Source organism: Ylistrum balloti, unplaced genomic scaffold, assembly GCF_031769215.1.
Source record: "Ylistrum balloti isolate Yb309-2 unplaced genomic scaffold, AGI_CSIRO_Ybal_v1 Utg369688, whole genome shotgun sequence".
Classification (NCBI taxonomy): Eukaryota; Metazoa; Mollusca; class Bivalvia; order Pectinida; family Pectinidae; genus Ylistrum; species Ylistrum balloti.
Genome location: NW_026781925.1, coordinates 139,367 through 258,390, shown reverse-complemented (window position 1 = coordinate 258,390; position 119,024 = coordinate 139,367). Strand labels below are relative to the sequence as shown.

General features: G+C 34.7%; 6 protein-coding genes across 6 annotated transcripts; 3 read left to right on the top strand and 3 right to left on the bottom strand.

The window, feature by feature from the left end:
• Positions 1–8,278: 8,278 nt before the first annotated feature.
• Positions 8,279–23,174, bottom strand: LOC132565015 (platelet-activating factor acetylhydrolase IB subunit beta-like). Its single transcript, XM_060229619.1, has 12 exons — positions 23,072–23,174; positions 21,245–21,378; positions 20,779–20,857; positions 20,209–20,283; positions 19,516–19,722; positions 18,574–18,670; positions 18,176–18,250; positions 16,878–16,980; positions 16,016–16,244; positions 15,719–15,820; positions 15,285–15,441; positions 8,279–13,165 (listed from the first exon to the last, which is right to left on the bottom strand). Exons 2-12 carry the CDS (start codon positions 21,274–21,276, stop codon positions 13,092–13,094), a joined length of 1,230 nt encoding a protein of 409 aa, XP_060085602.1. The 5' UTR covers positions 21,277–21,378; positions 23,072–23,174; the 3' UTR covers positions 8,279–13,091.
• An 81-nt stretch (positions 23,175–23,255) lies between these two features.
• Positions 23,256–31,906, top strand: LOC132565017 (RNA N6-adenosine-methyltransferase METTL16-like). Its single transcript, XM_060229621.1, has 8 exons — positions 23,256–23,333; positions 24,310–24,683; positions 25,155–25,298; positions 25,654–25,918; positions 26,270–26,339; positions 27,179–27,268; positions 28,390–28,521; positions 29,077–31,906. The coding sequence occupies exons 2-8, from the start codon at positions 24,362–24,364 to the stop codon at positions 29,995–29,997; spliced, it is 1,944 nt and encodes a 647-aa protein (XP_060085604.1). The 5' UTR covers positions 23,256–23,333; positions 24,310–24,361; the 3' UTR covers positions 29,998–31,906.
• On the bottom strand, positions 31,189–37,460 carry LOC132565018 (protein ABHD11-like). Its single transcript, XM_060229623.1, has 6 exons — positions 37,371–37,460; positions 34,920–35,073; positions 33,519–33,692; positions 33,134–33,322; positions 32,595–32,776; positions 31,189–32,246 (listed from the first exon to the last, which is right to left on the bottom strand). Exons 1-6 carry the CDS (start codon positions 37,451–37,453, stop codon positions 32,093–32,095), a joined length of 936 nt encoding a protein of 311 aa, XP_060085606.1. The 5' UTR covers positions 37,454–37,460; the 3' UTR covers positions 31,189–32,092.
• A 209-nt stretch (positions 37,461–37,669) lies between these two features.
• LOC132565021 (ras-related protein Rab-35-like) lies at positions 37,670–61,808 on the top strand. The gene is made up of 6 exons (XM_060229626.1): positions 37,670–37,749; positions 44,620–44,670; positions 53,846–53,969; positions 54,965–55,089; positions 55,871–55,995; positions 56,283–61,808. The coding sequence occupies exons 1-6, from the start codon at positions 37,698–37,700 to the stop codon at positions 56,421–56,423; spliced, it is 618 nt and encodes a 205-aa protein (XP_060085609.1). The 5' UTR covers positions 37,670–37,697; the 3' UTR covers positions 56,424–61,808.
• A 6,101-nt stretch (positions 61,809–67,909) lies between these two features.
• Positions 67,910–75,115, bottom strand: LOC132565023 (AH receptor-interacting protein-like). Its single transcript, XM_060229628.1, has 6 exons — positions 75,017–75,115; positions 72,776–72,955; positions 72,183–72,360; positions 71,548–71,734; positions 70,051–70,193; positions 67,910–69,529 (listed from the first exon to the last, which is right to left on the bottom strand). Exons 1-6 carry the CDS (start codon positions 75,113–75,115, stop codon positions 69,327–69,329), a joined length of 990 nt encoding a protein of 329 aa, XP_060085611.1. The 3' UTR covers positions 67,910–69,326.
• A 2,139-nt stretch (positions 75,116–77,254) lies between these two features.
• Positions 77,255–116,393, top strand: LOC132565016 (clustered mitochondria protein homolog). The gene is made up of 35 exons (XM_060229620.1): positions 77,255–77,369; positions 87,365–87,597; positions 91,940–92,111; positions 92,688–92,831; positions 93,825–93,937; positions 94,828–94,897; positions 95,567–95,651; positions 96,422–96,500; positions 97,058–97,208; positions 97,862–97,998; positions 98,781–98,872; positions 99,432–99,534; positions 99,826–100,038; positions 100,394–100,434; positions 100,608–100,662; positions 100,850–100,928; positions 101,911–102,016; positions 102,495–102,597; positions 102,912–103,089; positions 103,723–103,788; positions 104,293–104,354; positions 104,576–104,653; positions 104,865–104,935; positions 107,856–107,928; positions 108,182–108,343; positions 108,781–108,844; positions 109,340–109,430; positions 109,902–110,088; positions 111,340–111,531; positions 111,791–111,871; positions 112,727–112,852; positions 113,067–113,152; positions 113,483–113,612; positions 113,956–114,164; positions 115,187–116,393. The coding sequence occupies exons 1-35, from the start codon at positions 77,255–77,257 to the stop codon at positions 115,485–115,487; spliced, it is 4,248 nt and encodes a 1,415-aa protein (XP_060085603.1). The 3' UTR covers positions 115,488–116,393.
• Positions 116,394–119,024: the final 2,631 nt, after the last annotated feature.

Below are 119,024 nucleotides of genomic sequence, written 5' to 3'. Positions count from 1 at the left end.
GAGATACCATAAAGTACAATAAGAGTTTAGAAAAGTCAACACAACTGACTGATTTCTATTCGGCTAACTCGAGACGCTTTAAAATTAGACTGTTTATGGGTACATGTAATATTTAAATCATGTAAAATCTAGAACTAATTTACCATCATACAAAAGAGCCTCAGATTGAAATGATTAAGGTTATCATAAAATCTACAAATGATCAGTCAACAGCTGTCTTACCTCCTGCAATATTCCACTGACTGTAAACGTACTGGCTACAGTATGTCTCATTATAATACACAGTTTTTGATAATAAGTCACTTAGAGAATAAAACCAATTACCTAGCAGGCCAGATTGAAGAAATAAATCAACATATATCATATATGAAATATTTATATTATGCATAAAATATAAATAAATAACAAATATCATTATAGACATTCCCATCGGAAATGAATCTCGTTTTCTACAATATGAAGGCAAACCCATAGTTAGAACCATAAGTGATGATATATGTCTGACTCTAGAACGAGGCTACTGTCCCGGTAGTAAAACCACATCAACCATTAACATTCCATGAATTGTTGAAAAACATTACAGGAAATACAACAGAATCATAATCCAAATTCAAATTTAATAATAGGAAAGCAAACCATAAACAAAAGAAAGATTTACACGGAAATTCCTGGGTAAGACCAGGTGTTCCTGAGGAGTAAACGGATAGTTTATGATCTCCAACTCCGAACAGGGCACTTTATGGACGTCGCTATAAAGTCCCTCTCCCTCCATACGCAGACATAGTAGCGTGATGTCATATCTGCTGATCTACACAGCCGTACAATATATAATATATAAATTCGGTTGTTGGCTTAGTCCAATACACACATTTTCTTACACAACATGCGACACCCTTCATCTGTTTTTGTGAAATTCCAGTGGCTTTATATATTTTGTTTGATCCCCTCTGCACTGTTATGGCAGGAAGGCCAGGGTGGAGTCGTGGAATTCTTCCTAAAATTTACAATAATATTTTCTTTCACACCACGAATCTTGATAATTTGAAATACTACTACAGCTTAACTCTTACATATATGCGGTACATGTATGAGATTCCAATTTAATGACTAAATGCTCAAATCATACATCATACTTATTACACATCAATTTCGATTCACAACCTGTATGTATTGTAACACTTGGGTCGATGAAGAGTATTCCTAAAAATTAGATGGGGCCTACTGTGAGATATTACCCTTCATGAACAGAAGTTTCATTACCACTTTGTGTAAAATATTACCGATATTCCTATAAAAATCGCCCGCCTTCGACCATATATAGATATATATATTTATTACTGTGATAATTATAATAATCTTTATCACTCTGTAAAGTTTAATATCACGTGGTGTCTTCAGGTAACACACCTGTATCGTTTGCACACAGCATACACGTTAAATAAAATAAGACACATTACATGTATGTACAGACCACTAAATAAAACTCGAAAAAGTTTTCATCTAACTAAACAATTGTTTAAAAAAGAAATTATGATTTAATAACCTTTATCATATTCTGCAAAAGAGAAAATAAAACAGTGTGATTTTATGTTCTACTGAAACATGTACAATCAGTAAACGTGCAGAGATGTTCCCTCTATAGTAAACGGTATTAGCTATTTATCGCTCAGTTAAAAAAATAAAAATCTGAAATATGAGAACTTTTCGATTGTGTCACGTGACTTATGTTTGTTTGTTTAGGGATTTCTTTGGTTTTTTTTTTTTTTTTTTGGGGGGGGGGCATCCTTTTGAATATCCTGAACGTAAAAAGACAGAATACTGCAACTGTGGATAGTAATAGAAGACAAATGTCAAAAAAAAACAACGACATTAACAGACACTGTACAACACACACACATCCAAAACAGAAAGAAAAAGTAAGAAAATGTAACAAACACGACGTATACTGGAATTCTTCGTCTTACCTTGTAGGGAAACTTGATTCTTATATTCAACAAAGTTACAAAAGAAAATTGTTGAGAAGATTTAAGATATGTAGATTTTATCCTGATAAACCCTGAATAGTTTGATGGTATGCTCAGCTTTGTAGTTACAGATTTGTGTTTTCTGTGATAACATTCAGAAATAACTATCTCCTATCTCCAGAAATTATAATTCATATATCGAAAACCCAACACCTGATTATATACATTGTCAAAGAATCATATTTAATTACCATAAGGTTTCAAAATATTTACGACCTCGTGAAATCTGACACCTAAAATCACAGATATACAAGATAAAACCTATTTGTACTAGAGAAAGGCTTACCATGTAACCGTCTTCTTATGTCGAAACAAAATGACGATATTTCACACTACAGGACGTACATTGTAACAAGGTACACATAGTATTGCTTATCGGAATGATACAGTGAACTCAACAAAATACATTCTTATCTCTTCTGAGCATATGACATGCTTTATTTATCATTTCAAGAGAGAAAGTGGTTTATTAAATGTCTCCTTTACAGACGTGATGGTAGCTGACCATAAAAATTACAATTCGGACACTAGTAACACACTCGTAACACGTCATTGGTCAAACTCTATACAATATTATCTTGAGTATTTCGGTTTGAGCAGGATTCCAGATAAAGGGATGAAGTCTTAACCAACATGTACAACTTGTCATAAACATATCCACATCAGATTTTATGTCATGAATACAGAACTCCACATCCGATATCAATTAGGACAGGGACATTAAAAAGATATCACATAACATTTTTATGGTATATATTTCAACCATTTAAACTAGCCTCCGGAGTAAATACCTTAACACGGACATAAAGACAGATGGAAACCATCTCGTGTAAGAGAGTCGACTTCTATGATAAATAAGCTTTATGTTTTACAGGTTTCGCTAAACATTCAGGAAGTTTGTGCTTACAGAGGGTCAGTTAGATTTGTAGGGGTTGAGTTAGGCTCCATCCAGCTTTAAATCTGATTTACTGATTATGTTACTGAAGAATGACAGTTACCCACCAACATTTACAGCTTAAGAGTATGGATGACAATACCTTTGTCGAGTTTTTTTTCATACGAGGCTAATTAATCTATCGAAGAGCTGTCAAGCATTGGTCACAAATGCATTCAACAGACCTTCCTTTTCTATTTTCAGATCTATTGATGGAATTTGGTATTTAAGATTTACATGGTAGAGAGAACCATAATGATAATCTTTAATACAATATTCCAATTCACTTTTCTCCGTTTCAATTGATCATAGAATTATTACGACGATAATCGTACAGTCTGTGATATTATCAAACCATAAAATCAACTACAATTATAGTATCACAACTGAATCAACTCATATGTCACGTGGTAAATCATATGTCACGTGGTATTGTATCCCTGTTTTATTGAATAATAAAATTGAATAAATCTCTATCTCCATTTGAAAGAAATGTACCGAAAACTTCAGATGAGTCTGTCCTCAATATTTCCGTTGCTGTGGTGATCAATAGAAACCATTTAGACGGATAATTCACGCAGACAAACATACTATACGTTTTCACATGCTCCTGTCTACATTCTGACACGAATCTATAGACGACATGACAGGAAGTGGGCGGAGCTTCTACATCATCAATGGTTGGAGAGTTTTGATATTGCGATAATTACATCACTTTCAGAATCCAAACTGTTTGTTTTTATGTATTTACTGGTCGTGTTAAAACCAGAACGATTTTTACGAGTATAAAAAATAGCAAACTAAGTACATGATCATCGCACCATAAAGACAGTCGTATGGGGGTAATTTTCACTACCAGAACTGTGTAGGGTCATTTTCACTCCCCAGACAGTCGTACGATGTCATTTTCACAACTTAGACAGTCGTAGGTTGTCATTTTCACTACCAGGACAGTCGCATGGGGTCATTTTCACTACCAGGACAGTCGCACGGGGTCATTTTCACTACCAGGACAGTCGTATGGTGTCATTTTCATTACCAGGACAGTCATATGGAGTCATTTTCACTACCAGAACTGTAGGGTCATTTTCACTCCCCAGACGGTCGTACGAGGTTATTTTCACAACTTAGACAGTCGTATGGTGTCATTTTCACTACGAGGACAGTCGCACGGGGTCATTTTCACTACCAGGACAGTCGTATGGTGTCATTTTCACTACCAGGACAGTCGCACGGGGTCATTTTCACTACCAGGACAGTCGTATGGTGTCATTTTCACTACCATGACAGTCGTATGGTGTCATTTTCACTACCAAGTCAGTCATATGGGGGTCATTTTTACTACCAGGACAGTGGTGTCATTTTCACTACCATGACAGTCGTATGGTGTCATTTTCACTACCAAGTCAGTCATATGGGGGTCATTTTTACTACCAGGACAGTGGTGTCATTTTCACTACCATGACAGTCGTATGGTGTCATTTTCACTACCAAGTCAGTCATATGGGGGTCATTTTTACTACCAGGACAGTGGTGTCATTTTTACTACCAGGACAGTCGTATGGTGTCATTTTCACTACCAGGACAGTCGTATGGGGTCATTTTCACTACCAGGACAGTGGTGTCATTTTCACTACCATAACAGTGGTATGGTGTCATTTTCACTACCAGGACAGTCGTATGGTGTCTTTTTTTACTACCAGGACAGTCGTACGGGGTCATTTACACAATTAAGACAGTCATATGGGGGTCATTTTCACTACCAAGACAGCCGTATGGGAGTCATTTTTACTACCAGTACAGTCGTATGGTATTTTTTTCACTACCTAGATTCTCGTATGGGTCATTTCCACTACCTAGAGCAACGTAGGGGGTAATTTTCACAACCAAGAGAGTCGTACAGAGGTAATTTAGTCACTGATGATTTTTTTCTGTTCCTGAGTTTGCCAGACATTCTTCAATTATATTTTTTCCTTATCTTTATTTTTTTTAAATATGCATATACATACCGGTTTTTATATGTGTATTTTCTGCATCATGGAGAGGAGCACGTTAATAATCCTGTAATCTAAAGCTTTCTACCCACGAATTCAGACCAAGACTTTCTACTCACGAATTCAGACCAAGACTCTCTACTCACGCTTTCAGACCAAGACTTTCTACCCACGCTTTCACACCAAGACTTTCTACTCACGCTTTCAGACCAAGACTTTCTACTCACGCTTTCAGACCAAGACTTTCTACTCACGCTTTCAGACCCAAGACTTTCTACTAACGCTTTCAGACCCAAGACTTTCTACTCACGCTTTCAGACCAAGACTTTCTACTCACGCTTTCAGACCAAGACTTTCTACCCACGCTTTCAGACCCAAGACTTTCTACTCACGTTTTCAGACCCACGACTTTCAGACCAAGACTTTCTACTCACGCTTTCAGACCAAGACTTTCTACTCACGCTTTCAGACCCAAGACTTTCTACTCACGCTTTCAGACCAAGACTTTCTACTCACGCTTTCAGACCCAAGACTTTCTACTCACGCTTTCAGACCAAGACTTTCTACTCACGCTTTCAGACCAAGACTTTCTACCCACGCTTTCAGACCAAGACTTTCTACTCACGCTTTCAGACCAAGAATTTCTACTCACGCTTTCAGACCCAAGACTTTCTACTCACGCTTTCAGACCAAGACTTTCTACCCACGCTTTCAAACCCACGCTTTCAGACCAAGACTTTCTACCCACGCTTTCAGACCAAGACTTTCTACTCACGCTTTCAGACCAAGACTTTCTACCCACGCTTTCAAACCCACGCTTTCAGACCAAGACTTTCTACCCACGCTTTCAGACCAAGACTTTCTACTCACGCTTTCAAACCCACGCTTTCAGACCAAGACTTTCTACCCACGCTTTCAAACCCACGCTTTCAGACCAAGACTTTCTACCCACGCTTTCAGACCAAGACTTTCTACCCACGCTTTCAGACCAAGACTTTCTACTCACGCTTTCAGACCAAGACTTTCTACTCACGCTTTCAGACCAAGACTTTCTACCCACGCTTTCAGACCAAGACTTTCTACCCACGCTTTCAGACCAAGACTTTCTACCCACGCTTTCAGACCAAGACTTTCTACCCACGCTTTCAGACCAAGACTTTCTACCCACGCTTTCAGACCAAGACTTTCTACCCACGCTTTCAGACCAAGACTTTCTACCCACGCTTTCAAACCCACGCTTTCAGACCAAGACTTTCTACCCACGCTTTCAGACCAAGACTTTCTACTCACGCTTTCAGACCAAGACTTTCTACCCACGCTTTCAGACCAAGACTTTCTACCCACGCTTTCAGACCCAAGACTTTCTACCCATGCTTTCAGACCAAGACTTTCTACTCACGCTTTCAGACCAAGACTTTCTACCCACGCTTTCAGACCAAGACTTTCTACCCACGCTTTCAGACCAAGACTTTCTACCCACGCTTTCAGACCCAAGACTTTCTACCCATGCTTTCAGACCAAGACTTTCTACCCACGCTTTCAGACCCAAGACTTTCTACCCACGCTTTCAGACCAAGACTTTCTACTCACGCTTTCAGACCAAGATTTTCAACCCACGCTTTCAGACCAAGACTTTCTACCCACGCTTTCAGACCAATACTTTCTACCCACGCTTTCAAACCCAAGACTTTCTACCCATGCTTTCAGACCAAGACTTTCTACTCACGCTTTCAGACCAAGATTTTCTACCCACGCTTTCAGACCAAGACTCTCTACCCACGCTTTCAGATCAAGACTTTCTACCCACGCTTTCAGACCAAGACTTTCTACTCACGTTTTCAGACCCAAGACTTTCTACCCATGCTTTCAGACCAAGACTTTCTACTCACGCTTTCAGACCAAAGTTTTTTTCAATCTAGCTAGTACACCCAAGCTGTAAGCCAAAGCACTGTACCCAATGAGTTAACTCGGTCTTTCCACTCAGCCAGCAAACTTTTAGACTATTGTTAGAACAAGGTAAGAAAGATAACTCTAGGTCAGACTATTTACCTCCTGTATAAACACGCAACTTTTCCATTCCTGAAGGAGCGTCTTCATTATCTAATTATGAAAGCACTATTTTCAGGAGACATTGTTTTATGTAACTTGCAGTGATCAGTACTGACCGACAGTATTTTATGACAAGATCTTCCAAGAGTGTTAGCAAACCCATGGGAATTATTAGCCGTGTTCCTTGTCGGCTTGGTCTACTGAACTTGTCGAGATTTACAGAACATTAACAAAGTTCACCTCAAATTCCTCAATATTACCTGCCAATATACTTATCAATATCGTGCCTTTAACTAACGAGGTCTTAAGTCCGGCATGTGGATCTATCTTTTACCTACAACAGTGACAGGGACAACGTATCATGGTCTTTGTTTCCGTGTTTTACTTTCTTTTTATGTGTCATTTTAATACGAAGAAGTCTTTAAAAAAAAACAGATTCCGTAAATTGACTGTCCCTGTCTGGGGTTCAAGCCAAGGCCATTTAAGAAAAAGTCCGTAGCAAGACCAGTTAATCATACAGTCCATCATTAACTGAACACTTCAACATTTGTGTGGGAAAATCGGGACGGTGCTGCAAATAATGATACAGACCTCAATACTAGTCTAAACTAAAGATAAAGTCAATGGGACGTCCTTATTTCATTAATGAACCCTTGACGAACAGGTTTAACCAATAAAAAGAAATTAACCAAGATACGAAATGTCATTTCAGTTTTAACTAGTTTATAGTGCCATCACAATGAAATGTCATAATGTAACCTACATTTCCCTGTCACATTGTACTCACGTTTTTCTTTACTCTTTTCCTTACGTCAAACTGAAAGTTACTCCTCTACTTACTAGATTTATAACGATAAAAGTAATATTTACATGTTATGCCTGTAGTTTTTCATGTTACTTGCCCAATGTTCCACATGAAATCGAAACTCGAAAGAGAAATTTTCAATCTTGCATGTATCACCTGTTGGATCATCTAAATAATCATTGAAAGTTCAGTTTTCTAGTTGATGTTTTATGACGATTAACCAATTTCCACTTGCTACACACTTTGTAAGCTTCAGCGGTTGTCTCTACTATACATGATTATCTCCCCTGTCCTGCTAAATTTTTGGATGTGTATTTCCTATCCAGTAATCCACTATCACCCTTTTGTATTTTATCTCCCGTCACTTGTACACATAGATTTGTTTTATATTGTGTATCAGGAGCAACTATCTTAAAAAATAAATCCGTTGAATATCTGGGTTACGAAAAATGACAAGTACGAAATACAGGAATCTGACATTATCATTTATTGACAGTAGACACGACCAGATCAATGATAAAACCGTAAGTTACATGAGGACTGCCGGTACAAAGCAACACAAATGTAGTTAGATAGACCTTCAAGTCTGGATGTGTCAACCAAAGTTAAAATATTACAACACGAAACCTGCCATGTTGTGTGAAGAGCGGATCAATTAACGCCCATTGTTGTTACCACTTATCCCTATATGTGTGGTAGACTTTATATCATACATCAAACATGGCTCTTCAAACAAATTGGCAGGTGGATTTTACAGGTATTAGTTACATTATAAATACTGTGAATAGCACTTGATGATGTAAAATGGTGTTGATAGTACAGAACCACATTGATATCCTGACAAGAATACCATAACACATTTGTTCCTGGACTTAACTCTGCAATTATTTTTCCCAATGTTATTTATATTTTTTATTCCCTTCCTGAAGGGTTTTCTATCAACAATATTTCATGCCTTCCTTTATTCATCTAGAAGGGAAAAAAAAAATGTATACATATTACATTCTGTAAACAGACTGTTAATGAGAATTATATCAAATTATGAAAGAATGAAAATTAGAGACAAAGTTGGACACTAACATTACTATAATATATACAGTTATAAAGGGATTTGTAGTTATGGACACCACAGATGTATTAAAATTGAAATTCATTGCAGGTTAAAACACCATTTGACCAATGAAGACATTTTTAATACATATAACTGTGGTGGTGTTACAAACACCTTCCCTTTATCGAAAAAAGAACGAGAAAGACAGAACAGAAAATAGGACAGCTCATGAGAAGAAAATCCCCTCGTTTTCATCTATAATTCAGGGTATAATCCCAAACACATTCAAGTATTACCTCTGTTTATAGAAAAGGCGAAAATGAAGGGATTTTCCATCATTTCTTTTCCAAGCAAACAATCTAAGCTTTGATAGATTACATGAATGATATAAACATTCCTGGACTGGCACAGCAAACAAAAAGGCTTGGGATCAAATAGTGGTTATCCATATAACATGGTATCTCTTCATACCATTTTATCAATGTGGTACTCAGCAGAAAGGTTTGGCTTTAAATCTTCATACAACCTTTGCCTTTAAACTATCTTATTTGGTTTTCAAACAACATTTTTGTTCTTTGGAAGCTACAAAAGTCTATGACACTTTCTTGGTAAAGTCGTTAAGGTCAAAAGAAAACTGTATTTAAAACTGACAAGGGTATAAAATTTCTGGAATGCTGTTCTTATTGCAGAAAACGTAAATACATGGGAGATAATAAAACAAGAACTGTAGGAAACAGAACATAAATATGTGAATAAAAATCAAATTAAATTGGCACTTGGTGTATAGGTAAGTCTTCAGACTGGTCAGGTGTACTTGTATGCATAATTTACTGAAAACAATCCATGTGTATTACTCCCACATAAATAAATGCAATCCATTCTCTTTAAACATGGAATCTGTCATCACCAATTTATTATACATCACTGTAGTAAATATAAAATTTCAATATCTGTTGACAGTTACTTTATCAGCTACATAATAGCACTGCCGGTTTGGAATGACATGTGTTTCTTCGTATTTGAGGCCAATAAGTCACCCAGATGAGATCAAAATCAATCTGGTGGTCACATACAGAGTGACTTGTATATATGTTAATTTGGTATTTACATGGAAGTTACAGGAAGAAAACAAACTCTATACAAGCATCATCTTCACCTCCCTTTGGAGAGTGTGCAGAAATGTATGGACTCTTCCCAAATGTTCCTCCACAAACCTGAGTCTGAATTATGTCAAAAAGTTTGCCCAAACACACCAGCATTATAATGTACAGTCTCCAATGGTTACCATACTCAAGGTGAACATCTATCTAACTACATCAAATAATAACAGAAAAAAACTTTCAAATAAAATTGCACATTTCATTCATACTATTAAAAAGCACTTTGAATGTAAAATTGGGACTAGAACAGCATTTGGCCAAAACAAAATTACAATGTTCTTTCTGTTTCTTCATTTCAATTTTGAGAAAAAAATGATAACAATAAATTTCAAAAATAGAATCAAAAAGTGTTTTCAAAAGATTACTGGCCATATTTTCATTTCAGAAACAATACTAAATAGGTTTTTATGAACACAAACACACAACCCGTTTAGTCCAACATCAGCACAACTTCTAAAAGGAAATGTGATGCAAGTATGAGATTTTGTTTCCTTACTTTCAAAATCATGCACAAGAATGTAGCATTCATCAATATGGAACATAATTTGATAACACATACAACTGTGTCTACTGCAAAATAATAATTGAAATCCTGTAATAAAAAGCATGTGTTGTAAATAAATTAAATTTAAACTTAACAATGAAGATGAAGCTGACTGTAGCATGACAATGCTATAGATATTATGAGATTTTACATATATATATGGATGGCAAGCTTTCAAAGAATGACACATCACATCCATGTTAATGGATTCCACACAGAACAGATCTTTTACAGTATATGGTTCCCATGGTTTTCAAGTGCCTTTGTATTTATCCTTGCATCAACCATCCACCACAACATTTCAGGAAATAAAACAAAATCGTAAAGCATTCTTCTGATATATTTTGAACATGAGAAAAAACCCTGAAATGAATGTAAATCTTTCTATCACAACCATTTCAGTTTTTCTATTTTGTTAAAAGGGGTGAATGAAGGTAAAAATTCATAGTATTTTATTAATATATATCATTTAATTCAATATAAAGATCTAATTTAAGTCATGGAATGCTGATTTGAGCTGCGCAGTATACATACTTTGTATCTGACATTGACACTGGGCAAAAAGAGAAAATTATGACCACAAAGAAATATCACCGGAAGTAATAGAGAACACAAATGTATGGACGGATGGTTGCATGCTTCAAAACAATTATACAAAATCAGCACAATAAAAACAAGAGGAAATTCCTGTATGACTCGGCCTCGGCTGATATCAAACTCCCGGTAGTTCTTAGCTCTGTAGAACAGGAAAATAGGGCACATCTGATAGGTTTCATTCACTGATATCAGAAAATCTGTATAAAATCCATTAAAACCTTGGACCTGCCCATCTAGTGCCGACATTTGATGCCAAAAGCTCCCAGACAGGTAGTGCACAACTTTATGATTTTATATCAAACTTGTGGATTCTCATCAAAAAGATGACGCCCAAATTTGCTTAAACTACCAAAATCTAAACAATACACAATGAAAATAATTTTAAAATGTATATCACAGACTTTTTGGTTTGCAATATATATAAAATGAGACTTATCACAAAGTCTCTCACACCCAAAACCAACAAAGGTGTTGAGTCACTTCATTTGTAGATACATTGATGGTTTGACTATGAAGTATTCTTGTTTCATTTAAGGACAACACTGTCTTAATTCATGTGCATTCAACTGTGATCTGGAATTGCTTATGGCAAAAAATGAATCAAGCACCTTCTGGTATGTGTCGAAGAGAAAAACTGGAATATTGAAGAAGGATGATTATAATGATTAACTACAAACAATTACAAAATCTTCACCATGTGCAAAGTTGCATGATACACTAATAATATAAACATTTAATAGGTAGTTTGAGTATTTATATATACTCAATATAATTTACTTAATCTATGCTTTAATCAACAAATTCAATTTCATCCTTAAATTTTTTTTGTAGCTCTAATGTCTGAAATTAATAACATGTATAATTAAAACAGGTTTCAAGACTTTGCTGTGATATTTGAACAAGATATTAATCCTAAGTGAGTTATCTGACTCTATATACCTTTATATTACCTGTATAATTATAGATCCACATTACCTGATAATAAAGATAAATCCACTATCTACATATGATAATTTATCTGTATATTTTCACTGAAGAAACTAATAGGTTCTCTTTGTCTTACATTACTTCCAACCTATTCCTTTAACCACTGGTTAATATTTGTATAGCGAAAGCTCAAATCAAATATCAAATTCATACATACTGGATATTTTATATGGCAGTAACAAAACATACAATACTAATCCTATACATTGAAATATATTGCATTTTGCACACATGGTAGTGAAAGACATGTCAGATCCTGTATACACACTACATAAATTAGAATATCATTTATCTTGTTTAATTGGTTAATATAATATTTCTGCATCTAGCTGACTCCCTCTGAAGCACTGTCAGCAATCCTGTTTAAAAATCTCAACACCAGTTCTTCAGCATATAGCATATTCCACATACACGTCCGATAATCACCTGGTCTACATGTATATAGGTAAGATAAGCGTGAATTTGACACTATCAACACTGAGCTTGAACTCATCAGCCATCTTTGTCTTACCCCATTTAGGATTTTTACCTATTTCAGCGAAAAATCAATCTTATATTTCATTTTAAAGATGGCAAATTTGTTAAAAAGTTGTGAAAGAGGTTTATGACTAAATAACAAGACGCACAGACAAGACCACTGTAAGCAAGCACTGTCATATCATACAGAGGCATCACTGACTGAGATCCTTCACCAGCACTGTTAGCAGTGCACATATTCGACCGAACTCTCGACCAAAAGTATAAAACTAGGCTTTATACCAACCAATCCAAACTCTCCCAGACAGGTACCATCAAACACGATTCTCTCCATGTAATGGTTTTTTTTATTGGATGATGGTTTGATTTGTGACGAAATGTAAAATTTCCGGACAGTTTTACAATATATTTGTATCATTGCTTGGTATATACCTAGCCCAAGTAAAATGCAAGTTGCTGGCAGAATGAGTTAACGGCATTCCCAAACTTTAACGGTCTGGTCCACAGAGCCGGTTATGACGTAGGGAGCTGTCTTATGCATGTCTGAAAAAAATTGCAACACACACTGTAGGAGTCTGAAAAAATGATTTTTTGTTTTGTGCTCCAACTTACAGGTAATTATGTTTATGAAAATATTAAATGAAGAGACTGAATAGATATATTGGATATTCACCTTGAGAAAAACATTGTGCTTTCACAGAATTAGCATAATAAACAAACTTCATACCACAATTTTTTAAAAAAAAAAAAGAATTATAAAAAGGCATTACATTATGTAGAAGACATAAGCACATACATACCCCCCTCCCCACCCCAAAAATATATTAAAAATACCATTTAAGAGGCATAACTCCAAAGAAAACAAACAAATGAAAAATAAGTTGCAATTGTTCAAACTAATTTAATGTCTCACCACACAGTGTTACACCTTTTACAACACCACTAATAATAATTGACAGTCCATCGGTAAGGGAGGATTAATTCTGAGTTAAATTTGATCTGTATATTTTCAATATCTGTGACTTAAATTTTCAGAATAAGGAATTTTGTTCTGATTGCTCTTGTTTTGAAATTTCTAATAAGAAAAGAAGTCACTAAAGAAAAATATTTTTATACAAATTTTTTTATATTATTTGGAATGTGTGACAGCAGTTGCTGCCAATCACTCAAAATTTATGCTTGAAATATGTAGGAATGTGATAGATCTTAGCTCTGATATGTTTGTCAAAACCTGTTACTGAAGGCTATATTTCTGTCACTTGTTCTGATCAAATTTCATCATTATGTTTTCAAAGCAAGAGGAGAAAAAATCAACATTTCAGTGGCAATCATTGAAATATATGGAAATAACTATGACAAATGTAAATGTCCCGATATGAAGTACATAATGTGAAGATGCTAAAAAAAGTATTCTTGGACTTTTGGTATACCTTAAAAGGAAACCAGTGGGAACTCTTTTTCACTCTACCTGAAGTACTCATCGAATGCAACAAGATTCACAGTCATTGGAGTAATGTCCCTTTATAATAAGATAAAAGCATATTTCCCAACAGTATTATCACATCTTTAAAAGATATTTTGACAGGACAGTACAACCAAGTGATGACAGGACAGTACAACCAAGTGATGACAGGACAGTACAACCAAGTGATGACAGGACAGTACAACCAAGTGATGACAGGACAGTATAACCAAGTGATGACAGAACAGTACAACCAAGTGATGACAGGACAGTATAACCAAGTGATGACAGGACAGTATAACCAAGTGATGACAGGACAGTACAACCAAGTGATGACAGGACAGTATAACCAAATGATGACAGGACAGTATTACCTAGTGATGATAGAAGAGTATAACCAAGTGATGACAGAACAGTATTACCTAGTGATGACAGAACAGTATAACCTAGCGATAACAGAATGGTATTACCTAGTGATGACAGAACAGTATAACCTAGTGATGACAGAACAGAATTACCTAGTGATGACAGAACAGTTTAACCTATTGATGACAGGACAGTATAACCAAGTGATGACAGGACAGTATTACCTAGTGATGACAGAAAAGTATTACCTAGTGATGACAGAACAGTATTACCTAGTGATGACAGAACAGTATTACCTAGTGTAACCAAGTGATGACAGAACAGTATAACCAAGTGATGACAGAACAGTATAACCTTGTGACGACAGAACAGTATAACCTAGTGATGACAGAACAGTGTAACCTTGTGATGACAGAACAGTATTACCTAGTGATGACAGAACAGTATTACCTTGTGATGACAGAACAGTATAACCTAGTGATGACAGAACAGTGTAACCTTGTGATGACAGAAAAGTATTACCTAGCGATGACAGAACAGTATTACCTAGTGATGAAAGAACAGTGTAACCTAGTGATGACAGAACAGTATTACCTAGTGATGACAGAACAGTATAACCAAGTGATGACAGAACAGTATAACCAAGTGATGACAGAACAGTATAACCTTGTGATGACAGAACAGTATTACCTAGTGATGACAGAACAGTATTACCTAGTGATGACAGAACAGTATAACCTAGTGATGACAGAACAGTATTACCTAGTGATGACAGAACAGTATAACCTAGTGATGACAGAACAGTATAACCTAGTGATGACAGAACAGAATTACCTAGTGATGTTACAAAGTGTTGATGGGCTTCTAGTGTCTTCTGGTTCCTTCTGTTTTTGATATCCCAGATCCTCAAGCTCTTGTCATCTGACGCACTGAGGATGTATTTGCCTCCTGCATGAAACAAGATTCCTCTAACCCAGTTGTCATGGCCCACCTGCAGAAAGAGTTTATTCTTTAGGGGTAATAATAATGAAACCAAACTTATTTTTTTTTATATTTCTAAAATCATAAGTCTTAGCAACTATATATGTACTGAAGGGTAACATTGATAGTATACATGGTTTTAAACAAAACATTTAACCTTCTTCAAAACAAAGATTACTAACTTAAAAATGAAAGTTTTATTCCATATTGTATTGAAAAATTTATGCATGCCTGAATAAATTCTGTTAATACATGTTTACCACAAATGACTATTACTAAAATCTTACCAGTGTAAAGAGACATAAGCCTGTGCTAATGTCCCATATCTTGATGGTCTTGTCACGTGATCCTGAAGCCAGGTATGGCCCACTTCTACCTGTTTTCTTCACCTGGAAATTCATTATATTGTATCTTGTACCCAAAGTCATAAAGGCATCACAAATATGTTTTGTCAATTAATGACTCCAAATAAGGTAAATTGAATTTGTAGTCAGAGCTTACAATTAAGAAGTGATGAAGTCTTTCAATTTCTTTAATTTATCATGGTTGCTTTTAAATAGGTCATTAGATAAAAAGGTACATACATCTACACCACTGGCCTCATTAATGGCGGCATGTGCAGATTCAGGAGCCCAGGCAATACATTCTACCACATGTTCATGCTCCCTCAGTTCAGCCTTACACTCCTTGGTAGCTGTTACCCAAATGCGAACTGTCTGATCGTTAGAACAGCTAGCAATCAGTGAGCCATCATGGTAGACCCTGGCCATACGTACCCATTCACGATGGCCTGTGTAAGTCTTTACACAATATCTGGAGATAAAACAGTATTCAATGTTGACATAAATAAAAAGAGTAATTTCATATCATCTGTGGTTTTAAACAAATGAATGCTGGCTCAAACACAGGAACATCAGTACAGACTAAAGTCTAATTTTTTCATCCTGTTGCTGTCCCTTAAGGAAGTTGTTAAGTGATTTAATTGAAAACTTAAAGCTGAGAATGCAAATTAAAAAGAATTCATTTGAAAAAAAAATGGAAAAAAAAGGTGTCCATTTCCCAATTGCTTTCGAGATCAATGGCAAAATATTGTAAATCAATTAATGCTGAATGCTGCACCACTGCACAACTACAAGATTTTGATTTCAGTTTCACTAAACATTCTTAACTTTCACCCAAAACTTTCCTGAATTTCTTTAAAGCTTTATGTAAAATCAATAAGCACGAACATACAAGAGAATGCCTATTCTTGATGCATTACTTGGAGAATGACTTTTTGCCACGCATTAATCTCACAAGGTACAGACAATTTGAATTTTCAAGGCAGGAGATTAGACGTAAAAACCTTCAGTATGTTTAAATAAACCTGGCATACTATATGCACTAAAGTTCCTTGTTATGTACAATTTATCTGAATACAAGTGCTGGAGGGATAGAAATACTCACCCAGTGGAAACTTCCCACATCTTTATGGTCTTGTCACGTGAACACGAAATAATGTGATCTCCACTTGGCATGAAAGTCACGCTCGAAACATTGTGGTCATGACCTGTCAAATTTGTATAAATACATTATCATCAATCTATATAAAACCTTTCAAAAACATGTTTCCAGATTTTCTTCCTATCCTCCTATTTTTTTATATATATATATTGCATACCACAGACAACCAGAATTATATATAATTATATATGTCTTGCATGTCCTCTGATTCTCGATTCCATCAGATTAAAAGCCATATTTATTGCTCTCTCATGGAGAGAACGAGGAAAAAAAAAGGTAAATCTACATCTTGGTCCAAGATTCACTAGCTTTAAACATCATTAACCAAACTCAGGTGGACAAACATTTTTACTTTGTTAGTAATAATACTAAATGAAAATCTATTAATGTATCATTCATTTAAAAAAAATTATTATAAAAACAAAATGTGCAAGAGCTCATATATATATATATATATATACCCCACCCTGGATCAAAGGGTGGACTGTGATCTTTGACTTTTAATCTTGACAAATGACCACAAAAATCTACATAGATGTAGGCCCTAGTGGTATGATGATGAATGTGAATATAAATATAATCTGATTGGGGATTCATGAGATACCTTATCCACAGTACTATGAAATCACTTGTACTCAGAGAAATCTAAAGCCCAACACTGTGTTAAACACAAATAGACCACTGTACAATAAATTAATCAAGTATGTTAGAAATTAAATGGAAATGAAATTCAGAGTCTGAAAATTATGTTGGGTTGGCCATATAGGTATATTCTTGAGTCGGTTATGACAGCACATCTACTTACAGTAAAGTTCAGCTCTACAGGTCAAAAATGAGCTAAATACAAAACTGAGATGCTATTCATATAGAGCAGGTTTGATGATATAAGAACTTGTAATTGTTGAACAACTTTGAGTTTAACACATGTTAATGCTGTAGGAGCCTGGGTAGGAGAAGTTGCACCTCTGTCTCACTCCACAACTCCTTCCAGACGAAAGCAAAATGTATTTCAGTAATATAACTCTAACCTGCAGGAATTACAGCACAAGAAAAACAATTGATGTATATCAACATAAATTCATGTTTCTGAAATGTTTTGTAACTATTTTCCTTAATTTAACAAAGATTATTATTTTACAGCAATAACAAGTTGGAACAGTCTTATACTTTGTTTTAAGCTATTTTGTAAAATAGCTAAGAAAACTTTAACCAGATCAAAAAGATTGGTTTGAGACTGTTACCATGCATGGTCTTCAGACATTCATAAGATCCTGTAAAGTCCCACAGTTTTATAGTCATATCGGCTGAACACGAAACTGAAAGTAAAAGACAACATTCAAATAGAGAAGCATTTAAGGTCATTTTTTAACCACCAATATAGGGAAACATTTTATATTTTTGTAAGAACACAGCAAACTTCACATGTAATTCCAAATTCATTAAATCTAAGAAAAAAATAGAGAATCATTTAAAGCCAATGGAAACACTAATACAGGGAAACATTATGGTATATCTTTAAAGAAAACAGTAAACTTTACATGTAATTCCAAGTTATTTTAATCTAATATAAAAATACCTCAAATCTTGTCACAATTCTTTACAAAACAGTAGTTCCATATGAGATTTATGAAAAGCTCACCTAGGGATTTGCCAGCTTGATCAAATGCTATATCCTGTACAGAGTCTGTGTGTCCTTTCAGAGTTCTTTCATAGTCACCAGCTTCATAATCCCATAACTTGAAAAAAATTAATTTTTATAAATCATTTGTCAGGAAACATTTGTTTGATCAATGTATCTTATGAATTGATAGCTTTGCATCATGAAGATGTTTAACAGGTGTTTTGATAGTCCAAGAATGTCTACTGAAAGCAAAATGCGGGATGCAGATTAACAGTGTGTTCATGGACCATTGTGGAAAATATCCAAACATCATAAATCTTCTGAACCTGTTCACTCATCATTTACTTTATTAGTACACAGACAGCTGTTTACCAGTATTTTTCAGGATCTGTCAAGTAGATTTCATGATGTGACCTTGCATGTTGTAACAAAGTTTTAACTAACCTATATCTTTATAAGCTGTTAACTACTTATTTGATGTTAATCAACTGATATCACTGAAACCAAACAAACTAATACAGAGAAAATATTGTCAATGAAAATGAAATCTGACAATAATATATACTAAATGTCAACACGTAAATATCTAAGGTCACTCTGCTTCAAAATAAGCCCGCTGACTATCATAAGAAATATCCAATAATGATAAATATTCAATGAAACATACAGATGTTATGAACCCAGATAATCACAATCACTAATTTTGTAGAGTTTTTCTTGTCATCCAGGACACCAATTCCAAAATTTTGATGAGTGGGTTCTCAAAATTTGAGCGAGTCTCGCAGGAAAAAGCATGAGTCACTGACTCAAATAATTGAGTCCCGAAAATTGCTGAAAATACATTGCTCAGCTTTATAATGAGTTAAAACCGAATGCAGTATACTACTGTACTATGAATGAACCAACGATTTGTATGCCACACATCTTACTATTCTGAGGAGTTAAATGTAAGTATCTTACCTTCATTGTAGCATCTTCACTTGCTGAAACCATTATACTAAATTTTGGGTGAAATATAACCCGTGTGACAGGGCTCCTGTGTCCACTGAGGGAGTATTTCTCTGGAGGGCGGGGTATCCACTCTGCAGGGCTTCGACGGTCCCGAGTGGGACCCCCAGAGTTGAATTCTTTTTCTGCCTCCGAAAGTTTGGCTTCAAGGTCCATGACCTAGAATGAATTATTAACAGGAAATCATAACATGTCTCATAATTAATACACATATAAAATGGTATATATCCATATAATGTTCGTTCTCTGTTCCCATGCAAACCTATATAATTTCTTGAAAAATTTCTTTCCAAAACAATGTCTTTGACCTTGGAACCCTATAACACAAACTGATTTAAGGTATCTTCATACATGACATTCACATCAAAATCCCTAAAGGAGCACTTTGGAAATGGGTTGATCGTTTTCCATCTATAAAATATGAAACTAGTTGCTGTTCTGCAGACAATTTACAGACACCTCACACATGTACTATTCACCTTCCTTCTTGATTAAATGTTTACCTTATTTCTTTTACACTTACAGTTTAAAGGTCAATGTCTTGAAGACAAATACTGTATTTAAAGATTTCTCAATAACACAGACATGTGTATTTGATGTCCATTTCGCAAGAAGCAGAATCGAGTGAAACTAAATGTCTGGTACCTTTTTCTGAAGCCTGATGACAGATGTCCATTTCTTTTCTAGGAGGCCAGCATACTTCTTGTCAATTTCACCTTGCTGAAATTACAATATTTGGCACAACTTTCATTGGGTATCCAAATAAAATATTATCTTCAAAACAGAGCACCTATGAAAAAACTATGAAAGGAAATTCATTTAGAAACACAACTTTTAAATTCATCATCTCCTGAATGGTATAAGTGAGGCAAGCTTTGTTTTACAAAGGATACACATGTATTGCCATAACTACATTGTCAACTGTCAGTAACAGGATCTTAATGCTTAACTTATCTTGTTAACGCGTTCAAGCATCTCATCAACAGAACGGTATTACTTAATGTATTTCTGTTATCATGACAACTGGCAGTGATAATCATTATTATGTTTCTATTCTTACTTAATTTATTTCTGTTATCATGACAACTGGCAGCGATAATAATAATTACTTTTCTATTCTTTTTCCCATTGATCAGGTTCATATCTGTCAATGTTTCAATGCAACTGAATGTTTGATGACCGTTATAATTTTTTTTTAATGTTGGTTAAACTTACCATGGAGGCCTCTTTCTGGAATTCGCCAAGAGCACTGATATAGCCATTGGAACTAAGGTAATCAGCTATTGCACGATTTCTGTGTGAAAATAAAATTGTAAAATTAATTTAATTTAATGTATCAAATAAATCAAAAAGTTTCTTAATGCTGTAAAATCAGCTGTACTTCTAACTTTTTCTGTGCCAGAACAATTTGCAGATTTTAGCTGCATTTCCCCCATTCCAATCAATGTCAGTAAATCTCAGGGACATTCAACATTGATTCATTCAAGCAGACATGAAAAAAAACACATTTAGCTTGCTTGTCTCCAGATTGTAACAATCTGTTAACTAAATGAATTAAAGAAATTTTAAAGATAATAAAGAATTTGATTTATATTATATTAAATAATCTGGGACAATTAATGGCCAACTCTTATATTTTGAACAACTTTTATGTGATCTAAACATTAATGTGATAACTTACAGTTCTTCTCTTTGTCGTTGAGATAAAACCATTTTGTAATTTTGGATGCACCAATCACTTAACAGATTAAAGTGCCAAGGTTAACCAAATGGAGGCAGATGTAACAAGACAGTTTAATTCATGTTGTGGCAAGTCTGAAACATTGAAAAAATGAATGTAACAAAATTACCTATGATAAAAATTGAATCAATTTATATATTTACAGAAACTAATAATCATAAAAACAAGATCTTACGCATTTATCAATTTATCAACACTGAATGTTTGGTAAAGAGAAGGAAGAGGTCTTGTCATTTTATCATTATCCAATGCTTTAAAATAAGAAAATGATCAGCAGCATGCAGTGATTACCTAATTTAATGCTTTATGACTCGAAAAGGCATATCTCTTTTTACATTACATTGCATTACATTTATGTAACTTCATGCATAAGGGAAAAACTGATTGGACTACAATGTATGAACATTTTTGTGTCCATAGTGAACTGAAATGAAGCCCTGTACTGTTTTGCTAGACCATCACAGCTATCAAAGATTCATTTTTGCCTTGGTTTGCTTTTGATAATAAGATTATTGGCATATACTGATATTCTTATTTACAGTTGACATTGAATTTACAGTTGACACTGAATTTAACAGAACATAATTACTAGTTCACTTAAAAATATACCTATATAACTAAAATTCTGACATGTAAAGAAAACCTTACTTTACACAAACACAAAATAAATGAAATGGCAAAATATAACAAAAGAAAGATTAATATGGAGAAAACAGGAGAATAAGAAGAGATGTTGGAGATGCGTTTAAACTTATCCTGTTATACTGAGAACAACCTTCAAGTGAATCTTTAGACTTAGTGAATCCATGTAAGTAATGTCATGTTACCATTCCCAAACATAACCACCAGGCATAGTACATATGCGCTTAGTTTACTATTCCATTAACACTCAAGTGAAGTCAACTTTCATTTTCAGGTGTAGCATCTATGTAGTTGCTAGTAGCAACATTAATGAATAACATGATCATTGTGTGCTATCCAAAGCAATCAAGTGTCTTGACTGAAAAAATCACTACAGCAAGGAATGGATATTTTCTCAGCTTCCTCAACTGCCTAACAGAGATCAACTGAACTACACACCTGGCATACCCCAACAAGCATCACAATCACAATTCATATACTTACAAGGAATTTCAATATTTTCCAAAGAGATTGTTATAGCAGCAATAAAACCTCTAAATAGTCTTTAAAAACCAGCATCCCTCAAAAGCACATGTTACAAATTCATCTGTCAGCTATCGACATATTTCAAGGAAATCATGAGCCAGAGTAATTAAATGTAGTGTAATCTTGCTCCAATATCACAAATACAGCACATGTTCAAGGTCAAGTCGACACTGGCTTTCGAACGCATATAAGAGTGCTAAATAGTAAATAATGCAATGTATTTTAAAAGGAAATGATGTGTAGCCCATGGTAGATGTGGAATATATATAGTGGGCTGGCGTATGCGTAATGACACTGACAGATGTCAAGACCATCAGGGGTTGGTATAAAAATGTCATCAATACGTGTTCTACATATTTTCCTATAGTATGACAAAAATTTATATGTAAACATATTCATCATATATAAGACAATGTTGATGCGAATCAACATGTATTGATTCAATGTGAAATTTCAGCTAATGAATGATAATTTTTGCAGACACTGAAATGTCACCCCGCCATATCTGTAAAGTTGAGCCATGAGGAAAACATTAATTGTTAGTTACAGCGATCAAATCCTTGTCATCTAGCTAAAGTTTGAAGACTATAAACCATTTACCCTCTATAAATACTTGAAATATATCTGTAAAATTGTCAGAAATCGTCGAAAATACCCTCTTTGGCAGGACTCCACACGTAAATTTCACCCGAGAATGACTAACTGCGCATGCTCATTACCTCATCCGGAAGTCATATCGTAAACAAAATATCGCGAGATTTGGACGTTGTTTCAAAGTCTGCGCCAGAAGACGTTTTCCAAACGTTGTTTTGGTATCTCATTGGGTGATAAAACATAATTTAAGAAGACGTCGCATGTGTCCGTAGGTGAAGATATTTATCTGTACCATTTCAGACTGTTACATATCTCTGACAGAAATGACATTGATTAGTAATTTATTTCTACAATAATATTGACGATCAGGGTATCGTAATTGTTTAGAGAAACCGTTTTTTCGGACTCGGCCAATAAAGTGCCATTTTATGTTTTACTAACCTTTATATGTAGAATGATTTGAAATTAACTCCATTCAATAATAATATCAAAACTAATTTTGAACGTTTGAAAAAGTACAACTATGCATTCAAGGCACATGGAAGCAGTCCATGTGCTTGTGCTTATGCTGTTAAATCTCCAATGAAGAAGAGTTCCAATTGCTTGGTCAGAAATGAAGTCTTGATAATCTAGCCACGAGATGTTTATTGTCTGTTGCGTTTAAGATTGATAATCCCTGAACCTTTCCCTGGTCAGAAACAAATAATTTATCATGATCATATATACGTACATTTTAACCCTCCATTTTAGGAAAGAACTTTCCCTTAAGTTATCGGGGTTTTATTGGGTGCTTAAGGAGGAGAGTGCTTGTTGCTGTGGGCACCAGGTTTAATAGAGGTCTCATTATGTAATACTATGCTTTCACTATGGATCAAACAAGTTGGGGTATTCTTCTACAGATGAAGCTATACCGAAATACATCAAGTTCAGAAATATGCATGTATTGAGTGCTGTTCAGAAATATACCATGTTACATACTCTTTTGCAACATTACCAGGAATTACTTTTGAAAATTTAACTTTTCTTGTCTGCATTAGAACAGAAATATAAATTTGACAGTAATGAAGTTTTTCTGTAAAGTTAAATGGCAGTAGAGGTACCTGTTGCATTTAATTTCACGGTCTTGAATGTCCAGTGTACACCAAGATGAGATAAGTAAGTTATCAATACTCACGATAATTAGTCTTCTAGATGAAAGCTCATTTCCTTTGTAAATGTTTCTAATTAATCTCATTTATTAACAGGTTACTCAGTATTTGATGTTAGAGTTTGGAAGCTGTGAACAACACTTTTATTATGGCCTTAAATAAATTCATGCATCCAAGGAACCTATACAAAAGTAAGAAGCCAAACTTTCAAGAATTAGCACTTAAGTATCCAGACTTCAGGAAGTTTGTGTTTCCTGATGTTACTGGAAAGTTGTTTCTCGACTTCAAGCATCCAGATTCTCTGAGGCAGCTTTCAGTCACTTTGCTAGAAGAAGACTTTGGCTTGAAATTGGAACTTCCTTTAGACAGACTTGTCCCTACAGTGCCTCTGCGTCTGAATTATATACACTGGCTGGAGGATGTCCTTACTGCCTCAAAGGCTGACAAAGGTATCAAAGGCATCGATATAGGTAGGTTGAAATTGAGTTTTTTTCACATTGAAACCTCTGCAAGGTCATTAGCTGTCCTCTTTCTATTCATTCTGAAGGCTTTGATTTGACGTTTGGAAAATATGTTTTTGACCTTTTGGTTTAGATAGCTTTCTCTTACCATATTTGGAGCGAAAAGTTGATATTACTTTTGATGGTCAAGGGCTAAATGGAAGTACTGATTATTTTCAAAGAAGGAAAAACACTATACCTGATTTAATTTTTTTTTGTCATATTTATTCTGGGTGACCAGTATAACATAATTAATACTCAGTTGCCCTAAGGTAGCTCTTAATAACCCATTTGACAAAAATGAAAACTCTTAAGTAGAAAATGCTCAGGTTTGTATGTTCATAGTAAGTAACACTTCCTTTTCTTGGCAATGTTTATAAAATACTAAGTAACATCTGATATTGATAAGGGACTACTGGGATAATATGTTTTTTACTGTAGGTACAGGATCTAGCTGCATATATCCTCTACTATCCTGTAGAATACACAAGGATTGGACTTTCTTGGCTACTGAGGTGGATGATAAAAATTTTATGTATACACAAAGAAACATAGAGAACAATGGAATGAAGGAGAGAATTACAGGTAATACAGTAGTAATGTATAAACTTACTTAGTCTTACTTAGTACTAAACTAGTATTGATGTTTTACTTTTCATGTCTACAACTGCACTATAGTTGTCTTTTCTTCAACAGCATTCTTAGCTAAAACTCATTCTTAGCAAAAGCATATTTTGGTTAACACTAGATAATATCTTACAGATGTAATCTTTAAGTGCCTGCCATTTGAAAGCTGATTTGAAGTTTGACACTTATCATGGACGCTTTATTTCAGTTTCTTGCGGGAGGACTGACTTGCTAGGATTTTAAAATTCTTAACCCTCATTCATGAAGAATCTTTATTTGGAAGCAGATTTGATTTATATATATTTTTTTGCAGTGAAGAGAGCTAATGCTGTTGATGGGACAGTTTTATGTGATATACTCAAGGACAATCCCGACAAGTTTGACTTCTGTATGTGTAATCCACCTTTCTTTGCTGACCATGTGGAGGCCGAGGCTGTTGCTAAATCTCGTAGCTACAGCCGGGCTGATCCAAAGTCCGTATGTACAGCCAGCTTTACAGAGAGTATTGTGGAAGGGGGAGAGGTCAATTTTGTCAAGAAGATCATAAAAGATTCAATGGAACTTGGGACTAAAATAAGGTATGATGTTTCTAAATTTTGCATTAGGTTAATCAGTGACATTATCACAGATAGTGGAACAACAATATTTCTATTTCCATTTTAGATTTGGAAGGGAGGTAATTGGACAAAAATTGTCAGTAATATCTGATTTCATATAAAGGTTATTTTTCAGTTTAAATGTAACAAGAGAATAGAAGTTCTTATAACACAACCAGTAGAAGATTTGATAACTTTATCTCTTTGTTTCATTTTAGATTAATCATACACAATGAAAATAATCCTCTGTATCTTTGGTATTAATTTAAAAAAAAAACCACAATTTCTGATTTTAACATTTCAGAATTTTAAGTATTTCACATTCTGTTTCAGAATTTATTCTAGTATGATTGGAAAGAAGAGTTCCTTACCTCCACTGAAAGAAGAGCTACGGAGACTCAAGGTAGAGCATCACAGAACACATAGAATTTTCAGTGAATTTTCATTTCATATGAGATTTTTTAAACATATCTGAGAAATTCTTACTTTTGCAAGCCTCGGCAAGGAAAACTTAAAAATTTCTGATGAGTTTCATAAAATCTCATATAGTGCAACTTCTCCAAACTGATCCTTCTCAAAACTCATAAAGCTAAAGGAAATGTTGATGTACAGAATGATGTCTTCTTTATTGTTAGTCCACCATCTTCAAATGGTAAGCTGTTCAAATCACCCACAGTCTGTCTTCTGTCCATCCTTAAACAATTCTTGTTATCAGTTTTCTTGAGAAGTGGGATTCATCCAAAAATCAAAAGAGGTAATAAAAGACCATCTTACATTTTGACATCTACAGTTTGTTTGGGTATTTTTTGAGAAGTACCGAATGGATCATTTTCATATGTAATAATCTGGCAAATTAAACCTAGTGAGGAAATCAGAAATAATTATTGTGATAGCATACATCAATAATTATTGTGATAACATACATCAATAATTATTGTGATAACGTACATCAATAATTATTGTGATAGCGTACATCAATAATTATTGTGATAACGTACATCAATAATTATTGTGATAGCATACATCAATAATTATTGTGATAACATACATCAATAATTATTGTGATAGCATACATAAATAATTATTGTGATAACATACATAAATAATTATAAGTTTATTTCTGTACTAATCATATCAAAATAAATAAAAGGAGAATGATTTATATCACTTCATAATGTTTTTAAGAATCCATGTTATGTTGCTGTAAAGGAAAAGAAAAAAAAATGAAATATTTGATTTCAGATTCCCAAGTTCACTACAACTGAGTTCTGCCAGGGGAAAACGATGAGGTGGGGACTTGCTTGGACATTTGATCATAATGTCAATTTTCCGGTAAGATTGAACTTCAGATTTGATGCATTTTAATTATTGATTATATTTATGTAATGTGAGGCCTGTTGTGAGGAGATGGATCATTCAGTAGAGCAGTGGAGTTAAACAAGCTTAGGTTAAGATCCTAGGTGTGTGGTTCAATCCCTATCGAGGATGGTTTGTATTTCTCAAGTGAAGAACCTAGGTGTGTGCTTCATTGCCATCTGTTACAAGGCGATACCAGTTCAAAATGACTGTTCATGTAAATGCAGCGATAAGAAACAAACTGAATAATTACATCAATCACTTTATGTTAAAATAATTACAATATACAGTTGTCGAAAACTTCCTTATAATTGTGCACTTAAACATATTATTGAAAATCTATTATTTATACATTTGCCCTATAGTAATCGGGTCATCCATCCGTCCTTTCATTGTTTTGGCATTACGTCTCAAATTTTGTTTGGTCAGTTGCATTCAAATTACACAATGAATGTTTGAAGAAGATACTTGAGTGATTTTCTGGTCCTGAGGTCAAATGTCAAGGTCAGTGTTACTATGAAGAGGAGATCTGTTTCTGCATAGTATCTCCAGTTCTGTTTGGATGATTACACTCAGACTTCCTCCATTTCATCAGGAAGTGCTAGCTTTGAATTGCTTTTCATGTTCAGAGGTCAAAGGTCAAGGTAATCATTACTACATATAGGAATGGGAATATACAGCAAAAATATCAAATCAAAGCTAAAAGGTAATGGTAAATATGTACTTATGACTGAAATCACACGAGGAGTCAACTTAATGCAAGTCAATGTCATCAAGTCTAAGTTTGAAATATTTCGCAGAAAAATGTGTAAGGTCAAAGGTTGAGGTCAAATTGGAAATTTTTACTGGTAAAATGTTATGATATAATGAAGTATCATTAGTTGCAATCGAAATGAGAAGTCACTTGACTACAGGTCAAGGCCATTCTTTAATGCAGTAAGTGAAAAATCAGTATAATGTAACTTGTGTTTTGAGTCGGACACAATGAGAAGCCCTATTTCTGTCAATACTCTAGATTACAGTGTATTTACAATGTGTTTTGGTAGATTTTGTTTGTATTGTTATATATTGATATCAAATATTTCTTTGTATAACAGAAGTCCTTGTTCCAAGAGTCTAAGAAAGAACGCCCTCCATTGGTGTATCAAGTGCCACGCTGTCCAAATGACCTTGACTACGATGTTACAAACATCTGTGCTAGGCTCCAGACACTACTAGCTGGACTCAAGGTTAGTAATGAAGAATGGGTCATAGGTTGTAACAAGAGCTTGAAGTGAAAGTTAGAGACGGGAAAAGACTGTAGCCAGTGCTGGGAGTAATAGTAGGTTCAGAGGCCCTATATCTGTACGTAGACAATCTGTGAAAGCACCCAAACCAAACAAGCATGATATTTGCTATTTTATGTTTTTTTAACTACATCAATAAAATTAAGCATTATCTGTGTATCAGTCATTTGCAAATTTTCACTGATGATCATGATAAATTGCCCTCCTTTGTGCAATATATTAACGAACTTTGGTCAGTGTAATGGTTACCACTTCATAGAATTGCCTTTCATATCAAACATCAACAAAAGTGGTCACCATATCGTAAGAAAGGGTGAAGCTTATACTCAGGTGTGACTTATATGTGGATCAAACAGAAGAAAATCAGTAAAAATTGGCGGATAATATACCAGTGCGGCTTATAACCCGAAATATTTGGTACTGAATGGGTACTTAGTTTATACAGCCCAACATCATTAGTGTAAGACATTGATACAACACTGATTTATCTCATTACAGATCCAGTATGATGTCACATTGAATCAAAAGTCTTTAGTAAGGATGACATTGGTCGCTAAAGAAAATACCTGGTCCAATCAGAGACGAAAACGGCGACAACAAAAACAGCAAAAGGTTACGGCGCAGATGGAACACTCCACAGGTGCAGAAAATATTGATAAAATAGCAAAATGTGAACCTTTTGATGACTTACAGACATTTCAAGTTAACTCTCCATGTGAAGAATATCATAACTGTGATGCCAAAGAGAAACAAGGGACAATCTCATGTGATGTCACAAAAAACATGCAACAAAATTTGGTATTTAAAAACATTTGTGAAGTTGCCAAGGAAAATGGAGAGAAACAATTTTCCAGTGGGGAAACGACAAATCCAAAACTTAATGCTGAGAACTTAAGTAAAGAATTGGAGGATAACAAAGAAAGTGTGGTTAATCTGGCACAACCACAATGTACTACCAATGTAATAAAAGACGAGGGTGTGAACTGTACTCCTGACCAATCAAAGACCAAAGACAATAAGAAAAGAAAATTATCAGATTCAGATATAAAGTCTGAAATCATAGATAAGACTTTGGAATCACCAGCGAAACGAAAAATAATAACATCAGAATCAGGTGTTATAGTCCATCCTGAAATAAATGTGAAATGTGAGCAGGTTACGTCATCTACTACAGATGCTGGATCCACATCTCTAGGTAAAAAGTCAACAGAAGAAATGGCCAATGGTTACAGTGAACTTTTCGGAGATTCAGTAGAAGAGAAAATATTTCTGAAATGTTTGTTGAAGATAAAGTTATCTACACCACATGTAGTAATAGAAATGACGTGGATAGAAGGAGAAAACAAGGAATCTATGCACCAAGTCTTACAATATATCAAAAACAAAATGTCAGTTACTCCTGTAACAGAGTGTCAGTAACAGACAGTTATAGAACACTTGGAATGTGCTGCATATATCAAAAACAAAATGTCAGTTACTCCTGTAACAGAGTGTCAGTAACAGACAGTTATAGAACACATGGAATGTGCTACAATATATCAAAAACAAAATGTCAGTTACTCCTGTAACAGAGTGTCAGTAATAAACAGTTAGTTATAGAACCCTTGGAATGTGCTGTGTAACCATTGTCTCCAGGATACTGGCCCTGGCTGTTCAAAGAATGGTTAGAGATAAATAGAATATATACCCTTGGAATATGTTGTGTAACCATTGTCTCCATAATACTGGCCCTGGCTGTTCATATAATGGTTACAGATAAATAGAATATATACCCTTGGAATATGTTGTGTAACTGTCACCTCCAGAATCCTGGCCCTGGTTGTTCAGAGAATGGTTAGATTACCAGTGTCTAGTGGAAATTTTCTAATATGAATTAAAGTAAATTGTTTATCATGGCTGTATTTTTGTTGTGAAAGGCCAGATTGAAATATTTTGAGTGTTAATTTTGCCTTTAACACTCTTGGTTTTATTTCCAGCAATAATTTTAATTTTTCACTGACAGCTGGTTAACTAACCATTAAACCACCTGTACCTGAGGTCTGTGAGCTTTTTTAGGACAGTATCAGCAAACTTAATGCTCTGTAGTGTAGGATGACAATTGTTTGATGATGATGTATGGTAACGAAGGGATGGGGGGGATGAAAACTAACCAGTGACAATGATACAGGAATAAAAAAAGATTCTTAGAAGGAACATTTTCATTTCAAATGCTACACCTTTAAGTTAAGTGAGAAATACTGTTCTGTAGTTTACATATTTCATTTTCATATACATTAAAGTTAAGTATCCCACATAACTTTTGTAAGATTTGTAAATCCATACTATTTTTGTGACCTATTCATTTGTTTTATTCTAATAACCAAATTACCATTTAAATTGCAGTATTCTGGAGACATTTCATCTTCAGTAAATATGGAGTGATGTAGTTGATCATTTTAGAGTAATCATTGATCAAAACAGAAATGAATTGCTATAAATACCTTGTATAAAACAGAAATGAATTGCTATAAATACCTGGTATAAAACAGAAATGAATTGCTATAAATACCTGGTATAAAACAAAGACTTTATTCTTCAAAAACAACAAGTGACTATGAAAATTTGGTAACTTTCCAGCAACTACCTGGTAAATTAAAAGTTTGAAACATAAAATTCTGATCATTACAGTATTGCACTAGCGAAGTATATTTCATAGGAGGTATTTATCTTACAGAACTTTAATCATAACTGTAAATTTCAGTGCATTGTAAAATTGTACCCAAAGCACATAAACAATATAAGAATGTTCTGAAGAAAAAAAATGATATGATTAGATTTTCAAATGTTGATGCAAGTTATGTGATATGTTTACATTGTACCATATAAAATGCATTCGTTAATGTATCTATATTGAGATTCGGACAAACTTTACTCCTACTGGTCAACGGTTGATATTTTTACGATTCTACCAAAGGATTTCCTTGTGATCTGCACCACCATAAATACAGTGTAGAGATCTACAGTTATTGTGTACTCGGGTATTTTTTTTGTGTTGATCAAAACATTTTGATTTTGATAGCTTGTGATCAGACATTTTTGAGCCATGACCAGAGAACTTGGTCAAGCTTCTATAGAAATAATTATGAAATCTATTAAAAAATGGGACTTTTTTACAACAGTTTCCTTAAGAAGGGTAAACAGATACATAACTTTTTTCTGATTTTTTTTCGCCAGATAGAAATATTGAATAGGTGAATGTAAAGTCTTATTCAATCAAAGCTTTGAAAACATTATATACTTTTCTTTTTACTACTGTGCTATAAGGATTTTTCTTTATTTAGAAAATAATGCTGAAACAATAGTGCAATGAAACAAATATCTTTATATATATATATATATTAAAATAACTTCAAACAACATGTCTAATAAAGCATTAGCACTTAAATTTTTTGTTTCTTCATGATGCCTTATAAATTCCCTGGGTATATATAAAACAATGGTGTTTAAAAAAAAAATTAAAAACCAATGATATCATTCACATTGTCTTTCTGTCGTTTTCCAATAAAAAGGATTTCACTAGTTTTAGAAATGCCTGTGGATTTTCTGCGTGTACCCAATGTCCTGCATTTTCTATGTGGTTTACTTCTGCTTTTGGAAATAACTTTTGTATTTTTGCAATATCTGATGGCCTGAAAAGAGAGAAAAAAGGAAAAATATATTAAAATGAAAAGGAAACAAAACAGATAGGGCTTTCATCACTTGCTGTTAACAATAAATGTCCACTCTTTGCAGATCATGCATGGATACAATCTGATATTCAAACAAGAACAGTTACACTAAAGTTATGAGGAGCATCTGCAACAGTTTTCAACATTTTTGAATGCTGTGACTTTGGACTTTGTTTAAGGTTGTGACCTTGGAAGTGGTTCAAGGTCATTTATTTGATCGTTTACTCCAGCAATCCACAGATTAAATTTTTGAGTCTGGTATCATCTGTAGAAGAAGTTTGATCAGATACAACACAAGTATCAACTTACCCTATATAATCAGAGTTCTCTCCACCAACGAAAAGTGTAGGTCGAGTAAATTGTTTATTCAATTCTGGAAAATCTCCTAGTTCTGACATGTTGTTGATTATTGCATCCAAGTTCACTCTCCATCGAAATCTGCCGTTCTTATGTACCAAATTTGTAATAAGAAATTGTCTAATGCTCACATCCTGTAAAATGAAAAGTTAAGCATACAACTACAAACATTAGAACACCACAATATAATATCTCGTCTTCTTGTTCTAGTCCTGTCTACATGACATTGCTGTACAACAACACAAAAGTCATTACAAATTCTGATAGCCCTCCATGTCCACTTCAAGCTAAGGCAAAACATAATCGTGTATATGAGTTGATATTGCATAAAGACAGGAAAGTTGACTGAAACAGTCACTCTGGAACGTAAGGTGATAATGTAAGAAATACCTATTGAACAAAATGTATTACAGAGCCTTACCAATGGTTCCGTATGCTATTGGATATTCATCCATTTTTCTGCTGTTTATAAACATCAACATAAAACTTACCTGTTCTGACTCCTGTAGTATTCTGTCTGCATGCTGTTTAGCCTTTGATAGGGAGGTCAGGGTGGTGTCACTCAGAGAGGAGCTGATCTTCAGCATAGAATGGAGATAGGAGTTAGTGGTTGGAGTGACAGAGGCTGGGCGTGGTCTTGGTGACACGTCCACAACTACCAGGTTCTCTACACGCTGTGGCTGCAATGAACACCAATATTGGCACTGGAGTCAGAGATCTTTTCTGTCCATTTAGCTAAACAATATCTGAATAATGATTGTAAACGTTGATTGAGCTCCAACAACAATTTTCAAAAATATATACGGACATGTATTGTCTAATGGCTGACCAAGAAAGACCAATAACTAATTACCAGTCCAGATACTTATCTCTTACATGCATTAGTGCTAAGGTCATGAAGACTTTGCCCCCCATGCTGTGTCCAATCAAGTTCACTCGCTCTTCTCCAAGCCCGTCCATCAATCTAAGGACATCGTCTGACATGAGGAAATAGTTCATATGTTCACTGTGAGGACTTTCTCCATGGTTCCTGGCATCAACTGCTATAACCTGTACACATTAGATACAGTACCATAGTAGGTAATGGCAGAATATTTCAAAAGAATGTGTTAAAAACTCATGAGACAAGCAAACATTTGAATCCCATTACCACTGACTGTAGCACAAATTGTAGATTTTTTTGTTGAGTAGAAAACGTTGCCAACAGAGGGCACTCCTATAATTGTTGACCTCATTAAGGATTCAACTAGAAAATTCTACACTCGGTAACTAAGAAATGTCAAGGAATATCAAAATTTGTTGTCTTAGGGCCAACAGAGTAAAGAAAGCATGACCTGTTGTCTGGCAGGCTAGCTAAAGGCCTGACAGAGTGAGGAAAGCATGACCTGTTGTCTTGTAGGCTAGCTAAAGGCCTGACAGAGTAAGGAAAGAATGATCTGTTATTTTGTAGGCTAGCTATAGTTAAAGGGGTGGTAGAAAGGAAACGATACCCTATAATCAGGAAGATCAAGTTTGTTCCATACAGATGTTTGATACTCTTCTGTCCAGTAGAAACAAAGTGAAACAGCATAATCCTTGGTGGGTTTTTCGATTCTCAGAATTGATATGAAGATTTAAACACATTTGACTTTCATAACCTTGATTATGCATCAAGCTCATTAATTTGAACAAACTTGGTAGGCCTTCATCCCAGGGTACCACAGACTAATAGTTAGATAGGTAATTACTGTGTTTTTGCCATTGAAATTTTTTCCTGAGTCGACTATTCCAGTCTTGTCATGCGAAATTTCACATATACTAATAGCCCTGTGTCATCTTGCTTTTAGAAGAAGTTGGATGAAGATTGCAACATTTTTACCCTTCTGATAAGGAATCTGAGCCAATCATTAGGTAATTCATCTGAACAAATCTGAAAACTTCAACCTAGCATTTTAATGACCTAATATCCGAACTCTTGGTTATTAGGAAAATATTTTTTTTTAAAGTTGACTTTTTCAGGTTGGCAGAATAACCAAGACAGGGTTCCTTTTCAGGTGAGACAGAGTGCAATGATTTATAAACTGGATGCCTAAGGGGCTAAGATAATGTTTTGGGGAAATTGTTTTTTTTTTCAAATTTGTTTTGGGTTTTATGTTTCTGTGAAATCTAGGATAATAAAATACTGAGATAATCTTCAGTCATATAGTTAACTACTTAATTAACATCAAAATCAATGCCATCTCCACATCCCTAAACAATTATATACAATGGTCCAAGTATCAAATATCTTATGTTTACCTTCCGTCCTGTTTCACACAACACCTTGGACAAACTTCTCCAGTTGTTGCTGGATCCCATCAGACCATGCATCACCACCACGCTTGTTTTGTCTGACCCTTTCTCCTCACTTTTATAAATATGATGAGCCAGCTTCACTGCTGAGTTGGTGTTACTGAGAAGTCAAAACATTTTCAATATCTGAGGCCACATAACATTCCCTATTGATAATTGTAAGTCATTCCAGTATTCCTATTAACATCGTTTTAAATCTTTATTTTCTTTTAATGTTTTCAACACAAGAAGTCCTGTATTGCCCTCCTTGCTGAATATTTTAGCAATCACAGCAAAAATATTTTGAACTGTCCAAAAAATGTAAAATCTCATTCATGTTTTTCGCATATTTCCACAATATGACAACTGACAAGTGATCATGTCACTTATTAGATGTAGGCTTTCAAACAAGAGGCCAAATGGGCCTGCTTCACTCATCTGATATTGATATACTTTTCACAAATATATCCACTTCTCGCATCAAAATATATTGACACTCAAGGTTTAACATTACCTGGTTAACTGGAAAAAGTCATTTGATACCTTTGACCTTTAATATAGATCAAGGTCTATTTTTATCTCCACAAACTTTGCCTGGCTTCATTCAGGAACCTTCTATTTAAATTGATTCTAGACCTTTTGGTTAATCACAAGAAGTTTTAGAAAAGATTCAGCAAATCTGACTCCTATGACCGATTTGTAAGTCATTAAATCAAGGTTAATTTCTATTCACAATTTTAGTCAGGATTCCTCCAAGAAACTCAAATGCAAAATATCATTGTTAATAAGGCCTCTGAGTTAATCAGATCAATATGTTTCAAGGTCATTTCTTTTCACAAAATTAATCAGTCTTGATTCCAAGAACTTAACTGACAAATTTGTGATTCTAGGCCTTAAGGTAAATCAGATGAAGTTATGCGAGTATTTTAGCAAATTTGGTCTAAGTGATGTTTAATCAATATGCCCCAATCATTTATATTTACATATAAACAAATATCCAGTAGATAATTGTAACTTTGTTATTATTTTATTTTATCATTCCAATGTTTTCTTACTTTTGTATTTCATTGTAATTCTTGTGATATTTTATTGTAAATATTATAAAGACAGATACACCAGATCCGGGTGCATAATGTGAATGTTTGTAGGACAGAAGGAATGAGATACATGTGAGAAAGCGGAGTGGTGAAATTGGTGTTTGAGCATGTCTATATTGAAATGTGGAACCCTAGCACAAAATACAGTTTGTGGTAAGTCTAATAACATACCAAATGTCCCTACGTTGAGTTGAGGAATCTGTTGTGTTTTTAGTAGCATATTAATGTATATGCATATAAAGTGTGTACTGATGATTACAATTCATACCAGAGAATACAATACACATTTTGCTTAGTCTTAGCTATGTAATTACTGCAGTATATCTGTATTTATTATTATGCAAAATGCTAATATACACTACCATTGTCGATTAGTTGTAAAAATAATAGTGTTTAGTCATCAAATTTTGAATCGTTGAAATCCAAGATGGCCACCTGTTTGCCATTTCGTTTTTTTATCAATATAAAGACTGAACTTGGAAAAGTCGGGACCTTTGGGAACTTAAACAATACATTCAACAAACATCAAAACAATAATAATAACAATAGGCCTTGAACCTGTCACCCATAGGTGGAAAGCACCTAATAAAGATGGTCAGATGTCTTCATCACTAAATCACCACTGTCTCTTCTCAGTGTCAAAACCAATGTTGAAAAAAATAATATAGGAAAATGGGGTACCTACTTCTGATATTTTGAAAAGATCATCAGTCTTGTAATTTTCATCAAGAAATAACAGTATTAAACAAATCAAAACTTTGAAAATCTATGAATCATCCTGTCATCATTTTCAATATTGGTAAGCCACAACGAGGCACCCAGCTTAAAGCGTACCATCATTTTAAATAAAGACCTATAATTCGAACAAGAGATCCTGATACATCATCAGGCATGATAGCCAAATTGGAGTATAAAGGTATGCAAACAGATTAGGCTTGCTTGGTATAATCGGTGGGGTAACTGCAATATGTAGTATATCGTGATCATCTTGTGTAGGAGGCCAGGTGTACTAATATTAGTATATAAAACCAGAGACATATATAACAGTGTTATTAATACGTCTCTGATAAGACCATATTCATTTTAATGAATTCCCTATAAAAAATCTGAGAATGTTTCATGCAATCAGGACGCTCAATATTCATTTAATTAGACTGTAACCAATTCACATGGCACTTGAGAAGACTGCTAAGCACCAGGATTGCACTGCAGTGTAAGGTTACCTTTCAGTACATCTGTCAAATCTGATGTAATATAGACATGCATTTAGATGGCGAGTGTTACTAATTAAGATATCGTGAAAATAGAACACAAACATTACCTAGATGTATTTGTACTATTCGTTCTCGACACATTGTAGATGCATCTTAAACCAAATAACTTCGAAAGCAGGCTTTTGCTCATGTCGCTGTTTGCAGACGCTAAAGTTCCTAGCAGACAACTGTTATCACCGGAAGTTGAGTAAATGAACACAGATCCGTGTCCTGGAGATACTTTGAATGGTTTATACAGGATTAAAACATTTGGGTGATCTAGATTAAGAGATAGCACTCGCGCATTCGCCTACGCCTCATTTCCTGGTATAACTCATCGAAACTTCCGAGTTCGAGAATAAAACCTGTGTTGTTTCGCCCTTCTGTATGGAAACATGGCTCGCGAGTATGACCACCTGTTCAAACTCCTAATCATAGGAGACAGCGGTAAGTAGCTTATGAGTGTTTTTCATTGTGATATTGGCGATGGACTCGAACGATGATCCTTTCGGCTGGAATGTTCCCAGTAGGTCTTATATTGTAACATTGCTTCCTTCAGAGTGTGAAGTGTTCTTTGCCTTATAGCGACAGCAAACAAATCTGTCGTATCTAACTTACAAAACTATACCCAATATGGACAAATACTTCACAAAAAGTATGATAGAATAGACAAGGATATTGTAATTTAATTACACCGACTCCGACTTATGTCTCCTTGTTTGATAATAGATAATTCGTAGTGTACATATGAAGATAAGCTAACAATACAGAATCACACGTCATCCATGATGATGCTACTTTAATGTAACCTACTTGGTTTTCCCTGTTACTGAGAGGAGATCTGGGGTGACATATTGTCAAATCTCTTTTACACACCAAGTCTCTTTTCTATGAATCCTGTGTTTGTTCAATAGTCAGTTTCCATACAACGTATAGAGATTGAACGAGAAACACTTGATGTTCTCTCATCTGTAATAATGTAATCATTACAGTTTACTTTTGTTTATATTATAGTTATTGGCATTCAAATATCTTACTAAAAGTCTTTCTTGAGATATTTATATAGAGAGGATCTTACATCCATGAATGTTGATGAAATATTGAGTTATAATTTGACATGTCAGGGCCTTTAAATTCTTTAAAGAGTTTAATAAGTTTGAGTTTGATACCTGAGTGTAAGATTTCATTTATCATATACATGTAATCTGGATTTCTGATAAAAAAGGCAAAAAATTTCATATCAAATTCCTTCTATGAGATAGACATATTATTTTCAATCTGGGAATATACAGTTTTTTTTATCCATCAATTGCAAGTAGGTTAAGGTGTGAAAAAACTTTGGTACCAAAGTGAGAAAAAAATCACACTTTTTTGCTGGGGCGTTGTCAGAAACGAAACTTGATTTACTGATACAGTGGAAAAACCAATACAATGTAGAAGTTAAAGCCAATCTTGTTTTGATTGTAGAGAATGCACTTAATGCATGTGCGCAGTTAAAACTGATAAGATATGAAGTGAATATGGCCAAATATTGTCTCGTCACACAGTTTCCGGATTCTCTATAATTTTGTTATCACAACCAAAACAGAGTAATTGTAAAAATACCACACTTGATTGGATTGTCCCTTTGTTAACAAATCATCTTAATGTAATTACCAGTAAAGTTACTTAATAATTATAAGAATCCAGTTACTATTATGTCCTGTACAATTTGTTTTAATGTGTTGTTTTATAATTGCTTAATTTTTTGGCTCTTGATCCATTAAACAATTGCAATTCTGTGGAGAAATAACTGCTTAAACACTGTAATAATGCCTTTACCATATTGTAAACATTTGTGATTTAGTTAAAAAATTGTTTTTACAGTTGTTTTGATTTCCAGACTAAATGCAGTGTTAGATTTATAACAGCTGTTGTATAGTGTTTATGAATTTATTTTCTGCAAATATTAAATAACATAAAATGGGACACGATTCTGCATATAAATAATGTTCCGTACACGACTACATGTACACGACAGGCCAGCCTCCTACTTTCACTACAAAGCCTACTACTAACAAAATTAAGGAAAACCCTGATATATGTAATGAATATGTTTGATGAAAAAATATATATTATATTTCTAATACACATGTAGACATCTTATATTCCAATATTTTAAGGGTTTCAAAAGTATTGGCTTCTTTCTATATGGTAAACATTTCTAGAAAAAAATAGGTAACAATATTGATTATTGCCTTTTACAACATGTACAAACTATCTACTCAATCCTTGAAACAACAAAAAAGGCGATACAGGATTTATGTTATGAGTCCTAGCAGACTTATGATTCTGATGTTTTAAATGTTTTATTTGTACTGTAAATATATATATATATATGTACTGTAAATATATATATATATATGTACTGTAAATATATATATATGTGTGTACTGTAAATATATATATATGTGTGTACTGTAAATATATATCCATGTTTTGTGTCTTGAGTAAGGTACACGCTGTTGTCTTTGTAAATGTATTTTCAAATTTTTTCTTTGGTAAAATGGATGTGGTCTCCTGAAAACGGTTTTTCCTTGTTGATTATGTCTTTACTGCTATGGTTGAATATTCATTTAAAAGTAATCAAACTTTGTATCTTTCTGTCTTTACTGTGAATCAAGGTTTTCCTTCATAATGTTTCCCTTGACACTGTCTCATATTTGGCTAAAGTAAAGCTGATAGGTGCAGGCCTTGTCTCCATGCCATGACATACCAAAGTTAATATAACACTGTGTTCCCATCAGGATTCTCAGGTCTAAATAAGATACAATATAAATCATAGTCGACTCTTTTCCAGTACCATCATATGGACTGTGAGCATTGCATGATTACATGTAGCTATATTTCAGGAACATGCCATTTTTCTGAATTGGTTATTCGTTTTGAATAGCATTAAAAATTGTTGGCTTACTTTGTATCTGTTCATGCAGACCCATTTTTCAACTGATCTAAATTCACCAACAGAAGAGAAATTTCTGAAAACAAAAATTGGACAATAGCTTCTTGACTGGCCTGCCTCTGGTTATTTGATACTCTTAGAATTACCTGTACTTCGATATTCAATACACATGTCACAGTGCCATGTTGATATTGATCTGTAGCTGTGGGGAATGACATTAAAATGCAGGAAGCTGTTGTTTATGTGCTGTTGTTTATGTGCTGTTGTTTATGTGCTGTTGACAGACTCCTTACTTTGACCCTTGCTATGGTTTGTGTAGCTCTTATGCTTTAGGGATTTTAGAACTTGAATCTTGTGTAGGGAGTATTGCTTCACAGAAGTTTGAACAATAAAGTACATATGATGTGTCTTTCATAATTAACAGGCATGTTATACATGTATGTGAATGGTTCAGATGCTGGTTACTCATGATCAAAAGTTGCTGATGTGACATAAGGCACCACCAAATAGGTGTTGAATGATTTCAGATCTAAATATGTTTTACTGTTCATCAGCTAGTGATACAGCTTATATTACAAAGCAGGTAGTACTGAAAACTTCCTATACATAGTTAAGTGTTATGCAGATTCTGTGATGTAAAATAAACTTTAACAGAAAATTCAGAGATGGTTTCGAAGATTATTTTTTTGAAGTCTTATCAAATTGAACGTTTTTGGGCATTGACAATTTCAGCTCAAAATTGTGGCTATTGGTGTTTGTTTTCTGATTAAACACCAAGTGTCACCAGTGAGTGGAATGTTTTCTGATTAAACACCAAGTGTCACCAGTGAGTGGAATGTTTTCTGATTAAACACCAAGTGTCACCAGTGAGTGGAATGTTTTCTGATTAAACATCAAGTGTCACCAGTGAGTGGAATGTTTTCTGATTAAACACCAAGTGTCACCAGTGAGTGGAATGTTTTCTGATTAAACACCAAGTGTCACCAGTGAGTGGAATGTTTTCTGATTAAACACCAAGTGTCACCAGTGAGTGGAATGTTTTCTGATTAAACACCAAGTGTCACCAGTGAGTGGAATGTTTTCTGATTAAACACCAAGTGTCACCAGTGAGTGGAATTTGTATTCATTGATCAACTACTTTCGCCTCAGATGTGAGTCTTCGTCAGGGCACAAATACATTGGATTCTTCCCTGATGTACAATTATCGTGTATTTATTCTGACTTTTTGTGATTTCAACACTGAACACTGTTAGGGCTAGTGTGAAGACAAGTGTTTGTGTACGTAAGATAAATAAGGATTAATTGGATAAGTGGATGATAACAGCGTGACATGGTTGATTTAAAAGAAAAAAAAAGAAAAAGATACACAAACATAAGACAGTTTTTCTTTCTTCAGTTGTATTGTACATATAATAAAACAGGTTATTAAATGTCACTTTATGGGGTGAAAAAAATTCTGGGAAAATTCTTTCAAGTTTTGGACTTGATATCATTGATCTGATGTGTTAGAGATTGATTTTGACTGAAATTTTAGGTGCGCTGAATTTTTGGGTGTGCACATTATGCAAGAAGCATTTTAAATCATATTTAGCCGCAGAAAGTACTTCTATATATTACATAGATGCTCATCTTACACATGCTTTTATGATATTTATTTTTATTGACCAAGAAAAAATATCAGACTCTTAAAATGTAATAAAATTTACCACTGACATGTATTACAGATTTAGATAAAGATGATGTAGACTTTGTTGTAAATAAGATGCTCTATTTGTCATTGTATCGAATAATTAAGTGAAACTAGGTAATATTTAGCTGTGTTTGTTCACCACATGGGGGCCATCTTGTGTTACTAGTGTAATTTACAGGGTAACAGAAAGGTGTTGTAATTCTCACATGTACTGTATAAACATATCAATATAGATATCCATATTGTAACAAGGTGTTGTTATATATTTGAAAGAAAAGGATCGAGATGGCTCACATGCTGGTGCATGTTCATATTGATTTATAATGTTGTAATGTAGTCTTTATTACATGTACAGTAACAAACTACATCACAGATCAAAACTTGAAAACTGAAAATGTCCAGTTTGTATGTTTTTCACTGGCTGGTTACTTAAATTCAATCCTGTGTGTAATTAATCACCTTATTACAGCCTTGTATACTTAAATCAGTTTAAGAATGAAATGTATCTTAAAACCTTTAGACTTGTGACATATCACATGGCATTAATGTTAGATTCTATTTATCATATAATTTGTATTTCTGAAAAATAAGTGAAAACTCTCAAATGAATTTCCCAAGATAAGAAAGACAAACATTTGCGGTCTTGGAATATAAGTTTCAGTGTCTTCATAACATTAAAATATTCACATTTCATTTGGTCTGCAATGTCCTACAGAAAAACTAAAATTTTATTACTAGGTGTAAATCAATAAAACGTGATATAATAAGTGAATAACATTACATGTCCAGCGAAGCAATGTCCTTGTGATGTATCATGAAGTGCTTAATGAGATTTAAACAGAAACAAATTTAAAATTCATATCAGACAAACCTGTTGGTGTCATCTAAAATTAAATTTGTCAGAGTGTTAAATACCCTGAGAGAATTTTACGTAGCCAAATTGATGATTTAGAAGGTCAATTTGACCAGCAGCTGGCTTTTATGGTGCATCATCATAAATAATAAAAATAAGAATATTTTAATCCATACACACCTGCGCTTGTGTTATCAGAGGTCAGAAGATTTTCCTCAAATTACAGATAAACTGTTATTCCTAGATGAAACACCGGTGCATTTTTTGTCAATTGTAAGTTAGTCATAAAAACACTAATTACTTAGATTATGTAGTAAAATATTCTAATTGATTGCATGCAGTTATTAAAGCAGATTTTATCAGTAAAGCTACATGTATAATGAATTTTGTCAGCGATTTAACTGTCATGCCAATTTCTAAAAATTATTTGTAGCTATTTGATAAGTTACAGTAGATAAAGTTGATAAGATTTTAATGAACTAATGTAGTGTATACACACTTTAGTTTGTTTAAAGCTGTTTTCCATTAGAAGGGTAATTACCTACTGACCAAATTAAGAAAGTTATTCTAGAGGGCCAGCTGAGCTGTCGACACTGAAGTCTGATTTATAGACAAAAGATATATATATATTACTGAGTGTGTTAAGGTTACAAGTGTACTTAGATCTGGAAAGTCACAGCTTAAACTTGTGAACATGTGAGATGTTGTACATACATAAATAATGCAATGCAATTAGTGCTAATACTCTGATGCAGCCTGTCATTGAAACAGGAAAAATTACATCTGGAAGATGTACTTAAAGTTTGCAACCTTTCAAATCAAATTTTGTGTTAGAGCCACATGCCTCAACCTGGTGATTACCATTTCAAAGTTTAAATTTTTGATTTCTAGCCAGAAGTGAGTGCTTGAATAAATCATAGTAAATGTATGAAAATATTACAGAATTTATCTGTAAGGATTGATTTTTGGATGTAATTTATCTTTATATACAGCACAACATACAAAACATTCTGAAAAGATCAAATTGAAGTCTCAGTATTTTTCACCTTGAAAGAATATTTAAGGGATAATTTTGGAATTTTGTTAATCACTTATTGGGATTTTCTATATCATGTTCCAAGACAGTATCACAACAAGTCCATAGAACGTGAACATAAAAGCAGGTGCCCCAAGGATATCAGGAGACCAATCTCAGTAATTACATCTCTCTATAAACACTGCAGTGCAGCTTCGTGTGTCATAACATCAAATTGAAATTAGTAATTTGTATTCTTTGATTAAATAGCCTTGTAATGCTTTGTTTGGCAAGGTGGTTTGGTGTTGAAATCAGTATATCAGACTAATATTAGAGAAACATTCCAGAAGATGTGCTTCTACCTCAAAAATCAGATCACAAGAAGCAGAACTATGGATTGAAAGTTTGACATGTTTGTAGGCCCCACAGCATGTCATCCTTATACCAGATATAGAACTCTACTCAGGATGTTCACAGAAAACAGAACGATATCAATCTTTACAATCTCTTGGTAGGCCACTTTTAAAATGAAGATGTTAAAACAATTATGCTTACCAAATTGATCCTGTAGAAAGCCCAGTGGTAGACAGGAAAACTTGGAGTAAATGATGAATCTTTTGTAGGATAATCTCTGACTTTCTCTTTTACGTTCAGTTGAGGAAAATATCAACTTTTAAAGGCATTTCTTAGCACATGTATACTCTAAATATAGTGTACAAATGAAATAAGCTCTATTCCACTACAATATCAAGTTGTGAATTGTTACTATACACAGCTATATCATAGTGATTTTACGTTTCTTTTTTCTTCTTTTTCAGGTGTAGGAAAAAGCAGTTTGTTGCTACGGTTTTCCGATAATACCTTTTCAGGTGAGTAATTTATATAAAGCTGTTTAATGTATAACTATTCTGGTATGTACATATGTACGGGTCATGAATGGCAGGAAGTTGATGCTTTATGATACCAGACACAAGCAATCACATATAATTAATATATAGGTGACCTTGATATAGGTGGCCTTATTGTAAGTTACCATAATTTTAGATGAAAGTTCCAGTTTTGAGTATTCTCATCTATTTGACAAATAAGTGAGGGGATTAATGTTAAGATTTTAAAGCCCCAATATACGTAAAAATCACTATAAAAAAACAAACTTTATCTTATTTTCCCCGTAATATATGTAACAAAACAAATACTTTCCTTTAATTAAAGAAAATAAAACTGACTGTTTTCAATTTAAATAAAAATTGAAAAAATCGGAAAATAAACAATGTGGGACCCACAATAATTCATATATTACCGCTCGTAGCGATGATATTGCGCATGCGCATATTCCACGTGTGTAAACATGGCAGACACAGTATAGACGTCCACCAGTCGCTTCCTTTTTTTCCAATCATACATCAGGCCAGTTCTGAATTCTTACGTTATAATTGTGCGTCGTATCGTTTCTAAACTAATCATTCCTTCTAATAATTTCCCAAAAACTGAATGTTTATCACAGGAATACCTCAAGTCTACGACAAGACTTCGCAAACAATGTTTGTAAACAAAACCTTACCGTAGACATATCTACATGTGCTTCCTCTATAAGTAGAAACCTCAACTCTCGCGAGATCAGGTCATGAACTTTCCGACGTGGTTCGGCAACAATCGTAATTTCGATGGCGGCGTGTTTAAAATGGAGGTGTGTTTACAAATAGCGAGTTTCAACTGCTCATATATCAATACTTTATGCACAAAGTCATGGTAACTATTGTTTGAATAACTTAATTTTAACTACATCTTAGAGAATATCTCAATAATTATGTGTGATTCTACACTAAATTTTTGGTGAATGTTACGTATATTGGGGCTTTAAGGTAAAATATTTGTGTTAGCCTAAACATATGCTGAAAAAGAGTTACATGTAGTTCAAAAGCATGCCGACTGGTTTGTAGACTTGTGATATATAAAAGAATACAGAACCTGCTTTGAAATGTAAAAGCATGGTTAGTCTCTTTTTTGTAGGGACTTTCAAGTTAATCCAGAACACCAGTTAGAAAATTATGATAAATGCCAATACTACAGTACATTATATATATAGTGGGTTCTCCTGCATCAGGGTGAATCTCTAAACCGGGAAAGCATGAGTCCAGGACTCGGACATATAGGTCCCTAAACATCTCTCAGTGTTAGATATGTAGACACTTCTACTGTGTGTGTATGTGGTTCTATAGAACAGGTGACATTGTTGTATAACATCAACATCAAACATTATGTCAGATGTTTCTTCACTTGATCATAGATCAAACAGATAAAGGAGGCTTCTCTATCAATTCTGTCTTATCATGTTTGTATTTCTTTTTGTCACACACAAAAAGTATTAAGCAGTAATTTCCTAGACAAGACATAAAAAAAATCACAATTATCAGTTAAGTTAGCAGTTTTATTTTCTTCTATAATCTGTCACAGCATTCTCTTATCTTGTTTGTTGTCCATGAATTCCTGGAATCTGTTGTGATGTCGGGGAAAATGTACAAATTCATTATGATTGTAGTTTTAATTACTATAAATAGAAGTTAACATTCCCTTTTAAACACTGAAGAGCACAAAGTTTATTATGTGTAACTTGAATAAAATGTTTTCGACTCATTTCATCAAATCTCATATGAAATAGAAACTCATACTGAAGATGTAATTTATTTACTTATATATGACATAAGATTTAATTACTGTGTTAAACTATAGTGTCTTCATCCCTGTCAATAACTCTCTGTCACATGTCTTCACCTTTGTCTCTGTTGGGAGTCCATCAATAATTCTGTCCGTTGTCCTCACCCCTTCTTGTGTTCTGAGTATATCAGTAATTCTGTCCGTTGTCCTCACACCTTCCTGTGTTGTGAGTATATCAGTAATTCTGTCCGTTGTCCTCACACCTTCCTCTGTTCTGAGTCTATCCGTAATTCTGTTTGTTGTCCTCACACCTTCCTGTGTTGTGAGTATATCAGTAATTCTGTCCGTTGTCCTCACACCTTCGTGTGTGAGTATATCAGTAATTCTGTCCGTTGTCCTCACACCTTCCTGTGTTGTGAGTCTATCAGTAATTCTGTCCGTTGTCCTCACACCTTCTTCTGTTCCGAGTCTATCAGTAATTCTGTCTGTTGTCCTCACACCTTCCTGTGTTGTGAGTATAACAGTAATTCTGTCCGTTGTCCTCACACCTTCCTGTGTTGTGAGTATATCAGTAATTCTGTCCGTTGTCCTCACCCATTCCTGTGTTGGCAGTCCATCAGTAATTCTGTCCGTTGTCCTCACACCTTCCTGTGTTGGCAGTCCATCAGTAATTCTGTCCGTTGTCCTCACCCCTTCCTGTGTTGGCAGTCCATCAGTAATTCTGTCTGTTGTCCTCATACCTTCCTGTGTTGTGAGTCTATCAGTAATTCTGTCTGTTGTCCTCACACCTTCCTCTGTTCCTTGTCTATCAGTAATTCTGTCTGTTGTCCTCGCACTTTCCTCTGTTTTGAGTATATCAGTAATTCTGTCCGTTGTCCTCATACCTTCCTGTTTCTTGAGTATATCAGTAATTCTGTCCGTTGTCATCACACCTTCCTGTGTTGTGAGTCTATCAGTAATTCTGTCCGTTGTCCTCATACCTTCCTGTGTTGTGAGTATATCAGTAATTCTGTCCGTTGTCCTCACCCCTTCCTGTGTTGGCAGTCCATCAGTAATTCTCTGTCAGATATTTTACCTGAAGCTTATAAGTTAAAGTTTATTGTAATTGTGATGAAGGACCCTGTACCAGAAACAAACAACTGATACAGCTTGTCAGTGAAGTCTGGACCCCAGCCTTTTTCATTTTAGATAATTTTGTTTAAAATAATTTGATCATTTTTAAGAAATAAATAATAATGAAATGCTAATGTTTACATCATCAATAAAGCTGAGTTTTCAGACAACCGTAGCTAATTAATGAAGAGGTTGTTAAGAATTAGGGATGTTAGGGTTTTAATCCCTATCCAATGAAACTTAGATATTAAACCATGTGACATGACATGAAGGATCAGGGTAATTGGTTATGTAGTGCTATCTGTCTGTCCTGTCATGTTCTGCTCTATCATGTCTTGAGAACCTCTCAACAGACTTTGTTCATATATTTGTTAAAGTATCATAACATCAGGTTCTTCACCTTATGTAGTAAAGGTGGTCATAAGTCAAGGTGAATGGGTCAAAGGTCACTTTTGACAACTTTTGTAAATTTGTCTAACAATTATATTTACACGAATGGAAGTAGGAGGATTCAATTCTTGCAGATATTTTCTAGCTGTTTTCTTGTTAAACATTAGAAGAATATTAGTAAATTAAAATTATCACATACATAATTTCATATATAGCTCTCGGGCACTACAACCACCCGAGTTTAGCTCTTCAAAGCTCTCGGGCGCTACAACCACCCGAATGGAGCTCTTCAAAGGTCTCGGGCACTACAACCACCCGAGTGGAGCTCTTCAAAGCTCTCGGGCGCTACAACCACCCGAGTGGAGGTCTTCAAAGCTCTCGGGCGCTACAACCACCCGAGTGGAGGTCTTCAAAGCTCTCGGGCGCTACAACCACCCGAGTGGAGCTCTTCAAAGACTCGACAATCAGAAACTGGATTGGTTTACATGCTATGTGTTGCCTTTATTTTTTGATGGTCCAAAAACTTTGAGATGTACTTTAGTGGAGACATCTTATTCTGCATCCATATTGATGACAATTTTATAAACCATTCAAATCTGTCATCTGTAGGTAATTAAAATAGAACCACATATCAAAGTTATATTGTCTGTCATCTGTAGGTAATATTAAAATAGAACTTTATACACAGTCATCCCTTATATAAACGTCTATCACCTCCCTAGGTATATAAACTGTCATCTGTAGGTAATTAAAATAGAACCACATATCAAAGTTATATTGTCTGTCATCTGTCATCTGTAGGTAATATTGTCTGTCATCTGTAGGTAATTGAAATAGAACCACATATCAAAGTTATATTGTCTATCATTTGTAGGTAATATTGTCTGTCATCTGTAGGTAATTAATTAAAATCAGAACCACATATCAGAATTGTCTGTCATCTATAGGTAATTAAAATAGAACCACATATCAAAGTTATATTGTCTGTCATCTGTAGGTAATTAAAATAGAACCACATATCAAAGTTATATTGTCTGTCATCTGTAGGTAATATTGTCTGTCATCTGTAGGTAATTAAAATAGAACCACATATCAAAGTTATATTGTCTGTCATCTATAGGTAATTAAAATAGAACCACATATCAAAGTTATATTGTCTATCATCTGTAGGTAATATTGTCTGTCATCTGTAGGTAATTAAAATAGAACCACATATCAAAGTTATATTGTCTGTCATCTGTAGGTAATTAAAATAGGACCACATATCAAAGTTATATTGTCTATCATCTGTAGGTAATATTGTCTGTCATCTGTAGGTAATTAAAATAGAACCACATATCAAAGTTATATTGTCTATCATCTGTAGGTAATATTGTCTGTCATCTGTAGGTAATTAAAATAGAACCACATATCAAAGTTATATTGTCTGTCATCTATAGGTAATTAAAATAGAACCACATATCAAAGTTATATTGTCAGTCATCTATAGGTAATTAAAATAGAACCACATATCAAAGTTATATTGTCTCTCATCTGTAGGTAATATTGTCTGTCATCTGTAGGTAATTAAAATAGAGCCACAGGTAATTAAAATAGAACCACATATCAAAGTTATATTGTCTGTCATCTGTAGGTAATATTGTCTGTCATCTGTAGGTAATTAAAATAGAACCACATATCAAAGTTATATTGTCTGTCATCTGTAGGTAATATTGTCTGTCATCTGTAGGTAATTAAAATAGAACCACATATCAAAGTTATATTGTCTGTCATCTGTAGGTAATTAAAATAGAACCACATATCAAAGTTATATTGTCTATCATCTGTAGGTAATATTGTCTGTCATCTGTAGGTAATTAAAATAGAACCACATTCCCTCAGCCTGGACTCTCATGGTAATCTGTGTTAGCATCATGTACCTTGGCTTAGGCTAAAAATCAGATTAATGTGGGTTTTCCCTCAGCCTGGACTCTCATGGTAATCTGTGTTAGCATCATGTACCTTGGCTTAGGCTAAAAATCAGATTAATGTGGGTTTTCCCTCAGCCTGGACTCTCATGGTAATCTGTGTTAGCATCATGTACCTTGGCTTAGGCTAAAAATCAGATTAATGTGGGTTTGCTCTCAGCCTGGACTCTCATGGTAATCTGTGTTAGCATCATGTACCTTGGCTTAGGCTAAAAATCAGATTAATGTGGGTTTTCCCTCAGCCTGGACTCTCATGGTAATCTGTGTTAGCATCATGTACCTTGGCTTAGGCTAAAAATCAGATTAATGTGGGTTTTCCCTCAGCCTGGACTCTCATGGTAATCTGTGTTAGCATCATGTACCTCAGCTTGGGCTAAAAATGAGATTAATGTGGGTTTTCCCTCAGCCTGGACTCTCATGGTAATCTGTGTTAGCATCATGTACCTTGGCTTAGGCTAAAAATCAGATTAATGTGGGTTTTCCCTCAGCCTGGACTCTCATGGTAATCTGTGTTAGCATCATGTACCTTGGCTTAGGCTAAAAATCAGATTAATGTGGGTTTTCCCTCAGCCTGGACTCTCATGGTAATCTGTGTTAGCATCATGTACCTTGGCTTAGGCTAAAAATCAGATTAATGTGGGTTTTCCCTCAGCCTGGACTCTCATGGTAATCTGTGTTAGCATTTTGTACCTCAGCTTAGGCTAAAAATCAGATTAATGTGGGTTTTCCCTCAGCCTGGACTCTCATGGTAATCTGTGTTAGCATCATGTACCTCAGCTTAGACTTTCCTCTTTGATACTCATTTGATAAGATCTTTCTTCTATATTTCACTTCTGCAAAGGGATTCTCCTAAAACCTAGATCAACATGTGGGTCACATGGTAAACTCCATATTTCCATGCTTTGGATTTGACCATTAAATGTGGACCCTTCGAAAGAAATTTGTTCTGTGTATTGACCAATGGAAGTCGCATATGATATATCCCAACCCTCTATTGTGAATTACAGTGTAAGAAAACATCTTGTATGGTTAACAAGACAGGCTGCTATTGATGTATACATTACACTGTAGTAAAAGTTCTTCATATTGATCTGTCCCTCAAGGTCAAAGTTGTCCCAGGTCTAGTCTGTAAGCTGTGTGAGACAGTCCAACATACAGTCTCCAAGTGTCCCAGGTCTAGTCTGTAAGCTGTGTGAGACAGTCCAACATACAGTCTCCTAGTGTCCCAGGTCTAGTCTGTAAGCTGAGTGAGACAGCCCCACAGGTGTCCTCCTAGTGTCCTAGGCCTAGTCTGTTAGCTGTGTGAGACAATACCGTCTCCTAGTGTCCCAGGTCTAGTTTGTTAGCTGTGTGAGACAGTCTCACATACATTCTCCTAGTGTCCCAGGTCTAGTCTGTTAGCTGTGTGAGACAGTCCCACATACAGTCTCCTAGTGTCCCAGGTCTAGTCTGTTAGCTGTGTGAGACAGTCCCACATACAGTCTCCTAGTGTCCCAGGTCTAGTCTGTTAGCTGTGTGAGACAGTCCCACATAGTCTCCTAGTGCCCCAGGTCTAGTCTGTAAGCTGTGTGAGACAGTCCCACATACAGTCTCCTAGTGTCCCAGGTCTAGTCTGTAAGCTGTGTGAGACAGTCCCACATGCAGTCTCCTAGTGTCCCAGGTCTATTCTGTAAGCTGTGTGAGACAGTCCCACATGCAGTCTCCTAGTGTCCCAGGTTCAGTCTGTAAGCTGTGTGAGACAGTCTCACAGACGTCCTCCTAGTGTCCCAGGTCTAGTCTGTAAGCTGTGTGAGACAGTCTTACATACAGTCTCCTAGTGTCCCAGGTCTAGTCTGTAAGCTGTGTGAGACAGCCCCACAGGCGTCCTCCTAGTGTCTCAGGTCTAGTCTGTTAGCTGTGTGAGACAGTCTTACATACAGTCTCCTAGTGTCCCAGGTCTAGTCTGTAAGCTGTGTGAGACAGCCCCACAGGCGTCCTCCTAGTGTCCCAGGTCTAGTCTGTTAGCTGTGTGAGACAGCCCCACAGGCGTCCTCCTAGTGTCCCAGGTTCAGTCTGTAAGCTGTGTGAGACAGTCTCACAGACGTCCTCCTAGTGTCCCAGGTCTATTCTGTAAGCTTTGTGAAACAGTCTTACATACAGTCTCCTAGTGTCCTAGGTCTAGTCTGTAAGCTGTGTGAGACAGCCCCACAGGCGTCCTCCTAGTGTCTCAGGTCTAGTCTGTTAGCTGTGTGAGACAGTCCCACATACAATCTCCTAGTGTCCCAGGTCTAGTCTATTAGCTGTGTGAGACAGTCCCACATACAGTCTCCTAGTGTCCCAGGTCTAGTCTGTTAGCTGTATGAGACAGCCCCACAGACGTCCTCCTAGTGTCCCAGGTCTAGTCTGTAAGCTGTGTGAGACAGCCTCACAGGCGTCCTCCTAGGTCCCAGGTCTAGTCTGTTAGCTGTGTGAGACAGTCCCACATACAGTCTCCTAGTGTCCCAGGTCTAGTCTGTTAGCTGTGTGAGACAGCCCCACAGACGTCCTCCTAGTGTCCCAGGTCTAGCCTGTAAGCTGTGTGAGACAGTCCTACATACAGTCTCCTAGTGTCCCAGGTCTATTCTGTTAGCTGTGTGAGACAGTCCCACATACAGTCTCCTAGTGTCCCAGGTCTAGTCTGTTAGCTGTATGAGACAGCCCCACAGACGTCCTCCTAGTGTCCCAGGTCTAGTCTGTAAGCTGTGTGAGACAGCCCCACAGGCGTCCTCCTAGTGTCCCAGGTCTAGTCTGTTAGCTGTGTGAGACAGTCCCACATACAGTCTCCTAGTGTCCCAGGTCTAGTCTGTTAGCTGTGTGAGACAGCCCCACAGACATCCTCCTAGTGTCCCAGGTCTAGCCTGTAAGCTGTGTGAGACAGTCCTACATACAGTCTCCTAGTGTCCCAGGTCTATTCTGTTAGCTGTGTGAGACAGTCTCACAGACGTCCTCCTAGGTATCATTACAGGTAACACCTCACTACAGCTTTATGATCGTATAACCACCTACATTAACTGTGGCCATGATTAAAAGCTGTGGAATAGTTGTCATTAATTTGTTTGTTCCTGTTTAGTGCTGTTTGTTTACTTAGCAATACATGAGTGCAATGTTCCTGTGAATGTCAGTCTCTATCATAGCAACCCTTCTCCTCCTCCTTAACACTGCTTATAGAATTTGTTGAGAATTTTGAAACCAGACCCTTTTATCATTAATTCTCTTAAACTTGTGACCACGACCAGCGACATATCTTTAGTTTTACTGTTACACACACATATACACAGAGGTCTGGCAATGGATATATTTTGTATTCCTTACTGTACATATATTAATCAAAGACAGATCAACTAATCAGAATTGTCGTGATATCTCGTTTGGTAGATGGTCGACCTACACAACTTCGGACGAAGATCTGAGATTTGTGGTTTACTGTTTTCTATGTATCACCCATCCCATTTTCGAAGAATCAGCAGTTGTCAAGGTTGTGTTGTAAGGCAGGACATCCTACCATAATTACTGTGTATTTCATGTGAAAGTCTTTACATATGTTGTTCAGTAGCCACCAACTGCTATTAACAAGGATTCCCCACCTCAAATGGCTTTTCACAGATCAATAAATCTACAAACTAACAAGGTTTTACTATTAGTCTCAATATCAAACAGGCATAGCTAGGGACCAAGAGGGACCTATGTATAAATTTGAGAGAGATCCATCCAGTACTTCTAAAGAAATAGCTATAACACTCTTTACCTGGCTTAATCCAGTAATTACAAAGATGAAGGTATACCGTACACATACACACATGATATACCCTTATCACTGTGATTTCTCTTTAACTGGACTTGATAACTTATCTACCTCAAACAAGTTATGGTAATTATGACTGGTGTTTTGTTGTTCTTCCAGGTACATATATAACAACAATAGGAGTAGACTTTAAAATTAGAACTGTGGATGTTAATGGAGAAAAAGTCAAACTACAGATCTGGGACACAGCTGGCCAGGAACGATTCCGCACCATCACATCAACGTGAGTCATTCAAATCCATAACACAATCACTTCAGCATAATTCTCTCAAATCTATAAACACCATCACAGCAATGTGAGTCACCTGAATCCATAACACAATCACATCAACATAATTATCTCAAATCTATAAACACAATCACATCAATGTAAGTCACCTGAATCCATAACACAATCACATCAACATAATTATCTCAAATCTATAAACACCATCACACCAATGTGAGTCACCTGAATCCATAACACCATCACATCAATGTGAGTCACCTGAATCCATAACACCATCACATCTATGTGAGTCACCTGAATCCATAAACACCATCACATCAATGTGAATCATCCAAATCCATAACACAATCACATCAATGTGAGTCACTCAAATCTATAAACACAATCACATCAATGTGAGTCACCTGAATTCATAAACACAATCACAACAATGTGAGTCACTCAAATCTATAAACACCATCACATCAATGTGAGTCACCTGAATTCATAAACACAATCACATCAATGTGAGCCTCTCAAATCTATAAACACCATCACATCAATGTGAGTCACCTGAATTCATAAACACAATCACAACAATGTGAGTCACTCAAATCTATAAACACCTCACATCAATGTGAGTCACCTGAATTCATAAACACAATCACAACAATGTGAGTCACTCAAATCTATAAACACCATCACATCAATGTGAGTCACCTGAATCCATAACACAATCACATCAACATAATTATCTCAAATCTATAAACACAATCACACCAATGTCTTTCAGATCAATAATACAAGTGTCATATTTTTATTATACTATGTACAGGTAACTTGCCTTTTGTACAATACTATTTTACATGGCATATTCACTAATAAGTACTTCTCCTATAAATTATTTGGGAATGAATATGTATATATTTGCTTTGACATAGGATATAGTTAGTTCTTAGAATAGACAAAGGGAGATAATTTTCTAGCTTTGAGTTGTTTATATACCACAGGTACTACCGGGGAACCCATGGTGTCATAGTTGTGTATGATGTTTCCAGTGGAGAGTCATTTGCGAATGTAAAACGTTGGCTGCATGAAATCGACCAAAATTGTGATGTAGTGAACAGAATTTTAGGTAAGTTTGTCAAGTTCTCTTTCATGACGTTATATTTACTTTTGTACTGCCACCCATACCGATGAATGTTAAAAATGGACTTTCAATCCCTTTGTGAATTCTTCTAAATCATTATACATCCGACAGCTGAAGGGCCGAGTGAGCTTATTCCCTGTTGTGACAATTTTTCCTTTTAATTGACTTCTTCACAATTACCAACAAACCAAATGTCATGGTATTTGACTGGTGGGTTGCTGGGATGAAGCCTGACCAAATTTGTGAAAAGAGATGACCTTGACCCATATTCAAGGTCATAAGGGTCAGATTTGTTAAAAACTTCTTCTGAATAATCCAAAGGTGCAGAAGCATGTTATTTGCCGGATAGGTTCCCAGGATGAAGTCAGACAAAGTTTGAGAAAAGAAATCACTTTGACTCCTATTCAAGGTCACACAGGTTGAACTTGTTAAAAAGAAATGATATTTACTTATTATCACGGTGATCACTGTCAGTGTTTGGATTTGAGTATTAGAAGCTGTTTGTTGTGGAAATTGGGTAAAATGGATTGGATGTGTCCACTTTGAAGGCTAATGGGTTACATGTTAATGTGATTGACAGGCAGCCATCTTGGATTTCAACAATGAAAGTTTGTTGTCACTATTTCTTGAGAATTACATGATGGAACTTTGTCAGATTTCATATGTAGGTTCCCCTCAGTCAGTCCCTAGTTGTACCTATTCCTTTAAAAGTATGACATGCCATTTCAGTATGATGGACTGAAGAATTTTGATGTTGTACTTTTAGTGGGAAACAAAGATGATGACCCAGATAGGAAGGTTGTCCTGACTGCAGATGCCCAGAGATTTGCAGAACAAATGGGGATACAGCTATTTGAAACGAGTGCCAAAGAAAATACTAATGTAGAGGAGGTAGGTGAACAAAACAGGACAATAAAAACATCAGCTAGATTAGAAATAACAAAAACGGGTAGAAATGTTCATGAGTTGATCATATTTGCTATGCAGTCTTTTAGTAAAAGTTGCGAAAATTAGACGCTGGCATGAAAAACCCTGTCATGAATATACACGAGTTGACAATATTCACTATGCAATCTTCAGGTAAAAACATCAAAAATTAGACACTGGTGAAAAAACCCTGATATTCAGTAATTCACTGTTTAAGATTAAATAAAGATGTTTAAACTTTGTTTTTACAGATGTTTATTGGTATCACAAAACTAGTGTTAGTAACCAAGAAAGAACAAATGAAGAAAGCTGCAGATCAACCACAGGAAGATAGAGGGGGCATCCATTTGACACGAGGAGGAGGCAACTTAAAGAAAAAGAAGTGCTGTTAGACCTTAACGTTTTTTGTATGTGATGCTTATTATAAAGAATTAAACCATCATTATTCTTGTCCAGGATAGAAAATGATTTAAAATCTACATGTTATAATTAAAAATTAATAATGTTTAAATTTTAAAGTTGTCATTGATGTTGCTCTTGAAAGGGAAAATTATTACTTCAGGGGTTTTCTCTTAAAGTTTTTATTAGGTATATTGTTGATTAGTTTTAGCCATGTCTTAAAGTGCCACGCCATGAATTATTTTCATGTGAGGCAGTGTGAAAAAAACAAAGACACACACGTAAAATAGTGCTACTAGATACAGGGAGTCTGGCCTGATTTTCTCTGCTGTGTCAATAGTTTTGTCACACATGTCCTGGACATTTCAAGTCTTGTAAGATTTTCTCTGCTGTGTCAATAGTTTTGTCACACAGGTCCTGGATATTTCAAATCTGGCCAGATTTTCTCTGCTGTGTCAATAGTTTTGTCACACAGGTCCTGGACATTTCAAATCTGGTCAGATTCTCTCTCCTGTGCCAATGGTTATGTCACACAGGTCCTGGACATTTCAAGTCTTGTAAGATTTTCTCTGCTGTGTCAATAGTTTTGTCACACATGTCCTGGACATTTCAAGTCTTGTAAGATTTTCTCTGCTGTGCCAATAGTTTTGTCACACAGGTCCTGGATATTTCAAATCTGGCCAGATTCTCTCTGTCGTGTTGATTGTCTTATGACACATAAATCCTGGACATTTTTGGTTTTTGTATGTAAGATAATGAATGGACAAGAGAGATGTTGTACTAGTACTATATTTAAAATATTGAATGTAGGAAATTAAAAAAAAATGATTGAATTTGTAAATATATATGTATAGATATATACATTGTATATTTCTGTATCTGTGACATGATGTGAAATTAGTTGTGTTGTATAGATATATATGAGACGTTGATGATACAGAAAACTCAGTGGAGGACGACAGCTTGCTTTATACTCTAATGTGAAACTGTGTAGGTACGATATATTACAATGCAAGCTTCAGTGAATGCAGAGCTGTATATAATTATTGATGAAGAGAAATTAAATATGATAAATTAATGTTTTAGGTTAATGATAAGACAGACCAGACATAGATAATATTTGTAATACGCACGAATTGAAAGAAATCTGTAGCACAACATGCGACTTTTTGGGATTTGAATTAACTTAATTAATGTTATACAGCACTTTTTCCACTGTTCTCATGCATGAATGGTTGTATTTGTGTTTATTTGTGCATAAGGGGGAAAAATCAGGGAAAACCAGCTATGTTGCATAGGTGGCATTGAACAAGACAATATCAATAAAGTTTTTGTCACAGTTTTTTTTTAATTGATGAAATTTTTTTTATACAAAAATGTTTCACAGGAAAAGAATATCGGCATTGATATAGACTTTTCAGTACACAGGTCCTGGTATCTTGTAGTATTATTGTTTGTATAGTGTAATAAGCCAAAATAGTGAAGTAAAAAAATCAAAACAATTATTTTTCCTTATATGAAATAAAATATTAACAATATTATGTAGGTCTAAAATTACGGATAAACGTCTGGAAATTTTAATTTTCAACAAACAACTGTTTTAAAGTACATGTGCATGGATTGAGAACCACTATAGTGTAATCACATGATGTATGTAGTTGTTTTTATGAAGAAATTGAGTGGTTTATGGTTTTTTGTCTTCCTGAATATAACATGTGAGTTACCATGGTAACACCATCCTGCTTTGTTTCGTTGTTTTTACCGTTTGTTTGATGTGTTTTTTGGGAGTACTCACTAAGTATTATACTGAGAAAAGAAACACTAACTTAAAGTACTGTTGTTTTCATTTTCAGACTAATCTTTTTTCACTAATACAAGATTTTCTTCGATGAAGTTTTGATTTTGATTAAACTGCTCCCCACAAGGATAAGGTCCCAGTTTATAAGATATATATATATCATTGTTATATAAGCACTATTTCCTAGATAATTTTTTTTTTTTTTATGATTTTTTTTAAAACTCATTGTGTTGCTTATCCTGAAAAGTTCTATAAGGATTACATCTAGTGATCCTGCAATTTTATGTCTAATTCGTCACCCAGTCATGTTAGGACTGTACAAGCTATACTTAATAGGGACAGCCTCCTGCTGTTGTACATTTTGCTATACTATAGAAAAGCATTTGCTTTTTCCATGTTTTTTTACCTTGGTATGGATCATCTTTTCATTTACACATATTTTTTTTCAACAAATAAGATTTTTTTTCAGATGATTTTTGGAATAGAGTTTCTCATCTGCATGAAATTTACATCACATTCCTTCAATGATAAACCAAATTGCAGGGTTTAACAGTCCTGCTGTGATATTTTCTGTTGTATAAAGAAAAGCATTCAAAAAGAGGAATACATACCCTACATGAGAAATATCTTGATTGTTAAAATTCTTCTTTAACAACAGATTACATGATGATGTAGTATCATGTCTCGCTGAAATTCTAAAAAAAGAATTACTTTTTAAAGTTTTATTACTAGAATCTGTCCAGTTTTATAAGATAAATACTCGTTTAGTGGAGAATCACTGTAGACTGTATATATGCCTTTAGTTTAATTATTTAACAGGGGATGGCTGGGCTATACCTTAAGTCTTCTATGTACAATATGTATATTTATATAGTTATTACATAGTTATTACATGTATCCAGCATCGATATCCGTAGCTTTTGACCTTCAACAACATTTCTAATTAATGATAGCCTACCTATAGCTTTTGACCTTCAACAACAATTCCAATTAATGCTAGTCTACCCATAGCTTTGGTCGTAAGCAGCATTTTCCACAAATGCTTTTTCATTGTTCTGTAATAAGCCCACCCCCTGACATTGTACAGATGTAATGTCTTTGCCTCCTCTGGGCTTATTGCAGGAAGAATATGGCACAGGCATTGATGTATCAAATTGTAACTGTAATAAATACAAGGTTTTTACCTAAGTGGGACCTTTCTCAAATGTTTGATGACATTGAGAAAGAAACTTGATTTCAAATGATTACCAAAGATGTTAGGAAGTAATTGGAAAGAGGAAAAGGCTGGCATTCCAATCCAGGGCCTACGAACGCTGTAGTTGGACATAAATTGTACTCTTTAGGTACCTGGACATGAAAATTTGTCTGAACCAGTCCCACTTTATATCATTAAATGATCATTATAGAATTTTGTTGTTACATAGTATTCTACACTAGGCTTATTTTCCCATCCATCAACACAATATTTGCCCAGAAACACAATCCATATTTCCAGAGCAATGAAAATTCAACTATTAGAAAAAACAAGAAAAATGAGCAGCATATCATGTAATAGAGACTTTCCAAATCGTCTGATGTGTCACTGCAGGTGATACAAAGTTATTAGGGGTTGTTTTAATTTCTGTATGCCTGGAATATGATATCCCTTAAAATATTCTTACTAATATTTAAAATTACTTTTGCTCAAAAGACATTTGACAGAATGTTTTGTTAAAAAAAGAAAAATTAATCTTCTTAATTAATATCCACGAAGAAGAGTTTTATTGACTTCCGTCTTGTTTGAAACATGCGTTTCGTTATTCATATATACATTATTTCTCAATTCTGACATTAAGTTTCTGTTGATGATCCAGTCCATAGTGGGAGGAGGATAGCTTTTGTATAATAGTGTAGTTTTTTGCTTGTGATAGTAAGCAGCTTTTTTTTATGTTATAAACAGCTGCATCACGAAAAGCTTCATCAGCTAGCTGGGATAAATCAGAATATAATTTGTTTTCATTGTAAATAATTTGATATATGTAGAATAATTTTTATTGATTTTCTTTCAATTGGAAGTAAATATTAAAAACAATATTTTTAAATGTATTTTTGTATAAAACATTTTAATGTAGCTCAGTAAAGCATTCCTCCATTAATGATATATAAGATAAGTGTGCCCTTTTGTCCTCTCTAATCTATGTCTGATTTTTGTGTGTATTTATGTTCACTGTGATTTATCTCTATACAAAGATTACAAACGGCTTTGTACCCATCTTACATGTCATTTTCTCAGAAAATCATGTTGAAAAATGGACTCAAAGTTTATAGGATCAATTTTCAAAAATTAATTTTGAAGTGAAGGTTCACATGATAAGGGGAGACAATTCTAAACAGGACTTGTAAAAACTTCATAATTCTGTTGTCTTTGTTGTTTGTTGATTGGCTGTTATAAGTCTGTAGAGGTCAGTCAGAATGCTGTGACCTGTGACTGCAGTATATCTAGAGGTCAGTCAGAATGCTGTGACCTGTGACTCCAGTATATCTAGATGTCAGTCAGAATTCTGTGACCTATGACTCTAGTATATCTAGAGGTCAGTCAGAATTCTGTGACCTGTGACTCCAGTATATCTAGAGGTCAGTCAGAATTCTGTGACCTGTGACTCCAGTATATCTAGAGGTCAGTCAGAATTCTGTGGCCTGTGACTCCAGTATATCGGTACAGGTCAGTCAGAATCCTGTGACCTGTGACTCCAGTATATCTAGAGGTCAGACAGAATTCTGTGACCTGTGACTCCAGTATATCTAGAGGTCAGTCAGAATCCTGTGACCTGTGACTCCAGTATATCTAGAGGTCAGTCAGAATCCTGTGACCTGTGACTCCAGTATATCTATGGGTCAGTCAGAACCCTGTGACCTGTGACTCATCGGTAGTGGTCAGTCAGAACCCTGTGACTCCAGTATATTTAGAGGTCAGTCAGAACCCTGTCGGTAGCGGTCAGGAAAGTAAGAGGTAACCAGTATTCCGTAGTCTCCTAGTTCAGTTCAAACATAACAGTAAAGCAGATTTTACAAAAATGTCCACAATACAAAGGAAATGTACACTTATCATTTAAGTCCAAAATGTTGGACCATCATAGTCTGATACAGGGCAAGTATATATAGATGAGAATGTATGTCATCTTAAACAATTTCAATTTACTTTCATTTTTGCTTGAAATTATCATAATTGTCTAATAGTATGTACCTGTCTTATGTTTGTAAACATTAGTGTGTTAGGATATCCATTGAAATACAAGTGCAAAGTAGATGTGTCTTGTTTAGTACAATGTATCTGTTTAAATCTGTGTATAAGATTGTAATACATTGTATGTACTGTGTTGAATCTGTGTAGATTTGTGCATAACATTTTAATACATTGTATGTACTGTGTTGAATCTGTGTAGATTTGTGCATAAGATTGTAATACATTGTATGTACTGTGTTGAATCTGTGTAGATTTGTGCATCAGATTGTAATACATTGTATGTACTGTGTTGAATCTGTGTAGATTTGTGCATAAGATTGTAATACATTGTATGTACTGTGTTGAATCTGTGTAGATTTGTGCATGTTGTAATACATTGTTGTACTGTGTTGAATCTGTGTAGATTTGTGCATCAGATTGTAATACATTGTATGTACTGTGTTGAATCTGTGTAGATTTGTGCATCAGATTGTAATACATTGTATGTACTGTGTTGAATCTGTGTAGATTTGTGCATAAGATTGTAATACATTGTATGTACTGTGTTGAATCTGTGTAGATTTGTGCATCAGATTGTAATACATTGTATGTACTGTGTTGAATCTGTGTATTTGTATCAGATTGTAATACATTGCATGTACTGTGTTGAATCTGTGTAGATTTGTGCATCAGATTGTAATACATTGTATGTACTGTGTTGAATCTGTGTAGATTTGTGCATAAGATTGTAATACATTGTATGTAATTTGTTAATTGTATGTGAGAGAACCTGTCTACAGTGACCAAACCTTTGTCCCTTATTATCAGGACAATTAATTAAGATTATATTAAAGCCTTGAAACAACTTTTACTGTGAAGAATTTTTTTCTTTGAAAATTAAGATGCCTTGATATGAAAATTGAATATAACTCTCTATACAAGAACAATATTCATATGGAGACCTGGTACAGTGTCCTATATTACTGTATTATATATTCCTTGTGTAGAAACTTGTTTTAAAGATGAAGCTTAACCACAAACACATTTTAAAAAACATTTAACATCAGAATGGTGTGTAATGCTATGTAGTATCCAAGAAAACCCTTGAAATGATGTCCGAGGTTTAGGTACTGTAGAAAGTATCTCACCAACATTTCATGTTAAACAAACATAAAGATAGGCCATCAAATCCTATTTATTCTACTACAATGACTGAAAATTCAAACCAATAAAGCTCATTTTAAAGATTTAACTTTCAACATGAAACATATGACATTGTGTTTTAGACCAATTAACTGTAGACTGATAAGACCCATACCAACTGTGGTTTTGAGAAAGAATTAGGGCCACTGGTACAATTGTAGATAGTTTCATTCACCATGTTGATCCAATAATAAGTTTCACCAGAGAATCCATATCTGTGGCTGTACAGAAGAATTGCTTTAAACAACAAAATCTTATTTCGGTGTCCTATAATAAGCCCATCCCTTCACGTTTAAGCCAGAAACAAGCTGCAAGTTCTTCGCATGTAATGTGGGATAACATCATTATGTGTAAAATCTATAGGTCATATGTTCAGTTAAACACATACCTGATAATCATATTCTGTTGGTTTTAATCAGTGAAGTCATGTGGTCAGTCACCATAGACAAGTGGTCATTCTAGCCAGGTTTCCATTCTTCAGTTTGTCATGATTGTGTATGTAGGTGGTGTAAGATAAGTGATTGTTATATTGTTTCCTACCAACTGTATCTGAAATAGACAAAGTGGTTATTTAGGCCAATGGTCACTTAAGTCCATTGGTAAGTATAGAAACTCATAGTTGTATGGGTCACTTTAGACACTGTGTCAGAAATAAATAGGTCACTTTTAGACAAGTGTTTACTTTAATATCTGAGACTATTTGTCACTTTAGACACTGTGTCAGATATAAATAGGTCACTTTTAGACAAGTGTTTACTTTAATATCTGAGACTATTTGTCACTTTAGACACTGTGTCAGATATAAATAGGTCACTTTTAGACAAGTGGTCACTGTAATATCTAAGACTCTTGGTCACTTTAGACACTGTGTCAGATATAAATAGGTCACTTTTAGACAAGTGGTCACTCTAGAGACTTGTGGTCAGTCTGACCGTAGACTATATATGTGTGTGATGTCGAGCGTCTGTTAATTATATCAACCCTTTACAGTATGCTAATGAAAACTCTCTGTATCATTATCGAGTGAAACAATGAGCAATAAATGACATATTTGGTAGAGAAAGTGACTTATGTTATTTATAACCTGTACTCCTACTGGGTATGTCAGTACAATTATGTATTGTACAGGAAGGAACACCTTGAAATGGTAACCCTGAATCTACAGAATTAAAATTATAAGATATAAAGTTAGAAGGATTTACGTAGTAGAGCCAACACCGTTCGTGCTAGGGAGGTTGGGTGTTGGGTTCCTTTACACTTCCTGTCCAGATGAAGCCCGGAGAGGTCGAAACCAGTAGATGGTTAATAATAGACATCAAATCTCTGAAGCTGTTGTGATTGATACTCTGTACCTGAATATATAAAGTTTATTTATTTTCCAACAACTGTAAAACAAGTTTTTTGATCTTATACTAATCACTCTTATTGGCCTGACTATAAGTGTGTGAGGGGTCTTATTGTGGAAGGAAACTGGAGTACCCAGGGAAAACCCACATGGTTGGGCAGGTGACCCTTACATTTCAGGTCCGTTCCAGGAGTCAAACCCCGGACAGCTAGGTGAAAGCTGAGTGCATTACCAGTCTATGATATTCCCACCGAGATGTGAAACAGGCAGACTATAGATAGCTGACTAGATATAAAGTTGTAGAAGCTTTGTATATTTCCTAGAATAAAACTGGTTTAGAATTGATAAATAAAAGGCTACTTTTAGCAACAATTGGCCACCCTGTACCTATCACTCCTACTTATAGCTTGTCTGACCCAAAGGCCTGAAGGATCCAATTCGCGTTGTAATCCGCTGTCCGTAAACATTTCCTTTAAAATGCTATTCCTCTTTCAGTCCATGGTGGATTTCAACAAATTTCATCTGATCTATCATTTAGCAAGGGCAATCATTTGTTATATTCAGAAAGTTGATTTGACCCCTTGGGACGGGTCCCAAAAGGGGAAATTATGCAAGATTTTGCAATAAAACACCCCTTAGTGATTTCAACTGGTCTGAAACATAATTGGTGGTGTTAGCTACAGAACGCAACTTTTCCTTAATGCTTGAATGGATTTCATTCAAATTTGGTTTGCAATAATTTCCTATAATTTTGAATTTTTATTTCCCCCCAGGTGGCTAAGGGGCAGATTCTAAAGGGTTGACTTACCTGGAATTTGCTTGAAATGCTACACTTCCTTCATGCCTTTGTGGATTTCACCAAAATTTGGTTTGGTGCATCTTTGGGTTAGGGCAATCTTTTAATTACCAAATTTAATGACACCTCCATCGTCGGTATCATGACCCACTTAAGCTTAGACTACACTAACACTACTCCTGCCACAAAGCCATGAAGAAATGGGACTGAATATCTTTGAACTATCCTTAAGGAAAAAAACCTGTCTTAAATACATAAAGATGATTCAACCCCAAAAGACAGGACTTCAATGACAAAATTAATTTCAGTCAACATGTCAAGATGACCGTTAACGACCATGGTCCTTTTGTTATTGGATCAAATCTCCTGTACTTTTACTGTAAACTTTAAGTAAATACACAGCTTTAATATTTTACCACTAATTTGTCAAATAGAACATTTCTCCCTCTTTTGAGAAGTAGAGTTGACAAGTAGGCACTTTAAACAACTTTGGTTTATCAACCATGAACACATCTCAGATTCTTTATAAAGAAACATAAACCAGAAAGCATTTAACATATCCTTTATTTGATCATCTTTTTTAACTATCAATAAATACTAAACAATATAAGAGAGATGTCACTAACAAGATATTACATTAATGTTTGACACGTACAACTCGACTGAACACTTATTACACAATGAGACAAAGAATATCATTCGTAGATATCCGAGATAACATTATACTATATATCAACTTAGAATTTCTATAACCACTGTGACTGATTCTCTCACTGGGTACCAGCTGGCATTTAGGACAAATCTGACATCAATACCCAATATCTGTAACAACAAGTATGGTAGATTAACAAGGATGGTATCGTAGATCTACTGAATAACATACATACTTAAAGTCTGCCTGGTATAAAGTTATTTTCTTCTAAAAAGAGAAAACAAAAAACCAACATTAAAGTAGTGTATATTTAGAAAATAAATGTAAACAAAAAAAAAATAAAGACTCAGATTCTTTTAATATTTTTACCTATAAGGTGACAGATTATTACCATGTGATTACCACATCTAGTAAATACATTGGTGAAAGAAAGTGTTGTACGAGTGTTTAAAAGTAGTCCCCAGCAAAATAAGGTCTAGATGTATTATTATTAAAACTACTGACATGTAATCTTATTTCATATCAATGTAAAATACACATACATTGCTCTCCTCCTCAGGTGTGAGTAAAGATTTACCTGTATAAACATAGAGAACAAAAAGTGTTCAGTTTACACACCAGTTGTACGATTCAGAATATTTTTCTCTACCATTAAAATTTAAATATTTTAGAATATTTTTCTCTACCATTAAAATTTGAATAATTTAGAATGTTTTTCTCTACCATTAAAATTTGAATAATTTAGAATGTTTTTCTCTACCATTAAAATTTGAATAATTTAGAATGTTTTTCTCTACCATTAAAATTTGAATATTTTAGAATGTTTTTCTCTACCATTAAAATTTAAATATTTTAGTATATTTTTTTCTAACAAATTTGAATAAAGAATACAAAGGGTGCAATAGATATTAGCATGAACACATTTTCATAAAATCTTACCAGATCATAATTTATACACAGGAAATGAAAGTCTAAAGTGAGATCATGACAACATCGTAGATACTGCATCATCAATATCAACACTTTGCATCATGGTGCAGTGTAAACAGAGTGCTCTCAGAGGTCAAACATGAGGGGTCAAACATGACAGCTCTGTAGTTTAAGTTGAGTGACAAAACATTACACACGATCTGTGACCTTGAGAATAAAGGCCTGAAAAATAAATTACCTCAACTCCTCCTTAGCAATGATACATAAGTTAAAAATCGTGTCAAATACAATACCTTGTGGATACATCACTGTACTAACAGTTGAGTTAGGCTATGGACCTCAGTCTTGGGTGTGCCTTATATAGTACATAAAATTCAAAATTAATGTTCCTTTATCTTAAACTGTGCTGATAATGAAATAAACTGTTTTATCGTTACTAATACAGGACTAGTGAACACACTATATGTTTGAATAAATTAATATAGATTTACAGTGTATAATGATAGGGACGGAATGTAAACCTGTTCAATATACTATATGTATCATCTGATGAAGGGATTACCATTTATCACTTATTTAAGTATTTTCCTGTTTCATCTTCGAAGTTAATCATTACAAATCCATCATTATCTGTAGCCTGCTCCTGGTATCTAAATTCACTTCCTAAAACATTTATATCTATGTTAATCTGTAAGAAAGTAGCTTGATTAGATATTCTCCTAATTACTAAATCTCCAGACAAAGAGGTATGCTATTATTGTTCCTTTAACAAACAAATCACATAAATTTTATAAAATCTGTAATTCCTACTTATTACACTACTATTGTAAAAAAAATGACAACATCATCACTTCTAAATCACATCAATATAATGACAAGTATACATTTATTCAGGACAAATTATAGCTATATCTAAATAAAGATAGACCTAAGGGGCCTGTTCGTTTACGCGGACTGGTTATCCTGCAATAAAAATGTAAATGTCCAGGACAGACCCCTATATATATATACAGGCCACGAAAGGCTTAGTCAAAACTCACCGGAATGCAAAGCAGGGCTGCCCTTATTTCATAAACTAACAACCTTAGTCCAACTGATCAAACTCATTAATAAAAACATCTTATGAATCCTTCACAATCCTTCACTTCCTTACACATAAAGCCTATATCACTTCTGGTTTAAATCATGTTTTTGTTTATATGTTTTTTAAAGAACATAACTTCAAATGAGAATGTGCTGATTTAAGCATGTTCACTATTGAATATAAAACTTTTCCAATAACTTTTGTATACTGATTAATATGGAAGGTGGATTAATTATAAAATGTTTCCTGTTCCATTTGCTTCATCCCTTTATTCACATTTCTTTTGTATATTTCCCTCTTTATATACATGTTGCTCAATCTAAATTGGCAAAAATATCGTAATTCTTTTACAGGACGATGGCAGTAGATGTATAACAAAGTTTTACAATTCATATTTCCTTAATATGGAATTACAGTTCAAAACATGAATAATTCAGTACCATTAAGTAAACACAATATATTAGCACCATTAAAATAATTAAAACATGCAAACAACATTAACATTAACTAATTGAAAAATGATTTTTTAAAAATCTTTTTACCTGATAAAAAACATGTACTTCAGCCATTTGAAAAGCATGTTTGAGAAATAAATATCTTGGAAATTTCAAGATTTACTTGTTAACAATACACGTATTACTTAACTTGTGAAATCTTTTGGAGAAGGCGTTTTTAAGATGTGACAACTTGTGCCTAATCCTTTTTGTTATACGACAAATAAGATATGTTTAAATCACACGTATTACTGACATAATGACAAAATCAATCAAGAATAGTGAAATATTGGTTTTTTCTTTTTCGTACTTTCATACTCTCCACAAATAATCAACTTCTACTTAGTTAGCTTTGTTTGTTTCAGGAAAACTCATTCAAGTTTTATTGCAGATAGTTAAAACCAAATGACAATATCATATAAAAAGTAAAGCATTTAAAGCCAATCCTAGGTCCTCCAGTTGACCTATTACTGATGAAGAAATGAGTCTATTGAAAAAAGGACAACCAATCAAAAATACCACTGCTTTTGATAGCATTTTCCAAACATTCTCAATAAATCCAATCCACTCTGATTGCACAGGCTGTGTAATGGTACTTTAAATCACATATATATAGAGAGAAAATTAAACACTTAACTTGTTTGTCATGTTAAGTGATTAATTTTCGCTGTATATACCATACACAAAGTTTTTATCTTTTTAAATTACATATATATATATTGTGTTTGGAATTTATTTTGCATTGCCATGTAAGGAGAGTGAATCATGCATTTAAATCCTTCGCAACTATTTGTACAAAAATAAGACTAGATGACATCCATTTTGACTTGGTTACCAATATCTGAGTGTCAGAGTCCATGTCTCTAACAGCTCATAATTTGTAAATTTGAAGTCATTTCTAGATCAATGATCAGTATACAGAAGACCTTATATACACTGATCATATGATTGACTTGGTGAATATACCCACGTCACAGCCTGTCGTGATATTAGGTTCAGAGAATGAAATGATGTCAAATGATCACAGATTGCACTGTGATACAAGAATAGTGACCATATTTACGGATATGAAATGACTTCAAGTTTGATGTGGAAATGTCCTTTATCTACGACAGCTGCCAGAATAATTGATTATGTAAGAAAAAAGATCTTAAATTTGTTTCCATTTACTACATGGTTTTTTGAAACTTATCACAATTTTTTATTCTAGCTCACCAAAGGCACATAAAATTAAAAATTCTACGACTTGTTTCATAAACCCTGTATCATATGGTGATTCAAATAAGACCCTAGAATTGTCATTCTTTTGGCTTTCTGGCTACATGTATAATACTATGTGTATATTAAAAACTTCTCTATCACTTAACTATCTAAAATATCATTTCTAGGTTATCAACTAAACAAATTCTTCAGTTTTGCTTTGTCCTCCGAATCCTTCTGATGCTCTTTTTCTGCTAATGCTTTTAATTCTCTGTGTACAGCAGATGTTAACGTTTCATCTAACTCCATCACTCGCTGAAAGTCAGTTTTGGCTTCCTTGGGATTCCATGCCCCAACATGTGCCTTGGCTCGCCGAAACAGAGCTTTCACATTATCTACAAAATATTCAGACAACATCACATTTAAGAACACTTTCTTTAGGTTGGTAATGTCCATAGATGTGAGAGTGAGAGTACAATATATGACATACCTGAGATGTGTGTGAGTACAGTGTATGACATACCTGAAATGTGTGTGAGTACAGTGTATGACATACCTGAGATTTTTGTGAGTACGGTGTATGACATACCTGAGATATGTGTGAGTACAGTATATGACATACCTGAGATGTGTGTGAGTACAGTGTATGACATACTGAGATATGTGTGAGTATGGTGTATGACATACCTGAGATGTGTGTGAGTACAGTGTATGACATACCTGAGATGTGTGGGAGTACAGTGTATGACATACCTGAGATATGTGTGAGTACAGTGTATGACATACCTGAGATGTGTGTGAGTACAGTGTATGACATACCTGAGATGTGTGGGAGTACAGTGTATGACATACCAGAGATGTGTGAGTACAGTGTATGACATACCAGAGATATGTGTGAGTATACTGAATCACGTACCTGGATCTCGTGTTAGGACTGTGGTGGTGTGTTCTATGACAGGATAAAAATCTTTCAGAAGGAGTTTACATTGGGCGAAGTTTAAAAGAAATGGAGTCTTCATGTCTTCTAATACAACCCATTCCTTTTCTCCTGGTTTCTCTCTGCCATGAAAAAGTTACAACATTTATATTTCAATATATACATTACAATGTATTAATATTCCCTAACAATCTATATTGATGTTATTGAATTTACATTCCACATACTGACAAGGAAACAACCTAGTTTTGTAAAAAAAAAAAAAACTACTGTTATATATTTTATAATCAATTTAACGTCTACAACAACTCTATTTTTAATTACTGAATTAGTTATCTTCTCTAAATTTCAGTGTTCACCTGTGAATGAGTGTACAAAAGCACAAAAAAATGGTGAAATTTATGACTTCTACCCCAAGTTTTCAAATATTTACTGGTAAATGTACATTGTCAGGAAAGAAAACACTTAAATTTGTTGTAGAGCAATTTGGTATTCCATATGAAGCTTAAAGAGAACCTGAACACAGTTCAGTACAGAAGAACACAGTGTAGTATACAAGAACATTGTGTAGTACAGAAGAACACAGTTTAGTACAGAAGAACACAGTGTAGTATACAAGAACACTGTGTAGTATACAAGAACACAGTGTAGTATAGAGGAACACTGTGTAGTATACAAGACCACTGTGTAGTATAGGAGAACACAGTGCAGTATACAAGAACATAATGTAGTATAGAAGAACACAGTGTAGTATAGAGGAACACAGTGTAGTATACAAGAACATAATGTAGTATAGAAGAACACAGTGTAGTATAGAGGAACACTGTGTAGTATACAAGACCACTGTGTAGTATAGGAGAACACAGTGCAGTACAGAAGAACACAGTGTAGTATAGAACACAGTGTAGTATAAAAGAACACAGTGTAGTATACAAGAACATAGCTTAGTACAGAAGAACACAGTGTAGTAGTGAGGAACACAGTGTAGTATAGAAGACCACAGTGCAGTACAGAAGACCACAGTTTAGTACAGAAGAACACAATGTAGCATAGAGGAACACAGTGTAGTATACAAGAACACAGTGTAGAATAAAAGAACACAGTGTAGTATACAAGAACATAATGTAGTATAGAAGAACACAGTGTAGTATACAAGAACACAGTGTAGTATACAAGAACACAGTGTAGTATAGGACACAGTGTAGTATAGAAGTACATAATGTAGTATAGAAGAACACAGTGTAGTATACAAGAACATAATGTAGTATACAAGAACACTGTGTAGTATACAAGAACACTGTGTAGTATAGGACAAAGTGTAGTATAGAAGAACATAATGTAGTATAGAAAAACATAGTGTATTATAGAAGAACACAGTGTAGTATACAAGAATACTGTGTAGTATACAAGAACATAATGTAGTAGAGAAGAACACAGTGTAGTGTATAAGAACACAATTTAGTATAGAATACTGACTTAAGTACCAGCTGCTCCAGCATACCCAGGGCCTCTCCATACTTCTCAGCAGCCACAGTATAATTCTTCTCTTTGTAGTAGGAGTTGCCCTCTTCTTTCAGACTTGGAATAGCTTTCAGTTTCTCATCTTCAGTCATTACCCAAGACTCTTTGTTGTATTCCCCTGGATTTTCAACTTTGAGTAGTTCTATAAATGGAGCAAATATCACAGTTAGGTAGTATATAAGGTAGAAAAGGGGTAGAAAATAGCTTATACTACAGGGATAAATGTTTGTTTTTAATGAAGTTTCTATCAAGACATCAAACCATCAACAACAAATGAAATGATTTAAAAGGTATTGTGAATCTGATAATCTCCATATGTTTGTCATAAGAACACTTAAAAGCAAATATCAATCATTTTATACATATAACAAAAACTCAAGGTTTCTAAATCTTCTACAAGCTTTAACATATAAAGCATTTTGTCATCATACTTATACAATCAATCTGTTACACTTGTGGTATATGTACCTTGTCAGGTTTATAAACACAGTTATACTGTGATTCATACTCTGTCTTAGTATTCAACAACTCATATTTAATATGTGGATTTGAAATATTCACTCCCAAGAATTCTTCATCTATTGATATACCTAGTGTAAATGTAAGAGGCTGTGGTGTCTTCATGAGTTCATTGAGGTCCGGGTACCCGACTCCTTCCTCTGACATGGCCATCATACCACAACAGTGCTTTGGTGCCTTTGAGTGAGCACCACCTTTCTCAAAAATATCCCTTAAACTCTTTGCCACTAATGGGTAAGAGGCAGCATGCTGTTGCACAAATAAAAAATGAACATTAATTGTATGTATCAGAATTATTATTCTTGATATTTCTCTTTGCCATTAAATGAAAAAAAAAATTATTTAAATGATGTGACATACAGGTTGTATGATTTAAAGAATGACTACAAAAATTAGTTACCTTAAGTTATTAGGGATTCATGTACTTACAGTACTTTGATATTTTTATCTCCTTCCAGAAGAGTTAAACGAGAAAACTTGTTACTGGTTTTCAGATTTTCACTTGATTATTTACACAATGACATTTAATGTCATGTCTAATTAGTACTGAGAATTAACCACAGATAATTTAAAATAAAATCTATCTGAGGGGGATAACTTCGAGACAAAAGCCAGGTTTAACGTGCAATTAATCAATATTCCAGTAGAAACACAAATTACTTACAACAGTGGACACTGTGAACTCGGCTACCTCCTTCTGCCTCATTGTGACAAGGCAAGTTTCCCAAACTTCTAGTTTGAACTTTTTACCAACAATCAACTCCATTGGTTTGTCATGTTTTCTACTGTCATCCAAAAGTGTCTTCTCATCATCACACTTGTTGGTGCGGTAGTGGAAGAACAACTGGTGGAAAAGTATCAAAATATATAACAGCATGTACAGTTCAGCTTCTGTATTGTCGTATTAACATTTTGAATATATTCCACTCCTGACAAAAATTCTGATAAATAATGACAACATTATCACCTTTCCAATTTGTACAATGTATATATCAATAACCATGTTTTTGAATTGGGTTGAATGAAATAAAATAAAATCATGATGGTGATTAATAAAGGGAAACAAAACAGACTGACCAAATTAATTCCATAAATAAAGTTCTAAGGTGTTAAACATCAGTAGGTATTTGAAACATGAATTTGAAGGTTAACATAGATACTGTATGTAGACTTTTAACTATTGATCATAAGTAACATCCCTTCAATGTTAACATCCTGCTACAATATTACACCATGCTTTGTATACTGATCACATGTATGCCAAAATAAAGAAGGGAAAACAAATCGGCCATTCAAGGAAACATTATAAATATGGACACCTGTATTCAGGCAGATGGATTTGTGCACATGTACATTTAGTGTTATATTCACAAGGTGTTACAATTCCTGATGTCAAGCCAATTAGACCCATATATTAGTGTGTTAACTGTATATCATTTATCACATGGAAGTATATAACAGAAAGTAGTGAAAAATGCCTCGTCGTTACTTGGGATTGAAGTTAAAATGTAACCACTCACACCCATGATGGAAGTCATACATAGCAGATACCAGTAAAGTGACTTACATCTTCACCTTCATTGTAACAATGCTACTGCTGAATGTTAAAATTACAGTCCCTGAGTATGTCAGTTAGGTCAGTTTTGTATCATAATACAAGCTGAAGGATATTTCATGTATAAAAAATGATACTGTGAACCTTTTACGATATAACAAAACCACATTCATGGCACCCATCGACTGTCAAGCTTATTGATATACAGTTAATACTATGTAAAGTGAAACAAAGGGAAGTAACTTTGGTAGATCAAAAAAGCAAAATGTTCCTATCTTGATTTTTTCTGTCTCCAAAATTTGAAGAAAAGAAAAAAATCCATACAGACAAAAATGAACATAATTTATCGCATTTATCTATCATGGAAAGAAATCAAATAATCAAATACAGTACAGTATTGTTTGGTTCTTATAAAACAAATTCTTTGAATTTGCTCCATTAGCTGGCAAAGGATTGATTTACATCCCTGACAACACAACATAACAGAAGTCCCAGTGGGCTTGTAAGTGATTATATCTTGTATATTAAAGCAACCATGCCAAAATACTCATCATGTATTCTGTAATCTGGTGTCGACAAATACATTTTAATAGTACATAACAAATGGTATATAGAGCTAGTGTTCATGATATATATACATAATGTTGTCCAGTAAAGCTGTTTGATTTTTAAAAAATCTGACCCCTGTGAGCTTGATGGCGATCAATTTGAGGAAATTGAGGAAATCAGGACCCTTGGTATTGACAGAATTCTTAAGGATTTTTAACAAAGTTGACCTCTGCGACCTAGGAAATGGGTAAATGGTATTTGTATGATCATCCTTACATAAACTAGTGCTGCATCTCATGTACCTACTGGCCAAAATACCAATACTTAGGGTCGTATCTGCAAAACTTGAGAAGATTATGAAAGATTTTTTGTTTTACTATAAAGATAATGTTGTCTTTTCTACAAAAAGTTTAAAGTTGACTGATGAATGGACAGGTGAGCAACGAATCCTATAGTCCTGTTAATATAAGTTACACTCCTACACTACTTTACATGCAATAAGTGAGCTCAAGGATTCCAACACTCTGTCAAAATCATAGCATAATTATTTCTAACTATGATTTTAAGCTGACGAACCAGTTTTTTAAATTTGTTTAGATATACAGCAGTGCAGAAGTTCGTTTGAAGTGAATTCCGGATCCGTGAATTCAAAAAGTGGAAACATGACGAAAATTATACGGCGAGAGCCTGGGAAACGTTCATCAGAATGTGGGGGATGGTGTTACAAATACCCGTAAAACCTCCAATTATATATTAGAAAGGACACATGTTAAAGATGTCAGGAAATAAAGCATGTCCTACTTTTGTGCCATCACTGAATTGCGGCAAATCACCAGCGCCTCCATACAAGATTCGTTTGATAATGCCCTTAGACTGCAAATCAGCTAAAACATCAGCCATGGTTGTTTATTTATCAACAGTATTTAGAGTAGTCTCCCTTATGTTTCAGTTAAAGATGCACACTCCTGAATATCTATTAATTATTAATAATAGGATTATGACAACGATCAAAGAGATTATCATCATTTATTGAGGGCGAAAGGAGTAGTAACTAAACAGGCATGCTCTAGAAGTTTTGATTAATCATCATATGACGTCATCGACAATACTCATTAAATTCATTATCCCATAATTAATTTTTCGATGTTCGTACGCAAATTGCAAATTTCTCATTCTTCAAGCTTTTCATGTCTCGATTAGAAAATGTAGTTTCATCCACCTGAAAAAGATCGAAGATAAGAGTGAATGTGATGGGTCTGTTAAACACCCCCCCCCCCCCCTTTTTTTTTTTTTTTTTTGAAAGGAATATCTGTTTACACATTCATCTGGTGTGTGGATCGCTGTCATTCAACTTAATAAAACCGGACTACCACATATAATAAAATCTCCAAATATCTTACAATATACTGTGAACAAACAATAAACAACGACTAAATAAAAGAGGAAATTCGTTATATTCCACTGAACTGATAGCAATATCACGGTACCTGATCAAAACGTCTGCTTTTTTGTATCCAAATTAGGATTAGAAGTCAACCTTAGCGGTGTTTTTGATTCTGGGAATGATTATTTGGATAGTGAATTATATGAGAATAGAGTAAACACCAGCGACATCTTGTATCAGGATAAGCAGGAAATGCTAGTTAAGTGTTACTGTTTATCCAACATCACTCCTTCCGACTAATAATGTAATCAAACCGCCACCTGTCAAGTGGTATGTTCTCGTAGCATCTCCTCCTCCTTCTACTGTTCAAAGTATTATACATTGGCCGTTTGGAAAAGCTCATCACGAATGAATTTTGAATGACTGAATGGCACGAAAAAGATGACCTTGAAGTGGACGTCATGTCAAGCTGTCACATAAAAATAATTTATTTTCAGAGGGTAACATGTTTAGTACAAGTATACTAATCTTCCCAAATATTAATCATTCATCATATCTACCCCATTGACATACATATGTAATAATAAAGAGTTACCCTTAAATCAAGTAAATCAAAGTCAACATCAATACATATAATAATGAAATAATTAAAACATAATTAATCTAGAACTTGATTAAGTTGTAATGATAATTAAGAATACATTAAATTTAATCATACAATTTTGAAACAACATTAATGTGCAGTGATTTGTTATAAAAATAATCCTTCATTAAATTATCAAATTTATTCGACGTAACTAAGAAATTAATTATAAGTTTTGATGGGTGTCTTATTTGAATTTTATTTTGGTATGAAAAAGAAAAAAACGATTGGCTAATTGAATGAATCGCATTCATTCATGCTAGGATTGCAAAGGGGTTTCCTTTCGCTTCAGCAATATTCCTCTCAAAGGTAAACAATAAACAGTCCCTGACGTTTCACGATAGAATAAAGACACGGGTCAAGCATTCTTCTCTTTTTATATGTCTCATTTAGAGCACATTATTTAATCAAGTTTATGTTTGCAGATTTCAGTATTAATCGTTATGCTAAAATATAAACAAAGTAATTAAATAAGAAATTTCTTCTTCCCTCCATCGTTTTGAGAACGTGACGTTTATTTTTATACTTAAAAGTGCTGATTAAATACCATTACATTTACTCTTCCGAAACATACGGTCTTGTGACTTTCTTTTGTAAATTTTCAAAGCTCTTTCACAAGCTTAACTTCGTTGATTGATTTTGAGTTTAAATAATTATTTTGTTAACATATTATCTTTTTTGATTTTTTAAAATTCCAACAAAATATTACTTTCGACTTTGACGGTCCATGTATCCTTAAGAAAAAATGTACTCTCAAACCAATTAACGATTTATTTTAAAGATAATTGTTGACGGTAAATAATTAACATTGTATACACACAATATCCTAATATCGTTTATTTTTAGATTTTGAAAGGAGAATGTGTTTATTTTGTTTCTATTTTCTATCAAATGGGAAACTGAGCGAATGATGAAACAAACTGTGTATATTTCTACTGAAGGTCAATGTTCGAGATTACATGGAGAAACCTAGCAGACCGATCACACACGTGTTCTGACACCTACATCGACAATGGCAGGGATTTCTGGAACTGAAGCTACAGAGAAAAAAGATGACATTGCACAGAAATGCACAAAGGATAAATTAGAACGTCCAGCAAATGACAATCTTCATATGAACGAATCAGGTAAGAAAATGTTTATTATATTCCTTCTCGGGCGAAACCTCGTGGCTATACATAGTAAGTACATCGTAAGGGAACGACATGAAGTGTTGACATTCAGAGACATTACCAATGACACAGGGGAATTTCATGAAAGAAATGTTCTTCTTTATGAACTGCATTGCTATTTTTGTGTGTGTTATAGATGTATATGTCTATGTTTTCGCAACAACAACATAAATGCAACTGTTTATGCAACCAATTCGGCGACGGAAAAAGTTATGAAACATCCATAGGATGCATCTTAAGCGATATGCGGTTCATTCCTGCATTGAAGTGGTAAATGCATATTTAAATACTTTTATTTTCTTGCAAACACATTGTTAACATTTAAGTATCGCACAAATTTTGTGTCAATTCTCGCTTAACATTTCAAGGTCGAAAGGGTCGTATCTGGACTCCCGTCGTGAGCCTTACGTTGTAAACAGCTGATTAGGGACCAACACATGGTTCCGGTTTAGGGTTTCTGTGTCGTGCGTTTACGGAAGGGAAGCACAAGTTGCAGACTTCTGTTCAAAGTTGATATATTTTACACGTTTCGAGCGTAGTTATGCAAATTATGCCGGGTATATTCAAAGAGGCCAAAAAGGGGGTAATCGTATCCAAGGATATTGTGTATATTACTTGTAAACGTAGATGACAGCATTTAAAGTTACTCCGTGTTATTCTAATGGTTTTGGTTTGATTTCTTAATTAAAAGCATTTGTGTATACTGTCTGCTGTGCAATACAACACCAAGGCAAAATTGTCAGACAAAAACTGATAAAAGAACCAATTGATATTGCATTTAAAAGTGAAAGTGCAACTGTGACAGTTGAAAACAGATACAGCAAACAATTATTTGTAGTGACAGACAATGATTGATAGTTGAAAAAAAAATATAGAAATGAAAGGAAACCCAATTAATCCATTTGAAATTTGAAAAGATAGGTAACCATTAGAATTAAAATGTGCTGCATGAAAAAATCGGTAGATGTATGCTAAGAAATCATTTCATCCATCTTCAAGTATGTTAACGGTTCATGTATTAGGCCTGATCATGATTTAAGCAGTTCTTTCTTGAAAACTTGACACAAAAATATAAAAAAAATAAGAAATAACATTGTAATAGTATTAAATGGGAAAAAATGATAATAAAAAAAACCATTGTAGATTGATTTTTGAGGAGCTTTATAAGGCAGCATATACATATATGTGTGTGTGTTCATATATGAAATATATATATTAAACCTCTCCTTTAAATTTAACTATCTCTGCTGAAGAAATCACTTGATTTTGTTCTTTTTGCATTATATTTACCTGTTTACAAAAGTAAAGGTCCATGCAAAATCATTTATGTGTTATAATTTTTTTCGAATTTTATTTATGATAAATACTCTTAACATACAGTAGCTACTGGGTATAGAATCAGCAATACCTCCCTTCCTGGTTTAAATTTGACTTTTTTCTTTGTATCATTTGGAACTTTAAGTGTTTATCTGTATTTTTCTATGAATTGTAATTCAAGTATTATTTCATAGTGCTATCGATTCATGATATTTAAACTGTGAAAACATCTCAACATCTGTAAACAGGTAACTATGGTGATGTGATATCATCAACTGTTAGTGTTTAGGATGTCATGATCACAGACATCCTCAACAGATCATTTTTTGCTGTCTGCATGCCTGGAACATGTCATGGCAAAATTGAAGTCACAAGCAAGGTAATTTGATGTGTTCTGGGGGAAAAAAATCACTGACTAATCACAGGCTGATAGGCTCCTTTTGAAGATTACAAAGGAGCAACTTCAAAGGCATTACAATATACTATTATGGATCTCAGAATCGATTGTTGTACATCAAAGGATCAAACAAGACTTTTTTGTCTTGTCCACAACATATCACACATGGAACCTTCAATTTTTCTATGACATGTTCCAGGGATGTAGAGAGCAAAACTGTTTGTAACTCCTGGGAGTATTAAGGTTGGATCAGTGTAGGTCCAAGAGTCTGTTCAAACACAGTGTTATGAGATTGTTGCAGCCAGAAGATGGTGGTTTTAGTGTTATGAGATTGTTGCGGTCAGAAGATGGTGGTTTTAGTGTTATGAGATTGTTGCAGCCAGAAGATGGTGGTTTTAGTGTTATGAGATTGTTGCGGTCAGAAGATGGTGGTTTTAGTGTTATGAGATTGTTGCAGTCAGAAGATGGTGGTTTTAGTGTTATGAGATTGTTGCAGCCAGAAGATGGTGGTTTTAGTGTTATGAGATTGTTGCAGCCAGAAGATGGTGGTTTTAGTGTTATGAGATTGTTGCAGCCAGAAGATGGTGGTTTTAGTGTTATGAGATTGTTGCGGTCAGAAGATGGTGGTTTTAGTGTTACGAGATTGTTGCAGCCAGAAGATGGTGGTTTTAGTGTTATGAGATTGTTGCGGCCAGAAGATGGTGGTTTTAGTGTTACGAGATTGTTGCGGCCAGAAGATGGTGGTTTTAGTGTTACGAGATTGTTGCGGCCAGAAGATGGTGGTTTTAGTGTTATGAGATTGTTGCAGCCAGAAGATGGTGGTTTTAGTGTTACGAGATTGTTGCGGCCAGAAGATGGTGGTTTTAGTGTTACGAGATTGTTGCAGCCAGAAGATGGTGGTTTTAGTGTTACGAGATTGTTGCGGCCAGAAGATGGTGGTTTTAGTGTTATGAGATTGTTGCAGCCAGAAGATGGTGGTTTTAGTGTTACGAGATTGTTGCGGTCAGAAGATGGTGGTTTTAGTGTTACGAGATTGTTGCAGCCAGAAGATGGTGGTTTTAGTGTTATGAGATTGTTGCAGCCAGAAGATGGTGGTTTTAGTGTTACGAGATTGTTGCGGCCAGAAGATGGTGGTTTTAGTGTTATGAGATTGTTGCGGTCAGAAGATGGTGGTTTTAGTGTTATGAGATTGTTGCGGTCAGAAGATGGTGGTTTTAGTGTTATGAGATTGTTGCGGTCAGAAGATGGTGGTTTTAGTGTTATGAGATTGTTGCAGCCAGAAGATGGTGGTTTTAGTGTTATGAGATTGTTGCAGCCAGAAGATGGTGGTTTTAGTGTTATGAGTTGTTGCAGCCAGAAGATGGTGGTTTTAGTGTTATGAGATTGTTGCAGCCAGAAGATGGTGGTTTTAGTGTTATGAGATTGTTGCGGCCAGAAGATGGTGGTTTTAGTGTTATGAGATTGTTGCGGCCAGAAGATGGTGGTTTTAGTGTTATGAGATTGTTGCGGTCAGAAGATGGTGGTTTTAGTGTTATGAGATTGTTGCGGTCAGAAGATGGTGGTTTTAGTGTTATGAGATTGTTGCAGCCAGAAGATGGTGGTTTTAGTGTTATGAGATTGTTGCAGCCAGAAGATGGTGGTTTTAGTGTTATGAGATTGTTGCAGCCAGAAGATGGTGGTTTTAGTGTTATGAGATTGTTGCAGCCAGAAGATGGTGGTTTTAGTGTTATGAGATTGTTGCAGCCAGAAGATGGTGGTTTTAGTGTTATGAGATTGTTGCAGCCAGAAGATGGTGGTTTTAGTGTTATGAGATTGTTGCGGTCAGAAGATGGTGGTTTTAGTGTTATGAGATTGTTGCGGTCAGAAGATGGTGGTTTTAGTGTTATGAGATTGTTGCAGCCAGAAGATGGTGGTTTTAGTGTTATGAGATTGTTGCAGCCAGAAGATGGTGGTTTTAGTGTTATGAGATTGTTGCAGCCAGAAGATGGTGGTTTTAGTGTTATGAGATTGTTGCGGTCAGAAGATGGTGGTTTTAGTGTTATGAGATTGTTGCGGTCAGAAGATGGTGGTTTTAGTGTTATGAGATTGTTGCAGCCAGAAGATGGTGGTTTTAGTGTTATGAGATTGTTGCAGCCAGAAGATGGTGGTTTTAGTGTTATGAGATTGTCGCTGCCATGTCAATGCCATCAAAACAATACACATGTAAGATAGTTCTATTAACTCAAATGCATGTTTCCTGTTGGAAAGCTTGAAAGCAGTGATATATATTAACATCAACTAGTACAGTGGAAACTACTTAATATCATGATCCATTTGTTAGGGGGATGTGATAATAAGCAGATTGTGACATTAACAATTGAGACATTTTTCGGACATCTGAGCCCCGATGTAAGCTTTCTTATGTGCCTAAGTGATTTGTTTTTAACAGAAATTATTTGGAGATAAAAAAAGTGATTTTTGTTTACTTTTATTCTTTGCTTATTCTTTGAAATATCTGACATGCTATCATGAATTATCTTAACCGATCATGTAATGTTCACAGTTAAGATGTGGTCAAATTCCTACATGAAATTACAATGTCATCACCATATATTTTGCTCAATAATTCATTCATCAATTACAGTGTAGGCTTCATAATTTGGCACCTTTGAAAAGTTTATCTATAAACAGAGTGTATTACTGCAACTTCGATAAAATGTGTTCTGAAGATTGATAATCGAGCATTGCCAACAAAGCTGACCAAATGTGAACTGTTCACCTTTGAAAAGACATGGCTATTATATTAGTGCTTATTTAAAATGGCCAATCAGGCCCCACTTGTATAAAACATCTCAACTTGAGATTTCCTCATGTCGAGATTTTCCTCAGCTAATATCTCCTTGAAAATATCTTGTATGAAAATTCCGCAAGGAATTTCAGGACATCCTAGCCGATGACTTCCTCCTGTTCCTTGAGAAAATTTTATACAAGCCGTTTTTCAGGAGATATCAGCTGAGGAAAATCTCGACTTGAGGAAATCTCAAGTTGAGATGTTTTATACAAGTGGGGCCAGATGTCCTCAAACACGGCATAAGGAAAAACTCCGTTTCAGAACATTTTACTGTTACTTTACCAGTGCTTACGATAATTTAAACAATAAATGATATGAAGAAAGATAAAACCGTTGATGTTCTGATATTATCAGAAAAGACATAAGTGACCTTAAGAAAGTAAAATAAAAAACATGGCGGTTAAATGAGACCAAAGGATCTTTAAAGACAAAAGCTTGTTTTGCACTATTTTTGATATGCAACAAGTAAATACTTGATTGGAATACAAGAAATTACTTTAACATATTATTCCAGTATAATCTCGTGTAAATGAATAACACTATCATGTGCTGCACTGAATAAATTTTAAGTTTTTTTTCCCCCATCCCCGACATTTATTGCATGTACAACATCATTGAATTTCTAAATGGAAATATAGTGTAAACTAAATTCTAAGTAAATCTTGATGAAGCTGTCAGCTTTCTTTGTAGCTCCTGACTCAAAGGTCAGTTCCTTAGTGAAGGTGTCAGCATTCTTTGTAGCTCCTGACTCAAAGGTCAGTTCCTTAGTGAAGGTGTCAGCATTCTTTGTAGCTCCTGACTCAAAGGTCAGTACCTTAGTGAAGTTGTCAGCATTCTTTGTAGCTCCTGACTTAAAGGTCAGTTCCTTAGTGAAGTTGTCAGCATTCTTTGTAGCTCCTGACTCAAAGGTCAGTTCCTTAGTGAAGGTGTCAGCATTCTTTGTAGCTCCTGACTCAAAGGTCAGTTCCTTAGTGAAGGTGTCAGCATTCTTTGTAGCTCCTGACTCAAAGGTCAGTTCCTTAGTGAAGTTGTCAGCATTCTTTGTAGCTCCTGACTCAAAAGTCAGTTCCTTAGTGAAGTTGTCAGCATTCTTTGTAGCTCCTGACTTAAAGGTCAGTTCCTTAGTGAAGTTGTCAGCATTATTTGTAGCTCCTGACTAAAAGGTCAGTTCCTTAGTGAAGTTGTCAGCATTCTTTGTAGCTCCTAACTGAAGGTCAGTTCCTTAGTGAAGCTGTCAGCTTTCTTTGTAGCTCCTGACTCAAAGGTCAGTTCCTTAGTGAAACAGTCAGCATTCTTTGTAGCTCCTGACTCAAAGGTCAGTTCCTTCGTAAAGCTATCAGCATTCTTTGTAGCTCCTGACTCAAAAGTCAGATCCTCAATGAAGGAGTCGGCATCCTTTATGGCACCTGACTCAAAGTTATGCCTCATCAACATCAGATTCCTCTTAGTAAAACCCAGCAAGTTTTCACCTTTTTAACAGGTTTCAGTTGGACTCCATGGACATATGATTGGGTAAATAATATATAAAAAAACTAATTTACAAAGCGATCAGTATGATGACCATTTAACTTAACTGATTGGCTGATGGTTCTTTTAAACTTACCTGTTTATAAGAGAAAAGAACAAAGGTTGCTTGATGCCAACATTTGTGACAAACCATTAGATTTTTATATCTGATGTGAGCATAACTTATGATGAGGAATCATTAGAATATTTGATATTAGCAAAACCTTACTGACATGGATATTGATTTTAGAGCAGTCAACATACTGTCAGAATTTAGATATTAAGCAGGATTGCTTGATGTACAGAATCACCGAAACCAACTGCCGATCTCCACAACACTTAGATAGAAATTTACTTTGACAGGAGTTTTGTCTTCATAGCATTTGGAAGTTCATGTTTATTTGCCTTCCTTACAATTCTAGAATTTATGCCTTATTTATTTAAATGGTTTTAGGTCAACTATTATGGCCTTTTGGCCTTCAACACGTACAAGCCAAATGCATACTTTTACGGAAAAGTATGAAAACATCTCATGAACTTTTCAAACCAGAAAAGGAAGAGATACAACAAACACTTAACATTCATTGGAGACAATAACTCATGTTTTGATGGGGTTTACAACACCACGAGTACAATATCGTATAGACTGATGTATACAACTGTAGCCTGCAGTGTCAAGTTGTGGAAGGTCTAGTACAGAGCAGATCTTCTCTTTAATCATAGAGATATTTACCTAACACATCCATGACCCTTGAATTCTTGTTGACACCCGATGATCAAGACTAGCCCGTCTCCAATTTCCCGTGCCATCAGTCTACCCCATGCTCACTGGCTCCATACCAGGCATCTGTCGGTGTCTATGGTATGTCTTAAAAGTCTCACATTTAGGAGCCAGTGAAACTCCAACTAAACATGATACAAAAATAGATTACCTTCAAGTTTGATTTTACTTGAGAAATATTGTATCCATTTTCAATTTGTTTGGAAAACGATACCCGATGCAACATTGTACACCCAACAATGTATTTGTATTCTGAAGAAGCACAGGTAAAACCATTCCTATTCTATTTTTTACTTGCGTTTATGAAATATGAAAATGTTCCAGAAGACTTTGATTATTAGTAATTTCAAAGTTGCTCAAATACCCAGACAAATTCTATCTTTGTTTAGAACCAGTTGTTATTAGGGTGTAAAGAATATTGCAATGACCAATTTTCAATGTTCAGTGTTCCATTTAAACTAAATCAATGTGCGATACATTCTTATTGACTATTTTCATTGTTTCTTGTGACACACCATTGAAGTTAGATCTTATCAGTGCGACAACAAGGGTCACTGAAGATCGTTCAAGTGTTCATTAGCCAGATTTATTCTTTGTGACTCCGTTAGAAAATGTTTGAGTAGATTGTAAGAGTAACATTAACAATGAAGAGATTAGAAGAGTTAGCTGAATCTTTGACACAGTGTCGTCTTATCTGTATTGTTATCATTAGTGATCGCTAGGCTCAGTGAAGTAGATATAAAGGTTCCAGCTTAGTCACCATACTGTGCCACACTGTTCCTTTGTGGTAACATGTGCTTTACTTCCCTGTGTTAATTTGTTTTTCGGGTATTTATACATTCATTTTTTTACCGTTCTATGACATATTATATCAGTTTTGTAACATATTTAATTTTTCTTGTTCAAGCAGCAAAATAAAAAGTAAAGTTACCTTTGTGCAATCTCTGTAACTGTTAATAAAATATCAAATTAACTCATTCCTGATATGAAGTACTTGTGTGAAGTGGCCAAAACAAGTACTTGATAATTGATATGATTCGTTCCATATTAACACTTTAAACATATTTAATAAATAATATTAATTAATATTTAATTAAATATGCATAGAGATTACAGAAGAAAAAAATAGAAACTGATTTGCAGTACTTAATATCGATTACCAAGATGTCAATATTGACAAAGAAAAAAACTCCTTAAACTGTATTATCTGTTTAAGTGATGTTTAAATCTAGCATTATAAAGAATAGGGTAATGTTAATTATTCATTCTTGCACACGCTTGCCAGGGACCAATTTGGAATTTATTTTCATGAAATCTTTTCAACTTTATTGTTAAAAACAATGTGTCCCGCAGTATAAAATTTAATTATATCCGTAAATTCTACAAGTCCCATAAAAATCAAATGAGTACACGACTCTGGATTTGCATGTAGATCGATCACTGACTTGCATGAACTTGTTATTCACAAATCTAACTTCACCAGAAAATCGTTTCATTTGCCTAATTTTGTGTGTTTGAATTGATTAAATTCCCAGGTAATTTATACTTGAGGCTTAGATTACCTCTTTACCTTGAAAGTGTTGTAGTTCGTCATCACAAAGCTCTTTGTAACACCATAATTTTACCAGGTATTACCTAATATATACTTACCCTGAAAATGACATTGTTAGAAGGATATAGTGTACCAGCCAGTGATTGATAAGAAACCACTTTATTACAATACGTATAACAAAAGCAATGCAGTAAGATTTATGCACAGATAATTGTGTCGGAAGATAGTTTATTGTTAGGAGATTAATAAATAGGTTGTGGTGTGTATGGAGAGTAACCTTGAGGTATAAAATGAGAGGGAACAGGTGGGAAACAAGTAAATAGTGTGACTGGAGTCACGTTCGCTCTATTCTGAAAGGATTCTAGAAGTTAGGTAACTACACAGAAATCTTGATTTTCTAAAGAAATACAAATTACTTTATAGATATACAACTGACTTTGTATAAGTAGTTATTTTGATTGTGATGAAAGTGTCTGCTGGATTTTTGCCATGGAAACAGATTGTCTACATAATATGTGTCTGCACATAACTTCAAATAAAATCACATCTTTGAGAGGGCTGGGAGGGGTTGGGGTGGGTGGGGGGCTTGTTTTACGGCCAAAAACACACAATGCAAGCATTGATAATGTAAATAAACATAAACAGTGACATTCTTAGCTGTTGTGTACGTCAACAAAATTAATTTTTATTGTTAAATGACTTTGTCATGCATTTTAATAAGAGATCTCTTCTGATTGATTTTTTTCGCTAGTTCTGAGTCGAGATGAAACACTATTGACTTTTCAAGATATTGTGATACAAACCATGCCTAGAATATTATTAGTTTGACTAAATTGAAGCCGTGAAAGTCTAAATATTGCAAACATTTTATTTAAATGATAAGTGTTATAACATTTAATCTCTGATATGTAATATCATGCTCATATGTTCAACAGGCAATGTCTTAATTTTTTTTGGCATTCCCACCAAGCTCGTGACAAATCATTCATATAATTTGTGCACATGTAAAGTACATACTTCCTTTATAAATACTATAGACTGATAAAGGATGATGTTGCATATCCAGTGATCTCACTACAATGACTGGAGACTGTGGGCGATGACCTTAAAACTTGTCCTTGAAAAGGATGAGTACACATGTTGACAGAAGTCTTAATAAAAGCAGTAGACAGGCTAATGTCATGAACTTGTGTCAGACATCTCTGTTTTCTTTTCATAGATATGATATGACAATATATATTGCACAAGATATGAATTTTTTTTAACATAGGTAATAAATATATATATATTACTGTAGACAAGAATAGTTTTCTTTACATAGTTAATAGACATATATATTACATAAGACATGAACAGTTTTTTAACATAGGTAATAAATATATATATATTAATGTAGACAAGAACAATTTTCTTTACATAGGTAATAGACATATATATATATATATATATAAAAAATACATAAGACATGAACAGTTTTTTAACATAGGTAATAAATATATATATATTACTGTAGACAAGAAAAGTTCCATTACCTAGGTTATAATATGATAACATATATATATTACAGTAGACATGAACGGCGGTACAGACAGTCCCCAGAGTGAGCTGTCAGATGACTCTCCCTCCACAGAGAATAGTAGTCAGGAGGAAGGGGAGAGAACTGCAGATGAGGAGGAAAAAAAAGTTGAGATCAATGAGAAGGGAGATAAAAAATGTGATGATCAAGAAGTAGTGCTTATCCAGGATACAGGATTCGTAGTAAAACTGTCCATCCCTGGAGGGGAGGATTTTGATCTTCCAGTAAGTAAATTCTTAATTTATTTTGTTTTTCTGGCTATCGCATCCGTATATCTATGTAGATATCTTTTCAAAACATCAAGGAAATACTGCAATGTGAACATAATTCAAACTGCAATTCAATCAAATTGGGGCAAAATATGAAAAAAAAGATGTACATGGAGACTCCTGAAAAAACAAAAGGAGAAAAAGGATTAGGTGTTTCTGAAGGGTAAGCATGTTCTGCTTCATCAACTACACCTGCCTTGTAAATCTTTGGTCAATCCAATGAAATAATGAAGATAAAAAAGATGAAGATGAAACATCAGCTTTACAGCCAAATACTACTTCTCTCCCTATTTAACAACATGAGGAAAGCATGAAACACTGCAGTATTGCCTACATGTCCTACATGTTACCACATTTCTGGCTCAAAAATCTATTTGTTCTTTACAAATCTGTTAATACAAAGTATGGTTTATGTGATGCTATTGGCCCTTTGTTGTATGGTACATGTGATACTATTGGCCCTTTGTTGTATGGTACATGTGATACTATTGGCCCTTTGTTGTATGGTACATGTAATGCTATTGGCCCTTTGTTGTATGGTACATGTGACACTATTGGCCCTTTGTTGTGTGGTACATGTGACACTATTGGCCCTTTGCTGTATGGTACATGTAATGCTATTGGCCCTTTGTTGTATGGTACATGTGATACTTTTGGCTCTTTGTTGTATGGTACATGTGATACTATTGGCCCTTTGTTGTATGGTACATGTGACACTATTGGCCCTTTGTTGTATGGTACATGTGATACTATTGGGCCTTTGTTGTATGGTACATGTGACACTATTGGCCCTTTGTTGTATGGTACATGTGATGTTATTGGCCCTTTGTTGTATGGTACATGTGATGCTATTGGCCCTTTGTTGTATGGTACATGTGATGTTATTGGCCCTTTGTTGTATGGTACATGTGACACTATTGGCACTTTGTTGTGTGGTACATGTAACACTATTGGCCCTTTGTTGTATGGTACATGTGATACTATTGGCCCTTTGTTGTAAGGTACATGTAATGCTATTGGCCCTTTGTTGTATGGTATATGTGATGCTATTGGCCCTTTGTTGTATGGTACATGTAATGCTATTGGCCCTTTGTTGTATGGTACATGTGATACTATTGGCCCTTTGTTGTATGGTACATGTGACACTATTGGGCCTTTGTTGTATGGTACATGTAATGCTATTGGCCCTTTGTTGTATGGTATATGTGATACTATTGGCCCTTTGTTGTATGGTACATTTGATACTATTGGCCCTTTGTTGTATGGTACATGTGATACTATTGGCCCTTTGTTGTATGGTACATGTAATGCTATTGGCCCTTTGTTGTATGGTATATGTAATGCTATTTGCCCTTTGTTGTATGATACATGTAATGCTATTGGTCCTACATGTGATGCTATTGGCCCTTTGTTGTATGGTACATGTGATGCTATTGGCCCTTTGTTGTATGGTACATGTGATACTATTGGCCCTTTGTTGTATGGTACATGTAATACTATTGGCCCTTTGTTGTATGGTACATGTGATGTTATTGGCCCTTTGTTGTATGGTACATGTGACACTATTGGCCCTTTGTTGTATTGTACATGTGATGCTATTGGCCCTTTGTTGTATGGTACATTTGATACTATTGGCCCTTTGTTGTATGGTACATGCAATGCTATTGGCCCTTTGTTGTATGGTACATGTAATGCTATCGGCCCTTTGTTGTATGGTACATGTGATACCTTTGGCCCTTTGTTGTATGGTACATGTAATGCTATTGGCCCTTTGTTGTATGGTACATGTGACACTATTGGCCCTTTGTTGTATGGTACATGTGACACTATTGGCCCTTTGTTGTATGGTACATGTGATACTATTGGCCCTTTGTTGTATGGTACATGTGACACTATTGGCCCTTTGTTGTATGGTACATGTGATGTTATTGGCCCTTTGTTGTATGGTACATGTGATGCTATTGGCCCTTTGTTGTATGGTACATGTAATGCTATTGGCCCTTTGTTGTATGGTACATGTGATGCTATTGGCCCTTTGTTGTATGGTACATGTGATGTTATTGGCCCTTTGTTGTATGGTACATGTGACACTATTGGCCCTTTGTTGTATTGTACATGTGATGCTATTGGCCCTTTGTTGTATGGTACATATGATACTATTGGCCCTTTGTTGTATGGTACATGTGATACTATTGGCCCTTTGTTGTATGGTACATGTGATGTTTTTTGCCCTTTGTTGTATGGTACATGTGACACTATTGGCCCTTTGTTGTATTGTACATGTGATGCTATTGGCCCTTTGTTGTATGGTACATTTGATACTATTGGCCCTTTGTTGTATGGTACATGTAATGCTATTGGCCCTTTGTTGTATGGTACATGTGATGTTATTGGCCCTTTGTTGTATGGTACATGTGATGCTATTGGCCCTTTGTTGTATGGTACATGTAATGCTATTGACCCTTTGTTGTATGATACATGTAATACTATTGGCCCTTTGTTGTATGGTAGATGTAATGCTTTTGGCCCTTTGTTGTATGGTACATGTGACACTATTGGCCCTTTGTTGTATGGTACATGTGATGTTATTGGCCCTTTGTTGTATGGTACATGTGATGCTATTGGCCCTTTGTTGTATGGTACATGTAATGCTATTGACCCTTTGTTGTATGGTACATGTGATGTTTTTGGCCCTTTGTTGTATGGTACATGTAATGCTATTGGCCCTTTGTTGTATGGTACATGTGACACTATTGGCCCTTTGTTGTATGGTACATGTGATGTTTTTGGCCCTTTGTTGTATGGTACATGTAATGCTATTGGCCCTTTGTTGTATGGTACATGTGATGTTATTGGCCCTTTGTTGTATGGTACATGTGACACTATTGGCCCTTTGTTGTATGGTAGATGTAATGCTTTTGGCCCTTTGTTGTATGGTATATGTGATGTTTTTCTCCCTTTATGTTATCAGTCATCCTATCATTTCTGCTGCATCTTGTTTAAAAAAAAATAGAAAAGCACATTGATTTATTCCTTTGAAACAGCTAGCCTTCTTGTCTTGCTTATGGTCGTTTTCTTCCTATTGCAATGGAAGTAAGTTGTTGATGACTTTAACAGGCACTTAATGGTCTGTGGCGAGCCTGATTATAGCAGGTCTGAGTATTATCTGCTCGTGACCTTAGACCCTGGAGCTAAACCTGCTGGTAATCAGATTACACAGAAGTGTACATGTTGTAGAATTAAGCAGATCATACACCAGCTACTGGTCTTTTATGCTTGCACATGTACTGCCTTTGTCAACATAAGTTTGATGCAGGAGGCAAATTATCTTTTAAATGTGAATTATTAAGATATAGTTACCAAAGATATGTAAGACTTTTTCAATGTTAAAATAGTCTTATGGTAGGATTATCAAAATTCCTTTGTTGTATCAACAAAATTCCTATTCCTATGTTGTATCACAGTTTTCCTACCCCCTACCTCCAACCTCCCAAAATAAAAAAAAAAAATTTAAAAAAAGGACCACCCCCAATCCCTGACCTCTGACAGCAGTCAGCAGTTCTTTATAATAAAGCAAATTTGACTGAAAATTTGTTTGAATTTAAGACTTTATATGACAATTATCTGATGTTTTTAACTGGCTACAATTTACTGGAAATCAACATTTCCCAGCCTTTTACATGTCATTTTAAGAAGCACTGGGCACTAAGTAATAGCACATGGTTGTGAGGGCAAAGAAATGACCATGATTGTTTTAAAAGGACATTGGCAATAAAAATATACACATGTGCCTCACTATGTTTTGGGACATTTTCTATATATTTTTATTAATTTTTCTTTTTTGATCCTTGACTTTGTTAAAAGCAGCTAAAATGTTTTGCTTGCCACCTTTGTCTTTCTTTAACTTCTCCAAAATACAGCTTATATATTAAGACACTGACCATGTATTCTCTATGTATTGGTGTGTCATGTTTCCATCCCTTGTAACAGTTGCAGGTGATATTGAGACTGTAAAAGATGACCTCGCTGTTTACATTGTACATTGTGACTGTTACAGGTGAGCTCCATATTTACACTGTACATTGTGACTGTTACAGGTGAGCTCCATATTTACACTGTACATTGTGACTGTTACAGGTGAGCTCTATGTTTACATTGTACATTGTGACTGTTACAGGTGAGCTCCATATTTACACTGTACATTGTGACTGTTACAGGTGAGCTCCATATTTACACTGTACATTGTGACTGTTACAGGTGAGCTCTATGTTTACATTGTACATTGTGACTGTTACAGGTGAGCTCTATGGAGCTTGTACAGGAAATACACCAGGTACTTGTAGACAGAGAAGAAACTTGCCATCGAACATGTTTCTCACTTCAACTTGATAATGTTGCACTCGACAACTTCTCTGAGCTGAAATCCATTGAAGGCCTTAAGGAAGGATCTGTTGTCAAAGTTGTGGAAGGTAGGATGACTTTTGTTATCTTAGAAATTCAGAATACTCTCAGAAAAATGTATTGGTCAGATGTTCTGGTCAAAGAATGTCTTTTTCGTGTTGTGAAAATGTTGTGCTCTGTACATTCATTCCATTTCTAATTTATAAGTGTATGTAGCCAGTCATTTATGAGGTCAGGTTTCCTTGTTCCAGATGTTGCTAGTGATAAATATCATTTTCACTTTACATATGAACAGTCACTGTGGACAACATTGTTTATATTTGAAACCCAAGCAGTGCAGGTCAATAACAGAAACATATGTATCTAACACTTCTGTATATTTTCGGCTCCCATACACTGCATAATTCTTTGGCAGATAGATAAACTGCATTAAAGGCAAACTGATTCAAAAGACAATAAGTTTGAAAGTGATGTTGACTGAAAGGGATTCATAAGAATTATTACACTAAAAAAAATCTTGTTTTTGCAACAACCTAATTCATTACCAGTTTATACTAAAAATGATCTATTAATGCTACTGTGTTTAAATTGAAATTAACAAATTGTTGAATTTCATCTTACGTGATGCAAAATTTAATTTGTAGAACCGTACACAATTCGTGAGGCAAGAATCCATGTCCGTCACATCCGTGACCTGCTGAAATCTGTGGACCCAGCAGATGCTTACAATGGAGCTGACTGTGCTTCCTTATCGTTCCTCAACACTGTCACCGGTGGCGACATACTCGGTAAGCCGATCAGTGGACAGCTTATTTCTCACCTTATTGTGTATTGTCTGCTGCTGTTTATCATCATTTACAATTTAACAGACATTTCATTTTGAAAAAAAAAATTACAAAACCTTAAATACAGTGCTCATATCTGAAAGACTTGTCCATCTGTTGTTGGAAGATACAATCATTAGCAACAAAATTTTGTTCAAGGTTCAATGAAAATGCTGTGAAACATTTAATTGTGATATTACAACAGTCTTAACCCATACCATCTCTTCTTTGTCAAAGTTCAAAGGTCATTCTTGTGAAATTTACAGAAGGATACTAAGAGACTATTGTATGAACATTTTTATGTCACATCCCTTATCAGCCTGAGAGTCCTGATTAAGGACGTGGTATCAAAATGGATTTATGATAGTCATCTTTTAGGCTTTTATCTTTAAAATAAACAAACTAAACAAAAATAATAATCTCTTGAATAAATCATTTAATCAACATTATAACAACACTGATACACTTCTTACAGATATGACAACACAATTATGTGTACAACATCAGTAACCATATCGTGTTTGTTACAAGTTGATGATACATTAGTTTCCATTCATATGTTAAGTAGCATCTCAACTACAGTACCATGACAGTGATATCATCTTATCAAAGGAACTCCAAACTGAAGGGTTATATCTCAAATTTAAAAAAAAAACTCTTTTTGAATAAAATGCAAAATGGCAGAAACAGAAGTATGATTAAAGATACTAAACTACATACTGAAAACTGAAGTAATTGGGAAAACAACACCAAAAATACGAACAAAAGTTTTTCTGTTTCAGTTTATTCAGAGTTTTTAATTAATCTGATAACAAGATAACCTCCATATTTCAATGTTTATTTAAGGTCCCAATGTCAGATACTTACAAGATGTATGTTATGAGATAGACCATAATCTTGTTGTGGATTTGTCTTCTTTGCTACTTGTTTTAAGTTTTGAATTATCTATATTTTCAGACAAGAAGAGAAACAAACCTGACAGTGTTGATTGTACACCACCAGACTACATCATGCCGAATGCCAAAGAAAGGCCAATCCTCCCTCTTCATCCTGGCATCAAGGACCTCAAGGTGCTGTCTACATACAGCTTAAAACTGTGTCACTGATTAGCTAAAAATATCTCTTTATTAGTGAAATCTTTAAGTCACCAGGTACCAGACGAGTTTAGATCAAGTCCCCATCAGAACTTCAGGCTTGCACTTAGTGATGATAGGATTATGTTTATACAGAGTTATAGCCCTTTAACAATTTGTTATACTTTCATTAATTTAGAGATGGGGAGTTGGGATTTCTAGCAAAATGGTAAATCTCTGGTCAGTCCAGCAATATGGTAAACCTCTGGTCAGTCTAACATTACAGTTAACCTCTGGTCAGTAGCAATACAGTAAACCTTTGGTCAGTCTAACAATATAGTAAATCTCTGGTCAGTCTAACAATATGGTAAACTTCTGGTCAGTCTAACAATATGGTAAACTTCTGGTCAGTCTAACAATACAGTAAACCTTTGGTCAGTCTAACAATACAGTTAACCTTTGGTCAGTCTAGCAATATAGTAAACCTCTGGTCAGTCTAACAATATGGAAAACCTCTGGTCAGTTTGAGGATTTCGTTGTGATTTTGGGCAATGTCAACCCTGATAATTTGAACTCAAATTTTTTTTCACAAACATTATTTAGTATAATTCAAACAGGTTCAACAATATTTAATTAATTTTGTTCAAAATGACCGACAGGTTACCATATATTGTTTCGTATACAGCAATTTCACATGTAATTCTGAAAATTATTGTGTATGCGGAGTTTTAATCAAACAATCTTTTAAGACTTTACAATTTCAAATCACAATAATTAGAGATCCCATAGATAGTATAATATCAATCAATATCATATTTAACTGGCTGGTAGGACTGTTAAAGACTACAGTTGTAAGTTGTAAGCTTTAACCTTGTTTGTCTTTGTAGGGTCCGAGTTGCATCAAAGTGCTAACATACAGTGGCTGGAACCCTCCGCCAGGCAACAGGAAAATGCATGGTATGTACTGTAAAACCATTCAAGGGTTTCGTTATCTGGTAATTTATATATATTTGCAATTATCAACACAAATGTGAAGGATTTTAACCTTTTTAGTAGTTTAAGGGGAATATTTTACAGATCTGTAGGAGTGCAGTGTTGATTAGTAAGTAAGTCATAAATTTGTTTTTCAAGCATTCCAATTCCAACTTACAGTAAATCAAAATGTAATCTTTTTGGGATTGGCTATTGTTACATCATAAATGGTGATCTACAATAAAACAATTTACAATGTTCCATCTTGATTTACAGCAATAAAACTTTGTTAAATTATCTCCCTTGGTGTTCAATGATCTAATGCCCAGAATAACTTACTTTATAGCTAGATAATTTACAATGTTCCATCTTGATTTACAGCAATAAAACTTCGTAAAATAATCTCCCTTGGTGTTCAGTGTTCTAATGCCCAGGGTGATTTATAGCTCTATATTCATTTTCAGCTTTCCAATAAACAGATGCCGAGTCCTTAATGGAAAATAATGTAATAAGATAAATGCAAACAAAGCATAATTATTACTGAGTGATACTCTGGGATGGGTAGTGCATTATTTATTGTTTGACCATGCTGGTAAATTACCAGCTGTAAATTTTAATTTGAATGGTGAAAATTTGATGTTTCCTTACTTGTAGGTGATCTACTCTACCTGTATGTTGTAACACTTGAGGAGAAGAAATATCACATCACAGCCTCCACACGAGGCTTCTATGTGAATCAGTAAGTCTATCTCATATCCTTCAAGGTGCTACAGATGTGTGGTATCACAGAGACTACACTTCAAAAGATCTTAAAAAACTTTGAAAACGTCTCTGTGACCTAGTTTATAGTAACAAAAAAAAAGTAGAAAAAAATCATATCAGATTCAACATTGGACTTCCTTCACTAATGGTGTGTGCTGACAAGGAAAAAAACCGTTTTGACCTAACTGTTAGCAGTGGTATGGAAAAGGACTTGTCACTTGACTTTAAACTTTTGTCTCCTGATTGTGTCCTATAACTTAATAAAAGACACATTAGACTCACAATAGAGCTTGTGTGATCAACCATTTTGTTGTAATAAAGACATATATCTAACAGAAATAACTCGGGGGGGAAAGGCTCTCACTAAACACAGGTTATATGTGACTCAGATATAATCTGTAAATAGACGAAGTATCAGGCTTGGAAAAGGACATCAGAGACATGCTTTAATATATTGTAGACTCTGTATTTCAGGGACTTAACAAGATTTAGAAGTGTACACTAGACTCAATACTATGGTTTAATGATCTACGTACATACCAAATTGATGTAACGTGTCCTGTTGTAAAGTGTTTCACATTACTACTTCTGCAGAAAGAACAATGATTCAAGATATCGGATATGTAAAAAGAATGATGTTTTTAAGTTGGTATTTCCAACCCAAAGAAGTCTAAGTTGCTGATATATATTCTATCTTTCTTTGTTGTAGAAATATATTTTTCAGCTATTCCTTTTTTTTTGTTTCAGATCAACAGATGATGAATTTAACCCAAAAGCTGCTCAACAGAAGTTTTTATCACATTCTTTAATAGACCTCCTTATCCAGGTAATACAAGTTTACCACTGATGTAGAAATACTTCTATCATAAATAAAAATTAGAGATCATTTGAAACAAGTTAAGTGCTATTGTAATTATATCTCGGTCATAAGGACAAAATTTGAGATCATTTTATACAAGTTGAGTGCTATTGTAATTATATTTCGGTCATAAGGACAAAATTAGAGATCATTTGAAACAAGTTAAGTGCTATTGTAATTATATCTCGGTCATAAGGACAAAATTTGAGATCATTTGAAACAAGTTAAGTACTATTGTAATTATATCTCGGTCATAAGGACAAAATTAGAGATCATTTGAAACAAGTTAAGTGCTGTTGTAATTATATCTCGGTCATAAGGACAAAATTTGATATCAAGATAATCTACAGAGAATAAGAAACTGACTTACAGAAAACACAATGTTCTTTTTTGAGGAAAGTAGAAGGGAATTGTAATACTGCCAGAAAACCTATGTGGTCAGACAAAGACTCCGTATAGTATTGTGACAAAGGGGATTGGACCCTGACTGTCTTGAGTGATCTCAGTTATGCTCTTGTTGATAGGTCAGTCCTGCCTTTAAGAGAAACTTCGGTATATTACTGAAGAAGCGAGCCCAGAGACATCCATTTGAGAGAGTCGCTACACCTTATCAGATTTACAGCTGGATGGCACCCCCATCGGAACACACCGTCGATTACATTCGTGCTGAAGATGGTAAGATATTCCCTTTAAATATAGAAAACTTGTTATATACCCTGCAATGATATAGATAGGGGGTTAATCCTAAACTACTGGATTGATTTCAGTGATACTTGCTGGCTACAATTCTTATATATTGTAGATGTGCATAATCTACATAGGGTTGAGTTACCTCCCCTATTTTGAAAGTTATGCCCCTTTTGGAATGCAACGATAATACTAGTCATTCCTAAACTACTGGAAGTGTTCCAACAAATCTGATAGCTATTATTTTTATACAGAGTAGATGTGCATAATATGTATCAGGTTTAGCTATTTCCCCTGTCTCTCAAAGTCCTGCCTCTTCACAATATTTTGGACATTTATAAATTATTTTTTTCTTTAAAAAATACTTACTCTTTTGCATTGGTCAATCAAATACGATGTTGAAGATGATATCAATTTTTAGGTCAAAGTCTTGTGGTGACCTATTGTAATCACCGCCGCCGTCATATATATCCTGTGTCACCAATATTAAGTGCCGTTTTATTCTACAAATAACTGTGTTGTATGGGGTTGGGGGTTTGGTTGAGTGGGGTTTTGGGTTGGCCCTCGGACAGTGCAAGTTTAGAAGTGATATTTATACTAATATTTTACCTTGGTGCTAAGAAAAACGATTTTGGTTTCAGCATTTTCTACACGACTCGGATATGAAGAGCATATCCCTGGACAGACTCGTGAATGGAACGAGGAGATACAGACAACACAGGAACTGCCTCGCAAAACACTGCCTGACAGGCTGATCAGGGAAAGGGCAATATTTAAGGTGACTTAGCTTACATGTTAATGTCTTGTATGTCATAATTAGATTGGAAGAGAGAGGAAGGTGGGATGTTATTGATTAAAATAATACACAATAAGCCCTCCTAAATGATATGTTGATGCCAATAAATATGTTATTTATATAGGTGCACAGTGATTTTGTCAGAGCAGCTACTCATGGTGCTATGGCAGTTATTGATGGCAATAAATATATATGTTATTTATGTAGGTGCACAGTGATTTTGTCTGAGCACCTACTCGCGGTGCTATGGCAGTTATTGATGGCAATAAATGTTATTTATGTAGGTGCACAGTGATTTAGTCTGAGCAGCTACTCGCGGTGCTATGGCAGTTATTGATGGCAATAAATATATATGTTATTTATATAGGTGCACAGTGATTTTGTCGGAGCAGCTACTCGCGGTGCTATGGCAGTTATTGATGGCAATAAATGTTATTTATGTAGGTGCACAGTGATTTTGTCTGAGCACCTACTCGCGGTGCTATGGCAGTTATTGATGGCAATAAATGTTATTTATGTAGGTGCACAGTGATTTATATAGCATACAGCCAGTTATTGATGGCAATAAATGTTAATTATGTAAAACAAGTGATTTTGTCGGCAGCTCTTTATTAATGGCAGTTAATAAAAATATATATGTTATTTATGTAGGTGCACAGTGATTGTTAACACAGTGTCAACAAGTTATGTGGCTTTTTTGTTTTCATATGCACTGTAATATTTTATATTATATGCATTAATGGCAATAAATGTTATTTATGTAGGTGCACAGTGATTTTGTCGGAGCAGCTACTCGCGGTGCTATGGCAGTTATTGATGGTAATGTAATGGCAATCAATCCTGGAGAAGAAGCAAAGTAAGTGTTCTAACATCAAAAAAATCTTAACTCTGTTGTAACATCTGAGATTTATTCTTCAACAAACTTCTTCCACTGAACATGAAACTCCTATAACTTGGAAACATTTATAAGGAGAAAATTAAAGGGCAGCACTGTGCTGTCTGGAATACTTAGATTATTGAACAGGAGAAAATCAGTGCAGTCTGTCTTTAACAAATGGTGGAATTTATCATGTAGAATTTGCAGTTTGATGTAAATTATTGATTTTGATTTATATCGTTTTTAGAGAAACTGGAATAAATTTGAAATGTCAAAAATGACTAACAAAGAATTTGACAAAATGATAATGTCAACATTTAAGCTGTTGTAAGCAGTTAATACTGAACTGAATTTTTGTGGACAAAAGATAAAAAAATCCTGCTTGTTAACTTTAAACATGTTATGACTTAGCAGTCTTACAGGTCTTACAGACTTTAACTTGATTTAAATGATTTAGGTCTGGTTTTATTAATTTTATTGATGTTTATTGATTCCTGATGACAAAGACAGTTGTATATTTGTTCCCTTTATCCCACAGAATGCAGATGTTTATCTGGAACAACATATTCTTTAGCCTGGGATTTGATGTGCGGGATCACTACAAAGAATTTGGTGGTGATGCAGCTGCTTATTCAGCCCCAGTAAGTTTCTTTCAGACAAAAAAAATGGGTGTTCTTTGTGACAAGACCTTTCTTATGATTCCAAAATTTTTCACCATGTGACCTTTGATTTACATTTGAAAACCTTAAACATTAGCCTTAACTATTGCATAATGAAGACATAAGTTTTATTTGATATTCATTTGTGTGTTTGTAGAACACATATACTTCTGATTCACTTGTGTGTTTGTAGAACACATATACTTCTGATTCACTTGTGTGTTTGTAGAACACATTATATACTTCTGATTCACTTGTGTGTTTGCTTTGTAGGGAAATGACTTACAAGGTGTGAAGGCATACTTCAACTTGGACCACGAAGGTCTGTACACACTGGGGACAGTCATTATAGATTACCGTGGTTACCGAATCACCGCTCAATCCATTATACCAGGCATACTGGAGCGTGAACAAGAACAGTCAGTTGTCTATGGCTCCATAGACTTTGGCAAAACTGTTGTCACCAATGATAAATATCAAGAAATTGTAAGTACAGGATAGTAATTCTCTGATTGGATCAAAATTTGTAATGAAAAACTTGATATGTATCAAATTTTAAAGAAAGTCATAATATTGAAAGGGAATGAAATTTTTGTCATTATCAAAGTGTTGATTTAAGGGGAAGGAACCTGTCTTGGTTTTTTACTTTGGAGAAATTAAATGGACCTCATAAATCTGGACATTTCAGTATTGTGGGATAGATATTGTTAATTGAGTGACCAGTCTATGGAGAATGTATTGACTGTCTCTGTAAGTTTGTATATGAAATCAGATGTCCTTATTACTGAAGTAAATAGGATCGCCCAAGTGGCATAGTAAATTTCTGTTTGTATTGTTTCAGCTCAAAAAGACTGCAAGTCTTCTTAAAATCAGGCCTCACAAGTAAGTTCATATCCATCTGATGTACACAGGTTGCTTTTTGTAAATTTTATACATAATGTAACTCATTTAATGAACACATGTTTTATAGTTAACAGTTTACTAATTATTTTTTGAAAAGTCAGCTCTGAATATTCGTTCAGAATCTGGAATACACAATTGCTTTTGATTTTCAGGGTTGTAGATGAAAAAGGAGAAGAAATAGAACTGTTTACCTCATTAGAATGCAAAGTAAGTAATGCTCTACTTTTGTTCTACCAGTTTTAATCACTGTGCTGATATTGAATAGGATGAAATTATCTATAAACAATGAATCGGTGTATATAAAAATTAAAAGGTGTAAAAAAAAATCATCAGAATTCAATTGAAAAGTGGGTAAGAGTGATCTGGAATCATAATTTGAATTTTCATTGTCTAGGGAATTATTGGAAATGACCGACGGTACTATGTGCTTGATTTACTACGAACATCTCCCCCTGATGTGAACTTTTTACCAGGTAAGTCTACAGAAACACATCTACACTACACAGTCTACTAAAATTATCTCCCCTGATGTGAACTTTTTACCAGGTAAGTCTACAGAAACGCATCTACACTATAAAGTCTACTAAAATTGTCTACTGGTTGTTGTGCCTTTGGCATGTATCTTAAGAAACATATACAATTTAAATAAGGTGTCAGCACTTAACAGACACCTGGTATAACCTTTTAAATAACCTTGAACAGACATCTGGTATAACCTTGAACACACATCTGGTATAACTTTGAACACACATCTTGTGTAACTTTGAACACACATCTCGTGTAACTTTGAACACACATCTTGTATAACTTTGACCACATCTTGTATAACTTTGAACACACATCTTGTGTAACTTTGAACACACATCTTGTGTAACTTTGAACACACATCTTGTGTAACTTTGAACACACATCTTGTGTAACTTTGAACACACATCTTGTGTAACTTTGAACACACATCTTGTGTAACTTTGAACACACATCTTGTATAACTTCGAACACACATCTTGTATAACTTTGAACACACATCTTGTGTAACTTTGAACACACATCTTGTGTAACTTTGAACACACATCTTGTATAACTTTGAACACACATCTTGTATAACTTTGAACACACATCTTGTGTAACTTTGAACACACATCTAGTATAACTTTGAACACACATCTTGTATAACTTTGAACACACATCTTGTGTAACTTTGAACACACATCTTGTGTAACTTTGAACACACATCTTGTGTAACTTTGAACACACATCTTGTATAACTTCGAACACACATCTTGTATAACTTTGAACACACATCTTATATAACTTTGAACACACATCTTGTGTAACTTTGAACACACATCTAGTGTAACTTTGAACACACATCTTGTGTAACTTTGAACACACATCTTGTGTAACTTTGACCACATCTGGTAAAATATTCAAGATTGAGTTTTGGTTCTTGTGTAGTTGGCAAGGAGGAATTGAGTGCCATAATGGGAGAGCATGGTTTCCCAAGAGAACACAGACATCGTTTGGCTTGCTTACGACAGGAACTTGTCGAGGCTTTTGTTGAGTATGTTTATTGTTTTACTTACAAGCTGTAGCCACTAACATAGAAGCTTTAAAATGATAATTCTGGGGATTTCTTTTTTCTATTTGTTTTTGGCTTTTATTCTTTGCATGAAAATGATAATACAATGATATTTTTGGGAGGAACTTAATAAGGAATTGATGCAAAATATTGGATATATGTAAAATATTTCAAAACTTTTCTCTTATTTGTAAATGCAACAAAATTAATTCTTTGCTTAAGATAATTTCACACAAATAATTTTTTAAAAATCCCTATTTCACCTGTACACAATGTTATCCCCAGAAAAGTCATCAACAGAGATGTTTTGTAGATTTCTAACACTTATTACGGTAAATATTATGAAGTATTTGAGAGAAAATAAAAAAAGTTTCATGACTGTGTTATTTATATAATTGTCATTGTATGTATTTGTAAGAATAGTATATTCTGTATCATGGACATAAAATTGTGTCTTTAGGGCAAAGTATGTGACCTTTGTGAGACATGCCGCCATCAACTACCAACACCTACAATTAAAGAGACAAGGCAAGACTCAGACGGAGGTGAAGCCTGCATCCACGGTGAGACTTCTGCAACAAATCTAATGTCAGATATACAGGTTTATAGTTCAGGGGATGCTCTTTCTATCCTAGTGTACTTTAGCTACAACATTATTTTCTTGAATAGTCCCTGCAGATTTGCATATGATATAGGCATTCTCATATGTAAATTGGTAGGATTTTTTTTCCTCTATTTCCAATTTATTTACAAGTAATTTTTAGCCAGCCCCTCTACAATGTAGGATCCAATTACAAAGGTTGTGTGATAAAATATCATTTTTATCATAGCATTATGGTGTGATCACAAATCTAAATGTTATAAATTTATACTCTAGACTCCAAAGGCCAAACTGACCAATGGTCACTGTGATGAAAGTAAAGCACATGAAGAAAAGGAGGAGAATGAAGTTACAGAAGAGGACAAGAAATTAGTAGAAGTTTTAACTAACACAGATCAGGCTGAGCAGGCAGACCAGGTCGCTCAAATACTACCAGGGATTGATGTAAAAACACGTAGGTTTTCCATTCACCAATACATCTAAAGCACACGTGCCAATGATTAATCCCATTGAAGATTTTAATTGATTTTAAAAAATTGTGATTTTGCTTTAATTATCACTTAGTAGTCAGCAAACAAAATATTATAATAATACATTAGAAGAAACATTTTATCTTAAAGTCAGTTAAAATGTATATAATACTAGATAAGTTTTAAATAACTTCCATTGTGATGAAATTTACTTTTGAGTAATCTTGTAGGTATAAACTAAGATGTTTTATTAAGTAATTTTGCACTGACAGTATTAAACTAATACATTTATGCACTTAAGTTACTGTATGATGTGCTAACTCACCATGCCCTTATTTGGTAGAAGGTGATAATGCACAGAAATCTGAATGCACTATGTTCAGTAGGTTTACAGTTTTAGTCCAAATCATCAGCTGTGGGCATGTTTCACTTTGCTCGGGTGTCAATACAAGATAAAATTACACTGAGAAAGGTGAAAAGGTCTCATGTACACAGAATCAGTAGATCATGTGATGTTGGGTACACGGATCTCTCACAAATTTATCATTAAAGTACCTGATCAATTTTAAAATCTAGGAAAATACCACCAGTTTGATAATTGTTTTTGTTTATTTCAGTGGAGGAGGACACCAAGGATGTGGTGAACAAGGCTGCTAGACTTGTTAACTCTCTCAGTGATACAGGTACGTAGTAAAGCTGATGTACACAGGTAAAATTATGTATTCTATAGGTACCAAATACTAATTAAATTAAAATACCATATAGTGCAGGTAGCTAGGTAACTCATGTACTACACCAAAGGTAACTTTAGCAGTTAACCAGGAACATGAAAGTCATACAGGTTCATCTGAAACTTTTGCCACATAAGAAAAAATAGGAATATGATTATTTAACATGTCCACTTCGGATTGCTCACTGTTAACATATTTTAGTGGTAATCTTGTTATTAGCTTTTTTATCTATTTTGCACTGAAATATGATAGAACAACATGCAATTTCTGTATGTAATAAAGTATTTATTTTCAATTTCACAAATCCTAGGTTTTCAATATTGATATTGCACTTACCTGGTAAATTTGAGGTGTCAAAGTACATTTACTGTTTTTCATTTAAATTTCTATATCTTCATTAATTGATATAGTTTGATTTTGTTTATTCAGTTCTGTAATTACCTTGTTTATTTCCAGAGTTTAACATCACTTTCAACCCAGATGTTTACCAAGCTCATGTCAAGCATGCAAATCCAGAGGTAAAAATTTAATAACACTAGTGTAATAGCAAACAGTACATGGCTTTCATATCATAGCATAAATAATAAATTAGATATTTAAGACATTTAAGTTGATATCAAATATTCTTTTATATACTTACAATATCTATACCTGAGCTTTGTTTTTAACAGGGAAACAGTGTCAATAGAAACAAATTGACTTTAATATACTTGCAGTAAACATAAGTTTTGTTTTCCAGAGTGAGACACTGCGTCGAGAGAAACAGATAGTAAAGGATGCTGCAGAATTCCTGGTGGTGTATCAGATCCCTTCTCTGGTGAGTAGCAGTAGTTCAATTCAACAAGACAAGTACAATGCTTATCCACTATTGTTTTATGTTTGATAAACACAACAGACAGAAATGATGTAGTGCTTGTTTATTGCAAAAAATTGTTATCGTCTTGTAATTTTTCAGAATTTTCATGTACAACTTTTATTGTCTTGTAATTTTCAGAATTTTCATGTAAAATTTTTTATAAAAATTGTAGATTAATGATTGTATGGACCACACCTCCTCACCTATTGATGGATCTACACTGACAGAGGCCATGCACACCAAGTAAGTGTCTCTGTTACTACAGGGTATCTTTAAATCAATGTCTGGCTCAATAACTATTGGGGTATCTCTCAAGTTAATGTCTGACTCAATAGCTACAGGGGTATCTCCCAAGTTAGTGTCTAACTCAATAGCTACAGGGGAGATATGGTTTAAATATCTAGCTATATAACTGTATCTCCACTTGCAATCAACTCTTTTCCCATTTCTCCTGTAAGGAATCCTCTGTTTTCCCATTTCTCCTGTAAGCAATCAACTGTTTTCCCATATCTCCTGTAAGGAATCAACTGTTTTCCCATATCTCCTGTAAGGAATCAACTGTTATCCCATATCTCCTGTAAGGAATCAACTGTTTTCCCATTTCTCCTGTAAGGAATCAACTGTTTTCCCATTTCTCCTGTAAGGAATCAACTGTTATCCCATATCTCCTGTAAGGAATCAACTGTTTTCCCGTATCTCCTGTAAGGAATCAACTGTTTTCCCGTATCTCCTGTAAGGAATAAACTGTTTTCCCATTTCTCCTGTAAGGAATCAACTGTTTTCCCATATCTCCTGTAAGGAATCAACTGTTTTCCCATTTCTCCTGTAAGGAATCAACTGTTTCCCATTTCTCCTGTGAGGAATATACTGTTTCCCATTTCTCCTGTGAGGAATATACTGTTTCCCATTTCTCCTGTAAGGAATCAACAGTTTCCCATATCTCCTGTGAGGAATCAACTGTTTCCCATTTCTCCTGTGAGGAATCAACTGTTTCCCATTTCTCCTGTAAGGAATCAACTGTTTTCCCATTTTGCCTGTGAGGAATCAACTGTTTTCCCATTTCTCCTGTAAGGAATCAACTGTTTCCCATATCTCCTGTAAGGAATCAACTGTTTTCCCATTTCTCCTGTAAGGAATCAACTGTTTCCCATATCTCCTGTAAGGAATCAACTGTTTCCCCATATCTCCTGTAAGGAATCAACTGTTTTCCCATTTCTCCTTTAAGGAATCTCCTGTAAGGAATCAACTGTTTTCCCATATCTCCTGTAAGGAATCAACTGTTTTCCCATTTCTCCTGTAAGGAATCAACTGTTTTCCCATTTCTCCTGTAAGGAATCAACTGTTTTCCCATTTCTCCTGTAAGGAATCAACTGTTTTCCCATTTCTCCTGTAAGCAATCAACTGTTTTCCATATCTCCTGTAAGGAATCAACTGTTTTCCCATTTCTCCTGTAAGGAATCAACTGTTTTCCCGTATCTCCTGTAAGGAATCAACTGTTTCCCATATGTCCTGTAAGGAATCAACTGTTTCCCATATCTCCTGTAAGGAATCAACTGTTTTCCCATTTCTCCTGTAAGGAATCAACTGTTTTCCCATTTCTCCTGTAAGGAATCAACTGTTTTCCCATATCTCCTGTAAGGAATCAACTGTTTTCCCATATCTCCTGTAAGGAATCAACTGTTTTCCCATATCTCCTGTAAGGAATCAACTGTTTTCCCATTTCTCCTGTAAGGAATCAACTGTTTCCCATATCTCCTGTAAGGAATCAACTGTTTTCCCATTTCTCCTGTAAGGATCAACTGTTTTCCCATTTCTCCTGTAAGGAATCAACTGTTTTCCCATTTCTCCTGTTTTCCCATTTCTCCTGTAAGGTTTTCCCATATCCCATATTTCTCCTGTAAGGAATCAACTGTTTTCCCATTTTCCCGTTTCCCATATCTCCTGTAAGGAATCAACTGTTTTCCCATATCTCCTGTAAGGAATCAACTGTTTTCCCATATCTCCTGTAAGGAATCAACTGTTTTCCCGTATCTCCTGTAAGGAATCAACTGTTTTCCCATTTCTCCTGTAAGGAATCAACTGTTTTCCCATATCTCCTGTAAGGAATCAACTCTTTTCCCATTTCTCCTGTAAGGAATCAACTGTTTTCCCATATCTCCTGTAAGGAATCAACTGTTTTCCCATATCTCCTGTAAGGAATCAACTGTTTTCCCATTTCCTGTAAGGAATCAACTGTTTTCCCATTTCTCCTGTAAGGAATCAACTGTTTCCCATATCTCCTGTAAGGAATCAACTGTTTCCCATATCTCCTGTAAGGAATCAACTTTTTCCCATATCTCATGTAAGGAATCAACTGTTTCCCATATCTCCTGTAAGGAATCAACTCTTTTCCCATTTCTCCTGTAAGGAATCAACTGTTTTCCCGTATCTCCTGTAAGGAATCAACTGTTTTCCCATTTCTCCTGTAAGGAATCAACTGTTTTCCCGTATCTCCTGTAAGGAATCAACTGTTTTCCGGTATCTCCTGTAAGGAATCAACTGTTTTCCCGTATCTCCTGTAAGGAATCAACTGTTTTCCCATATCTCCTGTAAGGAATCAACTGTTTTCCCATTTCTCCTGTAAGGAATCAACTGTTTTCCCATTTCTCCTGTAAGGAATCAACTGTTTTCCCGTATCTCCTGTAAGGAATCAACTCTTTTCCCATTTCTCCTGTAAGGAATCAACTGTTTTCCCATATCTCCTGTAAGGAATCAACTGTTTTCCCGTATCTCCTGTAAGGAATCAACTGTTTTCCCATTTCTCCTGTAAGGAATCAACTGTTTTCCCATATCTCCTGTAAGGAATATACTGTTTTCCCATTTCTCCTGTAAGGAATTAACTGTTTTCCCATTTCTCCTGTGAGGAATCAACTGTTTCCCATTTCTCCTGTGAGGAATCAACTGTTTCCCATTTCTGCTGTAATCTGTATGATCTATAGTTTTCAAAGCTTAATGTGAATTGGCCTCACAATCTACTTCCTGTACACTGCATTGTTAAAGGTAGATTGTTTTAACCACAATTTTACATTTTGTTTTATTAGATTTATTTCAAATAAGCTTCTTTTTAAATAAAGTTTACATGGTACTGCTAGAGATATGAGTAAATTAAATTTTATTCTTCCAGGGGCATCAACATGAGATATCTAGGAAAAGTGGCAGAGATGTTGACCAAGTATCCAACACTGTCCTATGTATATGTACGTATCATTTGATGTTTCAAGATGATGATGTTGTTTCCAATTAATAAACTACCTAAGTCTAGAACCACTCAGTTATACAAAAGCTGAACACTCGGTTATACAAAAGTCACCTTAAAAGTGGCCTAACTTTGTATCACGAAGCAGAGGTTTTAATCATGATGGTTTTTGTTAGAATTTTGAGTAATTTTCAATACTTATATACTAAGATTTCATTGTGAGGGATAACACGGAAGTAATTTGTTTTCTGCAGACCATTTCTGTAGGCGAGCTGATCACAAGGGCGGTGAAACACCTGTTTAAAACCTACATGCAGGGAGTAGACATGATGAGTCTATCCTCGGCTGTCAGCCACTTCCTCAACTGCTTTTTAGGGTCCTACCCTACTCCTCATGCTCAACTCACTGCTGAAGAGGTAGGAATGTTGGCTGTTATGCCATCAATAAACGAGTGCTTTGATGGACTAAGATTTTATAATGAAAATAAGCAATAAGATGCCAAGAGATAAAAAGAATTATATAGTGTTCAAGACTGAATGATACAAGTTAAATTCAGTTTCTCCTGACAAACTATGAAGAAGACAAGTGTCCACGACAGAGAAAGTAGCCAAAAACATTTATATCAAAACTACACTTGAAACTTGAATTATGTCAATAAATGGCACACAGAAAGATATTCTCTTTGATTTGAAGTCCTCATGTTGGAAAGCTTCAGAAATTATCTATACTTTTTTGTATGAAACTGAAGGATGTATTAATTAATTGGGTCTAAGAAATGTTAGAAATGATATATAGATTACAGGTAATGTATAACTAAACCAAATCTCGTTGTAATAACATTTTTGTTTTACAGTTACAAGGCAAGAAAGCAAGACGAAAGAATATAAAGAAAAACAAGGCTGCAATCTTCAACATGGGTGAGTTTTAAAAGTTCTAATTAAAAAAATGACATGCTGATCTGATTACAATAGAAAATCTTGACCTTTCAGAATCTGTCGGATTTAATGATTTAAAGCTGACAAAAGCCCCAGTATTTAAAAAAAAGGACAAAGGCACTGAAAATAGAGTCATAATTTATTTAATCTCAAGCAACTGTGTGGACAATGATGCAGTTTTATGTGGAGCATTCTTAGGCCAAGTGAACTGGAAATTTCATTTTATCCAAGAATGTCTTATCACAGTAATACATTGTTACATAGATTGTTTATGACAGTAAGACATTGTAATATAACACCAATAAATCCTATATCAAGGATAGGGACAGTGAGATTAAATAGACTTAGTGTTTAAGAAAATGCTATTCCTTAAGGTAAGGGATTCAAAGCTTTTGACAAATTCAAAGTCAACATAGGAACAAAGGTGAACTTTTCAATTGTTTTGTTATTTTTAACAATATTTCTGTTTTGGTTCAGATAATGTGGAATGGGTATCAGAGACACCGAAAACAATGTGGAAAAAGATTGTAGAGGAAGTGAAAGACTACTTCTACTTTTCATTGGATTGGTAAGTCTTCTACAATTAACATGTCCTTCCATCAAGTGTTAACCATTTTTAATGGTTTACAGAAGAAATGCTGAAGTGCTGGAAACTAATGTTTGTTTATGGTAAAAGTAGAACAGTATTTAAACCTTGAAACTCATGTTACAATAAACATTGATCCCTGTTTAAATCTTGGAGATAGCTCGTCAACGGCACTTGTTAAACCTCAGGTTGTAAATTACGTGTTAACTACGCCAGTCCAACTCGCATAAACGAAACCTATATCAGCACCTTTATGTGGCTTATCATCCGAGTTACAGCTTTTGGAATTTTTTATGTCTCCATCAGAATTTGAAGTGACTTATAGAGTAATGATAACATCTATATCCTCAGTGACACTGTTGATGGTGCTATTGAGAATTATGGCCTGCAGAGAGTGTCCATGATGAGAATTTGAAGTGACTTATAGAGTAATGATAACATGTATATCCTCAGTGACTCTGTTGATGGTGCTATTGAGAAGTATGGCCTGCAGAGAGTGTCCATGATGAGGGAAGTGTGTCGCTGCTGTGGAATACAGATCCTGTTACGCGAGTACAACATGGAGTCGAGGAACAAGCAGGTGTTCTATGAAGAGGATATCGTCAACATCTACCCTAGAGTCAAACACATTCATCCCAAGGTAGGCTAGACCTTTAACTTTATAAACAAATATCTAAATCAGGTTAACTTCAAATATCAATCACAAATACAATATGACATACTGATCTGATTTCTTTATACAGTATGTTCAGTTCTTTACAGTGTATGTTCATGAAATAAGTTGCTGAACAAGTTGTGCAATTGTCATCATAACATTTTATCTGCAAGTCAGCAAAGACATCCTGAATGCAGTTATCTCAAAAACTTATTCTGTATGAAATGGTATATTTTAGCAGCATTCACATTTGATGGAGTCTGTATTTAGTACTTATAAAATCTGTGTTGAGTGATATGTTCAAATTGCCAAGGTTAAAAAAGAAAAGTATTTTATATCTTCCATGTATCACAAATAATATTCTAACCAGCCATGAAAATTATTTAAAGTCATGCTACTTCTAATTCAATAAGATATGAAATCCACTTTCCTATCTGAGTGAGAGAAGGACATTTTGCCAGTTGATATGAAGATAATAATTTGAAAGGGATTTTGATTTTGCTATTTTCGAAGGTAGATTTTCAATGGTTCTGTTTCTCACTGTTTTTAAGAGGACAATTAAATGTATGAAAAATAAAACATTATAAAACTGAAAGTTATAAAGAAAACAGTTGTCCTTCATGAAAAATTATTCTTTTTACTTTAAACCTCTGGCAAAATCAAGGAGACATTAATACCAATTAAGAAGCAAACCATTATAGTCAATCTTACAAGGTTTGATGGTGAAGTGTAGTAAATCTTACAAGGTTTGATGGTGATCTGTAGTAAATCTTACAAGGTTTGATGGTGATCTGTAGTAAATCTTACAAGGTTTGATGGTGAAGTCTGTAGTAAATCTTACAAGGTTTGATGGTGAAGTGTAGTAAATCTTACAAGGTTTGATGGTGATCTGTAGTAAATCTTACAAGGTTTGATGGTGAAGTGTAGTAAATCTTACAAGGTTTGATGGTGATCTGTAGTAAATCTTACAAGGTTTGATGGTGATCTGTAGTAAATCTTACAAGGTTTGATGGTGATCTGTAGTAAATCTTACAAGGTTTGATGGTGAAGTGTAGTAAATCTTACAAGGTTTGATGGTGAAGTGTAGTAAATCTTACAAGGTTTGATGGTGATCTGTAGTAAATCTTACAAGGTTTGATGGTGAAGTGTAGTAAATCTTACAAGGTTTGATGGTGATGTGTTGTATCACGAGCCAGTTCCAGTCATTATACAATTATCACACGTAATGTATTTCAGGCCTCAGACGCATACCACTTTTTCACCAGTGGCCAGGCGAAGATACAACAGGGTCTATTGAAGGAAGGGTATGATCTGATCAGTGAGGCTCTGAACCTCCTGAACAATGTGTATGGGGCCATGCACCCTGAAGTGGCAGCCTGTCTTCGGCTCATGGCCAGACTCAACTACATTCTCGGGGACTATGGGGAGGTAGGTTTCTGGTGGTGATTTATTTTACTAACTAGGTAATTTCAACAGAATTTTAACAAATTATAACCAGAGCTATAAACTAGTGCTTTGTGTCTTCAGCCACTGTTGATAGTGTCGTTAAGTACCGTTCAGTTTCAAATGAAATGTCAACATTAAAATTAATTGAAGAAACACGGGTTGTGATGATTCTGAAAATGCTCAAAGTCTTTGGTTCATTTATATGGTTTTTAACTCTTAGAACTCTCTTCTTGATTCACAGGCTCTGTCCTACCAGCAGAGAGCAGTTCTGATGAGTGAAAGAGTACAAGGACTGGACCACCCTAACACTATCACTGAATATGTAAGTTTATACGACTATAGGCTACCAAAATGAAATGTTGGGTCATGTAGATTATATTAATGTTGCATGGAGTCAAATCCTTACCAAGGTCTCGTGTCACAAACTTGTTTCTGTGTTTTTTTGCCTAACCAAAGTCTTGTATCACAAACATGTTCCTGTGTTTTGTTGCCTGACCAAGTTCCTATGTCACAAACTTGTTTCTGTGTTTTGTAGCCTGACCAAGTTCCTATGTCACAAACTTGTTTCTGTGTTTTGTAGCCTGACCAAGTTCCTATGTCACAAACTTGTTTCTGTGTTTTGTAGCCTGACCAAGTTCCTATGTCACAAACTTGTTTCTGTGTTTTGTAGCCTGACCAAGTTCTTATGTCACAAACTTGTTTCTGTGTTTTGTAGCCAGACCAAGTTCCTATGTCACAAACTTGTTTCTGTGTTTTGTTGCCTGACTTAAGTCCCATGTCTAGAAACTCAGTGTTTGGTTATTATTAGAGATTTCAGAAGTTGTAATTTTACTTTGTTGTCTTGTTGAAAATAAATAAATGTAAGTTGAATTCCAGTAAAATATTTACATAACCCCCTGACTTCAAAATAAGATATCTACATGACCCCTGGACTTTAGAATAAATTACTTCTATCCATGATTAAGTTTCCTGTCAATTACTTCTAAACAAGGGATCAATTAAGTTCTGGGAGAGGGATAGATGTTTTACTGGAATAGAACCAACCATCTTTTTTTTATTTATCAAAATTATTTCATGGTTAATTCAGTGATGGGTGTGATAGAAATACGGAATTCAACTATATTAAAAGTTTTGTTTTTCTGTGAATAAATCTGGATTGAATCATTTTATGTTTCAGTCACATTTGGCACTTTACTGCTTCGCCAACAACCAGGTGTCTAGTTCTCTTCGTCTGATGTACCGTACCCGCTACCTTGCCTTACTGTGTCACGGTGAGGAACATCCCGAGGTTGCTCTCATTGATGTAAGTTCTAGAAATATTTACCAACTTAAAAAAAAATCATCCAAAATGTGAATTCCATCGTTTTTTGGGGATCATTACCAAACACACAATACCTGAAATGTAAGAATACAAGTGTTAATTAATGTTTTTGTGATTAATGGGCTAAATTAATTAATATTACATAGGTAATTAACTTTTTTGAAAAAAGAATTCTGACATAAGATTTCTATTTCAGAGCAATATAGGACTGATTCTACATGCTGTTGAAGAATACGAATTGTCCCTTAGATTCCTGGAACATGCTTTACAACTTAATCAAAAGTAAGAAAAACATGTTGAAAACAATTCCAAAAAATCTCGATATGGACTTATAAAGACTATCTTGAGAAAAATAATATACCACAATGTGTTGCATTATTTAATTTTGAAAAAAAGTTGCCTCATTTCAATATAAAAATTTCTGATTTTTGAGACATGGATATTTGAGTCAGAATGTTTTCCTTTGGGAAGAGCCCACTTTTCTTATGTAATGAAAAAAATTATGAAAATGGTGGTGTAGCTGAATTCAATTCGAAAAATCTTACAAAAATAACTGAAAATACTGATTAGATAATTGATAATTGTAATTTTTATTTTACATTTTGTTAACAGGTTTCACCGAAAGCTCAGCTTAAAGGTTGCTATGAGCTATCATCTAGTAGCTAGGACTCATTCCTGTCGGGGAGATTTCAGAGCTGCTCTACAAACAGAAAAGGAAGCATACGCTATATACAAACAAATGGTATGTATAGGACCATGTTGTAAACACAAGGTGGTGTCACCCTCTACTACGTTCTTGTCTGCTGAAAGGCCGTAATTGTGCACGTAAAACCTGTTAAATAAATAAATCTACTTCTCTCTGTATAACACGGAATCATTTCATTTAGTTTGTATGTTAGGAAGCTGTCACACACAGTAGGTCTTAGTATCCTACAATAACAAAAGAAATTGATATTATAATCTGGTAATGTGTTGGCCCTGGAGTCAGGATACATACAATAAATCTCAACAGTATTGTATAGCTTCTTCCTAACTTGACACTTATTCTGTAAACAAAATTATATCGTATTTGTTGTTTTGTGTAGCTTGGTGAGGAACATGAACGGACAAAGGAGAGTTCCGACTGCCTAAAGCATCTTACACAACAGGCTGTAGTGTTCCAAAAGAAGATGAACGAGATCTACAAGGGAGAGAAGAGTATTACATTACCTCCCCTTCAGATACAGACACCGTCCATCGTCAGTGTAATGGAAACCCTCAATGCTATCAATGGCATTGTCTTTGTGCAGATCAGGTAGGCAGTTGTACTGCTTAGTTCTTGAAACACTCTGTGTTAAACAGACAATAAATGTAGCTTACTTTCCTTTCCCATGGTGATACTTGTTATAGAAAAAATTAACATAAGTTTCTTTAACCTACCTGTTCATTTTAGCATCAAACATGGCTGAATTGTCTTTTTTGTCATTAAAAGAAAATGAAGTTCTTAGTGGATCTGGCTAATAATGACAACTCTCTCATTACTAAGATGAAATTCCCAGTGGACCTGGCCAATCATGACAGCTGTCTCATGACTAAAATAAAATTCCCAGTGGACCTGACCAATCATGACGGCTCTCTCATTACTAAAATGAAATTCCCAGTGGACCTGGCCAATCACGACAGCTCTCTCATTACTAAAATGAAATTCCCATCGGACCTGGCCAATCATGATGGCTCTCTCATGACTAAAATGAAATTCCCAGTGGACCAGGCTAATCATGACTGCTCTCTCATGACTAAAATGAAATTCCCAGTGGACCTGGCCAATCATGACAGCTGTCTCATGACTAAAATGAAATTCCCAGTGGACCTGACCAATCATGACGGCTCTCTCTTTCCAAAAATGAAATTCCCAGTGTACCTGGCCAATCACGACAGCTCTCTCATTACTAAAATGAAATTCCCTTAGGACCTGGCCAATCATGACGGCTCTCTCTTTCCAAAAATGAAATTCCCAGTGTACCTGGCCAATCACGACAGCTCTCTCATTACTAAAATGAAATTCCCTTAGGACCTGGCCAATCATGACGGCTCTCTCATTACTAAAATGAAATTTCCAGTGCTTCTTGCCAATCATGACTGCTCTCTCATCACTAAAATGAAATTCCCAGTGGACCTGGCCAATCATGACGGCTCTCTCATCACTAAAGGAGTTCCCAGTGTTAGTAATTATAAGAACAGGTAATTTAGATAAAACAAGTTGAAAAGGTCTTTGTGTCAGTAACTTTACTATCAATTTAGAATAAGATTGTTAAGACTGTTTTTTGTTCTTTTCAGCCCAAATGACCTTGACAAGATCAAACAGCAGATGGGACAGACCCCCATGGATTCAAAACCAATAATCATAGACAAAACCAATGGCTCAGACAAACAGGACAATAAGGAGAAAACAACTGAAGAAAACAACACAGACAATAAAGAAAATATGCCTACAGACTGTACTGCACCAAAATGTCATGGTGACGTTACTGATTGTACAGCACCAAAATGTAATGGTGACGTAGCAGAGATGAAAGCCAAAGTTATGCAACAGAGTCCAGTCATTCAGACTCCAGAAGTTGTTGCCAACGGACAGTGAGTCTGGTCCTGAGTGTTCCACAGATTGATAAACGAGGTTTAAAAACCTGAAAAAAAACTGGTGCCAATCCTCATTCTATTAAAACATTTGATTGCATCAACTTCCGAAGGATGAAAGCGGGAGACGAATGAAGAGGAATAATGTTGAGGTTGCATGGAATATGATTATAAAAAAATCACGTGAGGTGACAAGAGTTGCTTATACACGAGGCCAAGGTGAAATATTATTTCTATGGTCTTTTTGTATAAAAACATGGGCCATGATGACAGAGGTCATTGTACAATATACAATAATTCTGTAAAGAACAAAACATGCCTAGACTGCCACACATCATAGCATGCGTATCTGTGATACACTTACCTTTTATTGAAACTTGTCAATGGTTGTTCAAGATATTGTGTAAACCACTGCAAGGATATGTCAATCTTGTGCTTTACATGTCCAAAGTAGAGATAAGCTTTGAATGTTAACTGGAGCCCTCCATAAGCTGAAAGCATTTTTCACTCCCAGATGTAATATATGGTTTGCTAGAATATCTGGTAATGTAGTGGGAAAGGTACTGTAGTGGGAATGTGGTCAAATTGCACCGCGATCAAAACATATCCTTGGCTATTGACATTGTAGTCTTGTACAAATAGATTATACATAGATCATGTATCCAAGTAAATCAGTCTTTTTAAGATCAACAGCAATATTGGGTTAGAAGACCTGTGGTACAATAAAAAGACAGAGTATATGTGAATTTCTGAGTATGTGTGTACTCAGCTAGGTACATGTGCACCAAGCTGAGTACATCTGTACTGAGTATGTTTACCGAGCTCTTGAGAACGGTAACATCTTGGTTTATTGTGTGTGATTTTACTTAAATCTCATGGGTTTATAGGTTTGTGTGGAGAGAAAAGTGAATTTGTATGAATATGATCATTACTTTAATTAACTAATATTATTGTGTTTGTAAGTTGATACAAAATCTTGATTTTCTTTTTAGCATTTAATTATCATATTATAATTATATTTTGTGTGTGTGATATTAAGAAACCGGGGGTTTATCATCACCCCCTATTTTATAGATGTGGTCTGGTCATTAGATAGTACATACTTAATCATTATAGTAATTCCGTTCTCCCCTAGGATCTGACCACATTATCTCTCCAAAACATTATAGCCGGGAGCAGAATTCAGTCAAAGTTTGTAAAGTCTAAGGCCAATTTTCAAACTTCAAGAGAAACATTTCAAATATTGGTTAACTCTGAAAATTAAATGGTGGTATATCTGTGATCTGTATACTTATAATTTTTGTTGTGAGTTACTTAACATTTCATTTTGTAGTGGATTGACCATAAGTAAGGGAGATAACCCACATATTGCTTGCAGTACCATACAGTGCTGGTGCTTGATAACAGATCGAGAGTAAAACATTTTTTTTTTAATATCCTTATCTCTGGAATAGTATGATTGCCGATTATGTGAATTTTATCAGAATTTGGTGAAATGATGCTCCATTGCCTCTTTATAAACAAGTCTTTGTGTGAAGGCACTTTGATGTGTTGAAATCACCAGATATCAAAAGAATGTTTAATCACTTTCAGAATGTCATTGTAAATATACGTATTACTCCAATCATTTGTACATATAGAGCATGATTCCATCCTTGTCATTATTTCTTCCTTCAGTCGGACTTGATCATTTGATTTGATCTGTTGATCATAAATGATGTCTGTATATGCAAGAGACTCTTGTCAGTTCTTAGTAGAGAACAAAAATTTAAAAATATTAAAAATATAGAATATAGAAAGGACATGAGGGTAATATATAATTATTTCACGTATAAGTGTCTCCAAGGAAACCATATTGCTGATTTAGATGATACCTCGTCATAGGAAAAGACAGGGAGAAATGGCATATGTTATGAATGAAAAACTGTAAACATACTTATTTTGACATGATTGAATTTAAGCACAACATCAGTTTGGGACTAATGATGAGTTTGTGCATCAGCCATAATGCTGTTATATTAACAACAAATAACAATCATATTTTGTCTAGTGTCTTAAGTGTTATAACGCTAAAATAAGATTACTACTAAAATATAAACATCCACAGTAAGTTGTGTGGTGATGTGTGATGAATGTTAATGCATGTTAAAGTCCTAGAGTCCTTGTTATTAAGGAGGTTGTGTGATGTTTACCAGGTACAGGAGGCTACAGTGTAGATGGATGGAAGTGTCATCCTGTCAGTTTTAACCCCTGCCAAGGTATTTGAGTACATCCCTGAAAACCTCTGTCTGCAGAGGTTCTATCTGGTATGCTTAAGATCCAGCTAATAAAATGATCAGTATTGATAGACGGCTGGTATTCTCCACCTTATCAACTAGATAAGACATAAATCTGATATCTTGTACATTTTATAAACCTTTGAAATTCATACAGGTCTACTTTTACACCAGTAAGTTTAAAGGCTTAAAAAATGTTTGATCAATTATCAGATATTATTTGTTTGCCTCTTTTAAAGTTAGGTATAATGCTAAGCTTGTTATATCTCAATATATCATTGTTGTTTTTACCTGATGTTAAGGGTTATTAATATAGTATTAAAGGCAGTTTCATAGTCAGACCCCTCGGTGTAGGAGAAAATGATCGTATAGATTAATCAAGGGCAATTTTTTAATAAACCCTTAAATGGTGGTAATTTTCAATAATTATTTCTAATTTAGGTTTTAATTGTGATATTTTCTGTGCAGTAAGCTTTAGAATCCAAGATTCATGTATAAAATAAAGATTTGCTAGTATTTGTCAACTCCTGTTATCTGTGATTACCAAAATGGTCAATTCACATTCATAGGTGAATGAGTGTTGTTTAATCTTCTGTTTTATCCAAGATTAGGCCATCTCTTGCATGCATTTAGGATGGAGTTGTAATGCCAAGTATATTTCACCTTTAGTTGCTTGTGAACTGTAGACCAGCCAAAAGATTTCTTGTTTTGAGAAAAACATTGGAACAAATGTTAATATTTTTACTGGTAACCATCAGACTTTGCCTGTTTAGGTTTTATCTACTTTTTTCTACCTTCAACATTTTTAGACAAAAATTTGAAGAATAATTTAAATATTTTTATGATGGGTTGGGAGGTTTATGCATCTCATTTTGAATTAATCAATGTCCCATATCCTCAGAACCTCTCAACTGATATATTTATGAACCCTCCTACTATCAGTTCTACACCTATTAAGATTCTCGTTTGCATTGGAATGGGGATCTCCCAAAAGTGCTGACAAAGTACTTAGTTTTGGCTTCAGATGACTTTTCTTCTTGTTGAATCAGATTAAAGATCAATGGTTACTCAGAAGATTTATATTTAACGAGGTATTCGAATACAAACTTTCAAAAAAAAAAAAAAACTGTTGAAAGTCTTTTGATTTAGAGAAAATACTATTGATACACAACATTTTCTCATATAGATGTAATTATGCTTGACCTTGTAGGGAAACCTTTGACCCTGAACCAATAATCCTAGTATTGATTTGCTAGTAGATGTAA

What these genes read in the sequence shown, in the direction of transcription:
- LOC132565015 (XM_060229619.1), bottom strand. Translation starts at nt 21,276, where the DNA reads ATGGTTTTATCTCAACGACAAAGAGAAGAACT. An exon ending in ATGAGGCCAGTGGTGTAGAT is followed by an intron (nt 15,821 to 16,015) that starts GTATGTACCTTT and finishes ATGAATTTCCAG; the next exon opens with GTGAAGAAAACAGGTAGAAG. An exon ending in ACACTTTGTAACATCACTAG is followed by an intron (nt 13,166 to 15,284) that starts GTAATTCTGTTC and finishes AATTTTTTTCAG; the next exon opens with ACATGCATAAGACAGCTCCC.
- LOC132565017 (XM_060229621.1), top strand. Translation starts at nt 24,362, where the DNA reads ATGGCCTTAAATAAATTCATGCATCCAAGGAACCTATACAAAAGTAAG. An exon ending in TATCAAAGGCATCGATATAG is followed by an intron (nt 24,684 to 25,154) that starts GTAGGTTGAAAT and finishes TTTTTACTGTAG; the next exon opens with GTACAGGATCTAGCTGCATA. An exon ending in ATCATAATGTCAATTTTCCG is followed by an intron (nt 27,269 to 28,389) that starts GTAAGATTGAAC and finishes TTTGTATAACAG; the next exon opens with AAGTCCTTGTTCCAAGAGTC.
- LOC132565018 (XM_060229623.1), bottom strand. Translation starts at nt 37,453, where the DNA reads ATGAGCAAAAGCCTGCTTTCGAAGTTATTTGGTTTAAGATGCATCTAC. An exon ending in TGACCTTAGCACTAATGCAT is followed by an intron (nt 33,323 to 33,518) that starts GTAAGAGATAAG and finishes TGTTCATTGCAG; the next exon opens with CCACAGCGTGTAGAGAACCT. An exon ending in GAGAACTCTGATTATATAGG is followed by an intron (nt 32,247 to 32,594) that starts GTAAGTTGATAC and finishes CTCTCTTTTCAG; the next exon opens with GCCATCAGATATTGCAAAAA.
- LOC132565021 (XM_060229626.1), top strand. Translation starts at nt 37,698, where the DNA reads ATGGCTCGCGAGTATGACCACCTGTTCAAACTCCTAATCATAGGAGAC. An exon ending in CCTAATCATAGGAGACAGCG is followed by an intron (nt 37,750 to 44,619) that starts GTAAGTAGCTTA and finishes CTTCTTTTTCAG; the next exon opens with GTGTAGGAAAAAGCAGTTTG. An exon ending in TTCCGATAATACCTTTTCAG is followed by an intron (nt 44,671 to 53,845) that starts GTGAGTAATTTA and finishes TTGTTCTTCCAG; the next exon opens with GTACATATATAACAACAATA.
- LOC132565023 (XM_060229628.1), bottom strand. Translation starts at nt 75,115, where the DNA reads ATGGCTGATGTTTTAGCTGATTTGCAGTCTAAGGGCATTATCAAACGA. An exon ending in CTGGAGCAGCTGGTACTTAA is followed by an intron (nt 70,194 to 71,547) that starts GTCAGTATTCTA and finishes TTTTCATGGCAG; the next exon opens with AGAGAAACCAGGAGAAAAGG. An exon ending in AGTCCTAACACGAGATCCAG is followed by an intron (nt 69,530 to 70,050) that starts GTACGTGATTCA and finishes AATATTTTGTAG; the next exon opens with ATAATGTGAAAGCTCTGTTT.
- LOC132565016 (XM_060229620.1), top strand. Translation starts at nt 77,255, where the DNA reads ATGGCAGGGATTTCTGGAACTGAAGCTACAGAGAAAAAAGATGACATT. An exon ending in CCGAGGTTGCTCTCATTGAT is followed by an intron (nt 112,853 to 113,066) that starts GTAAGTTCTAGA and finishes TTTCTATTTCAG; the next exon opens with AGCAATATAGGACTGATTCT. An exon ending in ACGCTATATACAAACAAATG is followed by an intron (nt 113,613 to 113,955) that starts GTATGTATAGGA and finishes TGTTTTGTGTAG; the next exon opens with CTTGGTGAGGAACATGAACG.